At 44.1% G+C, this 137,012-nt stretch overlaps 17 protein-coding genes and 4 long non-coding RNA genes across 34 annotated transcripts; 13 read left to right on the top strand and 8 right to left on the bottom strand.

Moving 5' to 3' along the window:
- The first annotated feature begins 4,181 nt into the window (after positions 1–4,181).
- On the top strand, positions 4,182–9,348 carry LOC4324312 (ABC transporter B family member 26, chloroplastic). Its single transcript, XM_015758160.3, has 18 exons — positions 4,182–4,803; positions 4,892–5,016; positions 5,583–5,625; positions 5,732–5,776; positions 5,903–6,025; positions 6,110–6,213; positions 6,390–6,444; positions 6,573–6,643; positions 6,738–6,840; positions 6,987–7,197; positions 7,326–7,399; positions 7,653–7,709; positions 7,857–7,931; positions 8,040–8,114; positions 8,192–8,473; positions 8,573–8,637; positions 8,712–8,772; positions 8,890–9,348. Exons 1-18 carry the CDS (start codon positions 4,390–4,392, stop codon positions 8,971–8,973), a joined length of 2,067 nt encoding a protein of 688 aa, XP_015613646.1. The 5' UTR covers positions 4,182–4,389; the 3' UTR covers positions 8,974–9,348.
- Positions 9,349–9,619: 271 nt separating this feature from the next.
- LOC4324876 (dolichyl-diphosphooligosaccharide--protein glycosyltransferase subunit 2-like) lies at positions 9,620–16,830 on the bottom strand. The gene is made up of 19 exons (NM_001428166.1): positions 16,479–16,830; positions 16,129–16,324; positions 15,949–16,038; positions 15,775–15,831; positions 15,592–15,661; positions 15,241–15,305; positions 14,590–14,644; positions 14,221–14,348; positions 14,018–14,133; positions 13,778–13,847; positions 13,228–13,329; positions 13,042–13,131; positions 12,820–12,968; positions 12,321–12,432; positions 12,152–12,238; positions 10,640–10,720; positions 10,347–10,571; positions 10,115–10,237; positions 9,620–10,031 (listed from the first exon to the last, which is right to left on the bottom strand). The coding sequence occupies exons 1-19, from the start codon at positions 16,640–16,642 to the stop codon at positions 9,915–9,917; spliced, it is 2,097 nt and encodes a 698-aa protein (NP_001415095.1). The 5' UTR covers positions 16,643–16,830; the 3' UTR covers positions 9,620–9,914.
- Positions 16,831–18,287: 1,457 nt separating this feature from the next.
- LOC107281119 (uncharacterized) lies at positions 18,288–19,799 on the top strand. Its single transcript, XM_026025648.2, has 3 exons — positions 18,288–18,951; positions 19,024–19,185; positions 19,289–19,799. The coding sequence occupies exons 1-3, from the start codon at positions 18,710–18,712 to the stop codon at positions 19,398–19,400; spliced, it is 516 nt and encodes a 171-aa protein (XP_025881433.1). The 5' UTR covers positions 18,288–18,709; the 3' UTR covers positions 19,401–19,799.
- A 438-nt stretch (positions 19,800–20,237) lies between these two features.
- LOC9271802 (DEAD-box ATP-dependent RNA helicase 30-like) lies at positions 20,238–25,797 on the top strand. 4 transcript variants are annotated; one of them, XR_010739190.1, is made up of 11 exons: positions 20,238–20,438; positions 20,537–20,973; positions 21,090–21,269; positions 21,350–21,511; positions 21,587–21,741; positions 21,834–21,926; positions 22,030–22,115; positions 22,217–22,586; positions 23,707–23,937; positions 24,022–24,150; positions 24,234–24,416. XR_010739190.1 is itself a non-coding variant. In XM_066307302.1 (11 exons), the coding sequence occupies exons 1-10, from the start codon at positions 20,383–20,385 to the stop codon at positions 24,108–24,110; spliced, it is 1,716 nt and encodes a 571-aa protein (XP_066163399.1). In that variant the 5' UTR covers positions 20,238–20,382; the 3' UTR covers positions 24,111–24,150; positions 25,484–25,797. The 4 variants fall into 4 exon arrangements, 2 of the variants coding, with proteins under 2 accessions (XP_066163399.1, NP_001411503.1); XM_066307302.1 differs by lacking the exon at positions 24,234–24,416 and adding an exon at positions 25,484–25,797 and having other exon boundaries at positions 22,217–22,443; NM_001424574.1 differs by having other exon boundaries at positions 22,217–22,443; positions 24,234–24,430.
- On the top strand, positions 25,622–28,102 carry LOC4324874 (neuroguidin). Its single transcript, NM_001424575.1, has 6 exons — positions 25,622–25,953; positions 26,052–26,231; positions 26,329–26,520; positions 27,154–27,321; positions 27,426–27,580; positions 27,727–28,102. Exons 1-6 carry the CDS (start codon positions 25,786–25,788, stop codon positions 27,869–27,871), a joined length of 1,008 nt encoding a protein of 335 aa, NP_001411504.1. The 5' UTR covers positions 25,622–25,785; the 3' UTR covers positions 27,872–28,102.
- Positions 28,103–29,279: 1,177 nt separating this feature from the next.
- LOC4324873 (uncharacterized) lies at positions 29,280–29,954 on the top strand. Its single transcript, XM_015793077.3, has one exon. It carries the CDS (start codon positions 29,437–29,439, stop codon positions 29,710–29,712), a length of 276 nt encoding a protein of 91 aa, XP_015648563.1. The 5' UTR covers positions 29,280–29,436; the 3' UTR covers positions 29,713–29,954.
- Positions 29,955–32,635: 2,681 nt separating this feature from the next.
- Positions 32,636–33,275, top strand: LOC9271255 (uncharacterized). The gene has a single exon (XM_015793066.3). The coding sequence runs from the start codon at positions 32,714–32,716 to the stop codon at positions 33,020–33,022; it is 309 nt and encodes a 102-aa protein (XP_015648552.1). The 5' UTR covers positions 32,636–32,713; the 3' UTR covers positions 33,023–33,275.
- A 7,243-nt stretch (positions 33,276–40,518) lies between these two features.
- On the top strand, positions 40,519–42,056 carry LOC4324872 (glycine-rich cell wall structural protein 1.8). Its single transcript, XM_015793030.3, has one exon. The coding sequence runs from the start codon at positions 40,607–40,609 to the stop codon at positions 41,831–41,833; it is 1,227 nt and encodes a 408-aa protein (XP_015648516.1). The 5' UTR covers positions 40,519–40,606; the 3' UTR covers positions 41,834–42,056.
- A 14-nt stretch (positions 42,057–42,070) lies between these two features.
- Positions 42,071–46,750, bottom strand: LOC4324871 (uncharacterized). 3 transcript variants are annotated; one of them, XM_015793045.3, is made up of 15 exons: positions 46,402–46,750; positions 46,158–46,307; positions 45,746–45,857; positions 45,519–45,662; positions 45,030–45,134; positions 44,822–44,905; positions 44,521–44,636; positions 44,315–44,416; positions 44,123–44,236; positions 43,979–44,035; positions 43,663–43,729; positions 43,542–43,595; positions 43,079–43,153; positions 42,960–42,995; positions 42,071–42,562 (listed from the first exon to the last, which is right to left on the bottom strand). In XM_015793045.3, the coding sequence occupies exons 2-15, from the start codon at positions 46,184–46,186 to the stop codon at positions 42,461–42,463; spliced, it is 1,197 nt and encodes a 398-aa protein (XP_015648531.1). In that variant the 5' UTR covers positions 46,187–46,307; positions 46,402–46,750; the 3' UTR covers positions 42,071–42,460. The 3 variants fall into 3 exon arrangements, with proteins under 3 accessions (XP_015648531.1, XP_015648546.1, XP_015648538.1); XM_015793060.3 differs by having other exon boundaries at positions 45,746–45,854; positions 46,402–46,705; XM_015793052.3 differs by having other exon boundaries at positions 46,487–46,627.
- A 6,105-nt stretch (positions 46,751–52,855) lies between these two features.
- On the bottom strand, positions 52,856–54,504 carry LOC9271067 (uncharacterized). Its single transcript, XR_001544984.2, has 3 exons — positions 54,357–54,504; positions 54,212–54,285; positions 52,856–53,145 (listed from the first exon to the last, which is right to left on the bottom strand). It is a non-coding gene; the product is annotated as an uncharacterized lncRNA (long non-coding RNA).
- A 289-nt stretch (positions 54,505–54,793) lies between these two features.
- LOC4324869 (uncharacterized) lies at positions 54,794–58,229 on the top strand. Its single transcript, XR_001543703.3, has 4 exons — positions 54,794–55,162; positions 56,095–56,180; positions 56,459–56,708; positions 57,981–58,229. It is a non-coding gene; the product is annotated as an uncharacterized lncRNA (long non-coding RNA).
- An 11,680-nt stretch (positions 58,230–69,909) lies between these two features.
- On the bottom strand, positions 69,910–75,899 carry LOC9266385 (uncharacterized). 2 transcript variants are annotated; one of them, XR_001543472.3, is made up of 10 exons: positions 75,445–75,899; positions 74,960–75,106; positions 74,391–74,582; positions 74,035–74,172; positions 73,049–73,352; positions 72,541–72,953; positions 72,311–72,429; positions 71,236–72,218; positions 70,535–70,621; positions 69,910–70,249 (listed from the first exon to the last, which is right to left on the bottom strand). It is a non-coding gene; the product is annotated as an uncharacterized lncRNA (long non-coding RNA). The 2 variants fall into 2 exon arrangements; XR_001543475.3 differs by having other exon boundaries at positions 74,035–74,132; positions 75,445–75,867.
- Positions 75,900–78,962: 3,063 nt separating this feature from the next.
- Positions 78,963–96,646, top strand: LOC4324867 (histone deacetylase HDT2). 4 transcript variants are annotated; one of them, XM_015760892.3, is made up of 10 exons: positions 78,963–79,160; positions 89,584–89,645; positions 89,742–89,812; positions 89,997–90,225; positions 90,302–90,331; positions 91,888–92,066; positions 92,164–92,304; positions 95,937–96,033; positions 96,130–96,262; positions 96,345–96,646. In XM_015760892.3, exons 2-10 carry the CDS (start codon positions 89,627–89,629, stop codon positions 96,406–96,408), a joined length of 963 nt encoding a protein of 320 aa, XP_015616378.1. In that variant the 5' UTR covers positions 78,963–79,160; positions 89,584–89,626; the 3' UTR covers positions 96,409–96,646. The 4 variants fall into 4 exon arrangements, with proteins under 4 accessions (XP_015616378.1, XP_015616368.1, XP_066166451.1 ...); XM_015760882.3 differs by having other exon boundaries at positions 90,302–90,358; XM_026022420.2 differs by lacking the exon at positions 78,963–79,160 and adding an exon at positions 88,514–88,532 and having other exon boundaries at positions 90,302–90,358.
- LOC112937613 (uncharacterized) lies at positions 92,320–95,755 on the bottom strand. Its single transcript, XR_003240260.2, has 2 exons — positions 95,529–95,755; positions 92,320–95,441 (listed from the first exon to the last, which is right to left on the bottom strand). It is a non-coding gene; the product is annotated as an uncharacterized lncRNA (long non-coding RNA).
- A 1,476-nt stretch (positions 96,647–98,122) lies between the features above and the next one.
- Positions 98,123–100,292, top strand: LOC4324866 (uncharacterized). Its single transcript, XM_015760899.3, has one exon. The coding sequence runs from the start codon at positions 98,770–98,772 to the stop codon at positions 99,745–99,747; it is 978 nt and encodes a 325-aa protein (XP_015616385.1). The 5' UTR covers positions 98,123–98,769; the 3' UTR covers positions 99,748–100,292.
- Positions 100,293–100,469: 177 nt separating this feature from the next.
- On the bottom strand, positions 100,470–103,994 carry LOC4324865 (uncharacterized). Its single transcript, XM_066310362.1, has 8 exons — positions 103,426–103,994; positions 103,154–103,332; positions 102,444–102,524; positions 102,246–102,332; positions 102,037–102,160; positions 101,848–101,919; positions 101,368–101,448; positions 100,470–101,004 (listed from the first exon to the last, which is right to left on the bottom strand). The coding sequence occupies exons 2-8, from the start codon at positions 103,292–103,294 to the stop codon at positions 100,898–100,900; spliced, it is 693 nt and encodes a 230-aa protein (XP_066166459.1). The 5' UTR covers positions 103,295–103,332; positions 103,426–103,994; the 3' UTR covers positions 100,470–100,897.
- Positions 103,995–106,656: 2,662 nt separating this feature from the next.
- On the top strand, positions 106,657–117,143 carry LOC4324864 (endoribonuclease Dicer homolog 3a-like). 2 transcript variants are annotated; one of them, XM_015765976.3, is made up of 26 exons: positions 106,657–106,819; positions 107,191–107,296; positions 107,393–107,573; positions 107,649–107,762; positions 108,341–108,475; positions 108,579–108,648; positions 108,976–109,040; positions 109,366–109,497; positions 109,604–109,756; positions 110,039–110,213; positions 110,527–110,632; positions 110,719–110,911; positions 110,993–111,153; positions 111,270–111,488; positions 111,638–111,894; positions 112,640–112,911; positions 112,991–113,481; positions 113,560–113,657; positions 113,913–114,136; positions 114,221–114,430; positions 114,539–115,012; positions 115,099–115,380; positions 115,657–115,983; positions 116,078–116,261; positions 116,393–116,504; positions 116,596–117,143. In XM_015765976.3, the coding sequence occupies exons 2-26, from the start codon at positions 107,196–107,198 to the stop codon at positions 116,813–116,815; spliced, it is 4,956 nt and encodes a 1,651-aa protein (XP_015621462.1). In that variant the 5' UTR covers positions 106,657–106,819; positions 107,191–107,195; the 3' UTR covers positions 116,816–117,143. The 2 variants fall into 2 exon arrangements, with proteins under 2 accessions (XP_015621462.1, XP_066162808.1); XM_066306711.1 differs by lacking the exons at positions 106,657–106,819; positions 107,191–107,296; positions 107,393–107,573; ... (2 more) ...; positions 108,579–108,648; positions 108,976–109,040 and having other exon boundaries at positions 109,364–109,430.
- A 1,805-nt stretch (positions 117,144–118,948) lies between these two features.
- Positions 118,949–120,563, top strand: LOC107277645 (histone deacetylase HDT2). The gene is made up of 7 exons (XM_015790137.3): positions 118,949–119,032; positions 119,130–119,168; positions 119,283–119,407; positions 119,520–119,681; positions 119,785–119,872; positions 119,960–120,071; positions 120,166–120,563. The coding sequence occupies exons 2-7, from the start codon at positions 119,144–119,146 to the stop codon at positions 120,224–120,226; spliced, it is 573 nt and encodes a 190-aa protein (XP_015645623.2). The 5' UTR covers positions 118,949–119,032; positions 119,130–119,143; the 3' UTR covers positions 120,227–120,563.
- Positions 120,564–121,660: 1,097 nt separating this feature from the next.
- Positions 121,661–124,635, bottom strand: LOC9272341 (histone deacetylase HDT2). The gene is made up of 9 exons (XM_015766522.3): positions 124,480–124,635; positions 123,463–123,533; positions 123,176–123,381; positions 123,066–123,088; positions 122,918–122,974; positions 122,560–122,747; positions 122,293–122,413; positions 121,984–122,194; positions 121,661–121,900 (listed from the first exon to the last, which is right to left on the bottom strand). Exons 1-7 carry the CDS (start codon positions 124,502–124,504, stop codon positions 122,336–122,338), a joined length of 648 nt encoding a protein of 215 aa, XP_015622008.1. The 5' UTR covers positions 124,505–124,635; the 3' UTR covers positions 121,661–121,900; positions 121,984–122,194; positions 122,293–122,335.
- Positions 124,636–129,040: 4,405 nt separating this feature from the next.
- On the top strand, positions 129,041–130,685 carry LOC107276224 (uncharacterized). The gene has a single exon (XM_015784594.3). The coding sequence runs from the start codon at positions 129,179–129,181 to the stop codon at positions 130,544–130,546; it is 1,368 nt and encodes a 455-aa protein (XP_015640080.1). The 5' UTR covers positions 129,041–129,178; the 3' UTR covers positions 130,547–130,685.
- A 2,044-nt stretch (positions 130,686–132,729) lies between these two features.
- On the bottom strand, positions 132,730–135,817 carry LOC4324863 (pentatricopeptide repeat-containing protein At2g36240). Of its 4 annotated transcripts, XM_015766520.3 has the most exons (4): positions 134,149–135,817; positions 133,972–134,022; positions 133,345–133,449; positions 132,730–133,261 (listed from the first exon to the last, which is right to left on the bottom strand). In XM_015766520.3, the coding sequence occupies exon 1, from the start codon at positions 135,747–135,749 to the stop codon at positions 134,229–134,231; it is 1,521 nt and encodes a 506-aa protein (XP_015622006.1). In that variant the 5' UTR covers positions 135,750–135,817; the 3' UTR covers positions 132,730–133,261; positions 133,345–133,449; positions 133,972–134,022; positions 134,149–134,228. The 4 variants fall into 4 exon arrangements, with proteins under 4 accessions (XP_015622006.1, XP_025878204.1, XP_015622005.1 ...); XM_026022419.2 differs by having other exon boundaries at positions 132,730–133,449; XM_015766519.3 differs by lacking the exon at positions 133,972–134,022.
- Positions 135,818–137,012: the final 1,195 nt, after the last annotated feature.

Raw genomic sequence — 137,012 nt, 5'->3', positions numbered from 1 at the left:
CGACAGCCTTACACACGCGAGGACATGACACGCCCCGGTGTAGATTCCGTTTGACGTCTCCTCCGCAATCCTGGCCGCATGCTTGGAGGGGATTTCCCCCATTGCCGTCGCCAGTTCCGCGAGAGAGGAGGTCAGCGAAAACTCATCGGGATTCGCCGGGATCGTGGACGTGACGCCGCATTCCCCAGCGAGCTGGTGAAGGCCGGTGTAGGTGACCCTCAACGAGCCCCAGATCTCAGATAGGTTGTTCCCGAGTTCCGACATTCGGTCCTCAAGCCCCTTCCGTTGTCGCTCGTTGCCAGCCGCCAACTCCCTCATCTTCGTGAGGTCTTCACGGGCTTCAGCCAACTCGCGCACCAGTCTGTCAGCACGCACGTTCACCGTCGCCGCTTCCGACCTCGCCTCCGCAATTTCGCGGCCGATGCTGCGAGCACCGGCTTCGAGGAGGCGCCCCATCTCGACTTGGAGCTCCTCCCAGGTGAGGACTGCAACTGGTAGATCACGACCTGCCGCGGGGTCGCTGACGGGGCCACTAGGCGTCGCCTCCCGGCTCCCGGCTGCGGGCACGACATCCGTCGAGGCCACGACGGGCGACGCACTGGAAGCTCCTCCGGACTTGGCTTGCGCAGCCTTTGCCCGCGCCTCCCTACAGGACGACCACGAGTCAGACAACAATCAAATAAGAAGCGCGGGGATTCAAGAATTCATCTACTTACTTCTCGCCGATCGTCACAATGCGTTGTCGTCGTGGAGGTGGGGGAGACGCATCTGAGGCCTGGAATACAATCAACGCAAAGTAAGGAAAAATCCTTCTTGCTGCATGATTTAACAACAAAATAAATTACCGAGGGGGTCGACACCTTGCGACATTGTCCGCTTACAGACGAGAATTTCCTCGGCTTTGTTGGAACATTGCCACCGCTAGTGGTGGCAGCATCAGATACCTCCTTGACGACCTTCACTTTCAGAGATGACGCCACCTGATGGTCCGTGAGCGGTCCGATGATATCAGTCAAAGGAAGGGCCTACGCTCAATCAAGTCATAAAGTGATTTCGAAAGGAGAATGCGGGATATTCATCGAATATACTTACGTTGATGGCTTCATCACGTTCTGCTGCCCCCTTTTCACAAAGGGGCACAGGGATGTCACTCGCCGTGGTCGGGTCGCTGATCATCACTTGGCCGACGCGACGCTCCACGGTTTCGCCGCTCAGACCTGTTAATCGAGAACCATCCTACGATAAGTCAAGAGGAATGCGAACACAAGTATGTCAAGATGAATGCGAGAAAGATACCCCGAGGAGAAACTCGGGTCACGTCCTTTGGCCCGGAATAGTTATAAGCTGGATGGGCCCGAGCCTGAAGCGGCTGGATCCACCTACCAACGAAGTCTGCAACGACTTCATATCCCGAAAAACCCCCGTACTCGGAGATCGTCGATGATGTCAATAAACGACTGAAGAGAGGGGGTCAAGGGGGGCTTGGCGGTCCAAGACGGAATCTTGTCCGGTTGATCTCCGGGAACCACGAAGACAGGGTTCGAGTCCTTGATCTCAAGATAAAACCACCTATTCCTCCACTTGCTGCGAGAAGAAGGGCACTGGAAGGGAATGTAACGCGACTTCAGGCCATCCCGAAGTCGGAACCCGACGCAACCAGATACCCTGTTGGATTCCATCCAACGCAGTTCGTAGTAAAAGCGAAAAAGATCAAGGAAAGGCTCTACCCCGATGTACGCCTCGCAAAGATGCACAAAGATGCTAAGGAAGGCGATGGAATTGGGGTTCAAATGGAGAAGAGAAAGACCATAGAAATTCAAAACCAGGAGAAGAAATTCGGAAGGAGGAGGGAGAAAACCGCAGAGAACATAATCTTCGATCGCAACCATGCGACCCAAGATGGGCTGAGGATTAGTACCTCCTGCTTCACTCTCCATGGTTCCACGGCCAGGAAGAGCGCCATCCTCCTGGAGTTTCTTCAACGTTGCACTGGTGGAAGCCGATTTGCCGAGGTCCGTTGCTGATCGAAGGTCGCCGGAAAACGAGCCTAGGTTGATGAACTAGGGTTTCTTGCGGCGGCGGAGAAGGCAAAGAGTGCTTGCAGGTGGTGTGTGTTTAACAGATTTGGCGGACTTCAAAATGGATTCCCAAAATTCCTTTAAATAGGCGCACTACCGACGGTGCGAATTCCAGGGAACAGAGAGAGATGCCCGCCGGAAATTTCTGGTCCCGTTACGCGCGGCAGTTTTTTGGACTTCAGTTTAAAATTCGCTCGTGACCGTTGGGCTTCAAATGGCGTGCTCGACTACGGTCTATCTCCGCGGTCCTCGCACCGGGAATGACAATAGTCTCGACACCCGAAGTCGCAAATGGTTGCACGAGTTCATTTTAAGCAGAAGTCGGGGGCTACTGTCAAGGTTACGGGTTAGGCATACCCTTTACCCTTCGATATACGTTACATATCGATATGGCATACCCACGCGCATGCAGATATTTCCTGTATATTCTAAGGAAACCTTTTACGGAATCTACAGATGGGAAGAATCCTACTTAGGCAGAACTGGGTCGTTGGCGTATCGTATAGGGTCTGATATCTCCGAGTTCTATGTGGAGACCTCCAGATCTGCGATATAAAAGGGGCCCCCCGGGGAGGGTTTAGGCATTGAATCTCAGAGCCAACACAATCTCCACAGCCTACGAAGCCGGAGCTTACGAGGAGCCAAGTCACCGAGAGCTAGTTGAATCAACTCGACTACAATCTCGCCGGATCCGACAAGTTCCCTTGTTCTCTTTGTAACCTGTGTTTTCTACCATATAATCCCACATCAACTGGATAATTCTTGTCTCTTGAACCAGTATAATTCTTGTCTTTTGTTTGCTTGATGTCGTACTACGTAGATCCTTGTACCAACGTACCCCAATACCCTTTATATCCGGTCTACGGGTATCACCCGTCAACATAATATTTTTTACTGTTCTTAAATATAGGATATTCTACATACGTGTACATACCTCGGTGGGAGCACCATGTTCCAAGTCCTATATATACGGAAACAAGTATGTTATATTAGAGTCCGTAGTAGAAAATAAAGGAGTCCCCGATAAAGAAAAAAAATACAATCGTACTTTGACCCGACCAAGACCACTCGGATCGTATCCATCCTTGCATCCTAGTTCTACACTTCTACTTGGATAAGATGGCACCTGAGTGTAGAAATACAAGGCCCAAGAGAAGAGTGGGGAACCACCAATAAGAAACAGAGATAACACAATACAAGCTACCTCTAATCTCGTAGCTTACAACAGCTAACCTCAACCACTATGCTCGAGTTCCACGCTTATATATTGGCTGATCAATAGGAGTAGGGCTATTATGGGTGACGATCAAATTGAAACGAATGGAATATGTTGTAAGAAAATGCTCTTGACGAAGATCGAATCCCATGCATCGTACCATGCCCCCATGCTCATTCAATTCCAGCTTTTCTTTAGAACTTGTTTTTCCTCGTGAAGATAAAATTTGAACTGAAATGTTTGTGGTGTGACATATATCATCATGCTCTATGTTAAATTACTTCTTCGTTCGTTCAAAATATAGCAACCTTTGAACGGGTGAATCATACAAATCCCCTATCTAGATTCATAGTACGATAGATCCAATCTATTTAAATGTGGTTATATTTTCATATTTTGTGATCGAGATAATATTTTATACTAACCCATACTGCAACGTTTATAAGTGGTTAGTTGACCTTTTACAACAACAGTAGCACTACTTTAAAGCTTAAAACCGGGAGCACTTTACAAACACTACCTCAACTCCATGACAAACGATGGAGTCTATATAGGGCCTACCACCACGGCACCACCACCTGTTCTCTAACATCCCGTGTCAGTGTGTCACCGACCTCATGTTCCAATGCCACGACCACGCACGAAGCCGTTCTTTCAATCCTTCTCCGTGTCCAATCCTAAAATCCAACGACGATTATTCTCCTCCAGAAAATTGTTTTAAATCCCCCAAAATACCACCACCACACCACATCGCCTCATTCCATCCATTTCTTCTCGTAGAAAAAATCGCAAAAAAAAAACACGTTAGGAAAAAGAAAAAAAAAAGAAGCACACGCGAAAAGTGGAAGAGAAAAAGGATTAAAAAAGCCGCGGAAAAAATACAATTTAGCCGGAGAAGGTAGAGACGTTACGGCGCCGGTGCCGCGCACGGCAGAGCAACCAACTCCGGCGAGGACGCAGCGGCCTACGCCTATTTAAACCTCGCCGGTGCTCGCCGAGGCGGCGGACTCTCTCACCGGCGAACGCGGAATCGGAATCTGAATCGGGCGGTGGGGGTGGAGGGGAGGGATAGAGGGGGTTTGACGAGAGTGGAGAATGCCGACTCCGGCGGCGCTGCTCCTCACCGCGGCCACCGGCTCGGCGGCGCTGTCGGTGGGCGTGGCGGCGGTGGGGCCCAGGGCGCCGTCGCTGCTTCTGCGGTCGGCGTCGGCCACGAGGAGGGCCCCGGGGCGGGCGAGGCCGACGAGGATCCGCGCCGCGGCGGCGATCGGGGGAGAGTTCGGCGGGCTGGCCCAGCGGCGCGCCCTCGCCGGGGAGTTCATCGAGCGGCTGCGGAACGTGCTGCCCGGGGGAAGCTGGTGGCGCCTCGAGGACGGCGAGGAGGCCGGGGGCGGCCGCGCCGAGGCCAGCGGCGCCACGGCCGCCTCCGCGCTCAGGCGGATGTGGGCGCTCGTCGCCTCCGACCGATGGGTTGTCTTCGTCGGATTCGCGTCCCTCGTCGGCGCTGCGGTAATGGCGATTTCTGGGTTTGACCTCTGCTGCTGCAGAGTTCTCGTTGATGGGTCTAAAACGCGGTGACGTGTGGTTGTGGTTGCAGCTCGCGGAGATCGCGATACCCCATCTCCTCGCAGCGTCCATCTTCTCGGCGCAGAACGGAGGGGCTGTGTTCTACCGGAACGCTAAGCTTCTGGTTGTTCTGTGTTTGATTTCCGGAGTGTTTAGGTCAGTTATTGCTTCTTTGCTTTGTTAAAACTGTGCTTAAGTCGTGAACGCGATCATTAGAGAAGCCAACAAGTAGGTGATGCTGCATTCATCGGAAAAACCAAAGAAGTTGGTAATCCTGCATTTTCAAGCATGCATTCTGTATTTCTGTCCACAATACAACTGTACCTGATCACATTGTTGTTGTGGTGAAAACTGAAAAGGTCGTTAGACGTTTAGGTCCATAAGATCACTTCCATGGATGGTGTGGTTGACAATGTAATATCATATAATGTGTTGGTAGTCCAAATCTAGGGCAGGAATGGAAATGCTTTGAGCTTCAATGGGTCTGAATATTGAAAATCTTCTATTATGCTGATGAATCGATTTGGTAGCTCATGGCACTATAGGGTAGCATAAATACAAATTTCTACATTTACCAGTGTCCTGTCAAATGCACTATAGGCATTTAGCAAGATACTCCGTAATCTGCATTGAAACCAAAATTGTTTGTCTTCTGCATGTTTTTTTTTTTTTTTGTGAAAAATCAATTGTGGTTGCTTACTAGCTGGTATCCAATTTTGCAGTGGTGTGCGAAGCTGCTGTTTTGGTGTTGCAAACATGATATTGGTAAAACCATGTTAGATTTCTTAATGTAACTTTCCAAGTTTATTCCTCACGATTGCCCCTTTGTTTGACCAGTCTCTAACCTTCATCATCTGAAAATTTTCCGTAGGTCAAACGAATGAGAGAAATGCTGTTTGATTCTATTCTTTCTCAGGTAAAACAAAAGGAATAAAAAATATTACTGCTGAAAGAAATTTCATTAATGTACATAAAGTTTTCTGTTGTTTTACTTTGGTTGACCCAAGTATGAAGCTTTTAACTGTATTTTAAATTATGCTAGGACATTGCTTTTTTTGATGAAGAAACTGTTGGTGATTTGACAAGTAGGCTTGGTTCTGACTGCCAGCAAGTGTCACGAGTCATTGGCAATGATCTTAATCTTATCTCACGCAATTTGCTTCAGGTGAAAAGGTTGTTTAGTAGTCTTGTATGAAAATGTAACCAGTAGCTTCAAAAACTCACGTACCATTTTGTCACTTTATTTCAGGGTGTAGGCGCACTAATTTATCTGCTAGTCTTATCTTGGCCACTTGGAATGTGCACTATGTTGATTTGTGCGACATTGTCGACCATTATGCTAGTTCATGGACGGTAAAAACCTACTCTTATTTACCTTGTATATTGTCTCTCCCTTTTCTGTGTTAGCTGTCTTTCATATTACATTACCTGAGTAGTGAAAGTTCAAGGAAGCACCACCACGTTTTTATTTTGTTGCTTAACACCTGTGATCCATGCGAGAGAAATCATTATGATACTGTGATTAATAGGTATCAGAAAAGAGCAGCCAAATTTGCACAGGAGTTCACTGCAAGTGCCAACAATGTAAGTTTGTACTCTTTACAATAAGCTACTTCCTCTGTCCCATGGGAAAAATCCCTTATATTTTTGGATGAAGGTAGCATTTCATAAGGCAAAGTTTTCATCTCAGTTTTCACATTAAACTAAATCAGGTTGCTCAAGAGGTGATAAGTTTGGTTCGGACAGTACGGGTTTATGGAACAGAAAAGCAGGAGTTTAAAAGGCAATCTCTACCTCCCTCTCTCTCTCTCTCTATCTCAAACACGCTCATACATACACACAAAAACAAAATCTCACGATGCCTTGTACTCTGATAGATATGCAAAGTGGCTAGATAAGCTATATGATGTAAGCTTTCGGCAAACAATGGCTTATGGAGGCTGGAGCTTGAGTTTGAACTATCTATACCATTCTACTCAGGTAGTTTGATGTTTCTGTTCAATTCATAATGATACTCCAATCAGAACATATTTAAATTAGCAATTTTGTAAAATATAAAATGCCTGGTTCTGATATGAATTTGTTGTACCGTTGATGATGTATTCTTGCAAATAAGCTTTGTGTAGGTCATTGCAGTGTTGATTGGAGGGATATCCATCATGGCTGGGAAGCTAACTGCTGAGCAACTGACAAAATTCATACTCTATGCTGAGTGGCTAATTTTGTCAACATGGTGGATTGGAGACAACTGGTCCTCTCTGATGCAGTCTGTTGGAGCAAGTGAAAAGGTCTTCCGTTTGATGGATCTACTTCCTAGCAGACAGCTTAGTTCTGAAGGCAAGAAAATAAATTGCATGTTACAAGATACTGTTGTAACCTGATGTCTGATTTAGAATGGCTAGTTGATTTTTTTTTACTTGTGGTTGTAAAATTGTTTAGTGATCTAAAGTACGTCACCATTGCAGGCCACAGGTTACAGAAGTTGGAAGGCCGGATTCAGTATGCCGATGTATCATTTTCATATCCATCAAGACCTACGGTATGATTACAGTGCTTTTATGGATACTTCTCTGTTGAGGAGTGCCTGTTGTCACCCACCAAAAAGGGAAAAAAAGAATACCTGTTTATGATCCAGCTGATCTAACCATAATATTCATTTGACTTTTGACTGAAAACCAGTAGAGTGAACCCTAAAGCAGAACAATTTCATAATTATCATATTTGTTATGTAAATAAGAGGAATCTTCTGTTACCTTGTGTCCTTATATTATTGATCTCCTTTTTTTTAACAGGTACCAATTCTGGGTGGATTGAATCTAACACTTCATCCAAATGAAGTAGTTGCAATTGTAAGAGATAGAGAACACAGTTGCTTTCTAGTTCTCTCCCTATGTGTGTGTGTTGTGTAGAAGAACACAGTTGATTTAATTATTTCATACTTCTGAATTCTCATTTCTGACTAACAAACTGGCTGCATTTATATGAAACTTTTAAAGGTTGGTCTTAGTGGAAGTGGAAAGAGTACTGTAGTTAACCTACTACTTCGGCTATATGAACCTACAGATGGGCAAGTAAGATAATTTCTGCGTCAAACTATTGTCTGTGCCACATGACCGCATGCAGTCGCTTCAAAGCAAACCAGTTGGCTGGTCTGAAGTTATGTTTTGTGATCAATGCAGATATTAGTAGATGGTGTCCCACTCAGTGAGCTTGACATCAGATGGTTCAGGGAAAGGATTGGTTTTGTTGGACAGGTTCAGATCTAACTCAAGGCTCTGCTACCACTAGAACTTTTGTTGTATTAAATAGCCACATATATTGGTGTGTGCAGGAACCTAGGCTATTCCGAATGGATATTAGTTCTAATATTAGGTATGGTTGTCCAAGAGAAGTTAGCAATGAAGAAGTGGAGTGGGCTGCAAAGCAGGCATATGCTCACGATTTCATAATGTCTCTCCCTGATGGTTATAACACCATTGTCGATGATGCTCTTCTTAGTGGAGGCCAAAAGCAACGCGTTGCTATTGCGAGGGCCCTTCTTAGGGACCCATCCATCTTGGTATTAGATGAAGCCACTAGTGCACTTGATGCTGAGAGTGAACATTATGTGAAGGTAACCTCTTCATCAAGATATTTGACCAATTATGTACCTAGATATAAATACAATGTGCCTATGGGCGGCTTGCTGATTCGCTCCCTCCTGCTTTGCTAGAATGTAATCACAAAGTTTAGTACTGATCCTAAGGCTAGAAGAACCGTGATCATCATAGCTCACAGGTAATGTATGCTCATACTGCAGTTGTTTATTTTGAATTTTAAGATTTTAGTTGACACAATCATTTCTCTTGTAGACTATCTACAATTCAAGCGGCTGATAGAATTATCGTGATGGAAAATGGTAATATTGTGGAGGTATGTTTTCGGCCGCTGTTGCTTCACTGAAAACGCAAACCAGAACTAATCTGATCCTACTATACACATGATATGATGTCATTCAGATTTCTTAAAGTTCTTTTGTGTGGTATGCAGGATGGAAACCACAGCGAGCTTATTAATAAGCACGATGGTTTGTATTCCAGATTAGCTAGGCGACAAAACGACGCCCTCGATTAGTCCTGAATTCACAGAGATTGGTCTACTCCACACCATTTTTTTTCAAGTGGAACGGCAGGCAAGGAGAGTTCTTAGTAATTGGTGTATTCTTTACGAGTGACCCTGACCGTGGTGGCCAAACAGGTGAAACTGGATAGTTTACAAATGATGATAACTAATCAAACTAAGAAGTTGTTTCCCACCATAAAACGGGTCGGTAGTATGGAGGATCCGGGAACCTGTAACTGCAAATGATTCTTTACAGAAGTCAAATAGTTATACATGTCATCAGGCGCAACCTGTAATACAAATGTATAGGCATTCTGATCAGAGTCAAGACCATCGGAAATCATAACTTATATACTCTGCAGGGAAAGTTTACTCCAGTTTTGACAATTTGCATAGAGCATTACACTGTATACTTATTTCTCAAATTGTATACTTACAATTTGTATACCTGTGTGACCGTGTCACGATAAACAGACATTATTTTTCGAAGTTGCAGGTTGCAGCGAAGGTGTGTTTCCAGAACCATATGGTCTGATGAAATGGAGCACGCGAATGCCCCCGTGCAAAGTTTAATCATATCTAAATTCTGAAGTCACCGTTCGTGATATCATATGGGCCTCGGGATTAAGAGTGTTCATATTCTGCATATGGAACTCAATTTTTGCAAAAGGCATACTATGCATTTGCAGAATAAGATATTATTAATTCTATCATCAAACATACGTCTATTGAGAACACATCAGGGCATCATCATACAAGAAGGTGAGGTCCTACATTCTAGCTCCAGTATTCTTAACCCCCACAAAACTGAAATCGACTCGTCCCTCGTAACTCGAAGTTGCTCAAGAAAAATGGTCAGAATATCAAAGCGAAGGTGCTAAAATAAGGAACCTAAGCAACTTGTGACGCTTGAAAATTTTGTGATTCGGAATACTCCTCTTTGGATCGTCCTCTCAAGCAGTCTTCTGTTTCGCTGACGTGGAGGAAAGGTAAGATAGAGCCCTATGGCCCACAAACACAAGGAAGACACCAAGGAAGCTGAGGTACTTCAGGGTTGTGAAAAGATCCAGCTATTACAACAAGAATGAATGTCAGCGCCAGCAGAAACCTTTGTTAATGCAATTATGCTTTACCAACAATGAACGGTACTAACCTTAATCCAGAAGAGAACGTAGAGCAGCAGCACTGCTCCAATTCCAGCATGGAAAAGTGAGGCAAATGCTGCGGGTGCTGGCAAGGACGGGAAGTTCTTCAAGTTTACCCCGAGACGCATAAGCTGCAAACGAATGCCACAAGCATAGACAACATAAGAGTGACACGTTAGACTAAACAAAAAAAACTGCAAAGGAGAAATGAAGAAACACACATAGGAGTTGTTGACCCACCCCAATCAAGAACCCAACAATAGGCAGAAGCGTGAGGCCCGTAAACGCAAATGAGAGTTCCTTGGGTGGCCTCTTCTCTGGTGAACGGAATATGTGCGATATTTCCTTCTTCGGACCAAATTTTGAGAATGGATCAACAGCCTGGGCCGGAGGCTTTGGGGCTTTTTCTGGGGCCTCAGGCAGGTCCAATTCAATATGGCCAAGGGCTCGTAGAAATGAATTCTCCTGAGAACAAAAAGAAATCAGCAAGGGCAACAAAACGGGAATGAGAGTCCAGTAACATGGTTACATACCATTGCAGCATCACCAACTGCAAGCTCCAGGTCATATCTTCCAGAAAGGTAGTAGAATTTCTCCACCAAACCAAGAAAGTCCTATGACAAATTGAACAGACACGTAGGAACACTTGTTACTGACAAATCCCATGATATTATAATCTGTGGTAACATGAGAATGTCTTTGTATAGTAGCAAATACAGGCTGAATCCAAGAAAAATACAGGAAGATCCATCCCCGCTATATTATGTTGAAACATATATAAATAAATCAGTTGTTTATTTCAAGGCAAAATTTGCTACAGGACACTCGAAAATCGTGTAATTGGCTGTGAGACACCGCAAAATCTGGGCTTTGCCCACGGACACTATGAAAGTTGTGAAATTGGCTGTGAGACACTGGAGGCAATATTTTATAATTTCCGAGATAAAAGAGGTCAGATAATTTTCTAAAAGACCAATCTACCCCTGCGCAATTGGCATGCCGGCATGGCATGTGCGCACCGCGCCTCGCCGCGCACAGACGCGAATAGGGCCGTGCCTAGCGCGTTCCATACAGAGAAAATCTCTCGCTCGTCTTCTCCGCCTGCGCTCCATTACTGCCTTTGGCTGCTTCTTCCTCCTTGATCCTGCACGGTGACGATGCACCTACTGTTATAATCCACTCAGATGCTAATTGGTCTATGGCACCAGGAAATATTTGTCACCAAAGGACAACTTAATTAGTTGATTAACTGACGACTGTGCAGAGAACGTGCCCTTCATTTGGCAACTGAGATCCGCCGTCCGCCGCTATCGGCTTGAAACCGCCAGACCGCGCACTTGCCGTCAGGACTCGTCGGGTTTGCCACAGGGATCGATTTACTGCGTCATCATCACAGCTTCAGCGGCCGCCGTCGTCGCCGTCCTCAACACCGTCGCTGGCGCCGAAACTGCCTCCGCCGGTGCCGGCGGCGGTGCCGCCACCGCCGCCGGCACCGCCGTCGCCTAGGGTTAGGGTTCAGGACTGGGAAATCGGGTTGGGGAGGGAGATGGACAGCTGGGCGCAGGGGTAGATTGGTCTTTTAAAAAATTATCTGACCTCTTTTGCCTCAAAAATTATAAAATATTGCCTTCGGTGTCTCACAGCCAATTTCACAAATTTCGTAGTGTCCGTGGGCAAAGCCAAGATTTTGCGGTGTCTCACAGCCAATTACACGATTTTCGGGTGTCCTATAGCAAATTTTGCCTTATTTCAATGTATATGCTATGCACATGGTAGTCTTTTTCTTCAAATCTCAACTTTCACCAACAGTGTTCATATAAATATGGCTGACATCAAATTCAAATGGTGCTGGTGGCCATGTGTTCTAAAGCAAACCAAGCTACATAGCCTAGCTATTCCTTTCCACATTGAGAAACTGCTCTGTATATAACTAGTCTCTGGATAATGTAATGCATGGACAGGAAACTGATGATGACGTAGCACTCGAAAACATAGAACAAGCTGAAAAAGATGAGTGTAACTAACTGGGGGATGGGGTACTCAACTAGAACAATTTTAAACTGCCTTGCAGAGCCTGGTACAACAAATAAATGCTCAACCTTGCTTTCATCATGCTTTAACTTGAGGAACACCTGAAAATTGATTTGCTCAATGAAGTCAGGGAAAGAACCATAGTGTTCCACTGGGAAAAAAAGGGTTAAATTCTAGAGCAACCTGGTGAGGTTTAAATGTCTTCCCGAGTGGTGTACTCAGTTGAAAAGATAACCGCAACTTCTGCAGATGGTTTGCAGAAAGAGAAACACTAGTATCTTTCTGCAGATCTATCCTGAAATGAAGAAGCTTGAAATATGAGACATATAAAGCAGGCTTTCCCGCTTCACAATTTTCATGCAATTTTATATTAACTAAATCAGAATATTAAATAGATTCACAATCACAAAACAACAAAAGTAAACAAGTTAAAAATAGCAGGAAAATCTCCAGACATATATCAGGGAAATGAAAAATAAAAACTAAGTAATTTTGTAGCACTTGTCTGCTATTCCAGATGAGAATGGAACTCTTTCAGTGGCTATATACTTAAGAAAGCAGATGAAATTTCTTCAGTACAAGGTTGGCAGCTTGTCTTTTTTTAATGTAGCTCTAACTTTTTTTCTCTCTTTCTTTTTTTTTAAAAAAAAATGGAAGGGAATCACATCGTTAAACAATTTACTTTTGAACAGACTCCACAGTCCCAGCATCATTATCAGAAATTCCGATTTCTGCCTTATCAACTTTGATCAATCCTGTGACAAAGATCGCCTCAGTATTTGTCCCTCCAGTAGCATAAATAGTTTCATGTTCTTGTTCCTGAAGAGAAATCTGGCGAGAAAAAAAAAAGGCTTGTCAATTACTATTATCATAACACAAACAAACTAATACACTTTACACATACCTCAAAAACAAGCGAGTACTTCCCAACATCTATTTTCAATGGAGCAATATCCAGGTAATGAACATTGTTATCAAGGTCAAACTGAAGTTCCTGATATCAGAAGTAAAAGGGTTTTAGAGGATGGCAGCTGGGAAAAAGACAGGCATAGAGGAAGTTCCAAGAGGTAGCCACTAATCTTGATTCTACCTTGGTTTCAGTAGTGATGACCTTAGAGTCAGAGCCCAGCACTTGTACAAGATTCACTCTGAGAGGAGGTGCAGCAGATCCAAATACTGTGGTGACTTCAACCTGAAAATGCCAAGTATTTACAAACTGGAGTTAACTTATATGGACTAAAACATTACAAAAAAAGGAAATCGATGAGAAACTATTGTAGATAAGGTATACTTTATACTAACTGTAGACATAATCGAGTAATAAGAAAAATCTAGGTGTAGAATATAATCTAGAAGGACAACTGAAAATGGCATGTGAGTTACTATAACAGCTTTGCTGGTTCAAACTTAAAATATGATATGAGTTAGGAATTAAAATTTTACAATTAAATGCAGTGCTTGCAAGTTGAATAATATGGGATTTCTCCCATCATAACAGTCACTTTTGCAGTGTTCATATAAATGTCAATTCATCACAGCACATATCAATCGAATGCTCATTCATACAGAGATTCACACTCAATCCTAGTAAAAATTTTATACATCTGGCAAAATCCAATATATTAGCAAGTACTAATCACCTTAAGCTGGTCTTTGGAGGTCAGCGAAAATACTTTGGAAGGAAGTGAAAGGACCAGAGGAACAAATACCCTGCAAATTGTAGATAAGAAATAAGCACAAAAGGCTAACAGTGCACTAAGAAACATTTACATTTTTGAAAATATATTAAGAAAAGGGCAGAAAGAGGTGTCACTCAATATATTACAAAAAAGAATAAAAGATGCATGCCAATTGAAGAAAACAAATAAATAATGACTTGCCTATTGTTTTCCAAGAATGATAATGACTCAATCTGGTTAAAGCAATCCTTTGCGCTACCTGGTAGCCCTATACCAAGAAAAAACTTCGCCAAACCCAGTATTTTCTCACCAGGGATCTGTAGATTAAGTGCAGCTACTTAACAAAAGCTTTTACACATAAATTTATTGAATGATTATTACAAGATTGATGCAAGAAAGCTCACATTCAATTTCCCAGAAGCAACAGCTGCAAAAGAGGTGACACCCCTTACTACTGAAGCAGATGTTGTTATAGGGCCCTTGTATTCGGCAGCATCAACATGCTTCTCGTCAAAGTAAAATGTCCCATCATCTGCAAATATACCATTAGAAAGTATTCATTCATTATATTTTGTATTTGTAGGTGGGATGATTCCTACTAATCTTTCAAAGTAGGCAAGGTAAATTTCCTCACTTACTACGCATAAAATCAAAATATGAAAAATAAATTGTACTGGCTACTGTCACTTATCTAAATCTCATAGGTTTTGTAATTTGGAAGCTGATACCATCAGGGTAACTTTGCAGCACAAACAAAAGGTTATAGAACATACCATAGCTCTTGATCGTGTCAAATAGCTTCACAATGTCATTTTTCACCACAGCTATCTGTTGTCATGATATTTTAATAGAAGAAACAGGAATCAGTACAAATTTGCAACACCATGCTAACAGGCAATGACACATACGAATGAAGAGCACCAACAAATTGTATGAAGCAGTGCTACACAAAAGATAACACATAATCACTAAAATAAACTATGAAAGTCATGGTACATAGAATGCCATAGTGGCATGGTTGAATCTCTTTTAAAATCACAGACAAGGTTGATATATGTTCAAGGTTTCAGATGAAAGATTGTCGCACCTAAAGGAGGATAGTTGGGGAGATACAACATTACCAGATTGTTGTTTTCTTGTGAAATTAAGCACTTCAAACTTTAATGAACTTGTATTATGATATTTAGCTATCTATGGTCATCGATACTTCTTTATCAGTTACAGAGGTAATATAATCTATAAGATGAGTGCTATATATGTTCTCCATCCATTCAAAGCCACTTCCCTATTCATGGTTTTATAACATAATTTACACCATATGAAATTACTGGTACTTTATTATTTAGGTCAAAGGAAGAAAAATCATATAGCTATTGCAAATCAAGTATATATACTAGATACTCAAGTAGAGAGGATGCACACACCATGGATGAGTCAACTTCCGAATCTGCCAGTGAAATAACTGCAGACAATGCTTCTAGTGCGATACCTGTAGAAATACATTATGTTAAATATCAGTAACAAAAAATATGCAACCCAATTGCAGTAAAGATCTTCCCATTAAGTGGTGAATGGTGGTATAGAAAGCTTCACAGAGATAGAGGCACTGATTACTAATCCACTATTCAACCCTATAATAACTTAAATGAGTCTCAAGAAATTAAACAGTGAACAGCAATAAGCACACCCTCTAATACAAGGTCAGATCAACATTAAATTTATGTTTACAGGTGCCAGAAATATTTTAAGTGTTACAATTTAATAATAACTGTTACCAGCAGCAAACGTGCTCGATTCAGCGCTGTTAGTGTCATAACGCCATCTTCCGTCACTTTGGCTAAGTGCCTAAACGAACAAAGACACATCTCAGCAACTCTAATTTTAAAATAAAATTCTGATGTAAATTGCAGAATGTAAACAAGAGAAAAAAACGCAAAGCTATAATGAACTGTTGTCACCTTAATTGCGTGAAATGTGTTATCTGCATCAGGTAAAACAACATTGTGGCCTTGTTCCTGAAGCAAACAATGCAAATTCATTAATGGACAGAAAAGATCAACCAACTATCAACAAGTGGAGATGAGCAAATCAAACAAACAAGTATAAACTAGTAGTGAATTCAGCGGAGTAACCTTGATGCTGAGCAACCCTCCCACAGAATAGTAGAGTTCCAGCAGCGAGTTAGTGTCCTTGATCACAGCCTTAAGCCTCGTAGCGACATCCTAACACCAATAACACAAGTGTCACCATGCCATCAAACAAGAAAACCCCATTGGCATCAACAAGATCTGTTAAGCTAAGCTAAGACCCACATCGTAAACTCCGGAATCAACACTGCACTTGAGGACGCCGCTGATCCGGGCCGCGTGGAACAGATCCTTCGCGGGCGACGATGACGAGGAGGCCAGCTTCTCGGCGGCGAACTTGCACGCCTTACCAATCAAGCCCTTGTCCTTCTCCACCCCGAGTATCTGGAACGTCCTGACCGCCTCATACGTCGTCTCCAAACTGCGCGAATGAACAGACCAAAACGCAAGTAAGCATCCATAATTCTCAAGCAGGGAGCCCCGCCTCGGATCGATCTGGAGCTGAGCTCGGTGGCGCGCGCGCAACTGCGCCCGGCGTGGGACAAGCACTCGAGATCGGGACACTGTCGACTTACTCGCCGAAGGATCCGTCGGGGGAAGCGGCGAAGAGCTCGGCGGCAGCGGATCTGTGGGCGTCGGAAACCGGGCGGACGGCGGAGGCGAGGGGAGCGACGGCCACGGCGGCGATGACGAGGAGGAGGAGGGTGGCCGAGGCTGGGAGACCCCCGGCGGCGGCCATGGCCGCGGCGGCGGCGGGTGGCGCGGCCGGCGAGAGGAGAGGGGGGGAGGGTGTGTAGGGTTTAGGAGACTGGGTGCGTGGGAGTGGCCAGATCTGATGAGAGGTTGAGGGAGGGAGACGACTAGAAATATTTTCGCTCGCCCCCCGGTCAGCAGCCGCCTCGACGTCTGGACTCCGGCCTCCGGGGAGGAGGAGAATGCTTTGAGATTGGTGCTCTGGTTTAGCTTTGAGAGCAGGTACAATAGAGTTATAAACCAGCTATAATCATATATCGAGAAGAAGAGAGAAGAGAGAGAAGAAAGCGGACTACAGATTTGTAGCCGGCTACAACACGGATTCCAAGACGTTACGTGTGTATGAGAGGTGGGACCGGGTATTAATGATGTAGTATATTTTTATAGTTAACTATTATATAAATGGGCTAGTATTAATGATGTAGTATATTTTTATAGTTAACTATTATATAAATGGGCTATTATATTAGCTATAGATGATTTGGAGCCAACAGTTAGCTATACTATTAAACTTGCTCTCCTGTTTGGGCCAATCTTTTCACTTATGCTTATATTTATTAGTCAAAATTTGAATTTTCAATATTAAATTTTGAGGTTATTTTATTAAAGTTTACTTTTTAGTATTTACTTTTATATCACTAAGAACACGTATATAAAATTTTTATTCACAAATTACTATTCGTTTGTAAATATATCGTTTGGCTTATTCCGCGAATAAACGAAACGAAGGGTCCGTTAGTCTCTGCCATTTGCATGATTTTCAATTTGTTTTTCCTGATCTTTCATTTTATTTATACGAGCGAATTACACTATAGCTAGTTTTTATTACTCATGTTACGTGATGGACCATGTTTCTACTAGGTTTTTCACTTAACAGCATATAAGATTACACTTGTTTGCAGCTTGGACCAGGGTATAGCGATATGGGCTTTTGGCTACCAGCCTAGCTCAAAATCATGCTCGGAGCAAAAGAGTGAACATGATCTCGTAGAGTGCATTTAAGGTTCACGTTGACAATGCCGAAACAGATGGTGCCTTTGGCGTGAGTTGTAGACTGGTATTTAACCCCTCACCGATGTGGTGCCACCGTGCAGGGTGCCATCCACTTCTCGGCATTCGGACACATCCAAACGACACTGGTTTCTTCTGCTAGCGAGCTGCATCATGAAACTAAAGGTCAGACACCCACAAAGGAAGTGAGGATGTGTACTTTATGCATCTGTGCTATATACTAGACATCTTTGTTCCTAGCACCCGCTGCTTCAATTCAAATAAAAATACCATCACATATCTCCTAGTAACATGCCAACGGTTATTGGAGGTTGGGGCAACAACTTAGCATGCAGATATGAAGCCATTTACTCATCCAAAATGTATGTTGGCTACAGCCTCCTCTGCTAACTTCACTAGCGCTGCCAATCCCATCTTTCGTGTGCGTGATGTTCGAGACTCGAGTTTAGCGCATATGTCTCACGTTGGACCAAAGCCAGCGTGAAAGTTCAATTCTCTTAGCCTTTATTGTCCCCTATTTTCAATTGCGGTAAACATAAAACAACCTATTAAAAAATTTCAAGGTCATCCGAAAGCTTTTTATCATTTGAAACGCAGAAATCTTATACAAAGAAAAACTATATATTTCCTTCGAGATTCTTGTGAAATGCCTCCGATGAGACCTCAAACTTGTCTACTATTCTCCTGGGCCACTATGCCGAGTATTTGTAGCTCGAGGACTACCAGGCCATCCAGAGCCCAAGCAATGGCCGCGTACAGTGAAAGGAATAAGTTCACTTCGTAACCCTCAAAAGTGATCGAAATTTAATCCGTGACCCTAAACCACAAAACCGGATATCTTGACCCCAAACTCTTGAAACCGGTGCAATTTGACTCTCTCGGTGGTTTTAGAGGGCAGTTTCACACTGACGTGGCGCCTACGTGGCGATATTGACCGAGTCTTCGTTAGTACGTGGCGTTGACGTGGCACTTACGTGGCAGTCGAATTAAAAAATATGAGTAGGACCCATTAGTCATTCAAAAAAAATGTGGGCCCACTGACATGTGGGGCCCCTCCTTCCTTCTACCTCCTCCTTCTCTCCCTTCTCTCTCTCCCCTTCGGCCGGGCAGGAGGGCAGCGAGAGCGAGCGGCGGCGGGCGGCGAGGCCGGAGCTGCGGCGGCGGGCGAGGGCAGGCGGTGATTGGCCATCTCCGGCGCCCTCGACGGCGACGAAGGCTAGGCGAGGCGACGCGGATCGAACACCAGCGCAGCTCCAGAGTTGTTTCCTTGTCGCGATCTCGTTTGTTCGTATCCTTTGCTCTACCTCTCGAATTCGTGTTGTTTGCTTGTCGTGATCTCGTTTTTGTTCTTGCTAGTGGCGATCCGTTCTTCTCCCTCTGTTTCTTCCTTGACTTCTCGCCGGCGGCGTGGTGTGCACGCGGCAACCAGAGGAACCGCGACCGCGAGCGCGCGCAGGCGCGGAAGCCCAACGCCAAGGACCCCCAGGACGGGCTCACCTCGGAGCAGCGCCGCGAGAGGTCTGTTTGCTCGGTGTCTCCCGATTCGATCTCCCTTGTCCCCGGCCTGACGCGGGGTTCCAATCTGCGGGTTCTTAGATCTTCGAGTTTGGATTTGACGCAGGGATAAGAAGGCACTTGAGGAGAAGGCCGCCAAGAAGGCGGCGCAGGCCGCGGGCGGCGGCGGCGGTACCTCCACGGACAACAGGAGTAAGGCCGGCGGTGCAAAGAAGTAGCCGGCACCGCCGTTTGTACGATTAGTAATGCCTTATAAGCTTTGTACCTCATGCATCTGCGGATTCCGGGCTCCCCCGCCTCGCCTCGACCTGGCTCCCCCCTTGCCGGAGACGACGACCTCGCCGCCGACGACACGGATGGCGGATTGCTCGAGCTCCCCTTGGATTTTCTCTCTCTACCTTGGAGCCCTCGCCTGCCGCCGCAGCTCCGGCCTCGCCGCCCGCCGCCGCTCGCTCTCGCTGCCCTCCCGCCCGTTGGCCGAAGGGGAAGAAGGGGGGAGAGAGAGAAGGGAGAGAGGGAGGAGGAAGGAGGACTGACATGTGGGCCCCACATGTCAGTGGGCCCACATTCTTTTTGTGTGAATGACTAATGGGTCCCACTCATATTTTTTAATTCAACTGCCACGTAAGTGCCACGTCAAAGCCACGTACAACGAAGACTCGGTCAATATCGCCACGTAGGCGCCACGTCAGCGAAACCGCTCTCCAAAACCGCCCAGGGAGTCAAATTGAATCGGTTTTAAGAGTTTGGGGGTTAAGATATTTGGTTTTGTGGTTTAGGGCCACGGATAAGATTTCGATACCTTTTGAGGGTCGCAAAGTGAACTTATTCCTACAGTGAAAGGGAGATGCGGCCCATTACGAGTTTACGACATGGCCCAATCACACGCGGGGAAAGTTGCGTGAGGGACTTCTCATGCGTACGAGCCGCGTCGCGTCTCCCCCCCCCTCCCCCAAGGACCATGACACGTGGGCCATAGCAACCGACCTAGCCCGGCCCCACACGCTTCGCATCCTTACCCATCAAAACCAAACCACGGGCCTCCTCACCCCGCCGCACGCCGCCTTCCTCCCAGATCCAAACCTCCCTCGTCGTCTCCCCTTCCCCTCCTCCTCCTCGACCCCCACGGCGGCGGCGCCACCGGACTCCGGCGAACCCTCGCGCGCGCGCGCACGCACCGAGACGTACCGTACCGGCGACATGAATCCCTACGACCTCCGCTACGCCGACCCTTCCTCCTACCGCGACAGGCGCAGGTACGCTAACCCTAACCCTAACCCTAGCTTAGCTCACGGCTCGATGTGGATCTGCGTTGAGATGGGACTGAATCGATTGGTTTGGTTGTTCCGTGCAGCGACCTTGCCGGGGCTCCCGTGCTCGCCGCGTCGGCCCCCGCGGCCGCCAACCCCTACGCCGCCGCGTACGCGCCCGCGCCGGCTGCTCCCGTGGCCCCCGCTGGTGGCGACTTCTCGCGCTTCGGCGGGAGAGGCCGTGGTGGAGGCGCGGGCGGCGGTGGGTGGGGTAGAGGTGGTGGTGGTGGTGGTGGCGCTGGCGGATACCGAGGCGGCGGTGGGAGAGGAGGTGGAAGGGACGCGCTGGACTCGCTCTCCTTGCCGAAGCCTGACTTCCGGAGCCTTATACCCTTCGAGAAGAACTTCTATGTGGAGTGCCCCGCCGTGCAGGCCATGTCAGACATGGATGTGTCGCAGTATCGTCGCCAGCGTGATATCACTGTTGAAGGCCACGACGTGCCCAAGCCGGTTCGCTACTTCCAGGAGGCCAACTTCCCAGGTTTGCTATTTCAAATCGGGGTTCTGTTAACTGTTATAGCAATCTGTATCTCTGGATAATACGGCAACATGTCTTGGATGAAATAATCGTTCTATTTTTTTTTCATTTTTTAACAGATTACTGTATGCAAGCAATAGCCAAGAGTGGATTCGTAGAGCCCACGCCTATTCAGTCACAAGGTTGGCCAATGGCTTTGAAGGGCAGGGACATGATCGGTATCGCACAAACTGGCTCTGGGAAAACACTATCTTACCTTCTCCCTGGGTTGGTTCATGTTGGTGCACAGCCTCGACTAGGTTTGTTTCTGTTACGGAATTGATGTACGTGCTCTCTATTTTAAATTGTCAATTGAATGAATGCATTGTAACGGGTGCAGAACAAGGTGATGGCCCAATTGTTCTGATCCTTGCTCCTACAAGAGAACTGGCTGTTCAAATACAACAAGAATCTGGCAAATTTGGATCATACTCAAGAACTAGAAGCACTTGTATCTATGGTGGAGCACCTAAGGGACCACAAATACGTGACCTTAGGAGAGGTATTTGTCCCATCTTACCGAAAATAATTTTGGACATAAGGTTTTGTAGGCTAAGTCTCTTGCGTCTACTTCCAGGGGTTGAGATTGTCATTGCAACACCTGGTCGGTTGATCGATATGCTGGAAGGTGGTCACACTAACCTGCGAAGAGTAACATACCTCGTCCTGGATGAGGCTGACCGCATGCTTGACATGGGTTTTGAGCCCCAGATTCGTAAAATAGTGGCACAGGCATGGCTTGTTTTAGAATGCTTATATCAGTTCTGGTGTTTTGGCTAACTCTCCATTTTTTCTATTGTGCTAAACGTTTTTGTTGTTAATAGATCCGGCCAGACAGGCAAACCTTGTATTGGAGTGCCACTTGGCCAAGAGAAGTAGAATCCTTGGCTAGACAATTTCTGCAGAACCCATACAAGGTGCGAATAACTTGTGCCATCGCCATGCCATCTTTTGAAAAGTATTTTTGTGTTCTATTATTTTCTTTCTTGGTACTAACATTTTGCACATGTCGTAACTCAGGTAATCATAGGATCACCTGATCTGAAAGCTAATCATTCCATACAGCAAATTATTGAGGTCATATCTGAACACGAAAAGTATCCCAGGTATCTACTAATAACACTATTATTTACAAAGTTGTACCATGAGCTGTTCCTCCAACTAAAAATTTCCATGAGTTAAGTTAATGTTAACTTGTTTCTTACAGACTCAGTAAACTTTTATCTGATCTAATGGATGGAAGCAGAATCTTGATATTTTTCCAAACTAAAAAGGACTGTGACAAGGTCACTCGTCAACTTAGAATGGATGGATGGCCAGCATTATCTATTCATGGTGACAAAGCTCAAGCAGAAAGGGACTATGTTCTGGCAGAGTTCAAGAGTGGGAAAAGTCCTATAATGGCTGCCACAGATGTAGCGGCACGTGGTCTTGGTATGGTGACTTGTTTGAAAATTAGAATTAGGTTGTAGTTCCAAGTGCTCAAGGATGATAAGTCGGAGGGCTGTCAGCTGTTTTTGGTTGAGTGAACTGAACTTGTGGATTGATGGTGTATGCAAGGTGCCATCATGTCAGAGGTAGATCGTCTTTTCTCCTGTTTATTTCCCTCGAGAGTAAGCGATGGCAGTGTTACCAGGGCACTTCAACCTAATGTTGACATTTAGTCTTGGTTAGGAATTATTTGAAAATTACTTGGCTTTTGGTCTTTCACTCTTAGGGGAACTTATCTTCAGGTAGAAATATAGAATCGATGAGAGTCTATGGCCATTATCATTAGCACTATTTTTTTTTTCATCTGTTGACCTCTAAATTTGTTTTGTATTTTTATGTTTGAAAATTTAGAGCTCTAGGTGCTTTCGCTTTCAGGCCTGTTAATTTTCCTGCGCTAAAATTCATATGGTTATATGAATCTATTCTCTCCTCAAGGAATTACTTTCTTTTGCATCTTTAGTTATTTATTATTCATGTGTTACTTAGTTCCCTTTTTGCTGTGGACTTGTGATCTCGTAGATCTATGTGTGGCTTAACAACAATTTCAGCTCGCATGCATGCATACATGAAAATGTCTACTAATTATTATTTGTCTAAGTCACTAGTGTAAATTCAACTAAATTTACAAATGAAGTAATTTAGAAGTGTGGATCTCGCTGTTATGCTTTCCCTTGTTTTCCATGAATTTTTAGAAGTTTATATGCTGCTATTTTAAACGTGTGCCCTGGTCTTATCACTGCCAACTGGTCCCAAGATGTTTGTAGAGCTATTGCCTACTACTGTATTGTTCTTGACAGTGTGAAGTGTGATCCTCATATTGACCTCTGATGCAGCACCTTAAGCATTGCAGCCTGTGTTGGAATTGGTTACAGATTTTCATTGGGTTCATTTGGATAGTTATGGATACTGGTATGTTATTGGATAACTTTCAGTATTGTGAGTTAAGGCTGACAGATCAATCACCATCATATCCACATCCAACAGTTATTGATGCCCAGTTCAGTTTTTCAGCCCCTTCGACTTGTATTAGTTGTAGAACTTGAAAGTGCATCCATGGGCAGTTTTTGTTCTTCGGCTCTGGTTCAAGCCATGCGCTGACTTCTATGGAGATCGACAATGTTGATATCCCAGTTTGGTCTGCTGTGGTCTTCAGGGCAAAAGTATTATCTTGATTACATACTCATCATTTTCTTGTTATTTTTGCAGATGTCAAGGATATTAAGTGTGTGATAAATTTTGATTTTCCAACAACTCTTGAAGATTATATTCACAGAATAGGTCGAACTGGCCGCGCTGGTGCTAGTGGAACTGCATTCACCTTTTTCACACTCTCCAATGCAAAATTCTCCAGGAATCTTGTTAAGATCTTGAGGGAAGCTGGCCAGGTTGTGAATCCAGCGCTAGAATCTATGGCTAAATCTGCCAGTTCTATGGGAGGTAGGTGCCTCTCTATTTCAGTTTTTCTTTTGGATAGTATTATGTTATTTCCTTATTTTCTAATCGATTTGTATCTGTGTTTAGGAGGCAATTTCCGGTCAAGGGGGCGTGGTGGGTTTGGTAACAGATCTGGCTCAAATAGCATTCCCATAAGAGGAAGAAGGCCATACTGAGGGCGGCAAAAAGATTAAAACTTTTACTGTATACCGATAGGTATTAAATGCATTCTTTGGTAAATTTCCTTTGAGATTCCCTCGACTGCTTGATTGACATAAGTCAATTTTCATTGATTGGAGGTGGAACATGTCACACGAATGGCCAAATATACTTATCCAACAGCGTAGGATATGTGTTCCAAGTTTAGCTTCGACTTGGAGAATGGTTTGTCCAGTGTTATTTTGACTATTGAGGCAACGTCCTCGTGCGGTACTGGTTATTGTTTACTATTGTTGGGTTACTTGAAAGAACAGTTTGCTCCATTTGTTATCTTTTTAGTATCCGGGTTATTGTTTACTATTGTTGGGTTACTTGAAAGAACAGTTTGCTCCATTTGTTATCTTTTTAGTATCCGGTATTATTTGTGCTATTGCTATTCATTTTTTGGAGCAACTTGAGTTGCGAATGATAGGGAGGCTGTTTCAGTTGATCTATGGTGCTATTCAACGGTAGTGCTTCATGCAACAACCTTTACACTGATATATAACTTTGAGAGATGTGAACGTTAGTGGTGCATGTGGAAAAAGGAGCGGGGAAGATGTATACCATTTTCTCTCTTTGCTTGACAATTTGGAAGTTATTAACGTCCTTGGTTAACTTTGAACGATAAAAGTACGATAGCAATTTTAAAAACGTACTCTCTCCGTTTCAAAATATATGCATTCTCCGTTTCAACGTTTCAAAATATATGCATTCTCTGTTTCAAAATATAAGCATTCTCTGTTTTAAAATATAAGCATTTTCAGTATAGTGTCAAATCAAACATTTTTAACTGAAAAAAACAAAAAAAATTAATCATGTAAAATTGATATCACTGGATTTGTTATTAAACAAACTATTATACTATTTTTTGTTTAAAATATATTACTTTTATATATATATTGTTGGTTAAAGTAGTAACTCGGAGACCGTGTTAGAGTGGACGGATTGATGTTTCTAAAGGAAACTGAACCGGATATGTCGAGACGAAACATAACACATGAATATACGATTTTTTCTTTTTGAAAAACTGCTGCTATAGTAAAAGAGAACTGCAGAGTAAGAGTGCTCGTTCAAAGAATTCAGGGAGGACTTCTTTAATATTTAAATCCTATAAAAAATTTGTCCTATTCGATTCTTTGAAATGAAGGACTGAAACTTTTAAACCCTATGAAATTTCTGACAAATAAACATCAATTTTAGAGGAAATTTAGCGACAACTAAACTCTTTTGAATTTTTTAAATCTATTATTTTATCCAATTTATATATTTTTCATGTGATCTATTGAAACGATCATTTCTGCTTTTTAAATTCTACTATTTACGCTTACATTTTTTTTTTCAATCCTAGGATGATCGAGGGGTTACTGGGCTTACAGGCCCATTCGGTAGCTCTAAACAAAGTAGCCCAGGAAGCCTAGGTGGCCCAATAGCAACAAAACGGCAAAGCCCTAGCCTCTTAACAGGTCCAGCGCGCGCGAGCATCCTCACCCGCCGCCGCCGCCGTCGTCCACACGACCTCACCGCCGCCTCCTCTCCGCTCTCCGGCCGCCGGTCGCTCCGCCAACCCGACCCTCTCCCCTTCGTGGTGGAGCCAACCTTAACCATCCTACTCCGCGCGGGGCGAAGGCGTCCGGCGGTTGCAGGAGCCCGATGGACAGTGGCGGCACTGCCAGTCCTGCCGGCGTCGCCGGCGACGGCGCTGGTGGCCGGGGTTCGGTCTTCCGCGGAGATGACGCGCCGAAGCTGCTCGCCGCGTTGAAGGAGATGAAAGAAGGGCTCGACCTCGTCACCGGCAAGGTCAAGGCGCTCACCCGCAAGGTACTCCCACTTTCCCCTCCTCCTCGTGAGTTGCCCCATCTCTCCCGCTTCTTGGCAAGATGACAGCGAGCTTCATTCCGCGTTTGATGTGTGGGTAGGTCAAGAAGAACCAGCTGCCGACGGCGGATGGGATTGGGTACCTGGAGGCAAAGCACCACCTGCTGCTGAGCTACTGCCAGGACATCGTCTACTATCTCCTCCGCAAGGCGAAGGGGCTCTCGGTGGAAGGTCACCCCGTCGTGCGGAGCCTTGTCGAGATCAGGCTGTTCTTGGAGAAGGTGTGCCAGAGCCCTCCTGTACTGATTTTTAAGTTTCATGGCTCAATTTTTGTTGGCTAACATTGGAGGGTGCTGTGTTGAATTGGATGGATTTTAGATTCGTCCCATAGACAAGAAGATGGAGTACCAAATCCAGAAGCTCACCAACGCCGCGGATAGCGGAGCTGCCCAGGAGAAGGTGCTAAATGCAGAAGCAAAGAGTAAGGATCAGCCTAAGGATGATGAAGACCTACTGAAGTATCGGCCGAACCCTGATATGATGGACTCTAAGATCGATCCTGCGGGGCAGGTTGTTCATCTCCCCTTCCACTCCACAAACAATTTCACTGTTTATTTTTTAATTTTCACTTGCTAAGTGGTCAGATTTGTTCTTGTGTGCACCTGAAATTACCTACCTTCTCGAAATTGTAGAAATTGTATTCGTTGATTTTTTTTTCTTTTTTTGGATATCATTAAATCAAACTTGACATCTAGCTGGTACTTTAGCCCAACGATGAACCAATAGTTCTTAAGTAATTGTCAGCTAGGCTAAGCCTGGCCATGCTTCTTTCGTGTGTTTTTGTAGTATAGTCCTCGTCTGGAATTAAAATTAACTACTATTAGTCCACACCTTGGTAGAATTATGATATATGGATACTTATGATGTAGTATTTCTTGACTTAATTTATAAAATGGTGATTTATTTATCTTGTTTTTTATATCAGCGTTGGCTTAATTCTAATGCTTGCTTCTATGGACATACTAATCGCAGTTAAATATTTTCTTATTTCTTTCATATTTGGAATTACTTGAGAATATATGAGTGCACTATATCCGTTGACACTGAACTGTTTATCTGTTTGTTAGAGCATTATTGATCATTTTTTAGTTAGTTTGACATGTTCATACAATTATTTTTGCTGATGTACATCCCTGACTTCAGGACAACGATGGCATCTATCGTCCACCAAAATTTATTGCTGCTACCATGGATGATGAGGATAAGCGCCATAAACAAGCTTCAAGGAAAGACAAAACATTAGCGCGAATGGCTACAGAAAGCTCTTACTTCAAAGAGATTATTGATGACGCTGCTGATAGACCTGAAGAGGTTTGCCAGTTATTTCATTTGATGCACTAGCAATTTGATTAGATGTATAGTTATATGATTAGTGTTCTATGTCCACCTGAATAATCATCTGTATTATTTTGCAGTTAAAGGAAACAGCAGGTGATGAAAGCAGGGAATTTACAAGGTATATGCGGCAGAGAGAGTTGCAAGAGAAACAAGAAGAGGAGCTGTTCACTCGAGCTCCGCTGACAAAACGTGATAAGCAGACGGAGAAGTGGATGAGAAAAGAGCTTCACGGGTATGTGGAGCTGATCTTCTGCTACTATCCATTATAAAATACGTAAAATTATGTGCAAGTATAGCTTAAAGCTGAGGTTGTCCGTTGGGATTTCCAATATACCCAACCTGTGTATGTAACTGATCTTATTTTGAAAAACAAAACAGGCTACGGGGCCTAACAGATGGATTCGATCTTGGAATTAACATGTTCGTCGATGGAGACAAGGATAATGATGTCGGTTCAACCGAACCCCATTTCAAGAGCGGAGGTCGGAGAAAACACCATAAAGGCAAGAGGAAGAGGCATTAGTGAACCCACAGATGGCGTTTCACACAGCAATGTCACATTCAAAACCAAAATTTTGATCTGTGCGAATTGAGTAGTATAAATGAGTGATTTTCTTCGGCATGAGAGCCATGTTGGTTAGAATCAGCAGGTTTTGTGCATCTATCTGTCAACTTGTTCTTCAGTACGCGGTTAAAAGATATTGATCGTCGATACTTAAGTCAATTGGTAATCTGTCGTTATGATTTTGTTTGTAATCCTGTGACTCATGATCATGCCAATTGCCAGATAGTGTTTCCGGAATCCTCCTGTACCACATTCTTGAATAACCGCTTGGTTTAAAACCAACGGCGGCTGGTCAGAAAATGACTGCTGTGAATGATTTCTTCTTCCTTTTTTATGGATGCTGGAAGGAATCTGAAATGGGCGATGCATCGCATAACTGATCACATACACGTCTGGATGTGTTCACCATTTCCAAACTTTGGTTCCTCTTTTCTCCCATCACACCTGCGAGCATCTTGAGGTCACCATCCCAAGTGCAGTAATAATGCGGTGCAGGGCGGAACGCAAGTATATATTCCCACTAACACAAAGGTAGTACAAAGGATGAGTATATTCTTCTTACCCGACCGGTGACTTATTTCGAATGTGACCTGCAAATCTCGATAAGTTCATTTACCAGCGGTAACATGGAAATGCAATTTTGCATCAGGTTAAAAGGCAGCTTAGCTAAGCCACATGAAATGGAAAATGCTTACATGACAATAGTTTTTTAGCTAGTAACAAAAGGGTTAATTAAACACCAGGGTTCTATTTCAGCTATTTTGAGAACCAAACAGAGATGCCCGTTGTATTATGATTAATTGGACCAATTGGTTTCGATGGAATATTTTATTGTTCTCTAACAATTCATCCATTGTACCTTTATTATCAAACCTAACTAATATACTTCCCAAAAAAAACCCTAATAAAAGTATGTTTTGTTTTAGAAACTAATGAATGAATAAACATATTATATATTACCTCTGCCTGCATGGTCCATGTACCATGTTCAAGATTGGCTTTCTCCATTTCCTCTATTTTAGCACGAATCTTCAGGCGCGCCTTCTCGTGAGTTGATACTCTGAAATCTGAACATATGTACACGACAGAAGTACAGAACACTTGCTTGCACAGATCCATGATTGGCTGGTTAAAACTCAAAATCACCCACCATTCCTCATGAAAAACATCCTCATTAACGGCAGATTAATACTATTTAGTCCATCTTATCTCTCTCTTGTCCAATTACAGTTCACCCAGCCGCCGCAGAGGTATCATCCTGGCCGATAAATCAATAATATTCCAAATACTTCCAGATGAACACCAAAAAGCGAAGCTGAAAGCCCGAAAAGCACAAAGCCTGTGTGAGCCTGTGCAGTGTGCACACATGCACCTCTCTCACGAACCAGATTCCCTAACCACACCTCCACACTATAAAACCGCCCCCTACACTAACCCTACCATCCCGTACACCACCGAAACCCTAATTAACCATTTCTCGCTCATCACAACACCACCTCACCTCACTCCCCAACTAAAAAACAATGGCTCACTACCAGGAGGTGGACTACTGCTCGGAGGAGGTGAGGTCGGTGACCCCCACCGGCGGCTTCCTCGGCCGCGGCGGCGTGCAGCAGCAGCACGTCGTCAAGGAGACGTTCCAGGAGATCGACAGGTCCGGCTCCGGCCGCCACCACCACAACCACAACCACGGCAACGACTACCTGATGGTGCGCGAGACCAAGGTGGAGGAGGACTTCAACACCTGCACCGGCGAGTTCCGCGAGCGCAAGCAGAGCTTCCTGCTCAAGTCCGACTGATCGAACCTGCTGTGTGTACCCGTGTACGTACGTACGTATATGTGTGCCCGTACGTAGTCGTGGTGGTCATGTGGTGGCTTAGCTCTACGTGTATATCGTGCGTGCGTGTGTACGTGCGTACACGGAGCTTAGCTAATTAGCACCTTCTTCTCTGTGCGATCACTACGAACGGAGAGGGGGGGTGTATGAAAAATAAATTCGTGACCTGAATATAATAAAGCTTGTCCTAATTATCACCGGTCGATTACTGTTCTGAATCTCTCTGATAGTGTGATAGTGATTAGTCTGGAGTATAAAGTTTCAGTTCGTATGCAACATTAATTAAGCAAGAAGCAGCCAGACGCCCAGAAAAAGGTTTAGCTATATCGATCGTCGCTGCCTGCCGGTAACTTACAAGGAAGAACCATCAGGTTAGTTATATATCGTGAATGATCGTGATGATCTCATTGCAACTATATATGGCTCTTCGCCAATCGTATGGAAGCTAGGGTATGAGAGCCAATAACGGTGCCTAATTGTAACACGCTAAATTAGAAGGTCCTTAATTTTAACATATATGCTAAATTTTACTCCTACTATACTATTACGGCGTTGTCATTTGTAAGTAATTACTTTTTTACATACTGAATTTTGTTAAAGTAATACTGTTTTTACAAACTTTCAGCCAACCAACTTCTATTTTACAATTTTCTATTAAAATGGTATTATCTTTAAAAATTATTCTTTACATACTCTCTCACGTTCCAAATAATGATGCCTATTGACTACTACCTCCATTTCATATTATAAGTCATTTTGACTTTTTACAAGTTAAATTTCTTTAAGTTTGATCAAGTTTATAGGAAAATATAATAACATTTTATGATTATATTAGAATGTAATATATTTTGTTAGGAAATATACTTCTAAGTAATTAAACATTTTCTTCAAATAAAAAAACAACCAAGTTAAGAGGTGAATAACATCCACAGAAAAGTATTTCAAGACAGATGGAATATACAATGGTCCTTGTATTGAACCATCTTTCTTATCAGAATTCTAGCTAGTAAATTTTTAGGAAAAGATAAGGACTGATAATTAACATCGTGTAGCTGATAACAAAATTTAAAGCCAATTACAGAAGAACAGAAGAACAGAAGGCAAAAAGGAAAATTCAGCATGATTTAAACTGGTAGTAAAACGCCTTACGAACAAGCACCATCTAAACATGGTTGTGCGTTGGCAGCGAACTCGCCAAATCCTCGTGCTCCTCCTGCCTCTCATGCTCATGAATCATGATCCCTGTTTGATCCAATCGATGCATGATGCACTCAATCGCGGGCTCTCGTCATTTCAGGACACTCTTGTAGTCTTTACCTTCAATTCTTTTCCAATCTCCTAATGAGACTGTAGATTGATTTAACACATTTTCTTCCTGCAGCCCATGTATATAGTTCCCCACCCGGCCACCCCCTTTCTAACACCTATTATATATGCACGGGGTCCATCTATCTTTACTCGTTGTTAAGTTGTGCTCGATCAGGAAGAACTTCAAAATGGTGGAAACATTGCAGATTGCACATCTCTGTACATCTCTGTTATCGATCCCATCTGTAATCCACAATATATCAGGATGCCATCTTTCTGCCTTTTGTTCAGGCAGTGCAATTCATTGATGACAACTACCAAGCAGGACAAGAACAATAATGAAAGGACATACATTCACAAGAAAAAAACAGTGTGAGTAGCAGAACAGCTCAAACACAAATTGTTCCTATCAATTGGTTCTTTTATAAACTGTACCTTTTTTTTGGTGAGGTTTCATAAACCATACTAAAGGATGTCAGTTTGGTAGGTGTAGAATGAAAACGAGCTTCTTGTGAAAATGGATATATAATGCAATTTTGCACTATTTGTTCATATTAGTTTACAGATTCCAAATATTCTTCCGCATGTACAGGATTATCGTTTGTTCTTTTGCAAGTTTTTATTTTAATACTTCTTACATATGATATGGTCATATACTTATAGGATTGCTCCGCATATATAAATATGTAAATCTTAATATACTGTATTTGTCACATCCATGCCATCACAACCCAAATCAAAGTACTCCCTCCGTTTCATATTATAAGATTTTCTAGCATTGCAAACATAAGAAGATTTCACCCGGATATTAATTGAAACAAAGTTCAGTACAGAGTAACATACTCATCAAATTCTGGAAAGGGACTGAAATTTACTTTCTCCGATAAAACCATGCATAAATCAGACAATGGTTTCCTTCATACAGTATGCCGGTATGCCCATTCATGCTAAAGGCCGAATTCTAAAGAACAACTCGAAATGGTGTATTTATTGTAAACGTTTTCTATACAGAAGTCTCTTTAAAAAAATCAAATAAATTCATTTTAAAGTTTATATAATTAATACTTGACTAATCATACGCTAATGATTTATCTCGTTTTGCATACCGCTAATAATTAAGCAAGCCCCACAACTCCTTCGAACTGAGGCTAAACGTTCACAATATACGCATGCTTCTTTTTCCAACAAAACATTACATTAATTCTTTGTTATTCTCATCTCTTCTAGTTTGCAGGATATATATACTCCATTTACCAAGCATCCAAGCTCTTCTTTTATTCCATCTACATTCTTCTTTGCTTCAATCCATATGATCTGTGTAACTGTCTGCCTTCCCTAGGCCCTAGCTTGCCTGAAACTTTCAGCTCAGTCAGAAATTCGCGGGCATATTGATAGGTAGAAATGTGTCTAGATTTCTCTCCTACCTTCCCGTCGAAACGGCCATCTGGCACGTCTCGGCAGACAGCAATGCACAAAGGCATCTATCTCAGAACAAATTCCCTTGCACACACGCACGCACACCTTTGGGGGCTGCTGGTGTTGCAGGCACACTATAAATAGCAGAACCAAACATTAACAAACCCAACATTGTAACCCTGCATTGCACATCACAGAAACACTCGTAGTAATTAATTTGCAGCTAGTTGTTTGCACCATGGCGCAGTACTACTCGGAGGTGGACCACTGCGCGGAGGAGATGAACAGGCCGCCGCACGCCGGCGGCGAGCACTACGCCGTCAGGAGGGAGTCGTACGAGGAGGTGGACGAGATGGCGCGCGCCGGCAGGGGGCACCACCACGGCAACGGCGGCGGCGGCGGCCACCTGGGCTACAGCGGCAGCCGCCACGGTGATGCCCATCTGGGCGGCCACCGGGAGGAGCACCTCGTCCACGGTGACGAGCACCGCCACGGCCACGGCGGCGGGCGCCAGTACGACTCCTGCACCGGCCAGTACTACGGCTGAGCACGTTCGGTCGCACCGGACGACGTACGCGAGGCTGCAGTTTCTGTATGACTATGTGTGAGTGTGTGTGTGTGTGTGTGCACGGTCGTGTACATGGTGTGTGTGTGCGCGCTCTGACGCACGTACGAGCGTGTGTCTACGCGCACATGCAGCATCTTATCTATGGTCTGTACGTACGAGAATAAATGAGACCGTGGTACATGAATAAATAAGAGCTTCGACGTGCTTCTATATATGCACGTTTGTTACAGTACTCCTTTTCATTCATGCGTACGTGTTCTCTGTTGTGGTAAAGATCATACGGGGGGATGGACGGGCTCTCTACTAGATAAAACATTTTCCCCAACGTTGGGGTTTTATTTTTTGTAGTCGGACATGACTTTTGGTGCCAAATGACCGTCTACAAAAATATAAATTGGGGTGATATTTGGACCACTTAAGCGGCGCCTGCGAAAATTATTTTCGCAAGCGCTCCTTATATGGTCCGACTGCGAAAATAAGGAGCAATATAAATAGACCAGGCTAGAGTAGATTTTTTCTAAGTCCCATTATCTCCCTCACTTATCCTCTCCCTCACCTTTCTCTCCAGCGAGGTGAGGATCCGCGCGCGATGGCGAGGCGCAGGGTCGGCGGCGGCACCAGCGAGGTCGGCGGCGGCAACGGCGAGGCGCGGGGTCGGCGGCGGCAACGGTAAGGCACAGGTCGCGCTGGTCGGCGGCGGCGACACTCGGGGCCGGCTCGACTCCCTCCCCTTCGTCCCATATCTGGCCGAGGGGTAAGGGGGAGGACCTATGGCGGCAGCGGCAAGATGCGGGTCAATGGCGGCAACGGCGAGGCGTGGATTGGCGGTGGCGACGCTCGGGGCCGGCTCGGCTCCCTCCCCTCCTTCCCAGATCCGGCCGGAGGGAGGCCAGGGGAGCGCGGCGGCGGCTGCCGCGACGTGGTTCCCCGGCCTCCCCTCCTAGATCTGGCCGGAGGGAGGCCGGGGGAGAGGGCAGCGGCGGCGGTGCGTGAACGCGGTGGCAGCGGCGCGCGCGGACACGGCGGCGACCCGGTGCGGCGACGGCGGGGAGGGAGACCGGGGGAGGGCAGCGGCGGCGGCGGCGACGTGGGCGGCTCCCCTTCGGCGGCGGCCCTCTCCCGGTGCGGCGGCGGCGGCGAGGCGATTTTTTTTTGTTTTTTTATTGGATTTTCGCAGGCGGGCCATTTGCCTGCTTGTGAAGATGGATGATTTTCACCGTTGTCTGTTTGCAGGCGGTCCTCCCCTCCGCCTGTAAAAATTGCTTTTTGTCGTCTGCAAAAATGCTTTTTATAGTGGCTAGCGCACGCACAATTTTAGCGAGATCGCGCTAGCCAGAGCACAAACCCACAAATGCATGCAAGCAGTTGCAGGATTCCATATTTCCTTTTGCGCGCGCACTAGGCGGTCGTGCGCCGGTTATCAATGTCACGACACGACGGTCGCGCAAGCCCTGGCGAGACTCGAGTGGCGGCCGGCGCGACCACGCGGCAAGCCGACACGACAGTATACACACACGCGAGGTGGGCGCGCGCGTCGCGCGGAACGGCGGAACACGGCTTCCCGGTTGTATTCAAGTTTAATACTTGCTCTGTCTCAAAATATAAAAAATTTTAATAAAATATAACACATCTTAATACTATTAATCATATTAGAATATGTTATATTTATTTAAAATCTCTCTTATTATAGCGGACGAACTGGAATGGAGCCATCAAACTACGGCCAACGTTTGTTGGGACTAGGGAGTTCCGATGTTGCAAGCCGAGCCTAGTGGTAACACCCATATGGGCTGGGATATTGGGCTGCCACCTGTGTGTCCTCGCCCGCTTGCTGTGCCTGCGCCAGCAGGTAAGAATAGAAACCAGCCCACCAGCCGACAAAAGGCCACAACCGTGGCTTGGGAGTTGAGAGTGGGAGAACATAGAACATTATGCATGCGCCGGTAATCTTGAAAAAGAAAAGAACATTATGCCGCCGTAGATCTACTGTGTTTCTTAAAACAAATACTAAATGCAAGCCGTAAACTAGATCAATGGATCGGTCGCATATACTGCCTGCGTCTCATTGCTAGCACTTACCACGCCATACAGTAGCAAACACAATCTACACCTGCACGTACACAGATAAGACAAGGAAACAGAGTAAGCAGGGCATGCCGATATTTCGCCGCCGCCGGCCCACGCTCATCTGAACCACCGCCACCACGTCTCTGCCACAGCGCTGGCGGCGCCATGCAGCACGTCACGCCGTCCGCAACGAGGCACTCGGGGTGGTTGTTGTCTTGAGGCACGTACCATCGCCGGTCGCCGCCACCATGACAAGAAGAAAGCAGCAGTGTGCAACGGGTGCAGCGCTACCGCGCTACGAGGCGCATACGATCGAGAACACTACCATCGGCGAGGGGGAGGAGGAGCACGACGTACGTCAGCCGCCGCAAGGAGGACTACGTACTCTCCGTCTCCACCAGCAGCCACGCCGCTACGAGAGTACGAGTTGTGCAAGGATCGGAGGAGGAAGTCGTGCTGGTGGGATTGAGATCCTCATCGTGTAATTTCCTTAATTTTGATGTGGTGGTTGACATGTGGACCCGAGAATTATTTATGAGCTTAAGGTCCTGTTCTTTTCTCCAACGATGAAGATTAAAATTTGTGTGACACATTTTTCAAACTACTAAATGGTATATTTCGTGGGAAAACTTTCTATATGAAAGTTGTTTTAAAATATCATATTAATCTATTTTTTAAGTTTGTAATAATTAAAACTCAATCAATCATACATTAATACCATCTCATTTTACGTAAAAAACTTAATTTTTATCTTCAAATCTTCAGGAGAAAAGAAGACCACCTAATACCATCTCATTTTACGTAAAAAACTTAATTTTTATCTTCAAGTCTTCAGGAGAAAAGAAGACCACCTAACAGTATGTCATGGTGTGCAATAGCGTGAGAGATCTGCTTCCGTGTCGGTGGCCGGGCGCTCGGCTGCATCGAGGGTTGCGCGCCCGAGCAAGCGCTTCTGATGGCATAAATCGCGCGTCACTTAGGCTGCGTTCGTTTGGAGAACAAATGGGGGAATGTTTGTTTCGTTTTCCGCGCGCACGCTTCCCAAACTACTAAACGGTGCGTATTTTGCAAAAAAATTCTATATAAAAGTTACTTTAAAAAATCATATTAATCTATTTTTAAAGTTTAAAATAGTTAATACTCAATTAATCATGCGCTAATGGCTCATCTCGTTTTCCGTATCTTCCCAATCTTCTCAATCTCCTCTCCCTCAAACACAGCCTTATTATAGTCTTTGTTAACGCGCGTGCGGGAGACGAGGTTGATCTGTTGAGGGAGTGAGACAAAATTATTTCGACGATCTTACGATGTGTCGACGATGTCTAAATAAATCGTGTAGTACTCCCGGCCGATTTTTTGATGCTCGACATATATGCACCTACCGTTTTATTGTGGTATTATATTGTACACGAGAATATTTGGACCAGCGTTAGCATGCAAAACTCACAGCTTCTTTCTAAAATCAACTCTAATTAAAATTAAAAATTTCGTTATGGCTACCAACAAACCGATGATATACTCCCTCCGTTCCAAAATGTAAGTATTTTTAGCTGTATATCTCATAGCTAAAAATTGCTACTACCTCCGTTTTTTAATAGATGACACTGTTGACTTTTTCTCACATGTTTGACCATTCGTCTTATTCAAAAATTTTATGCAAATATATAAGATATAAATCACACATAAAATACTATGAGTTATAAAACAACTCATAACAAAATAAATTATAATTACGTAAATTCTTTGAATAAGACGAATGGTCAAACATGTGATAAAAAATCAACGACGTCTTTAGGACGGAGGTTGTAGCTAACAACAAAAAGCAACATAAAATCCCCCCCCACCCACCCACCCCCAAAAGAAGAGAAAATAATAACATAATTTTTTTTAAGTCTCCCGTGTATTCCTTCACTTTATTCTACAGGGCTCATGTGCTTACGCGGCTAAACCTGCCATTTGGTTCCAAGTAATATGTAAAGGTGGGCACTTTGCCCCCCAGTTATCAGTCTTAAAAAAAATAAGAATCTTCTTCATTTATTGGTATTCATATATTCCAACTCTGATATGCATATATACAGTAAGTCATAACTTGCTACGCGGCTGCTAATATTCAAAGGAGAGAAACATCCCACGCTCAACTGTCAACACCAACGGCACGACCGCACGACGGACGATCAGGCGACAGTACGCAACACCACGCTGAAACGCAAAACCACCTGCATGTCAGTGTGTCACGGTCGTGTGCAGGTCTGGGTGCAGGCGCCGTATCAGGGCTAGGATGCGTCTTTAGCATTAAATAAGCTACCACCTAAGATAAAAAATGATGTGGTAAGTAAATAAATAAGAAAAGAGAAGGAAACAATATCTTGCATGAGACATAGTTTCTATACAACATCTAAGACATTATATGAGATAAGTAGTATTAAATTTAAGTATGGAATAGTAGTGTTTGTATTAGAAGAATAGTGTCTATAGTACTAGTTTTTTTTTTTATGCTGTTAAGTTTATGGAATCTATATTAGTTTCTTGGTTGGGAATGCCCTCACCCACAGTCACAAGCATCGCGTACGTTGATCTTTTCTAGTAGTAGCCGAAAGGTCAGTGAGATCAACTTGAGGCAAGGTGTTGGTTATTCCAAGCTTTCCCAAAAGTGGACGAATTATGAGCAATGGAATATCAATATATCATGGAGTTTTTTATTCTGCTAGCTGCTTCAGCCTTCAGCATGTCACTCATGTCTATGTGTCGATGTACTACGTATGTTTTAGTGTGTACTCATGAAGGCACAGCAAGATGGGAATTCTTCCATCAGTTTCAGTTTGTTACTAGTGAAAGCACAGCGAGATGATCATTTTGCCTCTCAAAAAAAAAGATGATCATTTTGCACTGTAAGAGCAAGTTTAATAGTGTAGTCAACTACTAATTTTAAATTATCTGTAACCAATATAATAGTCAATTCATACAATAGTTGCTTACTATACTATTAATATCTGATCCCACATGTCATACACACATTATGTTTTGGAGTCCGTGTTACAGCTGGCTACAGATTTGTAGTCCACTGCTTTTTTATCTTTTCTTTAATTTTTTTAAAATATATTTATAGCTAACTTATATTCTGCTATTATACATGCTCTAACAAGTTAGGATAAGTACCAAGGCAGGCAAGGAAAAAAAGAAGCCATCTAACATGGCAGGCGAATAGGATCTCTGCTTTATCGTTCAATCAATGACCGGAGTATATATACACCAAATTACAAGATGCCTAATAAATCCATGGAATGTCATTGAGTTTTTCTCTTAAAAAATAGAGTATAGTGGGAAAACGCAATTCATCCCTAAGATCATTTTTACATGTCACTTAAAAAGTCATAAAAAATTGAAAAAAATTAGTATGATAGATCAATATGTGATACGTCACTTCGCAAACATGCAAATTTAAATTCAAATTATGCAAGTAGAAATAAAAATAACAAATTTGACTATGAACAAAACACGTAATTCATGGTCAAATTTATTATTTTTGTTTTGAATTATATATGTCGAATTTTAACTCACTTGTTTACGAAAAGATATATCATATATTGATCTATCTTGATTTTTTTTTAATTTTTTTTGATAACTTTTTGAACGACATGTACGAAACAAATATAGTGGAGTAGTTTTGTTCTGCTAGCTACTTCAGTATGCCAGGGGAAAAGTCATTTTCTCCTCAAGGAGCTGTCTCCTGGTGTTCTACATGTAATCTAAATAGTAATAAAAAAATAATTAAATAAATTAATATGTGGTACGTCGATATCACTGTACAAACATATAAATTTAATTCAACCTATATAAGTTGAAAAAGAAAGTATGGCTGAATAATGCACTTAATGGTTAAGAGTTTAGTTTATTCTCTTTCATTGTAATTTGTAGAAGTTATATTTAAACTTACATATTTATGAATATCATATATTGATCTTATCAAAAAAAAATTTAAATATTTCATAGTTGTTTGAATGTCATGCAAGAATTGATTGATTTAAAGTGCAAAGAATCGACGAGAATTATTTGCAGTACTGACGGTCAATAATACATGTGACTGCAGACAATCCATATCCAAAAAAGAAAAAAAACATCTCCCATGCCATATCTATGTTTCAATGTGTGTTCTCATAAAATCACTGCAAGATGAAAATTCCATCAGTTGCGGACTTTCAGTAAACCATGATCAATTTTTTGGCTGTGATATGCCAGGATAAGCGCTAGCTACGGCATGATAGCTAGTGAAGGAAAAAACACAGACCATCTAACATGGCAGGCGCATAGGATCTTTTGATTCGCTTTATCATCATTCAACCAAAGGCCGTCGGCCTGAGTATATGCGCCAAATTACAAGATGCCCGATGAACACATAGACCAAATTGAAGATATGTATGGCGCCTCCCTGGCTGCAGGCTCGAATGACGAGAGATGCCTATCAAGATAAAAAGTTGCACAACATACTCCCTCAATTCCAAAATATTTGACGCTGTTAACTTTTTAAAAAATATTTGACCGTTCGTCTTATTCAAAAAATTTAAGTAATTATTAATTCTTTTTCTATTATTTACTTTATTGTTAAATATACTTTTATGTATACATATATTTTTACATATTTCACAAAAATTTTTGAATAAGACAAACGGTCAAACATATTTAAAAAAGTTAATGTCATCAAACATTTAGAGAAGGAGGGAGTATATCTCACCGGAGAGAGATTCTAATAGCTCAAGGAACATCCTATTAGTATTTATTACATGTAACCAATTAGTTATATTATTTTTTTAGAAATAAACTTTATGTTATAACCGGTAAGAGTTAACTTTGAATTTTCATGATTTATTATCTATTAATCTATGGCCTTTTTTATATCCAAAATTTTTGGCCGAAAACATCACATTAAATGTTTGGACACATGCATGAGGCATTAAATGTGGGGAAAAAAACTAATTGCACAGTTTGCATGTAAATTGCGAGACGAATGTTTTGAGCCTAATTACGCCATGATTGACAATGTGATGCTACAGTAAACATTTGCTAATGACATATTAATTAGGCTTAATAAATTCATCTCACAGTTTACGGGCAGAATCTGTAATTTACGGACGGAATATGTAATTTGTTTTGTTATTAGTCTATGTTTAATACTAGTATATTTTAAAAAAAAACTTTACCCCCAAAAAAACTAAATACACCCTATATTTATTAGTATTTTTAATTTTTTATACTTGACATGCAGCATACAGCGGATGCCGACTCGATTAAAAAAGTTTATCATATCTTACCGATTAGATGCACCGCCCATATGTGCCACGAAGAAAAACCGATCGAGCACAAATGCTCCCGTCCCGCGCGCGCGCCCATCTCCCCGCCTATAAAAACACAACCCTTGCAACGCAACGCAACACAACAACACAAGCAGCTAGCTAGCACTACTGCCCAGCAACAAGCTAGAGAGATTTGCCAAAAGAAAAAATGGCGATGGCTAGGCGCGGCAATGGCGGCTACCAGTACGGCGCCTACAGCTACGGCTACGGCTACAGCAAGCCGCAGGTGAACTACCACAGCCAGAGCTCCGAGAGCGTCACCACCGTCGTGACGAAGATGGACGAGATGAGCGTCCACGAGAACGCCGTGCAGAAGATGTCGTCGTCGTTCCGGGAGGAGAAGGTGTACGAGCAGCAGGGCGGCGCCGGCGGCGACGTGCAGGTGTGCCGCAATGGCGGCGCTGCTGCAGGCGCCGTGCAGAAGCACACCTACGAGGAGAAGAAGGAGGAGGAGGTGTACGAGGAGAGCAACCATGGCGGAGGCGGCGGCGGCTGCGGCGGCTACGCTCGCCAGCACGGCGCCGGCGGTGGGCAGAAGCACGCCACGTACCAGCACGAGGTGTTGAAAGGGTACGAGAGCGCCGGCGGTGGGTACGCCGCCGCTCGCCACAACGGCGCCGGCGCCGGCGGCGTGAAGAAGCAGTACTCCTACCGCGAGGAAGAGGAGTACGACGCCGGTGGGTACGCTCGCCACAACGGCGGCGGCGTGCAGAAGCAGTACTCCTCCTACCGCCGCGACGAAGAGGAGTGCGACGCCGCAGCCGGAGGAGGGTACGGCCGCCACCACGGCGCCGGCGGCGGCGCCGTGAAGCAGCACGCCACCTACAAGCAGCACCAGGCCATCGAGGGTGTCAACGGCTGCGGCGCCGGCGGGTACAACTACAACCGCCACCAAGCCGTCGCCGTGGCTGGCGGCGGGCAGCACCACTACGGTGGCGCCACTGCCGCCGCGTATGGCAACGCCTCCAACAAGCAGCACTTCACTGCCGCCGCCGCCGGCCACCACAGCAGCGGCGGCCATACCCAATACCACCACCAATCCTACGAATGCGAGGAGGAAGATTCCGACGAGGACGACTGCGAGGACGACGACGACGACGAGAGCGACGACGACGACGACGACGGCCACTGCCCACCTAGCCGCCAAGGCAGCGTCCACAGCTACCACCAGGCGGCGTACCAGCACGAGGAGAAGCAGCACGCCGGCGGCCGCAACCACTACCATGCATACGAGCGCCACGAGGAGCACGGCGGCGGCGCGCAACGCTACCAGAAGTACGAGAGCTCCACCCAGGTGGGCTACGCCGGCGGCGGCGGCGGCAACGGCGGATGCGTGCGTGGCAATGCCAAGCCATGTTTCCGAATCATGGCCTAATCCCAAACTAATTAACCGCGCGTAAGTAAAAAAAAAATATCAATTGCGTTGCTGATGCGCTTAAAATAAACTGTTCGACGCTTGGCTTAAGAAGTTACTATTACTACTAAGATCTCTAATGTATCAGAAAATAAATTGTATGTCTTATTATAGATGCTCTGCATCCACTATGTGGTAAATGATGATAATGTATAAGGTTTTATAAAGGTTTGATGATTACTAATACGCTCGACTTAATTGACTATAACAAAATGTGTATTATTGTCAGTAGCATAGATTTTGCATCAGGTCTGGCCGTCTGGCCAATAATACAAAAAATGTGTATGAACAAGGAAGCAGAGCATAGAATCCCCTGTTACAGCGGCTACTGTACTAACAACATAGCTAATCTCACTACCAAAGAATAATAATAAAACCAAGTGAAAAAAAGGCGAGAACTGGCGATTCTCATGTACAAAACTTGCCCTGAAATTTGCAGAAGGCAGCTGCTTTCTTTCTCTTCTTATTTTGGCGACAATGCTTTGATGAACATCTCTATTCCTATACGCAAGAGGCAGATTTCCGAAATGGAAAACTTGCTAAGACTTGTTACTCCTGATGTGCGTGTATTTTCATCTAAACTGCTGTTCAATTTGGCGGTGTGATCCCTTTTCCTAAGTAATATGCCTTCTCAGCATCAGCCAACCTTTTTTGGAACATCCCCCATTCTTTTCTACAGCGAGCTCTCACCTGTGAAAAAAAGTTGTATATTAAGAGGTGGTGAGGCTCAAACGCGAATATTAGGGAATGACCTAATATCAAATAATTAGAAGGGGGTGAGGCTTCGAACTCAGGTCGTCTAGCCCACCATCTTGTGGAACTAGCCGGAAAACCCCTGAGCGTTTCTCGGTGGTGAGGCTCAAACCAAGGCGGGCTAGCCCACCAACTTATGGTGCTAGCCGGTAAGACTCTGGGTCTTTGCTCATACGGTTTTATTCGGTGCACCTATGGCACATTATCAAATAAAATCGTAAGAGCAAATCCGCATTGCGGATGGTTGCGATTCATATAGGATGTTGTTAAGTCTAGAATTCATGCATCGGAAATGCCCAGATGAGAAGCGAGGAATACATCAGAGCTAGCTTACCCCTTCCCATGGTGTTCTTCCATTCTCAGCCGTGCCCTACCAGTACCAGGAGATAATGTTACAACTTACAACATCATATAATTGTATGGAGTGAGAAGTGAGATAAGCAGTGCATATACCTGGTTCCCCAGTGACGGAATAACCTGATGAATAACCCACTGAGAATCAACAACTCCGATTTTCTCGTGAGCTGGCTGTCAAACCAAAGTTCTGACTCAATAAAACATGACTGATTTGAAATAAATAAATGTGGAGTGGAGAAAACCAGATAACTGTCATAACAAAGTTGGCAACCAGTACATAATAGATTGTGCTAGCTTGCTAGGAGCATGAATAAAACAGTTAACATGCCCTCCGTTTATCGAGAAAAACCTACTGCCCTGTCATCTGTATTAGTTCGCTACATGAATCACTTAGCCCCCACATTTTCCTTGCTCTTAATAGATTGGCACACCACTAGTCCCCAAGATAATTAAATTTAAAAAGAATCTTAAAATTAAGAAAACCTAGACCTTCTGCTGGTTAGGACTATATAACAATGCAGTAGGGCAGAGTCTTATTAATGTAAAAAAAAAAAGATACCTCAACACATCTTCTAAGAGCGAAATCGAGGCCCCATCCATGGACTAAGTCATTCTGCAAAAAGCCGGGCATAAGCATACAGCTTCAAGCAAAGCTAAGAACAGTGCAGATGCCACTCCACCTGAATCATATGCCATACACAGCGCCATGCATCCCTAGAGAACACAGTTGCCATAATTTCAACAAATCTGCATGTGAAACAGAATGTGAAGACGGATAGTTTTAAGAAAAAGAAAACATCTGATCCTCCTTCCGTTTTGTTATGCCGTTGCTGTTTTTCCTTCATGTCGCTTATCCGTCTGGTTTGTAATCGTCTAATGTAAAACTGTTTATTTCACTCTTCTAATATATTCGGCAAGGTTCTTGCCGCGATCGTTTCAAAAAAAAAAAGAAAAAAAAAGAAAAGAAAACATCATGATAAATGACTGAGCCATTACGCTGCACATGGTGGTAGATGTGGATCAGTGCACCAGCCTGGCCTCTCTTCGGTTACTCTGTACATAGAGAAGTATCACTCAAGAAACTAATACAAGTAGGTGATGATCAAGCAACAATGAAGCATTGTAGATTCATCAGCTCACTTGTGAACTTCTTGATCTCCTAGCCGTTTGGTCATTTGCCATGTCAGACCTTTATCAGGTTCCAAACCAGGCTGAGAGATCTCCAACCCATGCTTCCTAACAAGCTTAATGTACCTAAAAATTCATGTTGAAATACTCTTCCTTAGCAGACCGAAAATAAACAAACAAGGGGGGAAGGTGGTGTATGCTTACGCCTCTGCATTGAAATGTTGTACACTTAGATCCTCATCCCAGATAAATATGTAGTCATACGGGGCAACAATATCAGGATGTAAAAATCTCTTGGCATACCACCTTGTATAAAAAAAAAGAGTAAAACACTTAGCCTTTGGTTGTCAAATACATAGTGCTAAACTAGAAGATGAAAAAACACAACAGGATCTGTTACAATAATTTACCATTTAGTCTGCCTTCTGACACTCACATGAATGGCCCTTTTTGACCACTCAAATTCATCCCAGTCATTAGTCCGACCATCATAGTGGAACAACATAATTGTGAAGTTTTCTGAAAACTATATAATAAGGCATGTAAATTTGAAGTGAATGATAGATGTCTCAGTTAACTGTTTAAGCATGATAGATGCCTTATAGTTGAACATAAGTTTTTTTTTTCTATTCTGAAGACTATTTTGAACAAAGCAATTGTATGCTTATTCAATGCAATCAGTTTACACATGCTAGTTGTCTAAGTAATTACCTTTTTGACTGCTGCATCAATATTTGCCTTTTGAGAGTATCCAACTGTGAAGGTAATAAGGTATCTTGGCTGGCTAGTAAGATCCTGATGGTTCATATGGTTCAGATCATAAACCACACGTCCACATACAAAACAGAAGAGGTTAAAAGACCCACCATTCAAAGGTATTGGTTGATACAAGTACTGAAAAAGTGAAATGGTAACTAACCTCACTAGGTTCACCCCACAATCTTCGAAGATAAAGGTCTGTTTCAGGCACAACAATGCCAGGTGCAAGGCCTTCAGCACCTTTAGGGTTTGTTGGCACATAAATCTTGAGCAAAGAATTATGTAGATTAACCAGAACAGTAATACAGAAATAATAGAAATGAAGAAAGAAATCATTAGCAACAACGTTGATTTAGCACATGATGGCATACACTCCAGTAAAGGAGATATCAAAGTACACAGGTAAATGAGGACCTAATATACAGTGCCAAACTTAACATAGGCATAAATTCCTATATTTACATCCTTCATGCAACCTCATATCTTGAAAGTTGAAACTTCACACACCATGCATGAGAAATAGTGGAATACATAAGTTGAGTAATATAAAAGACATTGACCAGGAAATAATAATGCAGAATGTAATAGAATCAGCCTTTACTCACAAAACTAAAATAATGATGGCATAAATCACAGTTTGGCAAAGTACCTTAGGAATTTCGTCAGAGTTAGACTCAGAATTGTTCCTCTTTTTACTATTTGCAGATGTCCATGCATGATTCAACAATGTTTGGGTTGTGATACCAGAGTCTTTGTCTTCAATATATGAGATAATACTGGAAGGGAAGTGGAGCTGCAAGATACAATCAGTTCTTTTTTCCCTGAACAAAAGCGGCTGGTAGAAGAAAACAAGAGAAGCAAATGATCCATATTTACCTTGGTTACATTGACAGTAGGAAATGAAATCCCAAACAAGTAACCTAGCATAACACCAATAACTGCTGAGAATAGGAGCCTCATGCCCTCATTTGATCTTGGCAAGCCACTGCTGTTGAAGATTGACAAAATAATAATAGTAATAATAAAATTATGACGCATATTTATGAGCACTACAGAAAAAAATAAACATATTGCTAATAGTGATCAGACATTAGTACAGTACATCAGCTACGTACTACTACCTCCGTTTCATAATGTAAGTCATTCTAGCATTTCCCACATTCATATTGATATGAATGAATCTAGACATATATATATGTCTAGATTCATTCATATCAATATGAATGTGGGAAATGCTAGAATGACTTACGTTATGAAACGGAGGAAGTAGTAGAAAATAAAAACATACCTGCGGCCTAGAATGGCAAGCTTTGACATTGCGGCAAAGGAATTTGTTTGCAAAAGGGTACTGCCACACCAGCACTATGGAATTAGAGATAATGTGATCACTCTTTTTTTTTTTGTCCAAATTGTTAGGTGAGGCCAGAGAAATCTTCAACTGGTATCAACGCAACAAAGAAAATCAGATTATTAAAACATTAAAACACCAGGGACAAAATAGAAACAGAAAGAAACGAAGAGAAGAGGGAAACATTTTGAAGGCAAATCGGGGCAGCGCGCGAGATCCCCAAATTGTAAGAGATGTTTGGTCCCGTCGTATTGGTGCCAGCTGCTCACCAAAACTCCCGCGGCCAACGACGTGTCGTGCCGCAGATCGGGTCGCCCGCGTGCCGGTGCCGGTGATCCGGCAGCGGCGGCGGCAGCCCACGAGGACTCACCGCCTCTCCTTCCGTCCCCGGGCCGGCGGCTGACAGCAGGCGGCGGCGAGGGGGAGGCGAGCCCGCCGGCGGCAAGAGAGAGAGAGAGACAATGCGGCAGTAGAATGTTTGCCAGGGCAGTGATGGAATATATCAAATATTGGTGTGGGTGTTTGTATTGTACGAGTAGAGCATGTTCACAATACACACCGTAATCTGGGATTCTGGTTGTCCTATACGACGTGGCTGTATCAACAATCAATCACATTCTCTCTTCAGTGTAAGAAGTAGTAGTCACGTAACCGTTGATGTATATCCAATACAACTGCTATACAACTGCTATATCCAATGAACCTCATCATCTTCTTATAAGCATAGTATCAAGTATCAACGGAACCTCATTTTTGCACTACATCATTTCTCAGCCAATATACCAATACAACTACTATTTCCAATTAACCTCATCACCTTTCTGTTAAGCACTATTTCCAATTAACCTCATCACCTTTCTGTTAAGCACAGTATCAACGGAACATCATTGCTTATTCAATGCAATTAATATTTTCAATGAACCTCATCATCTTCTGCTAACAAGTATCCAGGGAACCTCGTTTTTGCACAACATCATTGCTACAGTGAACATCACCTTTTCGACACCAAAACTTCACTGCTTCTTCTGTGGCAGTTCATTCTCTTCTGCCAAGGCTTTTTGCAACTCTCCAAAGAACTTAGAGAATGCTTGTATTATGATATAGCATCTGCCCATTTCCTCGAATTGAACTTTTACCGTTCTTATCTTGCCACCTGATTTCTTTTTTTTGATCCTTCTCAATGCTGCCCATCTGTCCAGGTGTTCTATTGAGTTCCTACACAACAAACTCTGCCCCCATGAATCTTCCGAGTACTTGCATTTTGGTGTTGCAGTTTCAGGTTTTGGGTCCTCAATATTGGTATCCTGGCCAACTGCAGTTTTTGGTTTTACTCCCTCAATACCAGTACCTTGACTTGCCGCTGTTGTTTCAGGCTTCACTTCCTCGGTGGTATGTACTAATCCCTTTCTCCTCTTAGGAATGCCCAGTGAAACCTTTCTTATGTACTTATTCTCCACCGCCCGACTCATCCAATTGTTACCAGTTGGGATGTTTTCCATGATTCTTTGAAACTTTTCTGGATTTATGTCTTTGAGGTGAATGAGGCGCTTGTGCCACCAAAGGAACTCAGATACTTGAGTCAATGGGTCCAATAAAGAGTAGTGCATGCCCAAAAGGGCTGTTTGCTCCATAGGATTGTCGGTCAAAAGGTCAAGTAGTTGCTCGATATCAACCGGCAAATTTGTCACTGATGAGAATATCACTTCCCGGGCAATTTTTCCGATGCTCTTGTAATCCTTCGATCCTCTTGTCTTGGTGAAATCTTTCACTCTACTAATACCACCAATTTTCACCTCAAAATCTGACGTGACAAACAGAATTTTGTGTTCAAACCCACCTAGACTGAATCCAGCAGAGTGCATGGATTGGAACCTTTTGATTATCTTGAAAAGAACAGCTCTGCAAACTTCAGTGCTTATCCTTAGAGTGCTTTCTGACCCTGGCACGCTCACTTCACTTATAAGCTCTTTTTCTTCAACATAAAAATCCAATCTCTGGCCTTCCTCTTGTAGATCACAAATCACATGCGAATGCATTTTCCTCAAGAAATCGGTTCTCTGCATAAAAAATAGATAACCGCTTCGACTTAACATAAGCTCCATATACAACTACTTTCCCTTACATTTGCAGCATGTCATCAGTAGAAATTCAACATTAATTCGCAGTCTTCTGTAAGTCAAACCTTAGGGAAGAACACTGGTAGCATGAAAATAGATACTCCAAAAATCAGACCATTAATGCATTAGAACTACTGGATTAGTCTTGAACTGGGATCATAATCCAAAAATAGAGTAAAAGGGCTTTTTCTTTTAATTTTTTAGGTGCGGCTGGATTAGTCTTGAACTGGGATCATAATCCAAAAATCAGACCATTAATGCATTAGAACTACTGCTAAGAATAAATTGAACTATAAACAAATAGAGAAAAGAGAAAAAAAAAATGAGCCGCCACCAAAGCATGGTTGTCAAATGACCTATTCCTACAGCCCTATGTTGATACTCCCTCCGTTTCCAATTGATATCACACTATATAAGTGCACTAGGATTAAGAAGAAACAATAACTCTCCCGTACTACATTTATAACAAACTTATGCATGCACCATCCCGCTATTTCCTAGCCACTAACAAAGCAAAGACATTGAATATTGGTTGTAAAGAGTTGTGTACATGGATGCATGCACTAATGTCTATTCACTCCCATGCACAAATAATAACTAGGGAATGAATATAATTTGAAAATAACCTTATAAAAATTATATAATGATTAATTGGGAATAGAGAGAGTAACATACATGGATAATCCACGGCGCAATACTATTTTCTTTAAGTTTTAGGGGTGCCACTGCCATGCACATGTATCTACCGTGGTTTGCCTGTTGGCCCACAGACCACTACCAACTAGAACTAATTGTGTTAATGTGATTGATGTAGCATCATAAATGGCATAATAGCATTTTTCTCTTAGCATAAATTTACAAGAGCAGGTTTACCCGTACATTTATGACTCGTGTAAATTCAGAATTGTTACTACTCTCTACTAAAAGCAAAGTTTCGAGGGCATTGTATAAGAATGAAACATACCTCAGCAGTTAGGTTGCCTCTGATCTTGAGTAGTTCTCTTCTCTTTTTCATTTTCTTTTTTTCCCTGCCTAGCAGATCCCAAAATAGTAATTCCCACATCGTGATGTGATTTACTAATTTCCCTGGAATAAACAAGAAGACATCTGCCTTAGATCAAACTAGATACCAACAGAGAAAAAAAATTCAACCAATTCAACAAAAAATGGTGCTGTCTGCAGCACAAGAACTCTGCCATGATTAAAAGAACCAAAAAACAAATTATTTCTCAAGATGGACTTGTTCTTACCTCTACCTGGCAGGTTGGAGGTGTAAGATAGTTTGTTCGCCTTACAACTGCACAAGTGACACGTGCAGGACGATGAAGAAACAATTCCAAGCGAATATCGGCGGGCTGCAACATAAACAAGAATCAACTATCAAAGCAATTTCTTTAAAAAAAACATCTACACATAAGGGATTCTAATGCTTAAAAACCAAGATAAACAAGCAAATGTCAAACAACAAAGATTCTTCAATCTTTACCCATCTTCGGTTCTCATGAAGAGGAAGTTTACATAACAATAATCAATCAAAGCAATTTTAAGAAAAAAAAAGTAATCACCAAATACGAAAAAAAGAGATGTAGGTCAACACGGAATGGTTTTTAATTCTTTTAAAACGAAATGAGCAATATGATAAACAAACAATGGCATGTTATTTAATCTTTACCGCTATCTTTGGCTCGCAGGAAAGAGGATGTCGACAGAAACAAGCATCGATTACATCAATTTACGATAAAACTCAGAGTAAGGTAGGAGAAAAGTCACAATAAGAGGAGCGAGAAGGGGATAGAGCATGCTCAAAGAATTGGGACTGATTTTATCAGACGTGAATCACTCAGCCTTGATCTCTATATATAGTGTACCAGGGCATATATCCAAAGGATTAGTTGGAATCACAATTTTTACTAATCAATTCATACTCATCGTCGTAATCATTGCCCTTGTCGCCCATTCAACCGAGCAATACCGGTTGCCTCCTCTTGAGCCAAACCCACCTTCTTAACCGGCCAATACAAAGATGTTATATCATCATCTACTAACAATTATTACATCTTAATCATCATGTATGCTATATTTATACAACTATATATTTATTAAACTTTAGAGCTTTAAAATACAAACATGTTAAATCATCTCACATAATTCACATAAATTTCAGTATCTCCCACTTAGTTAATGTTATTTCTCTCTTCTCTTATTAAGCTATATCTCAATTATTTTTAACCCTTAGATGATTAATCTATAATCCAAATTCTCTCATTGAGCCATATCATCTCAATTGTTTTTAGCCATTCGATAATTAACCTATGGTCTAAATTATCTCTTTTCTTTTCTTCTCTCATAAAACTACATCACCTTACTATTACATTGAATCATCATTCCATATACTATTTGAATTATCGTATATCATAAACTTGTGTCAATCTAGCTGTCTTACATATTATTTCTATTTATTGTTATCGTACTAAACTCCCGCAGTAAAGCGTGAGGTTAGTATCAGAAGAATAGCAGGGATTGCTTCTTCCTGAACATAGGAATGACAGCAAATTACAAAGTTTAACAGAATAATCCAAAAAAAAAAAGAGAGTGACCTGAGAACGCATTGCAGGAGTTCCACAAACAGAAAGCACACCAAAATCAGACATAGTAGAAATGTCAGGTTAATAAAAACAAATAAGCATCGTCTAGTACTGTCATATTTTTCATACCAAATTCCAACCTATTTTTTTACAAATTTACAAGCAATTCAGTCTGTAAACTCCAAATAAGAGTACAAGCATTTAGCTTTATTACAAGCATTATCCTCCAACCATCTTAATTATAGTGTTGTATTACAAAAGGATAGAGAAGTTCCAAGCTCATAAGTAGTCCATACAACTCAAGTTTCTAAAAAAAAATCAGGCAAAACTTTCGATGAAGGCATGCACCAAACAATGGCCATAGAGCTTCCTGCAGAAAATATATAGTGATTTTGGTGTAGACCATCAGTGAACTGTGAGTTGACAACATAATATAGTGATCATAATTAGCTATCAAAGCATCACAGGATGCCAAAATAGCATATTCTGTGATTTCCTTGCAAGTAAGTATATTAGTGTGATAAAGTACAAAAGGATTAATTAAGATTGGCTCCTAAATGGTGGTGAAAGTACAAAAGATCATTGCTTATATCATAATAAGTACAGAAGTGTCGTTGTATGACCATTTATAATGAACCAAAGTCAATCTCAGAGGTTTGTTCGATATAAGAGACAAAAACGTTATGTCCAGAAAAAAAAAAGGAGCTAATCCAAGCAAAATAGAGAAGTTTTGTAATACCTTTTGAAAAAAAATATATATATCACCACAGAAAAATTAGTCAACCAAGTGATTGTGTAGTCATGGTTTCATTTTTGTCCTGATTTTGACAGTGACATTTTTGTTTGTGGAAAAAAAAAAGGGGCAAAGTGACCCCAACTCACTTGTATATTTGGGCAAGCCGGCTGATTGTTACTACTACCAATTGCTGATTAGTGACCATAACTAGTCAATCCCAAAGACATTAGAGTAGCAACTGGTACATGGAAACTAGAAGAAACTAGTCAAATATTTAATTCATTCAGGACAAGAGTAGAACTTAACCAACTCAAGTACTGAACTCTCTCAAATGCATATAATTTCAGGTATATACTTAATTAAGACACTAAGTCTACAGTCATAGCCGCTGCTAATGAAGAGTTGAAGACAGTAAAGAAAGAAGTGCAAATAGGTAACACATGGTTCTCGTTTCCTAGAAAGGAACATGATACATTTCAACTATTCATATTACTGCAATTCTGAAATTCAGTTGTTTTATTAGATATCTCCATATGAATATATATTTTATCTCTAGTATTCATCTGAATGTTTGCCTCTACAGACTCTACTGAGCACTGGAGCAGTTGGTCTACAGACTCTATCAAGCACTAGAGCAGTTGGTGAAAATGGCTTCTCCCTTCTCTTCCTTTCCTCTCTCAGGCTTTGTTCAGTTATCTGATAGGAATTTCTCAGGGAAAATTCACCCATGGGGGTGATTAGGTTGATCCCCTCCCACCCACCCAATCCCCTCCATTCAATTGGTTTGCTTGGATACAAACTGAATATCACAAGAATAGCAGGGATTGCTTCTTCCTGAACCAGCAAATTACAAAAATTAAAAAATAATCCTACTATAACAGAAATAGTGGTGGTAGTGGTTCTGCCACCAACTGACCACCAACCCATAACTACTAATTTTGCATGTTCTATAATTAGCCCCCTCATATTTTTCTAATATTATACAATAGTCTAACATTTGGTTGAGTCAAGTGAATAACATATATTGAAATAAGCATGGGAAAAAGCAAAGAATGGACATTTTACTCATAGCATTTTGGTAGTAATCAAAATTTAAAAGAGAGTGACCTGCGAACGCATTGCAGGAGTTCCACATACAGAAGCACACCAAAATCAGGCATAGCAGAAATGTCAGGTTAATAAAAACAAATAAGCATCATCTAGTACTCTCAGATAGTCAGATTTTTCATACCAATTTTCCAACCTATTTTTTACAAATTTACAGGCAACTCAGTCTGTAAACTCCAAATAAGAGTAAAAGCATTTTGCTTTATCACAAGCATTACACTCCAACCATCTGAATTATAGTGTTTTATTACAAAAGGATAGAGAAGTTCCACGTTCATAAGTAGTCCATACAACTCAAGTTAAAAAAAAAAGGCAGAACTTCCGATGAAGGCATGCACCAAACAATGGCCTCAGATTCACTATGTAGTTGTATATAGTGCTTCCTGCAGAAAATATATAGCGATTTTGGTGTAGACCATCAGTGAATAGTGAGTTGACAACATAATTACCTATCAAAGCATCATAGGATGCCAAAATAGAAGATTCTATGATTTCCTTGCAATTAAGTATAGCACGATAAAGTACAAAAGATTAATTAAGTTTGGATCGTAAAATGGTGGTGAAAGTACAAAAGATCGTTGCTTATATCATAAGTACAGAAGTGTCGTTGTATGACAATTTATAATGAACCAAAGTCAATCTCAGATATTTGTTCGATACAAGAGACAAAACGTTATGTTCAGAAAAAAAATGGGAGCTAATCCAAGCAAACTAGAGCAGTTCTGTAGTACCTTTTGAAAAGAAAATAACCACAGAAAAATTAGTCAGCCAAGTGATTTTGTAGTCATGGTTTCATATTTTCCTGATTTTGACAGAGGCATTTTTGTTTGAGGAAAAAAAAGAAGGCAAAGTGACTCCAACTCACTTGTATATTGGGGCAATCATAGACTGTGCTAATGAAGACAGTAAAGCAAGAAGTGCAAACAGGTAACACATGGTTCTTGTTTCCTAGAAAGAAACATGATACATTTGAACTATTCATATTACTGCAATTCTGAAATTCATATTTATACTAGTAGTACTAGGAGTACTAACTAAACTGCTAAAGCAGATAATTTCTTAATTGATATTATCTTCATCAGTAGTGACAAGTAACTGCTAAAGCAGAGATTTCTCCTCATTTGATGTTATTTTCATCGGTGGTTATTACTGTACCATGTACAGATGGTTAATCGCATGACTAGCAGATTTTTTGAACAAGAGAATTAAAATACAAGAAACTTTTTAAAGCGATGCCACACGACAACTCGATGATCAAGAAAGTGACACCAATTTGAACCCCCACCTTCCCGCCGCGCCACCGCCAACCCCAACCCCCACCTCCTCCGCCCCCCACCCCCACCCTCACCCAAAAAAAAAAAAAAACCAAGAACGCAAACAAGACCAGCTCTGCTTGAACAACAGGCCAAAACTAAGGATCCATTGCAGCGAGGCGAGAGAGATTCTTACCAGATCACGGCGGTGACGATGCCTTGCAGGGTGGCCGGATCTCCCTCCCTTCTCCCTACCCCTCTCGGCGCAATCTGAAACAACATGGGATTAAACCCTAACCTAGCAAGAGGCTTGGGAGGAAGACGAGAAAAAGATTACTAACCACCCGGGAGAGGCGTTGATTTCCCTGCGTGCGCGACGAAGGATGCCGGCGCAAAGGAGGAAGACGCCGCGAAGGAAGGGGAGGCACCGCCGCCGCCGCCGCCGCGGGTACCGGCGGCCGGCGCGCCTGGCTATTGGACGCCGGAATCGAGAGGAATGGGAGGAAGGCGAGGAGGAGAGGAAGGCGAGGGAGAGAGGCCGGGTGAAAAAAAAAAAGAAGAGAGAAAATATTAACCACTCTAATGCGATCGCTGTAAATTAATCGCGCCGCGTCAGCAATTTTTGCAGCAGAACCCTTGCGTTTTCGTTAATTACATACTGGTTCCCAATAACAATGTCCGTTCGATCTCTCTATAGGGCCGATCTGACCGTCCACGTTTCACGCTGTGGCGGCCCTTTCGCACCCGTGGATCGTCGGATCGGGAACGGACGGCGCAGATTTCGCTCACCCGCACCAAGCCATAGCCCCCTCGCTGGCCTCTCCCGCAGCCTCGCGCCCGCCGCCGCCGCATCCTCGCCTCCTCCAGCCACCGCCGCCGCCATCGTCGCCTCTTCCGCGATGGACGTAAGCCGCCGCCGCCACAGGCCACTTCTTCTCTCCCTCTTCTCCCCACTCGATGCAGGTTCTTGCACAGGGGCCGCCAGATCCGGTAGAAGATGGTGGTCGGAGCAGTGGGGTGTGGGGATGGCGGAGGTCGGGGAGAAGAACGAAGGAGAAGGAGCACGGCGCCACAATCATGGCTGGGTTTTTTTATTTGCGCCCTCCTCGCTCGCTCAATTTGAATCTCCTCTCCGTTCTCTTCTCAGGTGAGTTTGGGAGCCGTTCCTCGCAGCCATGCTTCTCCTCCTGGCTACTGCTAACTGTTCATGGCTGCTGTTACTGATGCTGCTGCTTGCTAATTTACTTCTGCTGTATTTCACGGATATTAGATTTGGGCATACTTACTACTCACTACTGATTAGGATCTCACTGATGCAGAAGTAAATCTTGTGCCCATCCATTCCATTGAAAAATAAAGAGTAAATATCAGAGAACCCCATGTACATATGCTTGTGTTTCATAAACCCCAGTGTCTAAGCACCTGGTTTCAAAATACCCATGTAAATGGATCAAAGGTTCAAAAAACCCCATCTCTAAGCAGTTTGGGGCATTTGAACTTGCCAACATGGTTCATGCATGATCCACTGTCAGTGGCAGCATTAGTAGCTATTGTGGAGGCGTGGTCAAGGCGAGTGCGAGGTTGCAACTTTAGGCGAGATGGGGTGCTCAGCCATTATATCACTTCTCTTTCTCCCCTATCTCATTCATCATCTCCCATTAGGGCACCTGCTCAACGATGCGGACGTTGCCACTGAAGGCTGAAGACAAAGGATCGCAGTAGGCTGTATGGCCGCGGGAGGCGAACAGCTCAAGCTATATGGTTGATATGGCAGGTTTCTTTGCAGTATTTGTTGGAGATTATGTTCTAGGGTTTATTTGATTTGGGGGCACGGCAAATGCTAGATTGATCCTTTTCTTTATGCTCGTTTTCTAAGAGTTTTGATTTGGGAAACAGAACTTGCGTCTGAGTTGGTGTCTTAAGAGTACCATTTTGAAACACAAGCACATGTACGTATGCCTTTTTGTTTGTTGCAGTGTGTTTCTGGAATGCAGCTCTTTTGTACTTACATGAGCTAATATGACATCGCCTAAAGCAATTAAGCAACTGCTAATTTTTGCCTCATTGTAAACCTATCAGGAATGGTCAGTTCGTCATTGTTTATTTTCTTGATGTTCCTGTTTCCTAACACTATGAAGGGATGAGTGACAATTTTAACTTTCAAGGTATGTAACTGATCCTTTGATGTAAATACACTACGCTCAGTCTGCTGTTTGAATCAATATTCCAGTCGTATACCTCATATTGTTAATATAAATCATCTCGCAGTTCTATGTACAAAAAGTCACACTAATTAAGAAGTGCCATCAGACTTAATCCAGCATGCTGTCAATGATATTTATTACTGAATGGTTTGTGGCTATACAAAATAGTAATAGGGCTTGGAGAATTTTCCCTAAGTTTGATTGACCTTGTGATGATGCCTTTTTCTCCTTCTTTCTAGGATCAATTATGCAACTAGAAATATTGTGATCGGAAGGAGTTCCAGGCCAGGGCACTGTGATTTGCTTCTAAACAGACATTATGGCTTTCAAGCATCAAAACAAAGGCTCATTCATTCTCTATGCATGAAAATGATTGGTCCGTATTTTCAACCATACTAAGATGCTCTCAGTGACCTTAAGAGGTTCAAATGGCAACAGTGAACAAGCTGAAATTACAGAAATGCCGGCTTCCCAATTCTTAGTGAAGATGTGAGTATCCCAGCGTACCATATTAAAGTTACTTCTGCATGGGCACATGAAGCTCATACTGCTTGGTCATACAAGTGCTAATTTCTGCAGTATTATTACTTTTGTCATATGCAGTGCTTCTTACTTATGACAATCAATGTTCTGTGATTGTTTCATGCATTATATATGTTCAGCAAAATCTGCTCTTCTAATGACTGTAGTTGTGCCCCTACAGTGTCATCTACATTGATGGTTCATTACTTCATTGTCCACCTTAATCTTACAAATTCCAGCCAGAAAGTTCACTTTTAGGATCTCAGATTTACCTTATAATGCGAGATTTTAGGTTCACATAGATTAAGACTAGGAAGTTCATGCTTTATTTCAACTTTTTAAGTCATGGTCTGCAACAGTAGGAGCAATCCTTTGCTGGTAATGGTTGCTTTATGAACCTTTTTTAAAAGAAAAACTCTATATGTCTGCAATCTCAAGCTTGAAGCATTTACTCTCTTTGTAATTCTTGCACTTTCACCGCCTGCTGACCATATGCCTTCTCATTTTTCTCCATGTCTTCCATCATGATATCATGCATGTCATGTACTGATGTGCATATTTTCCCCCAAATAAAACATGAACATTTCAAAGTTTACACAAGGTTTTGCTAGCTTCCACTTATGTTTAGTAATTAGTACAATTTGAAAGTTTCCTTGGCGCAGCATAAGTCAATTGAAGTTCGCTGTCAGCAAGCTTTTACTCCATATCGATTTCAGTCAATTTATATCTTCCATGTATTATGGTAGAGAAGAATAGTATCCATATAACTTGCTCCTGTAAGTTCATAACCAATAACTCTTGCTAATGACATTTTGAAAGGTTGTTTTTAACTGTATATGCAAAATTTTGCGGTCACAGTTTGTTGTCACCTATATGGGTATATGATAGCAGACCACATATTCGGAAATATAGCTGGCTACTCTCAAAAGTAAAACTCAATGTGCATCTTTCGTTTTGCCATTCCGCACCTTTTAACACTATAATCCTTTGTTGTCGCTATAATATCAAATGGAACTTTACCAGTGGCCTGCAAATGAGATTATTATAAGATACTCCCTCCGTTTCGCAATGTAAGTCATTCTAGTATTTCTCACATTTATATTGATGTTAATGAATCTAGACATATATATTCATTAACATCAATATAAATGTGGAAAATGCTAGAATGACTTAACATTGCGAAACGGAGGAAGTATATATTTATTATTTATCGTTTTATTATTCTTTTATTTTTGACAGGTAACAAGCCTTTTAACTTCTTCAGTTAATCAGGACCAAGTGCAGCTTTGGTAGTTTCTTTGGATTGGCCATCAAGAATCACATGCACATTCGCGTATGCATGTGGAGTTCCAAAACCAATGTTGCATGATTACGTACCGATCTCTGTAAATCAAAATGATGGCATACCGAGTTTGGTGTTATGTATACATTGTCGTGCATGATCGTATACAGATTTTTGCCGTATCAAAGAGATATTTTTTTCTTGCATTGTCGGTACGCACGCGTTTCTTGCTAGTTTCGCTCACCCACTGACGGCGTTTGTTTGGATGAAAAATACCCCTCTTGGGGCTGCCTACCTCGAATTTTTTTATTTATAATTTTTTTTATTAAAAGTTTTACAAAAATAATTTTCCATTTTAAAAATTGACGGAAGTAGTCGCCTACCGCCCTCTGGGAGGGCGAGAGGGCGGCGAAAATGACGTGGCAGCCGGCCGTTCGCTCTCGGGCGACGGCCGTCAACGAAATTTGCAGGCGGCCCCCTTGCCGCCCTCCGCTAGGGCGATTTTATACTGTGCGGGGGGCCGCCTGCAAATGGGCGGCGAGGGGGGCATGGAATTTTGCAGGCGGCCCCCTTGCCGCCCTCCGCTAGAGCGATTTTGTACTGTGGGGGGGCCGCCTGCAAATGGGCGGTGAGGGGGGCATGGAATTTTGCAGGCGGCCCCCTTGCCGCCCTGGGGGAGGGCGATTTTATACTGTGCTCTAAATTTTTTTATAAATATCAATAGTTATCAAATCTTTTTATATTGAAAACTATACAAGATTAAAATCTCCAAGACTGGTAAAATACAATTTTATTATTTTTTAGGGCATATTTGGATTGTTACCGTACAAATATTTTGTTAGTGCCAAAATATAAGCAAGTTTTGGCACTACCAAATATTTGGTAAGGTAAAATTGCATTTGATCATATTTGGTTTGCTGCCAAAATGTAAAATTGTAGTGAAGAATGTTCTACATAATCTCAAATCTAGATTACGTATTACCAATGAATAGGCTTCTATTTTCGTGTGTGGTGTGCTAGTGGGAAAGAAGATATGAAGAGGTTGCCTTCAGATTGTCAATTATATAGCGTCGTTTTCACTGCAATATATGTGAACTCAATGAGATACATTATTCATTAGATGTGACAAGACGATCACGCGTGGGCGTGAATCACTTTATGTCAACAGGCAGCGCCGAAAGTTGATAGTGATAACTCGAGCTGCCGCTTTTCATGTGTGCTGTTGTGGACTGTGCGCGCTACTGGATCTGACACTACCGTGAAGCGCCGAAAGTGTGTTGTCGTGAGCATAAGTTGTTCTAGCACCATATGAATGAAAAGAACTATGTAGACGAGACAAACACAAGTAGTACTGCAGTAGTAATAGCAAAAGTAGTACTGCTTTACAATTTTGTAAGCCAAAAGAAACGGTCACATAAGGACTGAAGAGGTAGAACACTACTGACGAGGCCTCTTACCCCTGTCCCTCCTACCCTGCGCCCTAATGTGCCCCTGGGAGTACGTGAGTCGGTCCGGGGGTACGGCACGGCCAACCCGTCCTGCCTGTACAGGTGTGACCTCTGGCTGCTCCTGAGTGTGCGCCTCTGGAGCTCCTCCAAGCTGAGAGGAGCCTAGTACGTCGTGGTGGTGTGCACCGTGCAAGTCGTCATCGTAGAACTGGCTAGTAGGACCAGTCCTACCGGCGTGAGACGAAGAGGCCCCAGTACCGAAGATCCCGGCTGCAAATCCTGCTGGACAAGGACCATCAGTTTCGTACAAGTATTTAACAGTGGTAATAAAAAGTAAAGTACCGTGTGGGCGAGGGATCGACGCTCCGTGAGAGGAAGAGCTGGCGAACGCGCCCGAAGAGGTGGCGAACGCCCCTGCGGAGCTCGCGGAAGCGCCGGTCGTGCCTGCGAACGTGCTCGAAGGCAGACGAGGTCCTGCGATGAGGAAACGTGCAGTTAAAACATAGTGACATATTCGTGCAAAAGCTGAAACAAAAATGAACTAATATCTGGGCTGAACTGTACCGTGCGAAACCGGTGTTGTAGGTCGCACTGCTCCGAAGCTAGGGGCACTCGAAGGCAAACGAGGTCCTGCGAGGATGGAACATCAAGTTACGACGGGGTGATGTTTTCGTAGAAAAACAGAAACAAAACTTAAGAAACCTCTGGGCTGAGCAGTACCGTGCGAAACAGGTGCCGTAGGTCGAGGTCCTGCTCCGACGGTAGGCGCGCGAGGCCGTGGTTGTACCGGACCAGCTGGAGGTACGACGTCCACGGCGCTGCGACAGGAGAAGACGCGCATGACCGCACGCATCTTCTCCTGCATCTGGTCGAAGGTCACCCTCTGCTCAACGTCAGTCAAGTGCAAACCTCTGTTCAACCTCACTTGGACTGCGGTGATATCGGCACTGATATCCCGTGCGGCATCAGCCTATGCAAGATGGAAATAAAAAATTCAGTAGTTGTCCTATATTATGCAAGATAAATGAAATAATTGTAAGAAGTAATACAAATTGGACGTACCGCCACGAAGTAGTCTCGGTCACGGTGCGTGGGATACGCGTCCGTGACAGCAGCAACGTGCGGCTCTGGGGCGTCTGGAGTGAAGGTCACACGCGCACGAGTGCGAGGAAGGTACCAGCGAAGGTAGTCACGGTAGTTCTCCTCCGTGTGTGGGAAGAGCTCGTTGATCACCTCCTCTGTAGCTAACACCCAATCGTCAACGTACTGCTGTACACGTGGAGCCCAAAGTGCGCCTGCTAGCTGTCCCCGTCGAGTCAACCTGTGAAGAGAGGTAAATTATATGGCTCGATGAAGTAATTATCATAAAAATTTAGAAATGAACAATCCGAACTCACGAGTGGTCGGCAGGGAGGACGGTCGGCTGCACGTTGCCCGGAAACACCTGCCTAAGTCCGAACTGTCTCATCACACGCTGCGGGCAGTGAGGCTCAACGAAAATGTCGAAGACCATCGGCAGGATGGTGAGCCAGTAAGCCTGGTCGCGTGTGCACAAGGACGAAATTCCTAGCGGTGCTCTCGCAGCGACGGCCTCTTCTGTGTACGGCTCCCAGATGACGTCGCTCGGCTGGAGACGGTCAAACTCGAACACGAAGTCCGGGTAACCACGTCTCACCTGGACGTGAGCGTAACGACGCTGCAATAAACATGATCGGAATTAGACATGTTATGTGAAGAAAAAAAAGAAGACGACTGATAAACTTATAACGCAGCGAAGTTGCACTAACCCCACGTCGACACCAGTAAGTCCCCATCGTGGGACCGTCCTCTGGCCACTGCGCGCTGCGACCAACCCCGTAGGGTGCGCTGTCCACCACTGGTCGACCTATGGCAAACCTCTCGGCTGCCCAAAGCTGAAGCAACATAGGGCAGCCAGCGATGATCGCTCCCGCGTCAGTCTTCGTGCACGCCTCACAGAGGGCACGGTACGTGGCTGCTAGCACGGCAGAACCCCAGCTCCACTGCGGCACGTCCTGTGGCTGAGCATCCGCGATGGACCGTGCGTAGTGGACCAGCCGGAAGTCCACAGCGTGCCCGTGGGTGCTAGTGAACATCACCCACCCGAACAACCACAACAGGTACGCCTCAAGGGAGCGTCGGACCGAGTAATCATCAGCGTCAGGGTGCAGAAGGTCCGCCTACAATTAAGAATGAAATTTTAGTACAAAACACTCATCCGGTCGCAAATAAGCATGTATGATAATAACAACTTATTTACTTACAGTGAACTGGAGCAACCAAGCCTTGCTAGGCCCGACTGTAGAGTACGGAGGAAGGGTGTTGGCCGGTCCTAGGTGTGGAAGGCGCATCACCTGCTCGAAGCGCGCAGTGATATCCTCCTTCCACCCAAAAACACCGTCCACGGGACCAACTGGTGCTCCCGCCAGCGGTAGCCCGAGCAGGTACGACACGTCCTGCAGTGTCGGAGCCATCTCCCCACAGGGAAGGTGGAACGTGTGCGTCTCAGGTCTCCAGCGGTCTACAAGAGCGGCAAGGAGTGACCGGTCTGCATCCCACCGCTTCGCTGGGTCACGGTCGTCCGCCGCCGCCTCAACAAGCCTACAAAGTGGTAGAAGGCCTGCCGCATGCAACCTGTATAGAGCAAACTTCAAACATAAGTACGACACAAAGCAAAGTTGAGTTGAAATGTGAACATACGCGTACCAAGGAACGTGACGGGGGTCGACACGCAACCACTCGCGCGACGTGCGTGGACGGAAGGTGCCGAGCTGTGCACCCTCGACTGCTGACAGGAACGAGCGGTGGTTCCTGTCAATCCCACGGTTCAACAGCGCCGGTGTGTCGTACGCCATACCTGCATCAAATAGGTTGATCAGAAACATATAAATAATTAGTTCAACATAAGTAATAAATGTTCATAAGCGAATTACTAACACATACTAAACAAGAGTACAAACAAACAAAAGTGTTTAGTCCGAACACTCATCACGATAACATTATGATACAACACCGAATAGTTCGCAATACTACTAGTACAACAATAGTCGGAGGTACTCATTACAACAACATTGAATTGAAATTACACGATAGAAGTATTTAGTCCGAACACTCATTACATCACAACAGCATTTTATTTCCTAAATCGAAAGCATTGTTACACCATGGAATCGCCTGCTGCGCGACGACGCCTTGGCCTTGCGCGCCTGCTTGTTGTTCCTTCACCAGGTGGTCGCCTACCATCACTTGCCTGTCCAGATGGACTAGCATCTGCGCCGCTTGGAACTTCTGCATTCTTCGGGCATTTCTTGTAAGTATGGCCGCGCAGATCACACTTGCTGCAGCGTAAAGTCCTCCCACCTGCTTCTGACTCATCCATATCATTTTTGATGCGTCTAGTTTGGCGTCGACCCTTTTTCACCCTTAACTTAGATGGATCTGGAATATAAAAAACTTGGGCACTCAGCGTTGTGTAAGATCCTGAGATCCCGAACCCATATATCTCCTCACTCCATGTATGAAAGATTGCTTCTTTCCTGAAATAATTTGAGACGTACACATTGGGAGATATGCCACAATCACCGGCAGCAGCAAGAACGTGTGAGCAAGGAAGGTGATGAAGCTTCGGCTTCATACAACTGCAGGTACATCCACCATCCGCCTTCAAGACACATTCCTGCACGGCTTGCTTGCGATAGATACCACGCCTGCTCCTATCAACACACATTATTTCATACCGATGCACTTGTGTGCCTTGAGCAACAACTCGATGTCTCCGTGCCTTTTTGATTTTATCTTCCATGTACTTTGTCACTACGTTGCCAAACACTATGTTGTTATCGGCCATGGACGGACCAATTTTCTTGTATCGATCCCTAAAGTACGCTTGCGTGCCGTGAAGGATGAATTCAACAATAGCAACCAATGGAAGTACCCGAACTCCTCGCATTACCCAGTTGTACACCTCTGCCAAATTGGTTGTCATTATGCCATACCGAGATCCATCGGTGTCGAACAATAGAGACCACTTCTCCTTAGGCTCATTCTCAATCCACTGAGTGAAATTTCTGATGGACGACCCTGACCTCCTTCTCATTGTTGGTGGGTCATCATGTAATGCACCAAGAGGTATGGGAGGCTCGTCACCTTCAACTAGTGGTCTGCGAGATTGCTCATCTGTTTGCTTCGTTGTCAACTCATCCAACTTGTCCCACAACTCATTAAATTTCTTCTCTTGGTTCTGTGCACAGAGCCTCTTAAAGAGCTCCATAAGATGCTTGTTCTTGAATTGCTTGTAGAAATTTGCACCCATGTGACGCATGCACCACCGACTCCGAACATCAGGCCACTTAGCTGGAAGTCCCTTCTCATCCCAACCGTTCTGCAAGTAGTCAATAGCCCGCAACATACCTGCATGACGATCATGTATAAGGCAAACGTTGGGCCTCATACGCACCACTGCAATGTGCACTCTCTCTAGGAACCAGTACCAGCTTTCAGTGTTCTCACTCTCTACAAATGCAAAAGCCATAGGTAGAACCTGGTTGTTCCCATCACACCCAATTGCTGTCAATATCTGACCTCGGTATTTACCTGTCATAAAAGTTCCATCTATGCATAGAACAGGTCGACAATGCACAAAAGCATTGATGCAAGCACCCAATGAGAAAAAGGCTCTTTGCAACACACTCTTTGTTCGATCATCAACCGATGTAAATGTATGTAGGTCATAGTATGTATTATTATTCCTCTGGGCAATGGTGGCTAACAAACGAGGCAAATTATCATAAGAAGCTTCAAATGTGCCATATCTCATCTCAATGATCTTTTGTTTGGCTCTCCAGGCCTTTGCATAGCTTATGGTGTACTTGAATTTGTTCTCGATGTGCCTAATAATTGATTTTGGTTCAAAGCCAATGTTACCAACAACACTGCTGTACATCTCACTTGCCACAAAAGCTGAAGTGATGTTTCGGTGATACTTCTCCACCCCTTGTAAGTAGCACTTGTGCTCGGTCACAATGCTAACTTTCCAATAATCATTCCATTTACCCTTATATGCATGGACACGCCACGGACAATCTTCCTTCATGCACCTCACTTCATACACATAATTTGTTGACTTGACCACCCTAAACTCTCTCTGCAAGGAAACTGCCCAATGCTTCACCGCCTCCTTCATCTCATCCTTATGAGCATACCTTGCACCCTCAATTACCTCGTTCTCCTTATACTCCCAGGGTACATGATCACCCTCTGATATAACAAGTCCAGAGAAGTCCTCATTTGCCCAATCAGTGGCCATTACATCACCTTCCTCATCGGATGATGCGTCGTCGTCCGCTTCCTCATTATCCGAATCTTCCCTCTCCATTTCATCAACAATTATACCGACTCTCTCCCCCTCATCCGCCATGCCCATAGCCTGCTCCTCCCTTGGTTGATTTTCCTCATTTTGCATCGATGGTCCAACAACATCCCCTGCATTGATAGGACCCTCTACATCTTCGGTTTGCATTGAAACATTTATATCTTTCTCTTGTACCGACACAAATATAACGAGGGGCCATGACCGTTCAAAAGCCATTTCCACATACCGTCTCCAAGCATCAGTGTTGTCCATCGGCATTAGTTCCCAAAAATAACCTTCTGTTGCACGACTCACTACAACTGACACTGACATTGTGTAGACTTCTTGGTCTATTCTAAATCCTCTCAACAACCAACTATAAATTGACTGAAATGTTCTCTCCGCAGGCCTATCGATGCCCTTAGATGTCATTACAAAATCTGACAGATCAACACCATCTGGACCAAATCTAATATTTCCTTCACCGTGAACTATCTGAAATGTGACCTTACTTAACATTGTGCCTGATGAAAACAATAACTGCGTTAACCTCGCATTTCTGTACTACGCCCTAAGTTACATTCTCTACAATATTGTTCTCTAAATTTCTAAAATTACGTTACATTCTCCAGATCAAACTAAACTACATCTTACAATTAACACTACTGTCTATGTCTCAATTCATACTATTATATTCTATGCTCTGGATCTACACATATGTGTTGTGTGCTACAGATGTGCTAAAATATATGGAACTAAAACTAAAACGCAACATATATACTCAAACATAACATATTAGTACAAATGCAAAAGATGTATGGGAGCATACCTGTGATGAATTGAGCGAACCAGCAGGGCTTCGCCGCTCCTCTTCTGCTGCCCTCCCCTCTCTCTCTTTCGTTTTTTTTGGATTTTTAGTGAATATAATGAAATTTCACAGAGGAGGGACTGGGCTTTATAGGGGGGAGGCAAAAATCGCCCTCCCCCGCACAGTATAAAATCGCCCTAGCGGAGGACGGCAAGGGGGCCGCCTGCAAATTTCGTTGACGGCCGTCTGTCACGTCATTTTCGCCGCCCTCTGAGAGGGCGATTTTTAAAAATCGCCCTCCCAGAGGGTGGTAGGGGACTACTTCCGTCAATTTTCAAAATGGAAAATTATTTTTGTAAAACTTTTAATAAAAAAAATTATAAATAAAAAAAATTCTGCCTACCTCCAGCCAACCCCCCTCCTCCCAGGGATAAAAATTGAGCGGACACGGACCGATAATGCTTGTACCATATTCGTTTTCATTTTTTTTATCGGATATGAAAACGAATACGGATAGTTCGAATACGGAAACAAATACGGATTATCTCGAATATGAATAAGAATCGAATATAATCGGACATGAATACGGAAACAATTTTTTCTCGAAACACGAAAACCAACTCAACTTCTAATAGAAACAAATATCAACATATATAATTAGCTCATTTTATATATGAAGTATAATTTATAAATATTTTTTAGAATTTAAATAATATTAATAGTACACTAGTGTTAAGAGATAAACTACTATTAAAATATATAAATGTTATAGAGTTAAAAAGAAATGGGGTATGTCTCATGGCTTATGTGGATATCCAAATAGCATTGTTCACCGGATATCCGAATTATTATCTACAGAAGCGGTACCACCCATTAGGCGGGGTTGGGCGGCCGGCCCAGCTACGGCCCGCACCGCCCCAACCCCCCATATCCTTCTTGGGCTGCCTACCACCACATCCAATTTGCAATTAGCCCATAAATAAGCAGCCCAACTGTCCAATTTTAATCCTGCGTATGTGATGCTTTCCTGAGTCAATTCCTCGACACTACTCACCCCCGTCCCCTACTATAGTTAGGTGCCTAATGTTTTTCTCTCTCTCTCCCTTCTAAGCAAAATAATAATTATCTTATTCTGGGTATGCGATATCTTTTCATATATTTATTTTTTAAAAGATATCTATCAACTATGCTTTCTGAATTGACTCATATTTACAAATTGATATGTTTACTAGTATCTTTTTATGTATGATGAATATGGCGCAAAAATTATTACTTTATTTTAATATCATTTTTGTTTTTTGTTTGCCTTAATTTATTGATTATACTATATGTTTATATAACATATAATTACAACATAAATATGGTATTTTTTGCGTTTAGTTGTTCTTATTGAGAATAGCATCTTCGCCCCCCATCTTTATTTTAATCCTGCGTCCGCCACTGATTATCCGTATCTGATGGAAACCCAGGTACCATATCCGTATTAATTTGTATCTGGGAGAAAATATCCGTATTTGTATCCACATCCGAACTATCCGAGAAATATCCAATCTGAAAGGTATCATATCCGATCGGAATATCCGTTTTCATCCCTACCCCCAAAAATCTCTGCCGCACGCAGTGACTCGTGCGTATAAATGGTTTCACGTGTTTAGGAGTGTGATGCGAGGCTGAAAACACTCTGTATAAATGGTTGATACTATATTTTTTTAGCTGTACTGACGTTACTATTCAAACTTTCTACTACCACTGTCCATTCTAGTTCTGTATCACATGTATGCTTTACACTACATTTTTGGGACCGATGTAGTACTTTTTTAGGTATACCGACTGATAGCACTAACTGCACATAACGGAGGATTGGTATTGAGTAGCTCATTGTCAAGAATTTTATATATATATGTTTTTAGCGATTTAATTGTATGGTAAAAAATAAATTTCGATAAAAGTTTTTAATATTTTAATTCTGGCAACGGCTGATGTTAAGTAGCAGTATTTGCAAACGGGAGAGATTTTTAGAAGGGGTGACAGGCCGAGATGGGGTCGTGCCGGCACGGTGGGCCGTGGAACAAAAGGACTTGTGCGCACAAGTTATGGGCTGTATTTTGGAGTTGGTCCAAATGGAGTAGCAAAGCTGGCATGGCGTCTCCCTAGGAGTTAAGGTCGGTAGAACTAATAAGTACGGTTCCGACTCGGACCCTGCACTGCAGCCTAGCTACGTGTCTACTCCTATATAACCTGTCACGATATAGCACGGGATCAGCGCGATACGAATTACGAAAGCAGAGGAGGGAACCCGATTAATCACCGTGACACGTGGGTAGAACAGAAGACGGGTTCAGAGCGCAGCATGTCATCACACGGCGACGGCGGCGGCGGCGGCGGCGGGAAACGGCGCCTGTACTTGGTGCTGGATGACTCCAAGCACGGCTACGGCTTCCGCAGAATCGATATGGACGAGTACTACTTCGAAGCCGACGACTCCGGCGACGACAGCGCGTTAGAGAGGATGACGGAGTATCTGCCTTCCCGCCGGTGTCTCCGCGTGAAGGCGCCGCGTCATCAGGCGATGCTCTTCAAGGCCCTCGGCACCAAGATCATCGCCACACACCCGTCGCCCACCCGCGCCGCCATCCCGGCCTACGATGCCCGGGCACAGGCAGTCTCCGCCGGCCCAGCTTGGCCGCCGGGTGAGGGTGACAGCACGCTGCCGTCTTGCTCGACCGTCTTCGTCCCCGTCGGCGACAGGCTGTACGCCCTGGACGGCGGCGGCGACAGCGGCCGCGCCGTCAGCTTCCAGGTGCTCTTCCCGAGCGGCGGCGACGGGTGGTGGTCGTGGAGCAGCGTCGCTTCGGCGGCGGCGCCGCCGTTCGACCCGTCGAGGATCACGTCCTACGCGGCGCACCCCAACGGCCGCGCCTTCTTCGTGTCCGTGGCGAGGAAGGACGTGCCCTTCTTCCCCACGTTGAGCCGTGGCTGGCCGTGGCTGCACGCGGGCTCCACCTTCTGCTTCGACACGGAGAGCTTGGAGTGGACCGACTACGGCTGCTGGATGCTGCCGTTCCAGGGTCAGGGACACTACGACGCCGAGCTGGACGCCTGGGTTGGCATCTGCCGCCACCCGGACAAGCCCGGCCGCCTCTGCTCGTCCGACGTCCCGGCCCCGCGCATCAGAGGCCGGGACAGCAGGTGGCGGGTCCCGTCGTGCAAGATCGGCAAGGACGTCCTCTTCTGCAAGGACAAGGAGCGGCACCGAGGGGTCGCTCTCCACTACATGGGCAGCGACAGCAACTTCTGTCTGCTCGAGTGCGTGGAGCAGCCGGCGGCGACGGCGAGTCGGCTCATGTACGTGCGGATGTTCCGCCTCAAGTACGGCAAAGACGGAGGGCTTCGGACGGCCACGCTCGGCCGCTGGGGCCGCTGCTTCCTTCTGCCTCCCGAGGCTTCCAGCTTCGACGTGATGGATCAAAAGATCACGGCGTTCTTGATGTGTATAACTTAATTAATTGTACTACTCCAGTTGCTATTTTCTACTCCCTCCGTTCTATCAAGATTCGTTGTACTAATTATATCCCATCCATAATTTAATCTAAATTTTAGGTTGACCTTTTTTTTAGAATTAAGGGAGTATATAAGATTTTATTTGCACGTAATTCGTATGAGTGATCGATTGCTAAAGAGAACACGAGTCGATATTAGTTAGGAATGACAAATTGACAAGTGATTAGTGTGCGGTAGGGGTAGATCGGCTCTTATGCAGGTCAGCACGGAATCTAGCATTATTTTTACACCGTCCAAAAAATAATAATATTAACTACATATATAAACATATTAATATGATTGGATGCAAGGGTTGGCACTCAATATCGTGCACAACAGATAAATATGGTACATAATATGGTACATGTCTACTGGTATGACTAGGCTGATTCGACGAGAGAGACGAACACGGATATATATATATAATTCTTGACAATGAGCTACTTCCTCCGTCCTATAATATAGCAACTTAATACCAGATAGGACATTTCATATTACAATGAATCTAGACACTCTTCTGTCTAGATTCGATATACTATAAAATATCCAATCCAAATACTAGGTTGCTATATTATGGGACAGAGGGAGTACTCAATAACAATCCTCCGTGATGTGCAGTTACTGCTATCAGTCGGTATACCTAAAAAAGTATACTACATCGGTCCCAAAATGTAGTGTAACTAAGCATACATGTGATACAGAACCAGAATGGACAGTGGTAGTAGAAAGTTTGAATAGGAACGTCAGTACAGCTAAAAAAATATAGTATCAACCATTTATACAGAGTGTTTTCAGCCTCGCATCACACTCTTAAACACATGAAATCAATTTTTCTACCACAAGTTATGAGCTAAAGATTGCATGATCAGTTAACAAAAACATGGATGCAATAACAGAAGTCTTATAGTTATACTACTATATTGCATATTTCTTCATGTAGGCTCCATTTTTTTTCTGCCCTGGTCCTTTTGTCAGTAGCCGTCAAATACACAACGTTGAAACAATGAGCTTTGTAGAGCACAGCGGCAGCAGATTACACTTAGTTTGACGAACCACAGCAACCTTGCGAAACAGATCGGTTACACAAATTTTAGGATTCAAAAGCATGGCTTCACAAATAATGAAATAAAACATGTATAAAAAAGATTGATAAACTAAACAATGAAATAATCTATCTCTGAGCACAGAGATGTATATATTAAAGCAAACCAATTCAAAGATAAAATATAAAAAGATTTGACTCATGATATTGCTTTACCTTTGCATCGTGAGCAATATACAGTTAGGATATGTTTAGGAAAACATTGCCATTGAACAAGTTGATGCGCAAACTAAATTGAAATGTACCTTTAAATGAAATTTGTGTCCGTTTAAAAGATGAACAGGAAATCATCTCTCCATGATGGATCCAATCCATCCATTTTCTGTTGCGACCTAATAAAAAAGGAATATAGAGGTATGTCATGAAGCATGAATAAATCAAGGTTATTCTAGAGACCGAATGTTTTCAAGACTCAAAATTGGAGTCATCTTCCTTTTAATGAAAATGATCGGGTCCGAGACATATCCTAAAAGTGTGTATAGTCATAATCTGGAGACTGGCAACAATTACATTTTCTTTAAACAACATGTTATTCTTTTGGTGCTCATCTTTTTTTGTACAGAAATATGGCATCAAAGGTTGACTCATAACCTCTCTAAAATTTGCTAAGACATTCTATAAAATCTAAAAAAAAAAATGATGCTGTGCTACTTAAAAAAAATGAACATTCTCTTTTGTACAGAGAATGTCCTTTCCCCATCTAGGCATTTATCTACAGTGTTCAAGAAGACGCTAGACGCTAGTTGGGCGGGAGGGTGGTGCCTAGCGCCTAGGGCCAACTAGGTGGCGCCTAGGTCTGACTAGGGAGGGAGGAGTCAGCAGGCAACTTGTATCCAATGGCTAAGCCAATTTATCAATTTCATTTATATAACATAGCAAATTGCAGCATGCCAACAGCCAACTTGGAGAAAATACATGTGTTTAGGATTTGAATATTTTATATTACCTTTTGTTTGATGGTGCCAACATGCCAAAGGCTGAACATAGCAACTTGCACCTCCAATTCCAGGGCTTAGGCCTTCAGCTCAGTGAAGAAGCTCATCATCAACAAGCAGCATGCCAGCAATGCAATGGAAAAATAATCATATAGTCAGTTAAGCTAGTATAATTAAAATTGTCAACTTTTAAGTTGGCAATAGTGCAATACAAAAATAAGTTGGTAAGAGAAAATGTACCTTTATAGCTTTGGTTCCTTGGTTGAATCACCACTGTTTCCACAGGACTCAGGACAGTAGTACAAATGGTTAAATACGGTATCACCTCAACAAGAATAAGGTGCAAGAAGCAATGAAACATTGAAGGTTGAAGCAGATTATCCAAAATTCAGAATAATTAACCTACATATGCCAAAGCGGAAAAGCCAAATAGCAGTTCTAATACACCATATCAGCACAATGAAACTAAACCAGAGTTCTCAGTTTCTCAACTCTCACAAGTCTTGGACAAAATAAGCATAGTAGAGGAAACAGAGGTAGCCATTAAGCAAGCAAAATTGATATCATTACATCAATCATCAAGGATTGAGTCAATCTTCATCCTCCTGGTCATAAACTTTAGTTGGAACGATCTCATCCTTGTCAGACTCAAAGTCAATACCCTCTTCATTGGCCTCATCTTCTTCTCCAGAATTGAAATCATCTTCATGAAGCTCCCTCACTCTAGCACTCCTACGAGGTTGCATGGCTTTAGTAGCCCCACTTGCTTCATAGATGAGACTGAATGGAAGTCCTGAAATGGGATCAATATCTTCCTCATCTCCACCATCAGTGATCCACCCTTGCGCATGGAATGCATCTGTAGCTAGGAGCACATCTTTGTTATTTTTCCATTGCGTTTCTCAGCCCTTTTCAGCAACCTTGCATTGAATTGAACATAGACTAAGTTGTTTAGGCGACCAGCCCCAAGCCTATTTCTCTTCTTTGTATGAACCTATGATTCAGAAGTGACGAAGTAAATACTTAATTGAAAGTAGCAACTAAACAAAGTGCTAACTGCATCTGCATGTAAGGTTGACAAGTTACCATATCAAAAATACTCCAATTCCTTTCACAACCAGAGGAACTATATGTCAAGGAGAGGATCCTTATGGCCATCTTTTGCAAATTAGGAACATGGCATCCATATGCTGCCCACCAGTCAGCTATAAGAAGTATGATTTATCATTTAACAAATAGTGAAATAACGAGTTAATGACACAGCAATGCAACATGGAACAAATATAATGCAGATTGTAGTTGCAGCAGAAAATTACCAGGAGAAATGCGATTTTTGACATCCAGTTCCGCAGCAGGTTTCCCAAATGCCCCTAGCTAGTCCTTAAACTTGGGAAGTTCATTGATCACTTGAGCTTGAAGATCATCATCACCACATAAAAGGTTTCAATACAATCAAAGAAACCATCCATGATAGAAGGATCCAAAAAGATAGATTGATCATGGTAAGTGTAATAAGGAATCAATATATATGCTGTCAAATGCAGTGGAGCATCAAGCCTACCCTCCATCTTTTTAGCAATATGTTCAAAGATGGGATTGTAGGTGTTCTCCAAGTTTTTTGCAGCTACCATGATTTCCTTCTTTGCCTCTAGAATTTGTCCACAGATGAAGGTCAGGATAGACCATCACTATTAACCATGTGAAGTACTTTGACTAATGGCTCAAAAACCTGCAAGAGATGAAATAGCACATGTCAATTATGCAAATATTGATTGATCAACATGCAGGACAGCACATGGTATAAGGTTAGGATGCTTGTATTACCTTCAAACACTGAGAAACATCATTCCAAAAGGTCCTACTCATTAGTGTAGAGGTAGCTATCTTGCCTTTTGCTTTTTTTAGTGCGGGTGCATTGTTCCCACAATCCCACTCCACACTAAGCGCCATTGCCCTTAGCTCACGCTTCTTCTCAATCAAGCTTTGCAAGGTTAGAAATGCTAAAGCAAATCTAGTCACACCCGGCCTTATGGTATCTCTCTTCTTCGTGTGCTTCCTCATCAAGGCCAATGTCTTGTGATGTGAATAGACTTTGCATGGTATAATGTGGCCAATATGTTCTTTGATCCTGCATTTTGTGACCACATAATAAGCATTGGACCCTATCTTTGTTTGATTCATTGAATGTTTTGCCTCATTCCCATCCCATGTCATTGGAGTTCCTCTAATGAGGATAGGGTACTTCTGTTACCCCAGTAACACTGGTGGTTGATGAGACAATTTGCATATACAGGAGGACCAAAATTAGTAAATTATTGAACATCTAAATCTGAGATTATATCAATTTCATCACACAATTGACTGATTGAGACACTTTCTGAGGTTGTACGATGCATATCTTGATTTCATGCCACAGATGACAGATCACTAAATACTTACATAGTCAAATGACCCCCCCCCCCTCCCTTCTTCCCAAACATACACAGCAGCAACAAGCATCCACCCAAAACCACCAGCCAATCCACCACCACAAATAGCATGTCCAGCACGAAGCAAGCAAGCACAAGCATTCCAGCAAGGCAGCAAGAAAGCATTGTAATGCAAGCAATCAACACCAATCCACCACCACCAGCCACACCCACAACAAAAACAAGAGCAATTTGTACAAGAACATTTAGATCAAGTAAATACTAAAGAAGTAAAGAGTAGAGTAACAGAGCATAGCACATAGTAATACTAGAATATTGAGATTTGAGACGAGCTCAGAGGAGTAGAGGGTAGAGAGCAGCAAAGCAAAGAGAATGGCTTACTTGCTCGATTCGCCAGTGTTCACCATGGTGGTGCTGGTGTCGGCAGCTTGGAGCAGAACACGGTGGTTGGCAGGAAGGATGGGGGCAGAGCAGAGCACCTGAGCACCTGAGCAGAGTCATCGACGAGTCGAGGCACAACTGCGCAAGCACGACCGTGTGAAAAAGAACAGAGGATGGTAGGCTAGTCGCTTGGTCGCGGAGAGAAGCAGAGCAGCTGAGCTGCCGGCGGATCAAACTACTATGGCGGCTGCGCCTGCGCCTGCGCCTGCGCACCGTCCTAAGGCAGCTCCAAACCCTAGCCGCCCCTTCACGCACTCTGATTTTGGGATTAAGTCAAGCAGCCAGGATGCACCCACCTTATATACCCGCCACAGCAGCCCGCATAGCTAGCTCAGTCGGCCGCCTCGTCGACTAGTCGCCACCGTGCCTAGGCCGCCTAGGCGCCGAGGTGGACCGATGTTGACCGTCGCGGCAGGGCAGCCGCCGAACTCGCCACCGAGGGGCTAATCACGGCGCCGAGGTGCCGCCTAATGGCGATTTTTAGAACACTGTTTATATAGTTGGAAAGAAAAAAACTGAGCAGCAATAATGGTGGACAGAATGAAAGTCTTCACTGAGATAAATGAAATATTAATGAATGAAGAATGCTACCAAATATTAGATGAGCAATAACATACTACATCAACATTGATGTGAAGCTGAAGCATGCATGCAGTATATCTGCTTCAAGCAGATGCAAACAACACATCATTGCCAATCGAGAAGATAAGATTACAAAATGAAATAACTGAACAGAGATAATGGCAAATAGTGGTACAGACTTCTTTGGAGCTAAGTAGCTAATATAAATATGTAAGCATGGAAATTTCAGGAAATATAGTAGATGGACAACCATAAACCACATGGAAATTGGTGTGGAACATACCTGTAATTTATGCGCTTGGAGCATATAGCACACATCAGTGAAAGGAACACAGTACAGCAGCATATAAAAAACTCCTTTGATGTACATTCAAGAGGCAAGCCATGTGTACTTGCAGCTTCCAAAACTGTCTGAATATGAAAATACGCCCTGCAGCACAAATGGTAACAAATAAACCTATCAACATTATCGTTTTGCCCTCCAAAGTTGTATATGCAATTCCTAACTGAAATAAATAATCGCAGCATAGAGAAATGTGAGTAGCAGTGTGCATTGTTTCAAACTAAACAGTTTGATCACACATGACAGTGTTGAAGTACATGCCGAGGGAAATTTCTCTGCACAACCTACACACTGTAACTAAATCATGCCTTACACACATTATAAGCAAATCAAGGTTGTAATCGTCATCAAGAACTAAGGTCCAGCCACTTCCTTCTCATGGCACTGAGCTAGAACCAAAAAGGAAAAAGGAGAGCAGGAACGACCAGGTAGCCGTCGTTGCCGACGCCGAGCCGCGGCTGTCTTCGTCGCGGTCGTGGCCGAGTCGGCGCTCTCCCCTCCCTTCTCACCTTCTGTCAAGGTCGATGAGTCAGACGGTCCCCGAGCCATATTACACCGCACTGATCGAGGCGTAGAGGTCTAGGGCGAGGGAGGCAGTGGCGTGGCAGGGATGAGAGAGGAGAAAGGGCGGCAGCGCCGGCGGCTCTCGTCCCTCCCTGCGGCGCCGGATACACCGGCGAGGAGACCGGGGTCACCGGATCTGGCGGCCCGGGCCTACTCACTGGGAGATCCGGCTGCTCGGTGGGAGGGACAGGCAGCAGCTGGAGTAGGGCGAGGGAGTGGAGCAGGAGGGAGCTGCGGCGGCGGCGGCGACGGCGCGAGGTGGGGCGAGGCGGCGCGCGTGGTGGTGGGGGAGCGGTGTGGAAAGGCCGTCACAGTGAGACACATGGACGGTAAGATCGAACCTACCGCGAGATCGGACGGTGGACGTAGAGCCGTAGCGGGGACCTGGTGCGGAATTAACTGAACGAGCGGGGTTCTTTTGCAAAAGGTGGACTGACGTGGCGCATTAAATCTTCACAAATCCTACCAAATTCGATTTTAGAGAGGTTAATATTTGTTAGTTTTGACCGAAAGTAATTAAGGGCTTTGTTTGGTTATTGTGCTACTAAATTCTTGTAACTTCAATAGTAGTAAATACATATTTGGTTTGCTACCCAAATTTTTACCATAAAGTTTAATCTTAATACTACTCAATTTGTTAGTGCCAAAACTTACCAAGCTTATGACACTACCAAGATTGTAGTAAAGTAAAAGTTGGCTTCAAACCAAACAAGCCCTAAGCCTTCTGGCTTTTCCCGTTACTCTATTAGCAGTGTAAAAAGGACACAAATGAAAAGGTACAATAAGATAATACGTGATTTGATATTTAAATAACACTGTTGGTCAAATCCATGCCTAAAAAATAAATGAGTAAATTGTAGTTTAAACCACTCTTTATTGTTAAATAAAGTTTTTCTTTGAACCACCCAATTCTATGTCTACCATCTATTTATGGTGAAAATACAGCCTGTATAGGGATGTAGAAGTTCATCTGTGTTTAATTAAGTTTTTTTGGGTGGTCCAAACTAAAAAAAACACAGTTATCCAATCCAAAAATAATAAGGTTAGTTTAAAGGTAGTGCAAAATATAACTTTAGCAATAAAATGTGGCCCAAATTACAATTCACTTAAATTAAAACTAACAAGCATCGGTAACCATATGCTACAATGACATTGTGATTTTATACTCCATCCATCCCAAAATAACTCAACATAGGATGGGATGTGACCCATCCTAGGACAACGAATCTGAAGAATAAATGATGAGTCGCATCCCATACTAAATTGAGTTATTTTGGAAAGGAGGAAGTATGTGATAGGATTGTTTTAACTTTTTCAAGCATCTCCTGAATGTAAGTTAAATCTATAGTAGCCCTTGTGTTGAGGTCGGTGGTTCAACGCCAAGTGGTATGGCGTACACCCATTTGCTACGTTGACCCGATAACGAGACGAGGTAGCCACGGCGGTGGTATGGACTTAGCACAATGTTTTCTTATTAGTGAAGACTTAGCACAATGTTAACCTGTTGGATCTCAGCGCCATTAGGGCTGGTTGCGAGGTTACACTTCTTTTTTTTATCAATACAATTCTTTTTATGAAAAAAGTTTTTATTGAAGAGGCAAATTTCCAAACTTTCGGTGCAAATCGTGTTCCCGCAATACACAACAAACGAACGGTACAGCCGTACAGATAACGCGAGCACTATAAATTTAACAATATGCCACTCTATAGGTGTAGCTTTAACAGGATGCCACCCCATAGGATGTCCTTATAAAAATACCACTTTATAGAGGTGGCTTCTTAATGAAATACCACTTTGAGGTGATTTGAGGCTTTTAATCACACTTTGGGGTGATTAGAGGTTTTAACAGGATTCTCTCGGCCGTTCCACCTTCCTTGGCCGCCGAGGCGCCTGCGACGCGAGCCAAAGGAGAGCCACCTCGGTGTCCTCGAGCGCCGCGGGGAGGCGGTGCTCTGGAACGAGGTGGTAGTTGGACGCGATGACGACGGGCCTAGCTCGACGGCGAGGGCGGCGTCAGGGCGTTGTACCGAGGCCTCCCCGCGATGGCGCTCGGCACCGGCCCCGCCCACGCCGTCTACTTCTTCACGTTCCCACTCACCCACCACCTCGCCGTCGACCTTTCCGACCCTGTCTCCCTCGCCTGCGCGCTCGCCGGGGTCGAGGCCGTCTGCCCATCTTCCACATGGTCCCCACCTCGGCCAACGCGCGACGGGTCCTCCTTCCTGTCCCTGCACTGCCTTGCCGTGGAGAGCACGAGGTGACGAGGCGGCTCCTTGCCGCCTGTTGCCGGAGCTGACGTGGTGGTCGCCGGCCGCCTGCTCCACGTCTCTCGGCCCTTCCCACCACTCCTTCCTCCCTTCTTCGCTTGTGCTGCCGCCGTTGCCCTCGCGTTCGCCGAATACTCCCACGCCCGCCTCGGCGCCGGGCTGCGCGGAGCCGGCAAGCGAGATGTGGCCCGCCGCCGCATCCCTCCACCTGGGAGCCGACGCCGGCGGGCGCGCGGATGGGTGACGACTGAGCGGAAGGGCGTAAACTGGCAAGCGGCGGCGAGAAGGAGGAGGAGCAGCAGGCGGAGCATAGCGGCGAGGCGGCGAGAGGCGAGGCAGAAGGAAGACGAGGCGGCGGGAGGCGAGGCAGAGGGTCTCGGTGACGGCGGCGACGGAAGCGGGGTCGGGGAGGTTGAAGAGGAGATAGGGGATGGAGGGGGGAAGCAGGAGGAGGTCGTCGTGGTCAGCGGCGAGGTGGGCGACAACCGTGTGGAAGGGTGAGAAGGGGCGAAGGCGTAAACCTGTGAGCCCCTTCTCTCCCTCTCCGCCCACCGGCGATAGCAATGCGTCCCCATCACGGCGGCGGCGGCGGCGAGGAGGAGGAGGAAGAGCAGCGGGTGGAGCACGGCGGCGGCGAGGAGGAGGAGGAAGAGCAGCGGGTGGAGCACGGCGGCGAGGCGGCGGGAGGCGAGGCAGAGGGGCTCGGCGACAGCGGCGATGAAAGCGGAGGAGGTCGTCGTGGTCAGCGGCGAGGTGGTTAGAAGGCGATGGTTCGGTTAAAAAGTGTGCTAATCACCCAAAGTATGATTAAAAGCCTCTAATCATCCTAAAGTGGCATTTCATTAAGAAGCCACATCTACGAAGTGGCGTTTTTATAAGGTCATCCTATGAGGTGGCATCATGTTAAAGTCACACCTATAGAGTGGCATATTGTTAAATTTCTCCGCGAGCACGGGAAAGAGAGTAGGACGCTGCGGTGATGCTAAGGACTCAACCGCCAAATAAGAAAGTTTCTAAGGATCCAGAAATAAAAAGCCAAAAAAGAGAAGACCCTTATGTGGCAGTTTGAAGAAGTCGAAGGATAAGATTGCAAAATTGGCAAACAGCTGTCAACTGGGAGGCAAATATCTTCATCGTGTTCGTCATTTTTCCTTTTTCTTCCTCCTCTCCCCTTTCTTCTTCCTCACTTCACCATTTTTTTTTTCTTCTCTCCTCACCCCTTCACCACAGCGGGCGCCGGCGAGCGGCGAGGCCGGGCCGGATCTCGCCGCCGCCCACCGCTTGACCTCCCTCCGTGGCGCTGCCTCCAGTAAGTCTCTGGCTCGAGATACACCTTTGGGGATAGAGATTATTTTTCTTCAGCTTTTGCAGCTCTAGCAACTTGCAATAACACAAATCTTGCCAACTTTAGGACGAAAATCTAGCTTCAAGGAGCACTAGGAAATCCTGCACCATTCATTACTTGCAAATTTCGTGATATTTCTCTCACGTAGTAAACTAGTACTTATGCTGATGGTATTTGGTGGTTCTTACTAAAGCTCGTTGGTTCTTGTTTGTGGGATTGCATAATGTGCTTTGAGTACCAGCTAGTTGTATCTAATTTTGTTATTTAGATGTACTATGAGTTTGATATTTGGTACTAGAAGAAGGCAATCAGGCTGCCCGCTGCCCTTAATTTTAATTTATTTCGCCGGGCCAGCGAGAATGCGGCCGAAGTTTATTAAGGTGGGGGAAAAAACGTTCCACAAATTTACAGGACTCGAAGAACTACAGCACGAGAGCCGCCGAGAGACTCGAGCTGGCGCCACAGAGCACATCACCAGCCCAGCACATATATACAACTCAAGCCAGATACGCAGCGACACAGCGTTACTTTCGCCAATCGCCACCCCATTGCGCTTCCGTCGTCATTCTGGGCGTTTAGCAGACCAGCTTCCTGCCATGTCTTCCATTTGTCCTCCATATATAGCCGCACAGAGCGCCCGGCCTGTACTGACAGCGCCTTTCCATTGAAAATCCGTGTGTTTCGTACTTTCGTTCCTTCCGCACCAGCCATGTAACCAATGGCGGACCCTGGAAAAAATCATAGTTATGGCGGAGACGAATGAATCGTCTAAGAGCATTTCAATCCAACCACAGGAAAAACATTTAAATGCCCATATTGTATTTATGAAATAAGCAGATACATACTAACCGAGTGATTTCGAATCAACATCTACTGTGAAAATGCAAACACGGAAAATATAAACTCAGTACATACAAGAAAATACCAAGCTAATGTACTGTATATCACAGTTTGAGACTCTTGTTTTAGTCCTCTAAACAAGATGAAACAATAATGAAGAACCAGCCAAATAAACAAAGTAGCTAGGTGGATTATACTTAGTAGTTGATGCTTTCTAAAAGAAAATGAAGTTAAAAGACTCACTAAGCACTAGTTTTGGTTGTCTTGGCCATTGTCACTGTTGCTTACTTGCTTTCCCTATTGCCTGGGAACAATCGCAGACGCACGGCGACCAGCTTCGCTGTTGCCGTGTCTCGAGCAGCCGCCTCCTTGTTGTCCTTGTCGGCTGCCATTGCTACAATCAGGCCCACCTACACGGCTTGACGAGCTAGTCAGCTAGGTGCTCCTCTTCCTGCTATAGATCAAAGCTGAGGTAATGACCAGTCGTCCATCGTCACATGCGCCACCTATGATTTGCTCCGCCGCGCGCCATTTGACGCCTACCTGAGCCACCAATCCGCCGGCAACCTCAAACACGCCAAGCTCTAATTAATCAAGCAGCTAGCAGCCAATGCCCACCACTCCATCAGCCCTAGCACGACGAATCGGTGATGGGGAATTGGGGATTGAGGAAAATGAGTAGGCTATGGGCCAGCTAACCTAGCACATTAACACGTACAACCATTCCCTCTCACACCCCCATCTCTATCCATTAACACACCAAGTCATCTTCCTCACGAGTCCAAAGCTTCTAATGCTACTCTAGGAGACCATTCGAGCATTCCTTGTGGTAGTAGCCATCCCTGGGAAGCTGAGGGTGAGGGTGCTCTCTACGAAGGTTAGCTATGGCATGCACCACAACATGCTATAGTGGTAGGTCTGCCCTGCATGTAATCAGAATCATAACAGCGTCAAACACTTCTCTTCCTTCTTGGCAACACTCTTGCATGCCTCGCACCACCAGGACGGGAAGTCAGGGTCTGGTGAAGGGCATTGAAGCACAAGTTTCCGAATATAGCATTTGTTGTAATTCGGAAATATAGCATCGAAGCACAAGTTTCGTCTACCATGTTGTAGAGGTGGTAGATGAAGGCAAGCTGCCACTCACGCCGCTGAAGATTGTCCGTCATGAGGCAGGCCCCTTGCATTGCTATGAACATGAAGAATTTGCATCAAGACAGGGCCATGGACTTCCATATTATCTTTCCGAGGCGACATTTCGTCTTGGCGGCGCATAGGAGGCGTAGGTGGAGCGGATTGAGAACAAGCCATCCACCGTTGGAGCCCAATAGACCTTATCGTCGATGTCATCAGCAAGCTGCACCCTTGACACCATTTCTGATACCATGAAGTACTTCGCCAGACCTTGAGGAGATAGAGCCCCTGTGATGTCAGCCACTCAGGCATTATCATGTAGAGCTGTTGCCACCCTACGAGATCGCTTCTTAACGAAGGAGGCGAGGATTAGAGCACAATTAACAATCGAGCCCTCTTTAGGTAACCAGTTATCAGTCCAGAAGAATGTCCCCTTGCCGTTCCCCACAATCACCGTGCTACTTTCTTTTATATCGAGAGAGTGATGTCCATGGTCGTTCTGGCTGCGCTTTGCGTAGCCGGGCCAACGTGCCCGCAATGCGACCCCCGCAAGCTACAGGTTTCGGATCCCTAATCCCCCATATTCCACCGGCAAACAGAGTTTGTCCCAGACCACCAAGTTGTGTTCCCCCGATGCTTTTCCGTCGCCCTTCCACAAGAAACCGCAACATTTTTTTCACTCTTTGCCGTGTGCTTCGTTAGTCGGTCTATCATTGGTTGAACTTGTGCTTTGGTTGGTTTGCGCACGGAGAACAACAAACCAAGGTAGGTTAGAGGCAAATCCTTCACCTGGCAGCTGAGGATCGTTGCGACCTCGACTATTTGGTCGTCTGAGCAGTGGATAATAGTCATGGAGCTCTTGGCTAGATTAGTTACCAAACCAGAGACACGACCCATTAGCTGCAGGATGAACTACCACAACATCTTGAGTCGAGGGGTGGAAGAAAAGGATGGTGTCATTTGCATACAAGGACACTTGCAAGGGCATCACGTCGTCAACTAGTGGAGAAAGCACCCCTCGTTGCACCGGCGTGGAGCAGAGTGCCCCAAACGCCTCCATCACGAGGACGAAAAGCAGGGGAAACAATATGGATCTCCCTACTGCAATCCCCATTGTGAGCCCGATGCCTTTTTGCGTTGTAGCTGTTGATGGAGATTATTGTTGACGCCCTTCCCAGCATGATGGCAATGCCATCCCTGCATTTTTTCCCCCAAAACCCAAGTGACTATCAAATGCCTTGGTGATATTGAGCTTGAGCAGGATGGTTGGTCACTTTCGACCAATGTAGCAGCCCGATCGCCCTTGAACATAAATGAAGTTCTCCTGGATGTGCCTCTTCTTGATGAAAGCCGATTACGCTGGTCCAACTAGCTCACCCATTTGTGCAGCCAATCTGGTAGCCATGATTTTAGAAAAAATCTTCGCAAAACTATGGATAAGGCTCATTGGGTTGTAATTCGAGAGTTGTATCGAGTCTTCTTTCTTGGGGAAGAGTGCAATCAATAGATGTAAGTGCTAGGAATTCACTTGCAACACAAGGGCTAGAATTGTGAGCAGGTCTCCTTTGATCAACTCCGAACACCTCTTATAAAATTCATTGGTGAACCCATCTGGCCCTGATGCTCAGTCCGTTGGCATTTCCAAGACCGCCTTCTTCACATCTTCAGCGAACTCAATATCTAGCTTTGATAGGTCAAAGTGAGGCAAGTCAATGCCGTCTAGATCAATGCTTGATGAAGGAGAGGAAGGCGCCCCATGATGTCAAGGAAGAAGTCGTGAACCAATCTCAGCTTGTTGCTTTCTGTTGTCACCCATTCGCCGACGTGACATAATATTGGAATTGCTTTCTTGTGTTGTCGTGCATTGATCTTGGGTTAGAAGAATTGAGTGCTGGTGCTACTATGCTTGAGGAAACATAGCCAAGCCCGTTGACTCAGCCTGATTCAATCCAGCGACGCAAGTGCTAGACAACGGCCTTTAAGCGACGTGCGGAGGAGGCGCTACGGGATGTCCTGCGCCTTGTTTAGCTGGATGATGATCTAGTGCGCCGCTGCCAATTGCATCATGCGGGCACTAATTCTGTTTGATCCCCAGGTTCTTAGCATCGACGCCGCTGACCGAAGCTTGAAATGGAAGGCACTAATCGCGTTGGAAGTTGGAACTTGGTCGAGCTGAATTCCATGCTTGCTGCACAACCTCATCGAAGCACTCCATCCGGGTCCAGAAGGCCTCGAATTTGAACTTTCGGTGCTGGTGCATCGGCTGATCACAAGTCAATAGAAGCGAGCAGTGATCCGGGGCTTAGGAGTTGAGGGCTTGCAGGTGTGCATCCTTGTATACTTCCTCGATTCCTCCCAATCAGCATTCACTACCACCTTATCGATCTTGGAAAGAGTCAGTCGTTCTCGCTCGCTGCTCCATGTATAGCGCCGACCAAAAAGGTACAGCTCCCTAAGCTCCAAAGCATTCATGACATCCCTGAACTTGCCTATCAGCCTTCTACTAACATTGCCATTGTTTTTATCAGATTCCGCTGCCAAAAGGTTGAAGTTCCCGACAATACACCAGGCCCCTTGCACAAACTCTTGCCCGACCGATAGTACCTTTTCCAGGAATGACAATTTGCCTTTGCACCAACCGTGGCCCATACATCCTCCCCCTTCCCCCTCCCCCTTAGGGATGGCTATTTTGCCCATGGGTCCGGGTAACCGCGGATACCCGACTCGATGGGCACGGGCATGGGTGTAACATTTTACCTATGGGCATGCCCACCCGATGCTTGAAGATATAGTGGGCAATAGCCGGGTTTTGAATTTTACCCGTGAGTAACCTATGCCCGACCAGATACATGTACATAATATATATATATATATATATATATATATATATATATATATATATATATATATATATATATATATATATATATATATATATATATATATATATATATATTAGCTATTTTTTGCCCATCTCTTAATTCTCATCCCCTTCTTCTTAGTCCATTTGGCCCATTAACAGAGACACATATACTCACTCACTAAACTCTAACCTAATTCCCCACCCCCACCTATCCCGTCTACCTCTCTCCCGAGTCCGGCGGCGGCGCAACAAGCGGCGGCGGCAACTCATGCAGGCGGCAATGAGTTCACTGCTGCCGCTGCCGTCGCTCACCTGACTGCATCTGGTGTTTGCTGTTGCTAGATCTGGTGAGAGAGCGCACGCCGCCACCGCTCCTTGCCTCTTCCATTGCACTGCTGCTACCGCTCCGCTCCCTTCTCACCGTTGTGGCGGCGGCTCAGGGCCACGATGGCGGCGATGGCGTCTTAGCGTGATGCATACAATGGTGGCTCAGGGCGACGACATTGACGACAATGGTGAGCCAGCGACGGCAGGCGGCAGCAACGGCAGGCGGAAGGCGTGCCCACTGGGTATCCACCGGGCATACCTGTGCCCGTCGGGCATAGGTATGGGCATAGAGTTTTGCCCGCTAACCCTATTGGGTAGAGTTCGGGTGGGCAAAGTTGGGTGTCGGGTCAGGCATGGTTTTGCTCTACCCGTGCCCGACTCGATCCATTGCCATCCCTACTCCCCCCCTTCCGCCCTTAAAAATTGGTAGAACACAAGCTCAGTGACCAAGTTCCTTTTCTGACACGAGACAACGAATCGATTGCTTCGCTAGGCTGTGAAGAGACACCCTCCCCCTTCCATCGCACCATCAGTCGGCAGGAAATCGAACACATCAAAACCGATACTACAGGACTACAGGACTTGGCGATAAACACCTTACCAACAACAACTAATTTGGATTCTGATAATTGATAATGGACACATGGGCATTTTGAACCACTTCAGCGACTAGGGACCTCTTCCTTACCTGATTGAGCCCCCTTACATTCCACACCAACATACAACACGATGACATAAGAAATAGAAGTCCATGACGGGCACAAACTTAATAGATGCTTACCGAGCTTCTATAGCAGCATGCGCCTGCAAATCACACAAGGTAGCAAGGGCCTAAACATGCGACGGAGCGAGAGGACTCTTGAATAGCCCTAGGTATCAAAGGATATCATGTTCATCCACCTTGTTCTCATCCGCCATGATGCCCAAACTCTTCATTATGGATCATTGCGCCTTGGTCGTCGTGTGCACTTGCTTGTCGCCGTTCTTCACTTCTATACGCCCATTGTGGTGTGGTGTGAACAAGACCGCTAGCTTGTTCTAAACCAACGCGCGGGGCTGACTACCAAGAATGCTGGAGACTGCATGACGTCCGCCATTGCTTAAACAACCAATGGGGTGCTGCCTTGTGAAGAACACGCCGCCTTTGTAGCTGATGGCGGTTGGGCAGAAACGGTGACGAGGATTGCTGCAGAGTGGGTAGCCCTAGCTTTATCACTTGGAGCCCTCGACGACATGTCGTTCTGGGCCACCTTGCAACCTCTGTCACCTTAGGTTGGCTTAGGTTGAGATGCTCAACCAGCCCATTAGCCTGGCCCGCCGATCGATCCAGATCAACCACCCTCCTGGCCCTCGCGTCGTGCGGGGCTGCGCGCCTAGAGAAGGTCGTAATTAGGCTGGAGAAGCGCTTGCTTGGCCCAAGCATGTTGTCGCCTCCTGATGGTTTGGAACTTCTCGTCTCCTACTTGGCTGTAAAAAAGAGCAAAGCAGTGGTTGTCTCAGGCGGGGAAGCAGCTGAGGTTACTGGCTAGGAATTCACTGGCTCCATAAATGCAGCATTGCCATGGAGATCCTGAGGAAGATCTTGAAAGCATAATTTTTTTTAGTGGTGAAGCACGCCGAGGCGAATGCCGGACATGATAACTCCTTGGAAGAAAAAGGCGCCACGTCATCCCGGTGCCATGTCATGCGAAACGATACGCCTCCCCCCTCCCTCGTCATGTCCTGCCTAGCACCGGCCTAGGGTTGGTGCCGTCAATCTAGCCAAGGGAGGTGTTGTACGTGTGCAAGCAGGGTGTCAGGAGGTGGGGGCACCGGGTCGACCGTCTCCAAGATGAGGAGGCCGAATGTCAAGCACGGCTTTAAGGAGTGGGCGTGGCGGTGTTTACACTGATAGCGCCTAACATGTCAAGGTGGTCGTCCTCTGGTGGTTCCCACCATTCCACCATCAGTTCTGGACAACCACCATTCCACCATCAGTTCTGAGATGTCCAGAGGCGGCTCCTTAGGGATCAGAGAATGATTTACTGCCCAGGCAAGCACCTTGAACGTGCATGCATCCGCTGGCTCAAAGTGCTCGATAAGCTAGCGGTTGAGCTTGTTGAGGATGTGCTTGAGGGCCTCTGGCTCACAGGTATGAGCAGGTAGGCCCTCAATTGCTAGCCTGATGACGTATGGCATCCTGGTATTCCTTGTGTTGGTAGAGTGGCTCAAAGTGCTCGATAAGCTAGCGGTTGAGCTTGTTGAGGATGTGCTTGAGGGCCTCTGGCTCACAGGTATGAGCAGGTAGGCCCTCAATTGCTAGCCTGATGACGTATGGCATCCTGGTACTCCTTGTGTTGGTAGAGTGGTGCCACCGGCAAAAGACAACCAGGTATTGTCTACCTGGAAGTGGCTGGATTGTGTGCCGCACCATTGTGCAGTCCCCGTAAAGTTAGAGGGCCTCATCACCAACTCTAACGTTAGCCCACAGGATGCCACAGGAACGGCCCAACGCGTCAATCACCTGTTAACGGCAAAATTTGGTAAGATTCTTTAGTGGATTCGGTTAAAGAAAGAGCAGTCAGTCGACAGAAACTTATCCAGAAAAGACCGAGTTTAAGAAGGAATCGTGAAGACTACGGCATGGTGACTTAATTCTATCTACTCCCTCCGTTTCAGGTTATAAGATGTTTTGACTTTGGTCAAAGTCAAGCTGCTTCAAGTTTGACTAAGTTTATAGACAAATAAAGTAATATTTACATTACCAAATTAGTTTTATTAAATTAATAATTAAATATATTTTTATAATGAATTTATCTTGGGTTGAAAATATAACTATTTTTTTCTATAAACTTGGTCAAACTTGAAGCAATTTGACTTTGACCAAAGTCAAAACATCTTATAACCTGAAACGGAGGGAGTATTAATTAGGTAGGATGTAGTAATTTCCTTTTATCTTTAGGAAATGTTTATTTAGTGTCCGATCAAGACTTTTATCTTTCCTTTTATCTTTAGAAAATATATGACGTGTTCGATATGGACTAGTATCTACCCATGGGTATAAATATGTACACTTGGGGTTTTTGTAATCTATCTCTCAATCAATAGAACTTTGGCGCATCGCCACCCTTTTTATTTTCGTCTTTCTCGATGAGTTCTTGTTTCAAGTTGGGTTGCATCGGCTTCAATCTCCGACAAGGGGTAAGACTAATTATGGTTGTTTGTATTGGCGGGGCTAGGGCCTCGACACTAATTGTGTCGGCGTAAACACCTATTTATCATATATCTTAGTTAATCTAAGTCGATGTCTCAATTTACCTTTATAGGACAGATCTTTTCTAGGGTTTTGTTGGTATCAGCTAAATTGTTTTATCAATTTAGATTAGCTAAGGTATCCACCACCTTGAAAATTAGTCTAAGACTTGATTGTTTAGACTTTATGTTTCTTTTCATATTTAGAACTGCATCAATTGGATTTGACCTACTAAGTCGTGCTTAGAATCATAAAAACTAAGCTGCCTTTGATTGCCAATAAGGGTTTCATTGCGATTTCAGTCGATGAGTTATCTGGACATTGCATTGGCTTACAAGGATTACATACAAGTTGGTTTTAGCCGATTGCAACAAAGGTTTCATTGATTATCGAATCTTATGGATTTAATTTAACCTTCGGATCAAGCAATTATTCTATCATATCATTATTGACTAATTGGTTTCTATTGAATTATATATTATTTTATTACATTATCATCAGTTGATTATCTTTATATCATTATTCATTCAAGAGTCAGACTCTACATTGGACATATAGCCGATTGCTCAAAACCCCATCAGCATCGACTGGTATCAACATCGGCTAGTATCACTATATCGGCTCGTCAGCCGATCGGCTTTTTGATATGCTGTTCTTGTCAGTTGCAGGATCAAACTGAATGGCATGCCCGCATCTCATCAATTTTAGGACCTACACTGGAGCTAAGCAAATCTCCCAAGCCATCGTATGTTTGTCGACACGGTTCGCGTCAACACAGATTCATTATCATCGGCTGGACGCGGATTTTTCATCAACACCACCATGGCCAAGGAGATCTCTCAGCGCCCCATCAAGACGGATGCCTCCAAAGCCTGCTTGCACAGACGCTGCTCGATCTCCACCATCCCTTGGGTCCAAGAGAGGACACAAAAGCCATAGGGTGGGTACATGGAAGGATCGCCAACACCTATATCATCGTCGCAATCCATCTTATGAGTGGGTACAACAGCCGTCGTAGCAGCCCCCCTCTTCCGCGTGCACGAGAGAGAGTGGTAGCCATAATGAGCGCAAAGGACATCGCCACCGCAGCGTGGCAAGGATGGGAGCCGTCAGCTACAGGGGAGCGCTTGTGCTCTTCTTTGTTAAACTTGCAGAAATGCTCAACATGGCCAAGGTACCAGCAACGATAACATCCGATGTTCCCCTTGCAATCTACCTTAAGATGGCCTATCCCTAGACACCGGAAGCACCTCACCTGGAGCCAACGCAGGATAGGGCGAGCTGGCTACACAGAACGAGTAAATGCGGTTGTTGGCCAGATGGCAGCGAACCCTTCTTTACACCTTGTGTTGCACCAGATGCCAAACCGGCTTCAATATCCACCTACGATAGGGTAGGAGGGCAGGCGCTGACCGGCGGGGCCTGTACAACGTCCGCCCGGGACAAGGACGATTCAATAGGGGCTTTATCTAGCCAGTGACCGTTATAGCAGTTGATCGCTGAGCGGGGTGGGTGGTAGGTAGACGCTTCATCTCTTATCTCTCTCCGGCTCATAAGCCCTAGACCATAATGTTAATAGTGTTTCCCCGCCGCCCTTTACATTTGCTTTCTTTGGCAAATGAAGACTTTGAGAGTCAAATGTATTTTCTTGTAATTTTTTTTTTCTTTTAGTCCCTTTTGATCTAGCATGCTTTTAGCACCTTGAAATTCTAGGTGAACTAATTATTTGTCTGATTGGTTAGCCTTATTCAGTACATATATTTGAGTTCCTGTAAAATCTAGGATTTTACATGCATTATAAAGTTGGGTTTCCCAAGTGAAATTCTTTCTGGGATGGTCTTAATCTGATGTTGGCGCATTCATAACTAACAATAATTATGCATGCATTGGAGATCTTTGTAGTGCATCTATTGTTGACCTAAATGTTAGTCATGTCAATCTAGAAGATAATTATATGCTGATTTAATCCATTTGTTGATTTGATTTAACAGGCCAAATCTCTAAAAGCTCGGGAAGAAAATAACAAAAGCAGCAATGGACGTCGATTTTTGGGGTTTGTTTCCTCTTTCCAATTTAGTGTATTTAAATAACAACTGTCTCATTAAGATTAAAAAAAAACAACTTTGTGATTAATGTTATTGTTTATTAGGAGTGGTAATTGAGCCGTGCAATAAGAAGGAGATCTTTTGTCCTGAGGATACCCTGTATCATCTAACATCGGTATGTTCTACTCCCTCCATCTCAGAATATAGCAACCTAGGATTGTAATAAGTTGGGTTCTAGGTTGCTATATTCTAGGATGGAGACAGAGGGAGTACTTGTTATCTCTCATATTATCAATTTTCTTACCAGGTCTCATTATTTATAGTGATGTCTCATCTTACTGTTATAACTTAAATCGCAGGTAGCCCTTGATGAGGCTTACGGGCTAAAAGACTCCAATGTGAAAGTATTTGTCGAAGTTAATGATGAGAAGTTTGCGATTGGGACGCTTTCCTCCAAAAGGCATCCGCATATCAAGGTTGACTTCTGTTTCAAGAAGAACTTTCAACTATTCCACACCTCACTAATCAGCAAAGTTGCCTTTTGTGGCTATCAAGTAAAGAATTTGGGAAAATTCACTGATTCTGAAGGTAAATTGGTCATCTCTAATGTTTCCCCTACACTTGGCTTCATGATAATCACAATTCTTGAGATGTGATGTTTCAGGTGATGAATCTGATGAGGAGGTTCCACCAGGTATTCGTCTATACCCCAAGTTAGATGGTATATGCTTTGCTAATCATAATAATTACTTTATAAGCCTTAAGAACGCTTACCTTTTTTATAGAATACTACGCTAATTCAACTTCCATAAAGTGTATGTGGCGTGACCATGGCTACCATAGATACAACCATAGTTCACATTAGCTCAACTGGAAGACATCGCGATCAAGTCGCAGAAGTTCTGGATTCCAATTCGGTCACCTACAACAGTGCTGATTCCCAATGTGTGTATACGAGCTCCGTTTTTAGCCCGTGAGTACTCGATGGAAAGCTCTTCGAGTCTTCTTCCCAACGGAACTAGTCTCATCTCCAAATTCCATCTCAGTCGGTCGCAATCACAGAAACTAGGTGTTGCATCACCTATAATGGGCCTATGGGTTTATAACTTCGTCTGGGACCCCGGTCCAAGTAGGGCCCATGTGGGGTGCGCCCCAACTTGATGGAACATGACTTTAGGGACCCCATGGTCATCCTCCCACCTCCTTAAATAGCTAGGTACCCCTTCAGGTTTTTTCGGGTTTTGTTTAGATTAAAGTTTAGCTTTTCTACTTTGCCGTGTAATCCCGTGATTTGTTAGATCGTCTGTTTGCTCGTTACGGAATCCCAAATTATCATTTATATTCAATTGCTATTTGTAATTTAGATTGGTTTTATTTTGTTCTTGCTTGTTTTTTTTTTATTTGCTTGCAGGAATAAGGTTAATCTATACCGGCAAGATCAACAACCCACGAAAAGGTGTATCGATCGTTAAGGCGTAACACAACAACGTCTCGTACGGTTGTAGTCAGGTCGTAAACGTTTCTCCCATATCGTACGGGTGTAGATCAACCTTGTTCCCGCAAGCAAATCGAAGAAACAAGCAAGAGCGAGATAAAAAGCAATGTAAATTGCAAATAAGAATTGAATACAAATAACAAGTTAGAATTCCGTAACGATCTAACAAGTCACGAGATTATATGGCAAAGTAGCAAAGCTAAACTTTAATCTAAACAAAACCTGAAAAACCCTGAAGAGGTACCTAGTTATTTAAAGAGGTGGGAGGACGACCATGGGGTCTCTAGAGTCGTGCTCCACCAGGTTGGGCACATCCCACTTGGGTCGAGGCCCTAAATGAAGTTACAAGCCTATACGTCCATTATAGATGACGCAACACCTAGTTTCTGTGATTGCGGTCGACCGAGATGGAATTTGGAGATGAGACTAGATTAGTTGGAAATAAGACTCCAAGAGCTTTCCATCAAGTACTCATGGGCCAAAAACGGAGCTTGTATGCACATTTGGCGGCCATTTGAAATCAGCACTGTTGCAGGTGACCGAATTGGATTTTAGAACTTCTACGGCGATGTCTTCTAGTTGAGCTATGATGTGAACTATGGTTGTATCTATGGTAACCATGGTCACATCAGTATGCTTGTGTAGTTTGAAGTGCTTCGTCCATGTTACATTTTATGATAGAATCTGCTAGACATGCTAATGTGAGCCGGTAAGCGAATCTTCGAATGATATATTTTTTTATGTTAAACTTTCAGATAATATGATCAAAGAAGCACAGAAAAGTAAACTTCCTGCAAAGTCTGCTACAGTTGCATCCGCCATGCAAAAGGCTTTTGTAAAGGAAATAGAGCACTATGAGAAATCAAAAGCTGATGATGACAACAATGAACGATACCGTGATATTTCAGTAGTTGGTGAATCTACTGGTAATGAGGTACGTAACAGTGACATTATTAAAAATGAGCAGTCATGAATTGTGTTGGATATATTATAATCCTGCGATACATTTGTATGATATGATTGACAAATAGGATTCAAGTGATGATGCTGATTATGAAGGTAAGAGTTCTGATGAAGAAGAGACTACTGCAAAGGAAGGTGAGAGTACTGATGAAAAAGAGACTCCTGCAAAGGAAGGTGAGAGTTCTGATGAAGAAGAGACTCCTGCAAAGGTATGTGTAGATTGATTTGGGAATTGGGGAATGATTGGCCTCACCACTGACCAGTACCCCCACACATGCATATATTTATTTAACAGAATTACAAGCAGGTCCCTGATAAAGTTGCATATTACACCAACACTCCCCCTCAAGATGGGCAAAAGATATCGATCATGCCCATCTTGTTACAAAATAACTCATTCACTTGGGCCTAATCCCTTTGTTAGACAATCAGCTAGTTGTTCACAAGATTTAGTATACTCTAGGCTAAGCACTCCACTATCAATTTTCTCTTTGATGAACAACCTATCAATTTCGATATGCTTTATGTGATCATGCTGAACCGGATTGTTTGCAATGCTGATAACTGATTTATTATCACAATGGAGCACCATAGTGCCATCCCTTCAAGTATCTTAGGATTCTATGAGCTGCCTCCAAAAGACCAGACCTAGGATCATGCATATATCTATTTACCACACTCACTACATAAGAGATATCAGGTCTTGTATGGCACAGATATATCAAGCGTCCTACAAGCCTCCTTGTCAACTGGATCACCTGTCTGAGCACATAGTTGATGATTTTTATCAATTGGTGTAGCACTTGAACGACATCCAAGCATTCATGTTTCTGCCAATAGATCAAGGATATATTTCCCTTGGGAGAGAACGATTCCCTTTGACGACCGAGCAATCTCAATCCCAAGGAAGTATCGAAGAGGTCCAAGATCCTTCACCTCAAAGGTCTTTCCAAACATTTCCTTCAAGCACCTAATTTCTTCCCCCATCATCACCGGTGATCACTATATCATCAGCATACACTGCCAAGATGGTAATACATGAACCCTTATGTGTATAAAAAACCGTGTGATCTCCATTGCATTGGGAATATCCCATCTCACATAGTGCACGCCTAAATCTATCAAACCATGCACGTGAGACTGCTTCAAACCATATAATGATCTCTTGAGTTTACATACCTTTCCTACCGTTTGGTTATTTCCAAATCCAAGGGGAATCTCCATATAGACCTCTTGTAGATCACCATAAAGGAAAGCATTTTTCACATCCAGCTGATGTAGAGGCCATCCAAAGTTAACTGCAGAAGACACCAAAGCTCTCACTATACCCATCTTGGCCACAGGAGCAAATGTTTCATCATAGTCAATCCCATAAGTTTGACTATAACCTTTTGCAATTGATCTTGCTTTGTATCTATCCACCTTCCCTTCAGGAGTTTGCTTTACTGTAAATACTCACTTACATCTTACTGCTCTTTTTCCTGGTGGAAGTCTCACAAGTTCCCATGTCTTGTTCTCCTGAAGGGCATGAAGCTCCTCCTTCATTGCATCTTTCCACCTAGGATCTTGCTTGGCACATCTCCAGTCTTTCGGAACAGGCACTGCTTGTAATGATGCAATGAAAGTTTTGTATGCAGGTGAAATGTGGGAGTATGAGATATAATTTGCAATGTCATGCTTAGAGCTAATATGTTCAAAGCCAAGACGTATAGGAGGTTTCCCAGCATTACTTCTAGTTTCCCTACGTTGTGTAAGAGGTAATTCTACTTGTTCAAGTATAGGGGGAACATCACCAGACGTTTCAATGAGGGGCAAGGGAGTTGGAGGAGAGAGGCACGGGGAGGATTCTTGGACTGGATGCTCAGGTTGTTCAGACTCTTCAACTTGCTCCCGTGCAAATTCCCTAATTTGGTCCCCATCATTCTTCCTTGTCATCTCCACAAGATATGCGATTAATAAGATATGCAGCAGTCATCACTTCCACAAGTATTTGGGTACATTCATCTGAAACATAAGTGAACGTGCCACCTCCAACAAATGTCGGTTCTTCCTCTCAGCTACACCATTTTGAGGAGGGGTTCCAGGACAAGTGGTTTGATGTATGATCCCTTGATCCAAGACATAAGAGACAAATTCGTTGTTGATATACTCAGTCCCATTATCAGTTCGAATGATTCGAACATTTGCATCAAACTGATTTGAATTTATGAAAATCTTGGAAGCATCGAAGAACATCATTCTTGTGCTTAAGTACATAAATCCAAGTCATTCGAGTGTAACAATCAATGAAGGAAACAAACCACTTAAATCCACTCACTAAAGTAACTGGCCATGGTCCCCAAACATCATAATGTATTAATATAAAGGGTTCATAACTACGGAGGCCACTCCCAACATATGGGGTCCGTGTATGTTTGCCAAATTCGCAAGCGTCACAGACAAGTCTACTTTTGTTCACTCCATTAAAGAGAATTGGATATAGCTTACTTACGTTATCAAATGATGGATGTCCTAACCGGCAATGAAGCAAAATAATCTCCTCAGCATTTCCTGCAACTGCAGCCAATCCTACTTCTTCATTATTGATGTACCACAACCCATTGCGCCTGACTCCAGTCCCAATCCTCCTCCCAGTCCCCCTCTCATAGTGATCCAAATCTGCCCATAATTGTTGCAACTCACTAGCATATTCTTGAACAGTTCTTCCCTCTTGCTTCAAGTTCTCCACCTTGTCTTGAGCCTCAACCATCATCATTGCATTGTCTTCCCCTGAGTACATTTTGCTCAATGTCTTCCACACAGTTGATGCATTAGAAATTGTCTCCACCATCCTCGCAATGGATGGAGCCACTGAGGTCATTAACCATGTTGCCACCGTAGAGTTGGTGGAATTCCACACCTTCCAGTCCACACTAAGCTTGTCATCTGGTTCAATACAAGTTTCCTCCAAATAGTGTTCTACCCCTTTTGCCCTCAACATCAATCTTGTCCTTCTAGACCAGCTCAAGTAATTTTGGCTCTCCTCCAACTTAACTTCATTCGGCATTTGCTCTAGCTTTATTTCAGGTGATGCCCCTCCTATTCTAGGCCCCATCATCCCAGTAGCTATCAAGTCTTGTAGTAGGCTTTTCATCTCGCCTTTAGTGACCAGCGATGATTCCTCAACCCCTTTCAATGGATCCATCTCCTAGAGCGATGCCAACTAACACTCCTTGCTGCCCGTGTTCACCACAATCACGGCAACTCTTATTCCATCAAGTTTTCAGCAAGCAAAGAACGGGAACATATCCTCGCTTGTGCTCTTAGCAACCCAAATCACATAACTGGACCAGGCTTCTTCCCGCACCTGTCAACAAAGAAACAGAAATAAACTTGCTCTCTTTCCCACAACAAGCTCACAAATCAGTCCCAAATCCAACTCCCAAAACAGTACCGTCTTTTCTTCCTCCTAGCTTGCGCACACAGAGCTCCTCTCCTCCAGGAAGCCCACGAACCTGAGGGCCTCGCGTGCGCGCAGCGGGGCTGCTACCAGCGCGCCGAGTGGCGCGGCGGCGCTGCTGCTGCCCCGCACGCCGGTGCTGCTCCTGCTGCTACCTTCTCCCGCCTTCCTGCTGCTGCTGCCTAACGCCTGAGAGAGGGGTGGAATGAGCTTGTTGGCCTCACCACCGATCAGCACCCCCACACATACATATCTTTATTCAACAGAATTACAAGTAGGTCCCTCATAAAGTTGCATATTACACCAACAGTATGAGATACTTAAGTGGATGATAGTTTCTGATGCTTAATTTCTCAGAAACCTTGTAACTTTTTTGTTGTTGTTGTTTCCTTGATCTCCCAGAATACTAAAGAGGAAAATGAACCAGTGGTAACACCCTTGAAGACATTTCCACATGAGATGGCAAAGATAGAAGCACCAATTACGGACAACAAAACTGGTTGGAATTTGTTTCTTTTGATTTGTTTTTGTTGAACTCACAATTTTTTCGTCATGAAGATTGCAAATTCATACTTCTTGTTGATCTTGTGTGCAGGTACTAATACTAGCAAGAGAGGTAGTCATCTTCAAGTTACAAACCCTCACCCAGCAAAACAGGCAAAGAGGACGCCCATAAAGAACGACACGCCTAAGCGTTCTGCTAGCTATGTCTGCAACTCATGCAAAAAGTAAATTATTGTTCCTTTTACTTAATGATTTACCATTGAAATATTGCTATATCCTCACATAGGCACTTGCTAACTTGCTCAGGACTTTCAACTCCTCTGGTGCTCTGAAGGATCATTCAAAGGCGAAACACCCTGCAACCAATTGATACGAGATAACACTAGTCTGTGTTAGATTGTTAGTCATAGGTAACTGAATTTTTTTTTTTCGCCGGGAGAGAGAGAGAATATTTTTGAAGCAGCTATTTCCTAGCCTCATCTGAAACAATATTAGGATTCGAGACGATGGTCTCTTCAACATAATTTTGGAACACTTTATGTGAAAAGATTCTGGAACGTAGATACCACAGTTTCTTTATGAATGAGTGCTGAACGGTTTCATTGTTCTGGGGATGGAACACATTTTCTTTATGAATGAGTGCTGAACGGTTTCATTGTTCTGGGGATGGAACACGGACATAGGTATGTGCCTCAGCGTTGCACTTCTGATCGGTGGCTTGCGTTACTCATTGGTCAGCTCCAGGGACTCCGATCCGTTGAGTTGGATAATAGGGCCTGAATGCTTATGGGAGTTATCTTGTAGACTTGTACACTAACGATTTCGGAATGAACCTTGATAACAATGGGGCAGGATAGTATTTCCAATGTGAAAATCCCTGCAGGATCCCGGCGAAAAAAAAACCTGCAGCAGATGGCAAATAACTGTCTATGTTCTTAATTTAAATTAACTACTGTTACGGTTAAACATATATTGATTGGATGATTAAACGTTGAAAAAATACGATGCTACAGTTCTTTTTACCGATGCATTCTGATAAATTTGGCTGCCAAATGTACATGTTCTACACTTTTCTTCTATATTCCAGAGCGACTTCGCTATATTTTTTTAGTGATGCGATGTCCACGGGATAGGATTATACGCTAGTCAACCTCTCTGATCTCTGCAAGTACTAGTATAGCTTGCATTTACCAACTTCTTGACTAGACAACTCTTGAGCCCTTCTTTCCTTGTTCATTTAGGTTCCCAGTTCAACACATGCTGAAACTTTCTTCCCTTTTCTACCTTGGATTTCAATGCCTAAATCGGATAAACTAGTACTAACAATCACTGGTCCAGTCCAACACGGAAGGTTTTCAGGAACTCTGAATCTGCTGTCACTTGCCATTTGCCACCAAATCCGTTGATCAAGTCCACATGGATGATGGATCAACTCACACTGCATCCATCACCGTTCCCAAAAGCTTTGTAAAGCTAGGCAAAGCTCCTCCAAGGGAGCCAGCCTCCTATCAACAATCAGTCGACCAATCAGATAGATCCTGATGGCTTCTGATAACGACAGAAAAGTTCACAAGTTTATCCACAGCCTCTTATCTTCTTTTTAAGATTTTGCAGGTAGGGTATAGTATTTATCAAGCTAAAGCCCCTGCCTTTCAGGAAAATCAGAGCTCTTATCCAAAAGTCACTTGTGTCCATTGACCACTCTTTTGGCTTAACTAGGACACAGCCTCACTTTCCTGTGGTTCCACACACAAAATGGCCAGATTCTGCCATTAGCTGCAGTGTGCATTTCATCCATAAACTTTATTCCATCCACTTATGTATCCATTCAAGCCCCCTGCAAACCACAGTCCACACTCCACAGTGAGTTCAACGTCTGATCCACCTGAAGGAATCCAGTAAACAGAAAGATCCTGCTACTGCCTGAAGACTGAGATTCGTTGTGTCATGTGGCAAATGATTTGCTAAGCAGTTATTCCAGAGTCTTAGTTAAGTACCTTTTGCAGACTGAATTAATCCAGCTTAAAGTTGGTCAACAAACTCCACAGATTAATCCCCTACATTCCCTTGCCTGCAGAGTGTTCAGCACAATACAGTTATACTCCCTAAGCCATAAGAAATCCAGTGCCTCCCCTCCACCACATGTCATGCTATCTTCAGCATGTTACCCACATGCACCTGCTTGCAATATCTGAGACCTGAGCCACCAAGGATCCCAAGTCCAATGCATGGGAGAAACATACAGTTAGGAGGGAAGGGTGCAAGATTCGACAATGCAGCAATTCTCATACCTCAAAGCCATTGGCCTGTGCCTGCCTCCTCCTCCCAATAGTGAGTTTTTCGATCTCTTTTTTTTTTTTTAATCTTGAGAGATGCCCCATGGTGAGAGTTGGGAGTAGAAAAACAGGAGCATGATGTACTGCAGAGAAATCAAGATTGGTCCATGAAAGATAGAGCATTTATTCCAAGCAGGCAGAGAAGGTTCCTCCAGTTTTTAAACACCCCATGAGGGCTTCCTCCACTCACTTTCATGTACAGCTCACTTTCTTGGCCTCCTTCCTTTCCAGCTCGGTTTGCTAACTCATGGTCTCCTCCTCCTACTCATCATCATCGTCTTCTTCTTCTTGCCCAACTCCATATCTCTGCATGGCTCCATGCCTCTCCATGGCGCCTATGTATAGCCTCTCCTAGTCCTATCTCTCGTCTCATCATCGTACACAAACAGTAGTACATGATGCAGGACCTGTTCTCGGTGCCGTCCTGCTTCTCCTCCGGCGAGAAGCTGCCGGACATCCCGAGCTCCGGCACGGCGGCGGCGGCCGCGGCGGCCAGGCAGAGCGCGGTGACGCTGGTCTACCGGGCGGAGATCTCCGGCCACCGCCGGCTTGTCACCGTGACGTGGTGCAGGAACCTGCTCACGCACGGCCTGTCGGTGTCGATCGAAGGGTCGGCGGGCAACGGCAAGGACAAGATCGGCAGGGAGTACGGCGAGGCCGCCGTCGCCGCCACGGCGGCGGACGGCGGTGGCGGCGGCGGCGGCGGCAAGAGCTGCAGCGCGTGCAAGGTGGAGATGCAGCCGTGGCACTTCTGGCGGAAGTACGGGGCGAAGCAGTTCCAGGTGGACGGCAACGCCATCGACGTGGTGTGGGACCTGAGGAGCGCGAGGTTCTCCGATGAGCCGGAGCCGCTGTCCGACTACTACGTCGCGGTGGTCGCCGGCGAGGAGGTCGTCCTCCTCCTCGGCAACCTCAAGAAGGACGCGTTCCGGCGGACGGGGTCACGGCCGTCGCTGCAGGACGCGGTGCTGGTGTGCAAGAAGGAGCACGTCTTCAGCAAGAAGAGGTTCGTGACCAAGGCCAGGTTCAGCGACAGGGGGAAGCTGCACGACATCAGCATCGAGTGCAGCAGCAGCAACCTCACCGGCGGCACGGACGTCGACATGGCGATCAAGATCGACGGCTGCGTCAGCGTCCTCGTCAGGCACCTCCAGTGGAAGTTCAGAGGCAACGAGTGCATCTCCATCAACAAGCTCAAGGTGCAGGTGTACTGGGACGCCCATGACTGGCTCTTCGGCACAGGGATGAGGCATGCCTTGTTCATCTTCAAGCCCGAGCCGCCGTCGCCGTCGCCGCCGGGAGCGAGCTCTGAATTCAGCACCGATGAATATTCAGATTTCTGCCTGTTTCTGTACGCATGGAAGGTTGAATGAGCCTACACACTTTGTTACTGCGATACGGGCGGACGTTTTTTTTTTTTTAACCATGCTATGAACTGGTAATTCAGATCATGTAATGGATTGGAAGATAGAAGAAGAAGAAGAGGGAAGAAATTATTGATGCCATTTTGTATTTCCTCTCCCATGGAGAGGGTGTTGGGCACATGGAAGATTGCATTAGAGGGGCACGCACAGGATAGTCCTGGGAGTAGGAACAGGCTGGTCCTGATAGAGAAACATAGGGGGTGGTGACAGGTAGGATTCACAATGGCACTGCCTTTCCCAATCATGCATTCATGCTTATTTATCCAGAGAAACTCCAGCTAATGGCTGGTGGCTGGTCCCTCCTATCTAGTACTATGCTCTGCTCCTCCTCTCTCATTTTTCTATTACTCATTTACTTTGACCCTAGTTTCTTCTCCTATCCTCAAGTAAAGGAAGAGTAGATTGGGGTGCAAACCCCTGATAGTACAACACTTGTATAATTCAGATGTACTTTTGTTAAAGGCAACTAGTCAAGGAGTGCATACTTTTCATCATGGTTTTCGGTAACACATTTGGACCATGTAGCTTTGGTACCACCACAATTCCAGTTAAGATTTCAATCATATAATGATTAAACATTACAAGTAATTGAAAAAAGCTGGAAGAAATGAGTTAGCATATGTCATACAGGATGCAGGAAAAAGAAAACAGAATCCTGGAAGACAACTGAGTTCATAAAGTTCTGTTCCTGATGTTTTTTTAATCATCATGTCCTCATTAGTTGACATCCGGATTGAAAATAGGAATGCCAGAAATATACCAAGGAAGTGCTCTTCTCAGAATCCCAAAAATACAATAAAGGAAGTGCTCTTTCCCAATAGTTTGACCATGGAAAAACTATTTTCTGGTAGTAAAAATTAAAATATGTAACCATGGAAAATATATTAATTTGACCAAAATTGCTAGTTCCAATAGTTTTCATATATAGTGCTCTTTTCACAATAATATATAATGAGGACAATAAATAAGTTATCTAAAATTATACTTCCTCAACATTGTGACAAATCATGAATTCTCAACATGTAAATCAAATGAATAGTCGAATTAATAGAAGTGAAAGCATGCTATTTTGATATGAATTAGTATAAGTCAAAACATGCTATTTTGATCCAAAACCAAACCATTTTGCTAAGAAATATTTGTTCTTCCCACGGGGAGTTTCATCTGAGGTCTTTCCACCATTCCCGTGCACCGGTCTCTGATTATCTGCAATGCAAAACAGTTGCCACCAAATTAGCAAGAGTATACCACATACCAAAGTTGAATGTTTTTTTTCTTTTAAGAAATTTGCATTATTATTTTTTAAAAAAAGGTGTGCGGGAGGGCTGCCTAAAGTTGCATTGGCTATGAATTGACTTTGGAATTTCGCTTAGTCTTAGTGGTATATTAGATGTAAAATCCCCAGGGTTCAATATTTGATATAATCACGCCGAAGCCATCGCTTGTATTTTCCTTTCTTAAGTCATGGTCAAACCAGCAAAGTGTGACCTCATCATTAACTGTGAATTGCTCAACTATTTACAGACAATCTACTTGTCAAATAATACTGGAGGCGCTAGAAAAAATTACTTGAATTGGGCTTCTTAGCATCTTGGGATGACCCTGATGCTGAAACTGAATGTTTCTGGTCCAGGGGACTGTTCCCTTCACCTAATATGAACAACAGAATGGAATTATGTCAGGAATAACAAGAAACAGGCAACACGTGTTAAGTAAAAATAAAGGGACATATACGACGATGACAGTAAGTCAGCATTATACTTGAATCAAAGCTATCTTAGTGATAGAATATAACCCAGCAGGAGGAGCTATCAGATATTTCATCCTAGTCATGAAGGTTGTAAGAAGTGAAATGGGTATTGAAGTTACTACAAGAATATTTTGCCCTAATAGCATGAGCTGTTGCATACCAACGCTGTTTAAATTTTTAAGAAGAATTGGGACAAACAGTGAAATTTGTCTTTAACATAAATGTACATACATCCAGTTAATAAAATTGTACAGAAGGATTTCAGAATCTATTTAAATATAGTATGAATAAAAGCTCACCTTTTGTGGACGGCTCTCTGTAGTTGTTCTTCAAGTACTCGACAAAAGAATGATCATTGTGATCAAGAAGCACTGAACAAGAGAACAGCAAAAGCAAGTTACGAATGGAAATTACTACATATTTTTGCTACTTCTTGATTCTATACTCATAAATAAATATAGTATGAATGAAGAAGACTACTATATTACATTGTTGAAACAATTCGTGCCTCATATGCTCAGAGGTACCAAACAAGAGCAGTTGCACTGCCTCTGAATCTCTGTTTGAGCACATGTTGGAAAGATTTTTCGTATCTAACAGGATACCTGCAAGCTGAGGGGGAACCCAGAAAACATGGTCAGAACATTCCACTAAATTATGCATAACAGTCTCTTTTATGTATAGCAAATGCACTAACCAGAAGTTTCTTTATGTCCAGGCTCTGAAGTAGACTATAAGCATCTTCACAATAATTATTGGTGAGGATTGTGCAAACTGAGCCCATCTAGGGGACAAAATCGAGCATGCTTATTAAGTAAAAGCTGGAATCATATACATTAACCTCGGCAAGAGTCTTGAGAAGTACCAGTACAACTGTACAAGTACATAACATTACCTTATCGTTTGGTTTCAGAACATCCTGCCCCACCACTACCAAGCTGACTCGCTTATCCATCATTAGCCCCTCCATGTCAACCTAAGTCGGATTATGAAAATCAGTATCATAAACATTTTACCATTACTCACAGCGTGCTTGATCACGGTTGTTCCTTTCAAATTGGAGAAACATATGTGTTATATGACCATAAAACAGGAGATAGTTTGAAGGAAATGAATGGTGTGCTTGCATCTTGATTGTTCCTTTCAAAGTGGAGAACCTGACATGTTATATGCCCATAAAACTGGAAACAGTTTGAAGGAAATAGGCCATCAATAAGATTTACTAGGTGCTATTACAGATGCCCATGTCAAATTGATCTTACGCAGATGTTAAATGCATCAAATTTCAAAATTATGTTGCTTATTGTTGCTAGAATTGCTTTCCCTTTATATGCCCATATCAGCACATGAAGCTACAATTGCAAGAAGCCTATCAACCACAAAACCCCAAATCACAGCCACATGGTGCCAATCAAAAACCGGAACACCCACATGACACGACTGCAATGTGATTGCTGTATATTGCCCATCCTTGTCGCCTCTGCCCAGAATAAACGCCCAATAACTCCGGGGCCTAGACAGTTGTCCGATTTGTCGGAGACGAATCCAACCCCCACGCTAAGCTAAACGGCCTGAAAGCTCACGCAAATCACTATCGTGTAGTACCTCGTCAGCGAAGAGCAGAGCAGAGGCGTCGACGCCGACGTGGTGGAGCAGCCAGGCCGCTTGCCTGCACCTCTCCATCCTGCCGCGGCGCATGTTCACCACCGGCACCGCCGCCTCGGCGTCCTCCTTGCTCGCCAGCATCCACGCGTAGCATATCGCCGCCGCGATTGAGCTGACACCTGCGGGGAGATAGAACAGGAAATCGCAAGTGAGCGTGTGGTGGGGTAGATTCAATTGGAGCAATTGGGGATGGATTTGGTGGTAATCCTTACTTTTGGAGGCGTCGGAGAGGACGATCTTCGTGGACCTCGAGGATGGGCGGCCGCCGGAGCCGAGCTCAGCGACGGCGGCGCGCTGGCGGCGGAGGAAGGAGTTGAGGCGCGCGACGCCATCGTCGAACACGTCGACGGCGGCGGGGGAGGAGGAGGAGGAGGCGGAGGCGTGGCGGCGGTGGTGAGGCTTTGCGGCGGAGGTGGGCGAGGTGGAGGCGGAGGATGCGGCGCGGCGGTAGGCGGAGGAGGAGGAGAAGGCGTCAGGGGCGGAGGGGTAGTGGAAGCGGGACTTGCGGCGGGAAGACGGCGGGTTTGGGGGCAGGGAGTGGGCGGGGGAAGCCGGCGCGGAGGCGAACGGGTCGGCGCGCGGAGGCGAGGAGGAGATGGACGCGCGCTGCAGAATCTCGTCGCCGATGCCTCCCGGCTGCCGGTGCCTGCAAGCTCGCCGGAGGAAGAGAGACTAGTAAGCGAATACATAGTAGAAGGAAATCGCCACGGCGCCACCGGCAGTGAGCGGCGGCAGCGGGATGCCGGCGGCGGCGGCGCGGGGCCGCCATGGGCGGCAAACCAAAAAAATGTGGTTTGCAACTGGGCCGCTAATATAGCTTTGTTGGGCCACTGGCCCATCTGACGATTGGGCCGCTAATACAGCTCGCCTGTGCGCGCGCACGTGCACGGACGACGACGTAGTGACATCACTGACATGCGTACCTTCGGGCGGAGCGTGACATCGGGTCGCGGCGGTCGAGCGACGGCGAGGGCTCCGTCCCGGCGGCGGCGGCGGCGGCGAACCTGGGCACCTGCCTGGACGGCGAGCCGACGCCCTTCCTCCCCGGCGACCCGGCCCCGACCATCCTCCTCGCCTCCTCCAACCACTCCTGCGTCTGCTTGCTCGCGCTACCACCGCCGCCGCCGCCGCTCCTCCCCTGCTGCTGCTGCTGCTTCTTCTCCGCCGGCGCCGAAGGCCTCTTGCCGCTGCTCTGATCGCCGGTCAAGTCGTACGCACCGCCGCCGCTGCGCCGTGTGCCGACGGTGCCGAAGAACCAGTCGTTCATGAAGTCGGCCAGGTCCGGCGCCCCCTCCACCTCCATGGCAACCAAACCTCTTGATCGATCCTTTCACGTACGTATCCGGCCGGTTGGTGTTTTTGAGATGTTCTAACGTGAGTTTGGCTGATCAGAAGGTGGTTTTGCCTTTTTGGTGTGGAGATGAATGGAACAATGAGAGGGAGAGGGACGACAGCGTGCAGGGTGAGACGGTCGGGTCGGCCATTCGGCCGGCCGCGGCCGGCGGGGGGCGGCTGCTTGTATCGTAGTAGCGCCGAGTGGTCGTTTCGAGGTGCTGCTGTGTTCTTAAGTCATTGTTCCCAACTTCAAACCCCTCATTTTCGTACGCACGTTTTTCAAACTACTAAATGTTATGTTTTTCTTAATAAATAATAGGAAAATTATTTAAAAATCATATTGATCTTTTTCTGAAATTTTAGATAATACTTAATTAATTATGTGTTAACACATGTTTCGATTTACGTGCCGGGATGATGTCGATGTGACATGGCAAAATTTGCTATAGGACACCCAACTTTTGTGTAATTTGATGATAGACATCCTAAAAAAGTGACACGAGTGAAAGACGCTCTAAAATTGGTAATTTGTTGGATGACATTTTCAGCTCAATTGAATAGATAAATTATTTAAAAATAAGACAATGACCCGGTCAAACGTTTTTTTAGCCGAGACTAGAGTGAAAATGAAATATGATGTATGCTAGTGATGTACTTTGCCACTTTGGGCTATGGCAAATTTTGAGTTGCATAATTTCTAAAAGTTTACTCTAACACCATGTTTGAAGCATGTGACCATAGAGGCGTTCTTATCTTTTTTTTAAGAATTCATCTCTCCAATTGAGCTGAAAATGTTATCTAGGAAATTACTAGTTTTTTTAATGTCATCAGCCGTAACACGTTTTTTCGATGTCTGTCAGTAAATTACATAAAATTTTGGTGTCATGTAGTAAATTTGCCCCTAAGCATCTACAGCTTGCAAATTGCAATGAAGAGACAATAGGTTATCGACAGCTCGTCAGGATTTGGTTGGTGGTATCATGACAACCCGTTCATTGTAGATTGGGGTTGAGGGGGTATATCCGTCTATGTTACAACACAAACGAATTAATTAATTAGATATTAAAATGTTAAAAAATGAATTTGGATAAGTTATATAAACAACTTTTATGTAGAATGTATTTTTAAGCTCCGCCCGAAGGTATGCATGTCAACGATGTTAGTAGGTGGTGGTGCAATTAACCCCATTCACAAGCACATCCACTAAGTATGTTGGTCCTTGGGGGCTTATCGGCTCAGGTGAAGGAAGTAAGAAGTGAAGGGCCACGACGGTGCTTGGCGAGGAGGAAAAGGAATGTGCTATCGGAGCGGAGAACCTCACCGGAGCTTTGCTGGAGTTTGTGTAGGAGGATCGAATGGATTCTATTAGCATATTTTCCTTGGTATATATCAAATTTAGGTTAACGGGTCTCCACACAGGCTACGCCCCCTAGTCGTGCAAGGTCAACACAACACGACCTGACATCTCACTAGACCATACCTGGGCTTCAGCCTCAACATATGGGCTGACACGACACGCCTGTGTGGTGAGCCGTGCTTAATCCGATAATGCTCAGATGTACTTAGACCCCCTTTGATTCAAAGGAAATTCATAGGAATTTTAGAGGATTTCATTACTATAGGAATTTTTCCTATATAGCCCTTTGAATCAAATGAATGGATTTTATGTAATCCTATGAAATTCCTATGGATTGCGTAATGCTATGCAAGTTTTGGAGGAATTCTAACATGAGGTAAAACCTCTTGGAAACTTTCGTTTGAGTCTTTATCTCTCCTATAATTCTTGCGTTTTTCCTGCGGTCCAATCAAACAACCATTCCTGTGTTTTTCCTGTGTTTTGCAATCCTCTGTTTTACACTTACATTCCTATCAAAATCCTGCGTTTTTCCTATTCCTATGTTTTCTCATTCCTGCGATCCAAAGAAGCCCTTAATATTTATCTAACAATCTCAATCCTATAAAATATTAAAATAAAAATCTTAAAAAGGTCCAGTCCCAAGGGCTCCGTTTGGAAAGATTTTCACCGTTTGGGTAGGTTGGGGATGGGATGAGATGTGCAATCCCGGGAGAATCCCGGTGAATTGAGTGCTCGGCTCAATTAGGAAATTACCCTCGCCATTTTGACGTAGTGGCCTCTGTCGTCCGTGAGTTACCCTGACCCCTCCTCGTCAGTTTGCCCGCCGCGGCGCCGCCGCCGCCGCCGCCGATCCCCATCCATCCCGCGAGCGAGCAGGGCGCCGTCGTTCGTCCTGCTGCATCCGCCGCATCCTGGTGAGCACCTCCTCCGCCACCGCCGCCTGCGTCGATCCCCATCCATCGCGCGCGCGAGCGAGCTGGGTCGCCGTCGTTCGTACTGCTGCTTCCGCCGCTTCCGTTACGCACATCCTCTTTCTACCCACGCACTTTTTCTCGGATTTGCGTTAATCCTAGCTTCTGTTCTAGAAACTGACTTAACCTTAGAAAATAGTACTAATAACAGTTCAATGGTTCCCAAAAAGTTTGGGGGTTTAACTGAACCCCATGTCCCATGTTAGATCCGCCACTGCTTCGAGGATTACTAATTCCGTTCTATTTGGGTGTGAATATTCTCAATGGTGAATTGTCATGACCTCACTTTGTAAATTTCTCTGTTGGAATGGCAGTAAACATGAACCCTTTAAAGAGGTCATTGGAATCATCTTCTCAGGAACATGAAGCAGGCAAACAGAAACTGCAGAAGAGAGAGTGTCAAGATTTCACTCCCAGAAGGTTCTGCGGAGTTCTCCTTTTCACAGTTACTATATTATATAATCAGAAAAAGAGTGCAATCCTGTGACATTGCTTTGTGATGCTGAAATTGGTCAGATATCAGCTTGATGTCTATGAGGTTGCAATGCGGAGAAACACGATTGCGATGCTTGACACAGGAGCCGGGAAGACAATGATTGCTGTGATGCTTATCAAGGAGTTCGGAAAGATAAACAGAACAAAGAATGCTGGAAAAGTCATCATATTTCTTGCACCAACAGTTCAACTTGTTACACAGGTTATACCAGTCTGTAGACTGTTCGTTTTATCCTAACTGTAATGTAATTTATACTAACATTATTTTTTGCCACAGCAATGCGAGGTGATTGAAATCCACACAGATTTTGAGGTAGAACAATACTATGGTGCAAAGGGGGTTGATCAATGGACAGGTCCTAGATGGCAAGAGCAAATCTCAAAATACCAGGCAAGCATTTATTTGTTGTTGTTTTAAAGGCTCACTGATTCATCATATGTGCTAAAGAAAATACTCATTCCATGCTAGCAGCACTTATGATCTGCAGTCTTCTGTTCACTATATTATAGAGTAAATTTCACGAAACTACAGATTTTTAACCAAATTATCGCAAAACTACAGATTTAAGGCCAAGTATTAGAGAACTACAGATTTAATACTAAAGTTATCACAAAACAACATATTCTAGAGTATAAATCTATAGCACTACCGTTACGTTAGAGCTATAAACATTGTAGTTTTGTGCTTAAAATTGGCACTAAACCTGTAGTTTTGTGGTAAATTTGCTACTTAATCTTTATCTTTGTGATACTCTATCTTAAATCTGTAGTTCTATGAGAAATTCCATGCTAAATCTGTAGTTTTGTGATATAACACCTAAACTCTGTAGTTTTGTGACAGTTTGATCGAAGTATCCATAGTTTTGTGAAATTTACTCAACATCTTTTGTTAAGAATATCCCATAGATGTTTTTCCCCTGTTCTATCTACTTGTTGATGCTTTCAACACTTATAATAATAAAATTGCAGGTCATGGTCATGACACCACAGGTGTTCCTACAAGCTTTACGCAATGCTTTCTTAATCTTGGACATGGTTAGTCTCATGATATTTGATGAATGCCATCATGCAACTGGAAACCACCCTTATACAAGAATAATGAAGGTATTGTGAAATACCATCTTATCATGTTTTTTTTTTTTTGACATTAGCATTTAGGTTTTTCTTTTTTGTGTTTGTCATATGTTATAACTCATCACTATCTCAGGAGTTCTATCACAAATCAGAACATAAGCCAAGTGTGTTTGGTATGACAGCATCACCTGTTATAAGAAAAGGCAAGTATTCAGTTATCTGCAAGAGCTATAGAATGCTTCTTCTTCTTTTCTTTTGTGTGGGTGTGGGTGGGGGGAGGAATGGGATGTTAAGAGACTTATAAGTCAGAAAAGATCAGCAATAAATTTCTTGTAAACAGTGGCATTTAGGACATGTGTTAATTCTGACCTGCCATCTAAGAGAAATATCCAGGAATAATGATCGTGCGCATAATCTCCAATTTCACTTTGGCCATAGAGTTCATAAATGCCAATATTTCTGGCAGATTTGATTTATTCGCATCACTTAGTCTTATTAGATGATTTGAGTTTTCATGGTTTTCTTTGCAGGTATCTCTTCTCATTTGGATTGTGAAGGTCAGTTCTGTGAATTGGAGAACCTGTTAGATGCTAAGGTATGTTCAGTTTCCTGCTTTGCCACACATATTATTTGAATAAGCTGGGTTAGATTATACAGGACATGTTAGTTCTGATAACTACACTATTCTACTTTGTCTATTGAAGTGCAAGGATATATACATACCTGAATTCCAATTATTTACTGATTGTGGTTTTCAACCAAATGCAAATTGTTTTACTGTTGTGTTCGTTTTGAGAGCTTAGGTGATATATATTTATCTGTTTTACCCATGCCATTTTGGGATACACCTATGACCCCTTTTAAAAATGTGATACGGTTATCTGCGTACTTTGATTCTCATTAATTTTTATCTGTAACAGATCTACACAGTTTCAGATAGAGAAGAGATAGAGTTTTGTGTTCCTTCTGCAAAAGAAATGTGCAGGTACTATGACTCGAAACCAGTTTGTTTTGAAGATTTGAGTGAAGAATTGGGAGTTTTATGTTCCAAGGTTTTATATCTCTTTTTTCTCTTCTATATTGATCAAATTTGTCATCAAAGTTTGCAGCTCAGCATTTTTAATGTTTCTAAGAACACACTCTTTTATGTATGTGCAGTATGATGCATTGATAACAGAGTTGCAGAATAAGCGAAGCGACATGTATAAAGATGCTGATGATATAACAAAAGAATCAAAGAGACGCCTTTCTAAATCTATAGCAAAAATTTGCTACTGCCTTGATGATGTTGGTCTTATTTGTGCAAGTGAGGTATTTGTTATATTCATTTGTTCTAGCTACTTATGTTACAGGAACTGAGCTTAACTTGGTGCGAAGCGCGTTTGCACGCCTCACAACCTATTTAAATCCTTTTCAGCCTAATTTTGGGTTACTTTCTTCTTAACCAAAAAAATCCCATCTCTTAGTAATTCTTTTTTCTCTCTCATACTGCAACGTTAGCTTTCTATGTTTGAAGAGTTCTTTTACCGTCACTTTGCTTCAGAGTTCATGTCTTAATATGGGTAAATAATAACTTATCATTCATTCTCTTAGGCCACAAAAATCTGCATTGAAAGGGGCCAGGAGAAAGGTTGGCTGAAGGAAGTAGTTGATGCCACAGATCAGCAAACTGATGCAAATGGATCACGCCTATTTGCAGAAAATTCAGCGCTTCATATGAAGTTCTTTGAGGAAGCCTTGCATTTAATTGACAAACGCCTCCAACAAGGTATGACTATGTAGATAAACTAATAATGGACTGGTAATGTCTGTAAACTTATTTGCAACCTTACACTGTTATGCCATGCCATTAGCCAATGGATCTAAGCATATATAGCACTGCAACACCCTATATGAACTTATGGAGTATGATGAATCTGTTTGATAGGAAGTATCATGTACCATCTCCTTGATGAATTCCTATCCTTTCATTTGATGTCTGTGTGTAGCATGAAGATGGTACTTCAGTCTTTTGGCTCTCTTCTCAATATGAAAATGCTCAGTCCTTCTGTGTATTCTCTAAACTATTTGCTATCTTCCAGGTATCGACATGCTTCTAAACTCAGAAAGTGGATGTGTTGAAGCAGCAAAGACGGGCTATATTTCCCCAAAGCTCTATGAACTCATCCAGATCTTTCACTCTTTTAGGTATTATTTCTTGGGGAAGGTCCACTTGTTTATTTTTTTCAATTGTGTGCCTTTAAACTGACGTGACACATTTCTATTCCTAACAGTAACTCTCGTCATGCTCGATGCCTCATTTTTGTTGATCGAAAGATCACTGCTAGAGTCATTGACCGGATGATTAAGAAAATTGGCCACCTTGCACATTTCACAGTTTCTTTTCTTACTGGAGGGAGATCTTCGGTGGATGCTCTGACACCCAAAATGCAGAAGGATACATTGGATTCATTTCGCTCTGGAAAGGTAATTAAGATATGTCAACACTTGGAGAAACTGAAGCATAGTTCTCATGATATAACCTTGTTTTCCCTTTCTAAAATGCAGGTGAACTTACTATTTACTACAGATGTTGCTGAAGAGGGTATCCATGTCCCAGAATGCTCTTGTGTAATACGATTTGATTTGCCAAGGACAACACGTAGCTATGTGCAGTCACGTGGACGAGCACGCCAGGAAGACTCTCAGTACATTCTCATGATTGAACGGTATAACCTTAATGCTACCCCATTACACCTTTTATTCACGTGCTTTTAACTGAATGCAGAGAGGAATGGCAAACAAGAAGGATGCAAGGATACATAATTCATTTCTTCTAATGCAGGGGGAACGTGAAGCAAAATGATTTGATATCTGCAATTGTGAGAAGTGAGACTTCAATGGTTAAGATTGCTTCAAGCAGAGAGTCTGGAAATCTGTCGCCTGGTTTTGTTCCCAATGAAGAAATAAACGAATACCATGTAGGCACAACAGGAGCGAAAGTAACTGCTGATTCAAGCATCAGTATTGTCTACCGATACTGTGAGAAGCTTCCGCAGGATAAGTATGTTGATCTCATTTTCAGTTGTCTCTTTTTACATGACTACACAGATTGCACCTATAAATAGATCTGCAATACCTGGTTTCAGTCTGTTATCGTTTTTGTTTGGAGACCTCCAATTCACTTTCTTGCCATTTCTGCTTGTGTTACAGGTGCTACTCCCCAAAACCTACATTTGAGTTCACTCATCATGATGATGGATATGTGTGTACATTAGCATTACCACCAAGTGCTGTGCTTCAAATTCTGGTGGGCCCAAAAGCAAGAAACATGCACAAAGCAAAACAGCTCGTTTGCCTTGATGCATGTAAGAAGTTGCATGAGCTAGGAGCACTTGATGACCACCTTTGTCTATCTGTTGAAGATCCAGTTCCAGAAATTGTAAGCAAAAATAAGGGTACTGGTATAGGTATGTGATTGCCAAGTTTTATAAGGAGTAAATCGTATCACTGGTCCTCTAACTTGAACTAATTGTTCACCATCTGGGTTCCTGTACTTAGAAACTACATATTTTAGTCCATAAAGTACATTAAGGTGGTCATTTTAGGTCCATCTGGGTAACTAGCATTCCTTGTGGACATGATACACTGAGGTGGATCTGGCATCCTTGTGCCCCCCGGCCCCTCCCCACAACCTCCAACCCTCCCAAAAAAAACTGTGCCACGAGTGCAACATCACAAATGCTGTTTTTGTCAACTAGATGCTGCACCTAAGGTCAGCTGCATCTCTGGGAGCATGAGTGAACATCACCTGCATGCTTCATCATCACCTCATTAAGTTTCCATCTCCATGAATTGTGTTGTTACTTGTGACATCCACCGCAAAATAGTACAACAATTTAGGGGAGATATCTAAGGGAGAAGAGAGAGGGACGGCCACACATAAAATGCCATTTCTTCTGGATTGTATAGTTAATAATCTACTTTACGCACTTTTGGACCTAGATTTGCATTTTCTACATATATGTACCTAGATTAGTCCTGTGTACAAGTTTAAGGATTCGCCATGCAATTTACTCCAAGTTAAGATGCCATATGCTGGCTGGTTCTTTGTAACCAGCGTATGTAGTCAAGCTTATTTGTAGGACTGAACTCCATTATACTTCTTACAAAGAAATAGATGTCATGGTAATGTTCTCTATTACCTTCTTGAAGGTACAACCAAACGGAAGGAGCTACATGGTACAACAAGAATTCATGCTTGGTCTGGCAATTGGGTGTCAAAGAAAACTGCACTCAAGCTTCAAAGCTACAAAATGAATTTTGTTTGTGACCAAGCTGGTCAGATTTACTCTGAATTTGTTCTGTTAATTGATGCAACTTTACCGGATGAAGTCGCTACTTTGGAGATTGACCTATATTTGCACGACAAGATGGTCAAAACTTCAGTTTCTTCTTGTGGACTTCTTGAGTTGGATGCTCAACAGGTATGATGAAGTTTGTCCCCTACTTTTGTTTTTTTCCCATTTAATCTGAAAAATTCCTTATCCTTTTTTTTTGTCTCAGATGGAACAAGCAAAGTTGTTTCAAGGGCTTCTCTTCAATGGTTTGTTTGGAAAGCTGTTTACTAGATCAAAAGTACCTAATGCTCCGAGGGAATTCATTCTTAATAAAGAGGATACATTTGTGTGGAACACTGCGAGTGTATATTTGCTTTTACCAACAAATCCTTCTTTTGACTCCAACGTTTGTATTAATTGGAGTGTCATTGATGCGGCAGCTACGGCAGTTAAACTTATGAGAAGGATTTATTCTGAGAATAAAAGAGAATTACTTGGAATATTTGATTCTGACCAAAATGTTGGAGATTTAATTCATTTAGCTAACAAGTCGTGTAAGGCTAACAGCCTCAAAGATATGGTAGTTCTAGCAGTTCACACTGGGAAGATATATACTGCTCTTGATATTACTGAATTATCTGGCGATAGCGCTTTTGATGGTGCATCTGATAAGAAAGAATGTAAATTCCGGACATTCGCAGAATATTTCAAAAAGAAGTGTGTATAGTTTTGTGCATGTCCATGTGCTTGCTCAGGTATAATCTTGCTTTTTTTGTCTAATATATTCGTTTACAGGTATGGCATAGTACTTCGCCACCCCTCACAGCCACTACTAGTTTTGAAGCCTAGTCATAATCCTCACAACCTTCTTTCCTCGAAGTTCAGGGATGAAGGTCTGTATCTATTCTTCTATATAGTTAGTTTTGTTCTACCTTGTGTTTGTCTTCCCTAACTGGTTACTTATTAGTTTTTTCAAGCAAGATTAGTTTGAAGCATCTCTATTTTTTTACTTCGATGATTAGTGATAAACCCATTTGTTAGACTGGTTACTTTTGCATAAACTGTTTTATTTTTGTAATTTGTAGCCAAGTTGATTATGTCGTATATAGGCTGATCTAATATTTATGATTGCTGTTGCTTTTTTTTAGGTAATGTTGTGGAGAATATGAGTAATGGCACACCAGTTGTAAATAAAACAAGCAACCGTGTCCACATGCCTCCTGAGTTGCTGATTCCCCTTGATTTACCTGTGGAAATTTTGAGATCATTCTATTTGTTTCCGGCTTTGATGTATCGGATTGAGTCATTAACGTTAGCTAGTCAACTAAGAAGTGAAATTGGATACAGCGATTCTAATATATCAAGTTTCCTGGTATAGATGCTTATACCTCTCTCTTCTATACATACATTTTCTGTTTCTTTAATATGAAATGATATATTGGCACATGTTCTTTAGATTCTGGAAGCTATTACAACGCTTAGGTGCTCTGAGGATTTCTCTATGGAGCGTCTAGAATTATTGGGAGACTCTGTATTGAAGTATGCAGTGAGTTGTCATCTTTTCCTGAAATTTCCTAATAAGGATGAGGGGCAGCTATCATCCATAAGGTGCCATATGATTTGTAATGCCACACTTTATAAGCTTGGAATTGAACGCAATGTACAGGTAAATTCACATTATCATTTGGCAGTGTCTAGAGATTTTGTATTTCATGGACACACTGAGCTTTAATTGTCTGAGCTAAGTTGACAATTGGTGGAATGTAATCAACAGGGTTACGTACGTGATGCTGCATTTGATCCTCGTCGATGGCTAGCACCAGGACAGCTCTCTATTCGTCCATCTCCTTGTGAATGCCCTGTAAAATCTGAGGTTGTAACTGACGATATTCATATCATTGATGACAAGGCTATTGTTCTAGGCAAGGCGTGTGACAAGGGACACAGATGGATGTGTTCCAAAACCATTGCTGATTGTGTTGAGGCTATTATTGGGGCATATTATGCAGGGGGTGGTTTAAGAGCAGCCATGGCAGTTCTCAAATGGTTGGGCATCGGGGCTGAAATTGAAGAAGACTTGATTGTGCAGGCCATATTGAGTGCTTCTGTGCAGACTTATCTTCCAAAAGACAATGTATTTGAAATGCTTGAAGCAAAACTAGGCTATTCTTTCTCGGTGAAAGGTCTTTTGGTAGAGGCTCTGACTCACCCATCACAGCAGGAGTTAGGTGCAAAATACTGCTACGAGGTATCGGGTGAACATAAAACTATTTTGCTGGTCCTTCATATTGTGTCTTAACTTACCCAACTTCTCTAATGTTTTTTTTTTAACAGCGCCTAGAGTTCCTCGGTGATGCGGTCTTAGACATTCTGTTAACAAGATATCTTTTCAATAGTCATAAAGACACTAATGAGGGGGAGTTGACAGACTTACGTTCTGCATCAGTCAATAATGAAAACTTTGCACAAGTTGCAGTAAAGCACAACTTCCATCACTTTCTCCAGCATTCTTCTGGGCTTCTGTTAGACCAAATTACTGAATATGTGAATAGGTTGGAAGGTTCATCCATGGACAAAGTTGAACTGTTATCAGATGGACTCCCAAAAGGGCCTAAAGTACGTTCTTTCTTTGTTTTAACATGTGTGTGGTTTGCTCTTATCAGAATAAAATCAAGTCAATACGTTAGGATTTCAGTTCATATGAATGACATTTGCTTTAAGTTAGAGCATCTTATAAATGCATGGCTATGTATTTAATATACTTTTTACAAGTTATTTGCATTGCATTACCTGTGTCCTTTTTAGTGTCATCTTCCAGTATTGACATACACAATCATCTTTACAATTTATCTATATTAATATATCATATTTCACTTGTCTATTGTGATACAGGTCCTTGGTGATATTGTAGAAAGTATTGCAGGTGCAATTCTTTTAGACACCAAACTTGATTTGGATGTAGTCTGGGGTATTTTTGAACCCCTTCTTTCCCCAATTGTCACACCTGAGAATCTGGAGTTACCTCCATACAGAGAGCTTATCGAATGGTGTGGCAAACATGGGTATTTTGTAGGAATTAACTGTAGAGATCAAGGAGACACAGTAGTGGCTACTCTTGATGTACAGCTCAAAGAGGTGCTTCTTGTGAGGCAAGGTTTTAGCAAGAAAAGAAAAGATGCGAAAGCGCATGCATCTTCCTTACTGCTCAAAGATCTCGAGGTGTCCTATTTTTGTGCTCCACTATTTTGGTAGTGTATGTTGCAATGTTCTTTTAGGGGATAATATAAGCTGACAGGTTTATTCGTTTTTGCAGGAAAAAGGACTAATAATCCCAAAGAATGCAAGCAAGACAGAACAATTTGAAAAGCATTGTGGCAGCACTAATCCCTTCAACAATTTGCATGTCGATGCAATGGATACACAGACTCCAAAACCAACCAAGGAAAAAAACGCAGCTGATTCAAGGAACATTTCTGATCCCCTGCTTGGTAAACCATGTATGTTCTCAATCACCAGTGGTTCTGTTTTTGTTGTTATCTCTGTGCTTTCATTCATATCAGGACCTCATATATCCACGTCTGTAGAACGAATCAATTTGATAAAGTTCAACAATTTTATCTTGTTTCAGTGCACGTGATTGTGAAAACGAGTAAAGGAGGACCACGCATTGCATTATATGAGTTGTGTAAAAAGTTGCAATGGCCAATGCCTACAATGGAATCTGAGAAAGTACAACCAAGGTACTAAGATTTCATACTAGCCTGTGAATGCCTGTTTATTTACTTATCTATGCAACAGTGCAAAATAACTTACTAATCTTTCATGGTTCAGCTTTAGCAGCGTGTGCTCCTCCCCTGGTGGTTCCTCTCAGAAAGCTACCCCCCAAGCGTTCGCTTTCGCTTCAACCATTACATTGCATATACCAAATGCTGATGTGATCAGCCTCACAGGAGATGGCCGTGCAGATAAGAAGAGCTCACAGGATTCTGCTGCCCTGTTCTTGCTCTATGAGCTTCAGCGGCGAGGTACTTTGCAACTCCAGGAGGTGTGAAGGAACGACAACTGATTGCTTGCCAACCAGTTGCTTGGAAGTTGGAATAATAGACCAACCAGTTGCTTGCCACCACTCAGCTTTGTACATCTTCTCCAGTGTTCACCTTCTGAATTATGATAAGAGGGTACCCAAAGAATGGAGAACAGCTGACCTGGTTCTGGTGTGTGTCAGTTGTTATGTGTGTTTGTCCATATGTTATCTGCGTAGAAACTGAATAAGCCCCCAAAGTTGTTGCTGACGATAAACACGCAAATATCATGCCCCTGTAGCCTGTAGGTGTTAAACCAATTGTTCAAGGATAAAAAGAGAGACCATTTTCAAATCATGTTTCCTTGTTCTATTATTACATAAACATACCGGACTTTTTTTCTTATAAAAACTACTCCAGTAAACATTTGATCATTCGGTTACTCTTGCATAAATATGAACAGAAAGGAAATCGTGATTTTATGGTGATCAAATGTATAATTGGCATTTGATCACTCGATTGCTCTTTGCGTGAATGTGAGCAGAAAAATGGAAGTCGTGATGTTATGGTGATCATCAAATGTATAATTGACATCTGATCAGTGATCACTCGATTACTCTTTGCGTAAATATGAACAGAAAATGGAAATCGTGATTTTCTGGGGGATCAAATGTGAAATTGGGCCGAATATGGATACCATCCCAGCTAAACAGGCCACGTTCTCAATTTAAGCCCAGACAAAGCCCAATTTCATAATTTTATCTGCTCCACCACTTCGTGTCCCTGATCCCCTTCCCTCCTCCAAAATCAAAACCGGGAAAGCCAACCAACCAACGGCCACAGATCTCGGCTACCGGAACGAATCGACGGCCCAGATTCGTCGCCTCACCTTCCCCGCCGTCCGCTTCGCATCCCCTGCTTAAACCCTAAACCCCGCGTCCCCGCTTCCTCCTCGATCTTAGGGTTTCGCGCGGCCGCGCCTCCGATTCGTCGTCCCAACGAGGCAGCGATGGAATTCTGGGGTAAGATCCCCCCCCTCTCTCTCTCCAAGATTCTGGTTGATTATATTTGTGTTGTGTTCTCGGGGAGATTTTATTTGCAATTATTTTGGTGCGAATTTTGGGCGTGTCGTGTTCCCGTGATGAGATGTTGGTAATGCTTCAAACGGTGTTGGGGGGTGTGCGATTTTAGATGGTGTTCTCGTCAACGAGCTTCTCCGCGATCCCACTTTAGGCTCTGTTTTGTCTAGTGCCGAGGAACGGGCTTATCATCGGTTTTGTGTTCCGAGGTTGAGAAATTCGCCATCTTGTCTGTATTATAATCTGAATTTTATGATGTACTGTTAAGTATCACCCTTCCTTCCCTGTAGAAAGCCTTGTAGTTTGATGATAACTTGATAAGGGTCTCCTATGCCATTATATGTGGGGTGATGGGATGATCATTTAGTGGGTTGTCAAATTTCAAGTAGTGAAAAGTTTTTTTTTTTGACTTATTGTTGATGCTAGATTGTGGGAGCTTTTCAAGCGCTGATTTGTTATTTGGCATAACTCTACGTTTTCTCAATGCACTATGGGCTGCATTTTCAATCTCCAGCTATGCAAGGGAATTCGTAAAGTGTGATTTATGATGGGAGTTTGAATGATTGATCTGAATCATGCAGGTATTGAAGTGAAGCCAGGAAAGGCTGTTTCATTTAACGTTGATGATGAGTGTGTGATTCACATATCACAGGTTTAGCACCCTCAACCCTCATCTTCCAAACACACACAACGAACAAAAAAAGGGAGGGAGAGAATAAAATTTAAATACAACTTGTCTGATTATTTATAATTTGTGTTCGTTCTCAATCTCGGTCCTTACATAATTGATCTTTTCATGTTATTGTTACTTTTTTTAGGTTGCACTGGGAGAAACAAAGAAGGCAGGAAGTGAGAATGTAGTTGTATCTGTTAAAGTTGATGGCAAGAAGACAGTTATTGGAAATCTATCGGCTAAAAATCATCCTCAATTTATGTGTGATTTGTTTATTGGCAATGACTTTGAGCTTTCACACAGTTCAAAGACTACTAGTGTCTTCCTGTGTGGTTACAAGACTGACATGCCTAACCCATATGAATATCCTTCAACATATGCACTTGGAATTATTTTCGAATCATATTTAGATTTTATTTGAAATATCCTTTGGGAACCTTGTTTCCTTAACCATGTTGTTTCTTTTCTCACATCCGATTCTCGTGAAGATGAGGGTAAATTCATTGACTGATATTTCTGAAATAATTTCTATTGTTTAAGTATCCAATATTTCTATTATAACATAAACTAACTAGTATGTCCTTATTTCAGATGAAGATGAAAACATGTCTGACATCTGTGACATTATGGGTATGCAGATTTATTTTCTTTTTATTAGTTGCGCGTTTAAGATCACACATGCGCTTTCTTGACAATGGCTGAATTAATGCTCTGGGATTGCTGTATATCACTATATTTGTTAAGGTAAACATCTGGGAAGGCCTGTTGCAGAGGAAGGTAAAAAGGATAATTCTGATGATGGTATGGACTTGTCCTCATCTGATGATGATGATGATTCTTTGGACTCGTCCTCATCCGATGATGATGATGTAAGTTTATGATGAAAGTGCATTTACCCTCATAAAGTTTTATGTATAGTTTTATGACGAAGAAAGTCTTATGTATAGTTTTTGTAATATTGCTCACTTTTTTCCCCTTAAGGATGAGTCAGGTGATGAGGATGATGGATCTGATGAGTTACCAGCAGAAATGGAGTCCAGTGAAGAAGAGGATGGGAGTGATGGGCAGGATGAATCATCTTCATCGATGGTGTCCACTGATGAAGAGGATGAAAGTGATGAGGAAGATGAAATTCCAGAGAAAGTATGCCCGATATCTGCCACTGTTCTTGATTTGTCTCTAAGATGCGATCTGACTCTTGATTTGTCTCTAAGATGCGATCTGACTCTTGTTTTGTGCTCGGCAGCCTGAGAGCAGCAAGCTGACAGCTGCTGGATCTACACTTTCTTCTGGTAAGAAGTCAAAGACTGCAACACACTTTGGCCAGAAAACAGGTTAGCTCTGCCGGACTGACGCTATTTTTATTAACCTTGCAACACACAGGGGACTCAACTTTAGCTAATTTTTCGCATTTACTAAAGGTGATAAGAATACTCATCCAGCAAAGGAAGATGGCAAGACGCCGGCAATCAGCAAACCAAATAAGGAGACTCCCGAATCCTCCGGCACCCATGCCTGCAAGTATTGCAGCAAGTATGTATACAGCTTGGCAGTTTATTATTATGCTGTGATAAGATGCAGTCTTATCACAAGCATTCTAACATTAGATGGTTCTTTTCTCTCACAGGGCATTTAGTAGTGATAAATCACTCCGGTCTCATCAGAAGGCAAGACATCCAGCCAAGTGAACTACTGGTGGCATGTTTGACTGCAGCTGCTTTTGCTTCAAAGATGATCCTCTAATAGGCAGTTTTGGCCCTACAACCTGGGGCATACCCAATTTTGCTTGCTAAATGTTTCTTTTATTTTATTTTTTGGCGAAAACGTTGCTTAAAAATCCAGAAACATCCAAGTTGGATGAGGTTACAAGCTAGGTAGTACTATTAATTACAAAACAATGTTATTTGTGCTGTGATGGTCTGTGTGACTATTAATTACAAAACGATGTTATTTGTGCTGTGATGGCCTGTGACAATGCGGAGACTAGTCTGCTTTCTTGGTTACGAGGTTTTATACTCTGTCTTCTATGCTCTACTGTGGTTTGGGTATTTGATATTTGGTCAAGTTCTTCGTTTTCTTTCCATTCTGTGCACACGATCGCATGTACTCCCTCCATACTTGTAACGGAAGTCGTTTTAAACAGCGACACGGTTCTTGTTTCTATAAAAAATATTTATTGAAAAGTGATATATGTATATTTTTATGAAAATATTTTTCAAGACAAATATATTTGTATAACTTTTATATTTTCAAACTCAACAACTTGAGATTTGTTCATGATTTATATTCCCAATGTTTGACTTAAACAGGCCCTGTGTAATTCTAAAATTTTTTTCCAAAAACATCACAGCGAATCTTTAGACACATGTATGGAGCATTAAATATAAATAAAAAGAAAAACTAATTGCACAGTTTGTATAGAAATCACGAGACGAATTTTTTTTAGCCTAATTAGTCCATGATTAGCTATAAGTGCTACAGTAACCCACATGTGCTAATGATGGATTAATTAGGCTCAAAACATGTGCTAATGATGAATTAATTAGGCTCAAAAGATTCGTCTCGCGGTTTTCAGGCGAGTTATGAAATTAGTTTTTTCATTCGTATAAAAAAAACCCTTCCAACACCCGGTCAAACGTCCGATAAAACCCCTAAAAATTTTCATTTCACCAACTAAGCAGACCCTTGAACATTATCCTAAACGTACGGAGGGAGTAACTCAACTCTGCGATGAAATCATGATATGCTGATTTCTGCACTCCAAGGCAATGATTTGTTTTATTGCCACGATCATGGACTCGTGGCTAATCACACTTAAGGAATCGAACGGTTGAGAATTTTAGTACAAGTTTTGTATGTAAATCTGGACATCCCAGACTTGTCTAAAACACAGACGAAACGGTTTTTTTTACAGACATACACCACCAGTTTTTGTTGGTTTATCATTGGTTTCCACGAAATCCAAAGATACCATACGAGCAGTTTTTGATCCCGGTATTGGGATCGTTAACCCAGATTGTGTCCGATATGAGCAGTTTTTTATCCCGGTATTGGGATCGTTAAACCAGATTTTGTCCGTCCAAACACACTCAGGAAAAAAAAAAGAGCAGATCCCAGAACAATGAAACGTGCAACATCCATACGCATTCATTAAAAAAGCGCCATATATCTACATGTTTCAGAAACTTGGCAAGTGCTCCAAAATTGTGCTTCATCAAAATATCTGGATCTCCAGCTTCAGAATTCAGTTACCTATCACTAACACACCTACACAGGATTGCCCAGAAGGTATTTCAGATCACTTAGTTGCAGTGTGTTTCGCCTTGGAATGAGCTTCCAGACCCATAGAGGTGTTGAAAGTCCTGAGCAAAATAGGAAGTGCATATGTGAGGATATAGCAGCATTACTAAGGTAAATCATTCAAATGAAAAGAACAAAAATTTACTTGTTGCATGGCTTGCAGGCATAACCAGCAGAATGCTCAGACATGTCATTATTGGCAGTCCTCTTCTTTGCCTGTTTTGCTGGATAAGGGGTCGCAACGTGGACATAGCCAGAGGATTGCTTAGCCATGTCATTGTTTACAGGTGTCTTCTTTGCCTGTTTTGCTGGATAAGGAGTCGCGACATGGACGTAGCCACTTCTCTTGCCAGTTCCTGCACACAAGATCTACAAGTGAGAAATGCAATCTCTGTGCCATAAAAAAAACAGTGAATTTAGGGGGGAAAACAAATCAAAAGAAACAGTTTCCGACCAGCTTTGCTGTCCATAATTGGGGTTGCTAGCCTTGAACAAGCTCACACCTTTGAAGGAGTCTCTTCTTCATCCGAACTATCACCATCATCATCACTAGAATCCTGTTTATCAATCATATCCTACAAATATATCGCATGATCATAACATATCTAGCATAAAGAAAACTTTGTTCGCACACCTACCGAAGTCCAAAACCATGTCATGGTTTCAGTCTGAACAAGAATCAGCATGCTGCTAGTTTTAATAGTGTTACTGTTTTACAAACCTCATCATCATCATATTCATCCTCGCCTGAAGCATCACTTTCTTCATCGCTGTCATCATCATCAGCTTCTGATTTCCCATAATTCTTTCTTTCCTCTACAATAGCCTCTGGTGTAGGGGATGCAGCAGCAGCAGACTTAAGTGTGGCAAACTTACTTGGACTGTTTTGAACTTCTTTGATCTTATCATCTGAAAGTAGATAACATAAAAGAGTGTATCATTCGAAGATTCGCTTACCAGCTTGTATTAGCATGTGCATCAGATTCTAGCGTAAAAATATATAAAGTCTTATAAGTTCAATTACCATGCTATCTTCTTAAGTCTTATAAAATAATTGTTACGATTAGCAAATTATATACCATCTGAATTGGGGAATAGTGGAATAGCCAGTGGAACCTCCTCATCAGATTCATCACCTGAAACATCACATCTTATGAGAATCAGGCCAAGTGCAGCGGAAACATCAGAGATGACCAATTACTACTAGTAAAGAACAAGGACACATACCTTCTTCAGTAGGAGAGTCAGATGTGCATACAGCCAGGCAAAAGGTTAAGGAAAAATATTCCTACTCATGATTTATTTGAAGAAAGATCATTATAAATGCAAAAGGATATCTTCTCGCATCCGCAGCTTGGTAGCCAGAAAAGAAGATGTTGTAGGTCTTTGAGGTATGCAGTAACTCAAACTCCTTTTCAAACACCAGATCAATTGACAACTGAGGACGATGTTCAACTGAAAGTGTGCCGAGCAGAATCCTTTTACCATCAACTTCACCAAAAACTTGCACGTTCTCATTCAGCTCACCAGGCTCTAACGCTATCTGCAGTGAAAATGGGAACTTAAAGTAAACAAACTTGATCCACCTCCAAATGAGCTTTTAGGTACAATTTGTTAAACAAACCTGTGAAATATGATAATAGAATTCTCCTGGTGGATCACACATCACTGTCTCTCCAGGTCTGACAGCAACTCCTAGAAATGTGAATTACATTCATGAAAGCCATTAGTAAACATTGGTAAAAATGAGCAACACGTGAAATTGGGAATGACAAACATTTGCTTCTTTCTTAAGCTCTACAAATATGCCCATCACGCTTGTGTCCAACGCGATCAAAAGATCTCTTCACAGTTGACACAGAGGGGAAAAAACATTAGTGGCATGCCAACGGGCAGTTTGAATGCCACACTTGTGTTCAGAATAAGTACAACGCATAATCGAAGGCAAATATAAGTAGAAGAATGCGCGTATTTCAGTGATAAATATTTCATATCTACATGGGCAAGAAGAAACCATAGTCAATCATGAAGACCTGAAAAATCAAAGATTGACCAATCAACATCGACCTTGCCAGTCAACACTCTCCAGTAAGCTTCATGCCATGCTTAATTCATTAAAAAAACTGAAGCACTAAATCATCCAACCATAACATGAAAATACAAACTATACTAAATCCAGGAACCACCAAACAGAAGCAGGGAATGTATTACTCTCCAGAGCAAGGCACAGTTCATTAAGACAAACTACTGCCTTATTACTCCTAGATATCAACTTGTTCACTTGAATCCAACTCATCAATGGAATAGCCAAATTTCCTGCAGTTCTGCCAAGAGCCTGATTAAAGTTCAAGGGTATGACTGCATTTTCCTACACGAATATTGCTTCTATTTCTCCCCCAAATACACCAAAATACCACCGCATCCTATCAGGAAGCATTGCCGGTGAAAATATCCCCAGATCTCCGGAGCATATGGGGGGAAACCCAGCATTTAACCAAGAAACCGAGGATCAACAATCCACCACACCATTTTTACCCCTCAAAATTTCCCCTATCGACTAGGCGCGACCAAAAAAAATTAAAGATGGCGTCGAATCGGGAGCGAGAAACAGTAGTAGGGTTCGGGGGCAAGAGGAACGCACCCCAGAATCCCATGGTCGTCTCCATGGGCGGCACGAAGGCGATCGCGTTCCCCGTGGCCTCTCCCTCCTTCCCCCTCCTCTCCTCTCCTCGCCGTGCTCCTCTGCTAGGGTTTTAGAGAGGGAGAGAGAGCAGCCGCGCGGCGGAGTGGAGGCGGCGTCGCTTTCGCTTCTTCTCTTCTGATTTTCCTACATTTGCGAGGGGGCCGAGGCGTCGGGTGGGGTGGCTGGTCGTCTCCACGCTCAATGACAAGTGGGCCCATGGGTGTTATCCCGTCCGTCCGATCGGAAGCGAGGGAATCACATCCGTCCAAATCCTTTCTATATAAAAAAATAGGGGGAGAGGTTTTTACGCCGTTTTGCGGTGCATTGTCCGGCCCAGCATACCTTGCGTGGGCCGGCCGGCACTAAACACGAGAAGGAATAAGTTCATCTGAGGTCCCTTAACTTGTCAGCGAATCTGATTTTCGTCCCTCAACCGAAAAAACACAGATACAACGGGTCCCTCAACTATCAAAACCGGTGTAGATTAGGTCCCTCGGCAGTTTTGATGGTGGTTTTGGCTGACGTAGCACCTACGTGGCTAATTTGACTCAGACTTCATCTGACATGGCATTGACGTAGCGCCTACGTGGCAATTTGATCCGAAAAAATAATAAAACCCATGGGACCCACATATCAGTTTCACACACATATTAATAAAAATGGTGGGGCCCACGTGGGCCCCACATGTCATCCTCACCCCTCCTCTTCTTCCTCCTCTCTCCCCATCTCCCCTCTCTTCATCTCTCTCTCCTCTCCTTTCTCTCCAGGCGACGGAGGGAGGCCGATGAGCGCGCGTGGAGGCCGACGAGCAGGACAGCACTTCGGCGGCGAGGCGTGGACGAGCGGGCGAAGCGGGCTGGGGGAGCAGAGGAGGAGCGGCGGCGGGCGAGCTCCTCGTCCTCGCAGGGCTTCATCGTCGAGGAGAGGTCGCAATCCATCGTCTTCGCAGGGCGTCGCGCGGCGAGGTGACCGGTCGCAACAGTGCCTAGGAGCGGCAGCACGGGAAGGGGTCGTGGCGTGGAGTAGCTAGAAGGAGGCGAACGGATGGTCGGCGACGAAGTCCACCAACTTCGGCGGCGGCGAGTAGTAATCGTCGCACAACGTGAACCCGAGATCATCGTCGGACTCCTGCCCACGGCGGCGGAGCTAGAGGTTGTTGTTGTTGTAGAGGTGCCTTCTACAGCTGGTGGAGCACCTTGAAGCCGTCGTGGCAGGCGACGTGGTGGTAGCTGTTGGAATATATGTAAACTTGTGTTTTCTCCTGAGTTTGTTATTTTCAGTCTTAGATACTGTAGCGCGTCAGTTTTTTCTTCAGTTTCAGAGTCTGTTAGTTTGTTGAGTTTTCTCAGCACCGGTTGGAATCAGTAGCTCCGCGCCAACCACTGCATGAAGGAGACCACGACGGAGTTCTCGTCGAGGCGGCGGAACTTGCGCTCCAGCGCGATGTCGTCGATGGCTTCCACCCGGACTAGCTCGGTCCACCTCCACGGAGCGCTCGGCGACGCCGGACTCCGCCTCCTCGTCGCCGGCCACGCTCGTGGACTCGTGGTCCGTCCGGTCCTCTCCATGTCTCGGCGTCGAAGTGGAACTCCTGCACGGCGACGTTGAGGAGGCCACCGATGTACTGCGCGAACCCGTCCTGGATGGCCGCCTTGTTTTCGATGAAGGAGAACGTCCCGCCGGTGACCTCGGCGATGGTGTGCATCGCCACCGCGTCGTGGTCCTTGCCGAAGCCAAACGTGTGGACCGGCGGGAAGCGGTCACCACTCGCCACCGCCGCAGCCGTCGGTGCGCACGAAGGACGACGGCACGAGCACGTCGTAGTTGGCGTCGCGGCCGCCACCTCCTCCTGTTCCGGCGCCGCTGCACAAGTCGGCCAGCGACGACCGGGAGCCGCCGCGCGTGTGGCTCCAGCTCCGCCGCCGTGTGCCGCTGCCTCTCCGTCGCCTGGAGAGAGAAAGGAGAGGAGAGGAGAGAGATGAAGAGAGGGGAGATGGGGAGAGTGGAGGAAGAAGAGGGGTGAGGATGACATATGGGGCTCACATAGACCCCACCATTCTTTAATTAATTTTTCTGTGAAACTGATATGTGGGTCCCATGTGTTTTATTATTTTTTCGGATCGAATTGACATGTAGGCGCCACGTCAATGCTACGTCAGATGAAGACCGAGTCAAATTAGCCACGTAGGCGCCACGTCAGACAAAACCACCCTCAAAACCGCCGAGGGACCTAATCTGCACCGGTTTTGATAGTTGAGGGACCGTTGTATCTGGTTTTTCGGTTGAGGGATGAAAATCAGATTCGTTGGCAAGTTAAGGGACCTACGATGAACTTATTCCAACACGAGAATGCTCCTTCTCGGTCACACGGGGGATGGGAAAAAATTGGTCGCTCCCCCCTCCCCCAATCACGTGTACACCAGCAGCTTCTCTGGGCTTCCACCACATGCCCCCTGTCCCCACCTGCTACTTATCCACACACATAATTTCATTGCAACAAATCACAAACATATTTTGCAAACCCTCTATTAAAGGAATTTGGTTTATTTTTTGTTGCACCAAAAATATTTCACTATATTCATAATGTTTCACTATGTATAAATCTAATGTTACAGTGAACTGAAATATTTCATTATAACAAAAAATCCACATATTTTGGAAACCCCCTATTAAAGGAATTCGTTTTATTTTTTGTTCCATCAAAAAATGTTTCACCTAGTGTACAGCTAAAGAAAGAGCCAAAAAAGGATCTTTCGTGTATAATCCTGCATAATCTCGAATGTTATCAATTCTGGTACGTAGACCAAATAATACAATGCAAGCAAAAGTGGGTAGATTTATGGAGATATGGAAAAGCATATAAGTTATCACGCTTGTATATCCATCATTTGAGTCTCCAAACCATGCCGTTTGGAGAAGAGCACCAAGTGGGGGGAGTGTGGAGTCCCCGAAAGAGGAGCTTTCTAAAGGCAAGAGAAAAGCTCCGATGGAGCCCTTGGAGCTACAGGGACCACCAACCCTTCGCAGCTTAGACTCTCACAATGTTTCACTATATATAGGTCTAATGTTGCAGTGAACTAAAATATTCCATTGCAACAAAAAAAACCACATATTTTAGAAACCCCCTATTAAGGGAATTCGTTTTATTTTTTGTTCCACCGAAAAATGTTTCACCTAGTGTACTTATAATGTTTCACTATGTATGGATCAAATGTTGCAGTGAACTGAAATATTCTTTCGCTATTTGCTGAAACATTGTTTTTATATAAGGTGAAACAACACCCGATTTTAACGAGTGAAACATTTTCGATCTACTTAATAAAACAATTCCGATATACCTGGTGGAACATCATGCAACATTTAAAAATAATTCAATAATAAGCTAAAAAAATTTCGTCAAAATATATCCATGTGTGGTCTTGTTTTGAAGATTTAATTGCAACGAATTTAATGGTACAATCGGATTATGATTTGAATAAGTAATTTAATAAAAAATCAATTTAAAGTAATTTTGCACGTAAATCGGGACATCAGCGTCTTATTTTTCTCCAAACCAATCGGGCGCCCGACCCGTAGACTCGTCCACTAAACACGATCGCTTTTTGGAGTTTTGGTGATCTCGATTTAGAAAACTTTTTCTTAAACAGAAAAAAATCAAAAAAAAAACGCAAAAGAACACCTGAATCCGAACCAAGCAAGCACTTTAGGCCTATTCAGATTGTAGCCAAAATAAATCTTACCAAATTAGCAAGATGGCAATATTGCCAAAATTTTAGCAGAATTTCTTATGTATTTATCAAATTTAGCAACAAACTAAACATAGATATTATTTTAGTAACTTTACCAAAAATGATATGATTGAAAATGGCATCAATTTGAACAGCCCCTAAGCACACGTTGAGCGCATGTTCTAAAATCGGGATTGGCTTGGCTACTTTCTCAAATTTTGTTAACACGTTTTACATATCGCTACGATATGTTTTGTATGAAAGTTTTCTTACATAAAAAATGATTTTAAAAATAAAATATATTTTTTTTAATAATTAATACTCAATTAATTATATGTTAATTATATTTCTCATTTTGAGTGTGGCTGATAAGGTCATTTTTAACCTCTGCTTATAACATGGGTCACTAACACGCACCCTTAATTCGTCAGCGAGATTGCCCAGTAATAATGAACCAATGGGAGATAAAATCATTAAACATCTATATATCCTCTCGACAAAAACCACTTTTGTGCAGATCATGGCAGCCATTTCTGCTGGATGCATAGTACAAGTTTTGGTCTCAGCTGGAGCTGGGTGGCAGCGAAGAAAGGAAGCCCTCTTGCCAAGCCATGAAAAATTCCTTGGCTACTACTAGTAGTGGTAAGTACTCCAGTGTAATACTATGAAATTGCATGTTCAGACAGCCAGACATGATGGCTGCTAAGTTGCTTGCCTCAGTCACAAATCAAATGATACCTTCCTTGCCTCCCTTTCCCTCCAAAATTCCCATTTCTTGCTTCTTCTTCTTCTTCCTCTTCTCCTTCAAGTGCATGGACGCTGAATTGCTCACTAGAAGAAGAAAGCCAAGAACCTCTCACACTTCCGATCCATCTCCATCCTCTCCTCTCTCTCTCTCTCACTTGTGTAGCTGTGTGACTTGCTGAGACATGGGCAAACAGCCGGCGGGCGGCAGCGAGCCGAGGAGCCGTGCCCGTGCGTCCGGCACTGCGGCGCCGACGACGCGGGGGCCGGCGCCGCAGACGCACGCGCCGCCGCAGGAGCGTCGCCAAGAAGAGATCGTCCATGGCGTACGGCACGCCGTGGCGCCGGGCGACGGTGGCGCCGGTACCAGCGCCCGTCCGGACCGACGCACTCGTTTCGTGACCCAAGTAACGGAAGTGCCGCAATCGCCGGTTCACGGCGACGCCGTCGCCGGGGAGGAAGCCGCCCTGGCGAGGAGGCCAGGGAAGAAGCCGTCCTACCTGCCTGCGCGGCTGAGAAGGGCGGAGGAGGGTAGCCATGGCCGGACGCCATGGTCGGCGCCTGCTGGCCACCCAGCACCGCCCGCCGCCGTGCCGGAAGAACCGCAGGAGCCGCGGTTAGGACCACCAGGATTAAAGCCGGCGAAGATCTTAGACACCCATAAGAGTATCGAGCGCACCAGCACGATCAGAGACGAGGACGACGGCGTCACCTACCCGGCCGAACCGGCGCCGCCGGGCCGCACCTTCCCGGCCGCCCGGCCACCACAAGATGAGCCTGGGTTCGCAACGGCGGCGCGACATCCGCGCACGTCGCCGGGGACACCGGCGCTGCCGGGCCGCAGCTCTCCGTCACCATGGCGGCCGCACAATGAGCCTGGGTCGTACGCATCGCCATCGCCATCGTCGGAGGCACCGGCGCGGACGCCGGCCAAGTCGCCGATGCTGCGCCCTCGGAACGACAAGAAGAGGCGGCCGGTGGCGTTCTGCTTCACCGCGTGCTGCATCCTCTTCTGGCTGCTGGTCATCGCCGTTGGCGCCGCCGTGCTCGTCATCTTCCTCATCTACCACCCGCAGTCGCCCAGGATGCGGGTGACCTCCGCCACCCTGAACGCCGGGTACGTCGACGAGCTCGGCATCGTCGGCGGCGCGCGCGCGCTCAACGCCGACCTCACCGTCCTCGCCGCCATCTACAACCCCAACACCAAGCTCCACGTCGTGCTCCGCTACATGCAGCTGGACCTCTACTTCCAGGGCAGCATGATCGGGACGCAGGCGGTGTGGCCGGCGCCGCTGCACGAGGGCCCCCGCGGCAGCGTGCTCCGGAGCGTCCACCTCGTCGTCAGCGAGGTCACCATGACGCAGGAGGACGTGTACGAGTGGCAGAACGCAACGAGCAAGGGCGGGCCCGTGGTGCTGCACCTCGCCGGACGCTTCCGCGCGCGGCTCATCTTCGGCCGGTGGTTCAAGTTCAACTACTGGGTCTCGCCGCAGTGCACGCTCTGGCTCGACCCGCCGCCCAGCGGCGCGCTGCGTCGCGCGCGGTGCAGCTGACCCCGCGCGTTCGTCCCCCTGCTGCTGCGTCAATCTGCTTAATTTCTGGTCGTTTTCATCAGCCTAGAAGAGCAAACTACAAACTACTGGTCTATTATCTTCGATTAGCTATTTTTTGATTGAATTAATTTGAATTCTTCTGCAATTTTTGCTGCTCGAATGGGATTATGGAACCAAGGATAGAGTTAATTAGAGATGGCAAGCAAAGAATATTTGGCTGCTCTACTTGACAAAAATGTGCAAGTTTTTCCATGATAAACTTTTGCAAATTTAAACGTTAGTGATTACCGGTTTAAGGATCTTGGGAATCAGCAAATGTCAGTTTTGCCTTGGAGATAAATCCAGGAGCCGGTGAAGCCGTGAAGTACTCGAAACTTAGGCTGAAATGAATAGAATCTATGTGATCACGATATCGGTACATTGAAGACGCAATGCTTCACAAGGATGGGGTTGATCTGCTCAAGTGCATGAAACAGAAAGTCTCTAACATTAGGATGACTGACAATATCATCTTGGACAATATTTGCCAAAACCTTCTGTTACCTGATGTGTTACAGAGTGATTTCTCTGCTGGATTAATGAGCTAGTTTTGGAATAGGTGGCAATGAAGGAAGCTCTCTGTTCCTTTTCAGAAAAATGGAAGTAAGCTCGCTTGCCAAGCCAGCGAAAAATTCCTTGGCTACCACCTACTAGTCAGTACCACTACCACTGTATAAGCAAGGATACCTTCCTTCTCTCCCTTTCCCTCCAAAATTCTCATTTCTTCTCCTTTTCCCTCCAAAATTCTCGCTTCTTCCTCGTCCCATAAATTCAAGGACACTGACTAGCTACTCCGTTTCGTGCTCCTTTCACGTACGTGTGTGGCCTTGCCGAGCCATGGGCAACCGCCCGTTGGCGCCACATGCGGGCGGCGGCGGCGAGCCGAGACACCAAGACGAATGCTTCCGGCATGGCGTCGCGCCCCGCGACGAAGCCGTGGCAGAAGCACGCGCCGCCGCGACGGCCGTCCTATGTGCCTTTGTGGCAGAGAAGGGTGGAGGAGGAGGAGGAGAAGAAGAAGCAGCGTCACGCCGCGGCGCCACCGCGCGCAGCCGCGCCGGAAGAACAGCAGCAGGCAGAGAAGACGCCGGTAGTGGTGCTAGCCGGAGAACGGCCAGCCAGGACTATCACCATCCCGAAGACAACCGTGCGCACCGGCGGCGCACCCGGGCGACGGCGACGGCGCAGCACGGCCGCTGACACCGAGTCTCCACTATCAGATCAAAATGAAGAGGAAGCCGCTGGCGTTCTGCCACATCCTGTTCTACATCCACGTATTGCTTCTGATCATCGCCGTCTGCCTGGCCACCGTCGCCGTCTCCCTCGCCTACCACCCCAAGTCACCCCGGCTGAGAGTGACCTCCGCCACCCTGAACGCAGCGGCGCACATCGACAAAGCGCGGCGACAGCGCGCGGCGGGCGATCAGCGCCAACCTCACCGTCCTCGCCGCCATCTCCAACCCCAACACCAAGATCGGCATCGTGCTGCGCTACGTGCGGTTCGACCTCTACTTCGAGGACAGCGTGGTCGCCGCGCAGGCGGTGTGGCCGGCGCCAGTGCAGGTGGCGCCCGGCGGCAGCGTGCCCCGGAGAGTGCACCTGGTGGTCAGCAGTGTGTCCGTGACGCGGCAGGACGCGGCCTTGTGGCGGAACGCGACGGCCAAGGGCGGCAGGCCGGTGGCGCTGCGGCTCGCCGGCCGGTTCCGCACGCAGCTCAACTTCGACCGGTGGTTCTTCAGGTACAGATACTGGGTCAAGCCGCAGTGCACGCTCTGGCTCGACCCGCCGCCGAGCGGCGCACTGCGACGCTCGCGGTGCTGACCCTTTTGCTGCTCATCGATTGCATTTCACGGGTATATTAGAACGAATTAGGGATATCTGGTAGAATATTGGTTGCTCTACTTGACAAAATGTGTAAATATGAAGTAAAACAGAGTATTTGTATGCATCGACCAATGTTCCAGAGTAAATGTGGCTCGGTAAACTACTGAAGAATTTCAAGTTAGTCAAATCCAGTTTAAGAAGTTTGGTTGGGATTTCGGAATCAGAAGATGTCAATTCTCTGTGGAGATAAATCCCAAGGGTTCATGCATGTACTCAAAACTTGTAAGCTGAAATGAACGAATTTTGAGTATACCTCCTAATAGATGAAAACAAGAATACTTTGCTCTACTTCAGAATTTCTGCATATGTTAGAACAACAATAATCTAAAAATGATAATTGAATGAAATGCTCAACCACCGAAAGTACACATAACCAATATGACCAAATAGCCATGCATGCCAGCCAACGTCACAAGTAGATGCATGATCTCTGAAGCGACCAAAATTAAAGCATTTCTATCCAACATATGAAAGATTGACAAGATCATCTTGTAATATATTTGCCAAAACTTTTTGGTACCTGATGTGACAACGGGTTTTTGGGTGAAGCCGATGTCAAAACTTCCAGGGATTTGCTTCATTGCTTGTCACATTCACAGGCACAAGATACCATCCTCACATCCTTTCCCTTCAGAAAATTCTGAGGCTCTTGCAGAGTTCAGTACTTGTTGCCTCTGATGTCGTTCCCAATTTCCCATCATTGATGACTGAATCCACATTGCCACCACCGCCAGCGTGTTCGCAAGGAAACATCTTACTGGAAATCCTGAGCAGCAACTCAACGGCAGCCTCCTGCTCCAAGAGAATAGCAGTGAGCAGAGCAGCATGAGGTGGTGGTGGTGTTCTGGGGGCTGAAACAGGACCGGATAGGCAACCTCGGCCTAGTGCAGTTGCAACTCGTTTGGCAGTGGCCACGCGCAGCTCAGGCTTGGATGGTTGCTGTGGCAGACCGGTGCTGATTGATCTCTGATCTCAAGCTCCTGAAAAGAAAAGGACGAGTTCATGAAATATTTGACCCTTCGTTGCTTAGGCAAGGTTCCTACAAAGTTATTCCTATTCAGTTCTTGGAGCCAAGATAACTGAGGGGATGATACATTTCAAATCCATACCAAATTTACTGATAGAGACATGCATAAAAATGCTATAAAAATGTGGTTTATGATCCCTGAAAAAAAATCCAAGTGGTACTCAAAACAGGTAAATGAAGTAATTACGCCGGGAGGTAAATGAAGTAATTACAAAACCAATGCTCAACGTCACTATTAAAAAATCAGATTTAACTTTCTTTAGCAAATTCTGGTTTATCTAGGCTGCATCTGTGTAAAAACCTAAAACTGACCACTGGACGGTATACAGATAAAACATTACAACCTAAGATAATATAAATTAAACAACCCTGACAACCTTTTTTTTCCTTTGTTCCATAGAAGGCCTTACTAGGAATCTAAGCAAAGTGATTAACAGAATAAACATAAAATGTGCATGAAGATAGATAAAAATACTCAATTTGTTTGCCGATAGCCAGATATGATTAACATCACACATGAAAGAGCCTGTGGAGAAGATATAGAGGCACTTTTACTAAGAATGCATAAGGGTGACGCAATCGAGATTAGTAATTTGCAGTGGAAAAGTATAATCAGAAACGCTTCAGTTCAAATCCTTGGCAAAATTCTAACCTGTATCAGAGCAATTGAGAAGGTATCATCTAGCATCTCTCTGAAATCCAAGCTAGCTTCTTCATCTCTATGATATTCTTTCAGTTTGCTGCATTCCTATGCCTTGAACATTTTTGTTGTAATTGCATAGATCTCCCCATGTGTAAGCCATCAAGCAGCCTATTGTAAGTCGCAATGTTTGGTACATATCCTGCATCCAGCATTTCATCCAATACAGCCTCCCCCTCTTTCCTTATTCCCTGCCTCCCAAAGCCCTGCACAATGATGCTGTATGTAAAGCCATCAGCCTGAAAACCTTTCTCTTTAGCCTGCAGCCTCAGCCTGTTTGCGTCCACTGTCCTCCCAGCTTCACAGAGCGCCTCAAAAATATAGTTACAAGAAATGGTATCCGGAACTATCTCCGCAGCAACCATCCTCCCCATCATCTGGCATGCTTTGTCCAGCTTCCCCTCCTTCATCAGGCACTCCAAAACCGTTACACCAGCAGGGACACCCAAGCAGGATACCCAATTCCTTTCCAGTATCAACTCCACCACTTCCACTGCTTTCTCCACATTCCGAACACGGCACAGAGACTCAACCAGATCCAAGCAATCAAACCCTTCCGGCACCACTCCATCGACCAAAAACTCGATGAAAACCTCGGCCGCCTTCAGAGGCTCCCCACCACGGCACAACCCATTGATCATGATCTCCATGGATGCAACCGATAGCCCAAATCCAAGCTGAAGCATCTCGCGTGCAACCTTAATGCCCTCCTTGCACCTTCCTTCTCTGAAGAACCCACGCATCAGAGTATTGAAACTCACACCAGTCGGTGAACAGCTCCAACGTCGCATCTCCTGAAACCAGCGCATCGCAGCATCAACGCCTTCAGCGCGGCAGGAGCTGTTGATGAGAATGTTGAAGGTGTAGACATCCGGATGGACGCGGTGGGTGGAGGTCATCTCGCCGTAGAAGCGGACGGTGTCTTCGTGGCGGCGGAGGCGGGCGAGTGCGTGGAGGATGATGTTGTAGAATTCGGCGGGGAGAGGTGAATCAGCGGCGCGGCGGAGGGACGCGAGGGCGTCAGACGCGGCGGGGATGTCGCCGGAGGCGGCGAAGGCGAGGATGGCCTTGCGGAATGTGGGGAGGAGCTCGGGGCAGGCGAAGATGGAGTCGTCGGTGCAGGGGCAGGGGCGGAAGAGGACGAGCTCGAGGAGGCGGCGGAGCGAGGGGAGGCGGCGGGATTCCGCGAGGCGGGAGGCGAGCAGTGACGTGAGGCGGTGGTCGGGGCGGAAGGCCGGGGAGTCGGACGCGGCCGCGAGGAGGAGGTGGAGGTCGAGCGCCGCCAGGCGCGGGTGGTGCCGCGCGCGGCGGAGGATGCGGAGGAGCGCGGCCGGGGTGGACGCGTGCACCGAGGGGAGCGCCGGGAGAGGGCTCGGCGGCGAGAGGTGGGAGACGGCGAGCGGGAGAATGGGCAGGGAGGGGTCGAGCGGGATGGACGACGACGACGCGGGGCTCTCGGCGGCTTGCTCGACATCGATCTCCGGCGAGATGAGGCGCTGGTGCTTGGAGATGAGAGACGGGAGCTTTCGCGCGAGGCGGCGGGAGGCGGCCATCCGCCGGCCGCCGGCGGCGGACTGCAGAGGCGGAGGCGGAGGGGTTGGACTGTTCGCAGGAGGAAGACGAAGTGGAAAAGAGCACAAGGCTTTTTACTGTGGAAGGCCCATAAACTGAAGGGAGAGAGCCCATAAGTTCTCTTTTGAAAGATTAGCCCAAATCTGATGGGTTGAAATCGGCCCAAATATATTAAACCATACTTCCTCCGTCCCATAAAAAACTAACCTGCATCCTAACACTACAAATCTAGACATACCTATAATCTTAAATTCGTTGTACTAGAATATGTCATATCCAGTACTAGATTCATTTTTTTAAGACAGAGGGAGTACAAGCCAACAAGGTTCATCGTAGTAAATTATTACACATGATCTAGCAACTTGGTAGATAGATACGATATAGTATAAAAAATTGATAATTGAACGTCCAAGTGTAATTACTTGGTAAGTGGGTGTATTCTAATACAAATACAATTTATTAATTTTTTGGTACAACAACTTAGCAAAGTATATGTTGTTCTGGTAAATGAGTGTTAGATAATTTTTTTCACTGAATCAATATGCTCTCATATAGCAATCTTACAAATATTACCTTATAATCTTGAACTCGACCATAAGAATTAAGTTCCACAACCAATTTGCACCAACGGTTTGGATTTTGTTTTCTTCACCTTCTCAAATCTCAACCGAAATATAATATTTTTATACTTAGTAAAATTTAGTTGACTTTCAGTTATTAGAATAAAAATTTAAATATGCTTACACAAATTTGCATTAGTATAAGTACGTAAAATTGAATTTGTATAGAAAAATCTCAAAATAATTATTTGTCGCGTCACTTCTACTTATTGTATCAAAACTGGACCCACCTTGAAAGTTGTTATGACTTATACATTCAATTATAAAGTTCTTACGCTAAATTGCACCCATCTGCCAAGTTGTTGCACTATGACGTTTATTTCTCAAGTTGTTGCACCAATTTGCACTCACCTGCCAAGTTGACTCACCTTGAATACATTTTACTCTATTTGTCGTCAAATTTAAACGAAGAAATTTGATATATGTAAATATAGTATAATCATAATGTAATTACATTGTAACTTGCATGTAACTATAATCTAATTTGTATATAACTTTCAAAATTCTCTAGGTAACATGCTATTAGTGTGAAACGGAGGTCATGGGACCTAATCTTCTCACATAGGCGCCAACTGTGATTCTTTTCTTCCTCGCTTGCACAAATTCTAAAGCAAATCTAATGTT

Source organism: Oryza sativa, chromosome 1 (genome assembly GCF_034140825.1).
Source record: "Oryza sativa Japonica Group chromosome 1, ASM3414082v1".
Classification (NCBI taxonomy): Eukaryota; Viridiplantae; Streptophyta; class Magnoliopsida; order Poales; family Poaceae; genus Oryza; species Oryza sativa.
Note: the sequence above shows the minus strand (reverse complement) of the source record. Positions and strands in the feature narration are given on the sequence as shown.

Coding starts and splice junctions, on each gene's coding strand:
- LOC4324312 (XM_015758160.3), top strand. CDS start 4,390: ATGCCGACTCCGGCGGCGCTGCTCCTCACCGCGGCCACCGGCTCGGCG. Junction 6,214..6,389: donor ATTATGCTAGTTCATGGACG/GTAAAAACCTAC, acceptor TGTGATTAATAG/GTATCAGAAAAGAGCAGCCA. Junction 8,638..8,711: donor GTGATCATCATAGCTCACAG/GTAATGTATGCT, acceptor TTTCTCTTGTAG/ACTATCTACAATTCAAGCGG.
- LOC4324876 (NM_001428166.1), bottom strand. CDS start 16,642: ATGGCCGCCGCCGGGGGTCTCCCAGCCTCGGCCACCCTCCTCCTCCTC. Junction 16,039..16,128: donor TTGATTCCGGAGTTTACGAT/GTGGGTCTTAGC, acceptor TATTGGTGTTAG/GATGTCGCTACGAGGCTTAA. Junction 10,572..10,639: donor CAGTTGGTGATGCTGCAATG/GTATGTAACCAT, acceptor TTTTGTTCTCAG/GAGAATTCATTTCTACGAGC.
- LOC107281119 (XM_026025648.2), top strand. CDS start 18,710: ATGTGGGGCCCCTCCTTCCTTCTACCTCCTCCTTCTCTCCCTTCTCTC. Junction 18,952..19,023: donor TCCTTGTCGCGATCTCGTTT/GTTCGTATCCTT, acceptor TGTTCTTGCTAG/TGGCGATCCGTTCTTCTCCC. Junction 19,186..19,288: donor TCGGAGCAGCGCCGCGAGAG/GTCTGTTTGCTC, acceptor GATTTGACGCAG/GGATAAGAAGGCACTTGAGG.
- LOC9271802 (XM_066307302.1), top strand. CDS start 20,383: ATGAATCCCTACGACCTCCGCTACGCCGACCCTTCCTCCTACCGCGAC. Junction 20,439..20,536: donor TCCTACCGCGACAGGCGCAG/GTACGCTAACCC, acceptor TGTTCCGTGCAG/CGACCTTGCCGGGGCTCCCG. Junction 22,116..22,216: donor GAACACGAAAAGTATCCCAG/GTATCTACTAAT, acceptor TGTTTCTTACAG/ACTCAGTAAACTTTTATCTG.
- LOC4324874 (NM_001424575.1), top strand. CDS start 25,786: ATGGACAGTGGCGGCACTGCCAGTCCTGCCGGCGTCGCCGGCGACGGC. Junction 26,521..27,153: donor AGATCGATCCTGCGGGGCAG/GTTGTTCATCTC, acceptor CCCTGACTTCAG/GACAACGATGGCATCTATCG. Junction 27,322..27,425: donor CTGCTGATAGACCTGAAGAG/GTTTGCCAGTTA, acceptor ATTATTTTGCAG/TTAAAGGAAACAGCAGGTGA.
- LOC4324873 (XM_015793077.3), top strand. CDS start 29,437: ATGGCTCACTACCAGGAGGTGGACTACTGCTCGGAGGAGGTGAGGTCG.
- LOC9271255 (XM_015793066.3), top strand. CDS start 32,714: ATGGCGCAGTACTACTCGGAGGTGGACCACTGCGCGGAGGAGATGAAC.
- LOC4324872 (XM_015793030.3), top strand. CDS start 40,607: ATGGCGATGGCTAGGCGCGGCAATGGCGGCTACCAGTACGGCGCCTAC.
- LOC4324871 (XM_015793045.3), bottom strand. CDS start 46,186: ATGTCAAAGCTTGCCATTCTAGGCCGCAG. Junction 43,730..43,978: donor CATCTACCACCATGTGCAGC/GTAATGGCTCAG, acceptor TTTCACATGCAG/ATTTGTTGAAATTATGGCAA. Junction 42,996..43,078: donor TTCCGTCACTGGGGAACCAG/GTATATGCACTG, acceptor TGGTACTGGTAG/GGCACGGCTGAGAATGGAAG.
- LOC4324867 (XM_015760882.3), top strand. Junction 89,813..89,996: donor CCCTGTATCATCTAACATCG/GTATGTTCTACT, acceptor CTTAAATCGCAG/GTAGCCCTTGATGAGGCTTA. Junction 90,359..91,887: donor TCTATACCCCAAGTTAGATG/GTATATGCTTTG, acceptor TTAAACTTTCAG/ATAATATGATCAAAGAAGCA.
- LOC4324866 (XM_015760899.3), top strand. CDS start 98,770: ATGATGCAGGACCTGTTCTCGGTGCCGTCCTGCTTCTCCTCCGGCGAG.
- LOC4324865 (XM_066310362.1), bottom strand. CDS start 103,294: ATGCTGGCGAGCAAGGAGGACGCCGAGGCGGCGGTGCCGGTGGTGAAC. Junction 101,449..101,847: donor CAGAGAGCCGTCCACAAAAG/GTGAGCTTTTAT, acceptor TGTTCATATTAG/GTGAAGGGAACAGTCCCCTG. Junction 101,005..101,367: donor TGCTAAGAAGCCCAATTCAA/GTAATTTTTTCT, acceptor TTTGCATTGCAG/ATAATCAGAGACCGGTGCAC.
- LOC4324864 (XM_015765976.3), top strand. CDS start 107,196: ATGAACCCTTTAAAGAGGTCATTGGAATCATCTTCTCAGGAACATGAA. Junction 110,214..110,526: donor TGACAAACGCCTCCAACAAG/GTATGACTATGT, acceptor GCTATCTTCCAG/GTATCGACATGCTTCTAAAC. Junction 115,381..115,656: donor GACTCCCAAAAGGGCCTAAA/GTACGTTCTTTC, acceptor ATTGTGATACAG/GTCCTTGGTGATATTGTAGA.
- LOC107277645 (XM_015790137.3), top strand. CDS start 119,144: ATGTCTGACATCTGTGACATTATGG. Junction 119,169..119,282: donor TGACATCTGTGACATTATGG/GTATGCAGATTT, acceptor ATATTTGTTAAG/GTAAACATCTGGGAAGGCCT. Junction 119,408..119,519: donor CCTCATCCGATGATGATGAT/GTAAGTTTATGA, acceptor TTTCCCCTTAAG/GATGAGTCAGGTGATGAGGA.
- LOC9272341 (XM_015766522.3), bottom strand. CDS start 124,504: ATGGAGACGACCATGGGATTCTGGG. Junction 123,382..123,462: donor TCTATTATCATATTTCACAG/GTTTGTTTAACA, acceptor TTTTCACTGCAG/ATAGCGTTAGAGCCTGGTGA. Junction 122,975..123,065: donor TGACTCTCCTACTGAAGAAG/GTATGTGTCCTT, acceptor GTGATGTTTCAG/GTGATGAATCTGATGAGGAG.
- LOC107276224 (XM_015784594.3), top strand. CDS start 129,179: ATGGGCAAACAGCCGGCGGGCGGCAGCGAGCCGAGGAGCCGTGCCCGT.
- LOC4324863 (XM_026022419.2), bottom strand. CDS start 135,749: ATGGCCGCCTCCCGCCGCCTCGCGCGAAAGCTCCCGTCTCTCATCTCC.